The following is a 144,179-nucleotide window of genomic DNA, read 5'->3' on the forward strand; positions in this document are numbered from 1 at the left end:
CAGGGGGAGTGGCAGGCAGAGGGAGAGAGAATCAGGCTCCCCGCAGAGCAGGGGGAGCCCCATGTGGGACTTAATTCCAGGACACTGGGATCATGACCTGAGCCAAAGGCAGTTGCTTAATCAACTTAGCCGCCCAGGCACCCAAAAAGTAGACTTTTAAGAAATTCTTTTCTTAAAAAAATTAAATTAAATTAAATTAAATTCTTTTCCCGGGGGTAGGTTGGCTTAGTCAGAAGAGAATGGGACCATCGATCTCAGGGTCATGAGTTCAAGCCTCACAGTAGTTGTAGAGATTATTGGGGGGCGGGGGGGAAACTTTAAAGAAATTCTTTTCCTTTTAGAGATGGAAATTTCACAATAAACACAAATAGTAAGTAAATTCCATAAAGCATTAGGAAGTTTGTGTAATCACCAATGTGGCTAGGGTAATTTTTTTCAGTTTAATAGTTGTGACTTTGGGGGCACCTAGGTGGCTCAGTGGTAAAGCGTCTGCCTTTGGCTCAGGTCATGGTCCCAGTGGGGTCGAGCCCCGCATCGAGCTCCCTGCTCAGCGGGAAGCCTGCTTCTCCCTCTCCCACTCTCCCTGCTTGTGTTCCCTCTCTCGCTGTCTCTCTGTCAAAAGATGAACAAAATCTTAAAAAAAAAAAAAAAATAGTTGTGACTATTACAGTCCTCATTTTTACTTCTGGTCACATGGTTTTGGCTGGTGTTTATAACTACTATCAATTCCTTAGTTACTTTGCCCTCAGCGAACTCCTTATCTGGCTCCTTGCCTGGTGGGGTGACCTGACTCTGAAGGGCGTGGGCCCTTCGTCCTGTCTGGACTGGGTTGCTGTAGTTTCTCCCTAGCCTTAAAATCACAGGATGTGGGAGTGGTGAGAGCACTTTGAGAGATCTCCCACAATCCAAACATGTTCTTCCTTATCCCCGCTGTGCCGTAGTAACCCAGTTTCCCCTTGGTAGGATCAGTCACCACACCAAGAACGGAAACCACCTGCTTTGCCTGTTGATTCATCAGTGTGAGGAGCCCAGTGTGACCAGGGAACAGTCTGAACTTCCAGCTTAAAGGAACCATTATTTTGTCCTCTGGGGAAAGCATTCCTCCCTTTGGAACTGAGACCTGTATACTAACAGAACCAAAGTCACGAGGATAAGAAACAAAAAGTTGCTAGTGGATCACCAGGGATAATATTGAAAGGAGTCACTCCCATTTCCACCACCTTTAATTCCAAGACCCGCATATTCTGTCTGTAGAAGAAAGAGCACCACCTATATTATTATCTGATTTAGAGCATAATCATATCTGATTTAGAGCCTCTTGGAGGATGTTGTCCCAGCTGCACAAGGTAGGCCATATGTCATTTAGCTGGTGCCATAAATGAGTCTTCAAAAAGCCACTCTGCCTTCTATCAAGTCAATGGCTTTAGGATGAGGGGGACAAGATAAGATTTACAGGGTGATGCTATAAGAAATGACATGTGGATATAAGCCAATGACAGCCATGACAGTGGATATAAGCCAATCCATAAATCCATGGATGGTGGTTTTGGCATAAACTTTATGTACAGAGAAGGAAAATCTATATATAGCGTAAACATCTATGCCAGTGAGAACAAAGTTCTAGTCTTCCCACAATGGAAGTAATCCAGCATAGTAAACCTGCTCCCAGCTAGGTGATATATACCTCTCAGGGAATGGTTCTGTGTAAGGGGCTCAATTTTGACTTGCTCTAGCAACAAAACCACATCTGGAATAGAGCCATGATTGGAATCACTATCTAATTGATTTTACAATAATCCACTGTCATTCTCCAAGATCCATTGGTCTTCTACAGGCTCTCCCTAACCCTTATTTTAGTGGCCAAAACTCCATCTGCATTACAGATGAAATTTTTTTCTTCTTAATGTTCACATAAGCATCTTTCTAGATATGGACACTTAAAGAATTCTATTAAAACTAGAAGGAAAATTGGAGAGTTTTTCTTTATTTTTTTTTTTTTAAAGATCCATTTACTTATTTGAGATGGGCAAAGCTTGTGTGTGTGTTGTGTGGGAGGGGCAAAGGGAGGCTTCTTCAAGCAGACTCCCCACTGAGCACGTAGCCCAACACAGGGCTCATCTCACAACCCTGAGATCAAGGCAGAAACCAAGAGTCAGACGCCTAACCCACTGAGCCACCCTGGTGCCCCAAGAGAGTACTTTTCTTTAAAGCACTACTTTGGCAACCTCAGCCATAAAGGGAAAAATGAGCACTTCTATCTCATTATTTATAATAATAGTTATATTTATATGAATGTATCCTTACAACAACCAATACGTTAAATATTAATCCCATTTGTTACATTGGAAAACGGAGATGCAGTGAAATTAAGTGACATGGTCCAAGTCCCACAGCTAGTAGAGTAGAGCAGGGTCTTACCCAGATTTTCTCACTCCAAAGCTCTTTCTTGTTGTACTACAGCACATTCTAACACAAGAGATTATGTTATTCTCTTCCTAGCACATGCTCTCGTATTACATGACATAATTTTATTCTTAAAAGGGATGTAAATTGGAGGTTAATGAAAATAAAGTTATATGTTGTCAGGTACTTTTAAACTTTTTGTATTAACATGCATTCTGAATTTCATAAATACTTTTGTAGCATTTACCTCTTCCATGTTTTGTGTTCTGCAAAGTAGAGGACAAAGCTAACAATCCTTATGGAACTTAATCAGTTCTCACGAAGATTATATCTATGAAACAGGCTTCAACATCTGCAGTTCCCTATATGGATGCAATTATTATTTATTGACTCTCCAAACTTTATAATATAGAAAAGGTAAAACATATGCAGAAGTTTCAACAGCTAATAACTCATGATCAATCTTGCTTCATTTTTTACATATGTCTACTTACATATGCTTGCCTCTTCCCTCACCCACCCATTTCCAGATCATCTTAAAGCAAATTCCTAGATAATCTTATTAGTTGTAAGAGTGTATATCTTCCCCAAGTTAAAGAATCAGCAAGAAGGTCCTGATGCATATCATTGATCATCAAACAACACATTGTGTGAGGTGGGGTTCACCCAAGGTTTCATCTTCAAGATGCTTATAATCATTTTCTGAAGTGTATTTTCTCAGTCTGGAGGCTTAGCTCCTGAGGAATGTCTTTCTCAGAGCTACTAAAACCAGGTAACTGTGATCCACTCTCTTGACCATACCTATAGCGCAGAGACTGATGATGGTCCTTTCATAACAACACTGAGGTTTTTGCTAGGCCATCCAGCTGCTCTATCGCAGCTCGTTGCAACCATTTTTCTAAATCTGATAGTGGAATGTGAGAAGTGATGTCTGCCACGACCAGATCTTTTCCTCAAAGATACTGGCATGCCTTCAACCTGTTTTTTCCTCTAACCTTCTGGTCTGGGTACAAAAGTGATGGTGGAGGCAAGAACCCCCAGCTTGGACCCAGAGACAAAAGCCACATATTGAAGATGGCAAAGCCTCTTTACCAGCCCGGAACGACCTGCTTGGACTATTAGGTGAGAGAGAGAAAATGACACTTTCTTTAGACCACTGTATTTTTAGATCTCTTTGTTTTAAAAAACTTAAACTATGCCATAATTAACTAACATATCTATAAAATGTTGAAACTGAAACCAAATGATGAGATTTTTTTGTTTGCTTTTTTTTAAAACAACCTTTTGTTTATATGAGACCCATAGGGGTGCCTAACTGGCTGAATTAGTAGAGGCTGTGACTCTTGATCTCAGGCGTATGAATTCAAGCTCCAAGATGGGTGTGGAGCCTACTTTAAAAAAAAAAATATATATATATATATATATGAAGAAGACCCCTATTTCTAAGATCTTCAAGGACAGAGATTATGCTTATCATTTTTGTATCACCAGGACCCTATCATTTTTGTATCCATAGAAATATAAAGAAACAACTTAAGTATATCCCAGGATTTATAGATAATTATATTATAGATTTGTATATATTACATAGTATTATATATTACTTATGTTATATATTTATGTTTAAGTATAATAAAGATATCCTTGGATATAATATCCAAGGAGCCTTGGACCTTGCTCAAATGTCTCTTCCAACATCTCCTTAAGTTTCATAACTTGGATTAATCCTATGCTTAATATCATTTCTTTCAAAGAGAAACTATAGAAGCCACAGATGGCAGCACTGACTTCCCTAAAATCATATGGCAAAAGGAAAAGCCAATTCCAGCTCTGCTGTTATTCCTTCACTACTGTTCCATAAGCAGTCGTTGGAAATAAAAACAAAAGTCACTGTTATCTGACAAAGAAATAGAAAAGATGTAGCTCTACTTAGTTTCAATGCCTGATCTTGTTGCCTGGTCCTCTTCTGTCATCTGACTGCTATGAATTGATATTTTTAGAAATGTGAAATTTCCCGTTTGAAATGTGGTTCCATTTGCAGAGATGTTAATAAAAGGTAAAGTCTGGGTTGTAGTGATATTGATGTAATCCATCAATACAATATGTATTGTATTGTGAAAGCGGTCTTTTTTTTAAGATTTATTTATTTTTATGAGAGAGAGAGTGCATGTGCCCATGTGGGTGCAAGCGAGTCGGGAGGGGGCAGAGGGAGAAGAAGAAGAGAAGCAGACTCCCCACGGAGGGCAGAGCCTGATGTGGAGCTCCATTCCAAAACCCTGACATCATGACGTGAGCCAAAATCAAGAGCTGGACACTTAACCTACTGGGCTACCAGGCCCCCCTCGTGAAAGCAATTTTGATATTAACTAATAATAATGTTATTTCATTTAAAAAATTAAAATGGTGTTTCTTTCATGCAACTAAATAGGAAATTAAAGATAGAGATTTAACTTCTAACTTAAAGATAGATAATGAACTTTAAGATTCATATTTAACACTAGCTGTGGGCTTGATTTTTCATTGACTGACTAGGCTATTTTAAGAAATTAAAATTGAGAGGCACCTGGGTGGCTCAGTGGGTTAAAGCCTCTGCCTTCGGCTCGGGTCATGATCCCAGGGTCCTGGGATTGAGCCCCGCATCGGGCTCTCTGTTTGGCAGGGAGCCTGCTTCCTCCTCTCTCTCTCTCTGCCTGCCTCTCTGCCTACTTATGATCTCTGTCAAATAAATAAATAAAATTTTTTTAAAAAGGAAATGAAAATTGAGTCTAATTATTAGGAGGGTTCATCTTAAGTAGAACTCAGCTAATTATTATTTGACAGTCATTGGTCAGTTTTTTAAAAAGTAAAACATACTGAGTAGGTTCTATTACAAGATACACTCTTCAATAAGATAATAGAATTCGATTAATATATTGAAAAGTAATTAAGCTGCTTTTCTTCTTTCAGTGTATCATTTGATAAGAAGAGGACTACTTTTGTCAGAAAAGAGAAATAACTCCAGTTTTTGTTTTGTTTTGTTTTAAATTTTTTTAATTTTTTTAAAGATTTTATTTATTATTTTGACAGACAGAGACCAGAAGCAGGCAGAGAGGAGGAAGCAGGCTCCCTGCTGAGCAGAGAGCCTAATGTGGGGCTCGATCCCAGGACCCTGAGATCATGACCTGAGTCGAAGGCAGAGGCTTAACCCATTGAGCCCACCCAGGCGCCCCTCCAGTTTTTGTTTTGCTTATACTTTGCTATTGACATTCAAGAAAGTATATTGGGTAATTTTAAAGCTAGCAATTATAAACCATATAGTTTGTCAAAGCAACTGTAATAACTCATGGTTGCTGGCCTAAGTCATGAGAGCAAATTGCTTTCAATAGGAGTCAGTCAATTATATGAAACAATTTTTTCTAGATAATTAGGTAGTAATTATGAAGGGATCTGATATTTAGTCACTAATTTTCCTTAGTAACTAAATATTTGAAATAGGTGCCATGCCCTTGGAATGAACCCTAAAGTCTTACCTCCTATCAGGCTGGATGCATTATGAGGCACAGAGGGTGGTGTGTATGTAGAGACCTAAGGAGGGTGTAAAACCATAGCTATGGAACAGTTTACCCATTATTTCAAAATAAGCTGAGAACCCATAGCTTCCAATATGTCACCCTTAAAAATGTGTTGGTATAGCGTTTTCCAAGATTTTCAAACCTAAGTTTTTCTCTCAAATTATTCTTACACAAAACTTAATACATGCCATAAAATAGATTAAATGAGTTTCCCTTTGTGGTCGGTATGTCTGGGGACAGGGAGGGAAGCAGAGGTCTCGCGCAACGAGTTCATCCCTCAACAGCTCGTATTGTTCTGTTGACCCCTACAGTGTTTCTGAAAATCTGCCCCCCGGTTCCTATTGATCAGAATCAAACCGAGTCAGCACGACTATTTTCAATCTGGCCGAAGGCCAAGAAGATACTGTATCATATGATGGAGTACTGGGGCTAATGAACAATAAAGGTTTGCTGATGGATAAAAGTTTGTCTATTCAGAAAATTTGGTTCACTTGAAATGGCCGTGTTTAAATACTAACCAGATGCCCTTTGTTATTTGTACTTATTTTTCTATAAGTGTACAAAATAAATACTTCATAGCATAAATCTTCATAGCATCAAAAAATGAATTTAAAATGGAATGATTAGGGGCGCCTGGGTGACTCAGTGGGTTAAGCCTCTGCCTTTGACTCAGGTCATAGTCTCAGGGTCCTGGAACCAAGCCCCGCATTAGGCTCTCTGCTCAGCGGAGAGCCTGCTCCCCCACCCCCACCGCTGCCTGCCTCTCTGCCTACTTAGAGATCTCTCTCTGTCAAATAAATGAATAATTTTTTTAAAAAATGGAATGATTAGGCACAAAGCTGTAATAATCAAAACAGTGTGGTTGTGGCACCAAAACAGACACATAGGTAAATGGAACAGAATAGAGACCTCAGAAATAAACCCATGCTTACATGCTCAATTTATCTATGACAGAGGAGCCAAGAATGTACAATGGGGAAAGGACAGCCTCTTCAGTAAATACCGCTGGGAAAACTGGACAGCTACATTCAAAAGAATGGAGCTGGACTACTTTCTTACACCAAACACAAAAATAAACTCCAAATGAATTAAAGACCAGCGATGCCCGAGTGGCTCAGTCAGTAAAGTGGCTGCCTTCTGCTCAGGTCATGATCCCAGGGCTCTGGGATCGAGTACCGCGTCGGGCTCCCTGCTCAGTTGGGAGTCTGCTTGCCCCTCCCCCTGCTGTTCCTTCTGCTTGTGTTCTCTCTTTCTCTGTCAAGTACATAAATAAAATCTTTTTAGAAAATGAACTAAAGACCTAAATATGAGAACTGAAACCATAAAACTCCTAGAAGAAAACATAGGCAGTAATTTCTTTGACATTGGTCATAGAAACATTTTTCTAGATCTATCTTCTAAAGCAAGGAAAATAAAAGTAAAAATAATCTATTGGGACTACACCAAAAGTTTTGCACGGTGAAGGAAACCATCAACAAAACTAATGGGAAAAGATATTTGCAATAAATTATCAAATAAAGGGGTAGTATCCGAAATATATAAAAATTATACATGTGAACACCCCAAAACAAATAATCTAATTAAAATGGGTGGAGGACCCAAATAGACATTTTTCCAAAGAAGACATACAAATGGCAAACATACACATGAAAAGATGTTCAACACCATTCATCATTAGGGAAATGCAAATCAAAACCACAGTGAGATACCACTTTATACTTCTCAGAATGGCTAGAATAAGAAAGACAAGAAATAACAACTGTTGGCAAGGAAGTGGAGAAAAAGGAACCTTCGTGCAACTGTTGGTGAGCATTTAAATTGCTTTTGCCACTCTGAAAACAACACGAAGGTTCCTCAAAAAATTAAAAATAGAATTACTATATGATCCAATAATTCCACTAATGAGTATTTACCCCCCAAATAAATTAAAACAAAAAAAGAAAAAAAAATGAGTATTTACCCAGAGAAAACAGAAACATTAATTTGAAAAGATAGATGTTCCTCTATGTTTGTTGCTGCATTATATATAATAGCCAAGATATGGAAACAACTCCAATATCCATCAACAGATGAATGGATAAGGTAAATATGGGGTGTGTGTGTGTGTGGGGGGGTGTAATGGAATATTACTCAGCCATAAAAAGAATGAGATTTTTGCTATTTGTGATAAATGGATGGACCTGGAGGGTATTATGCTGAGTGAAATAGGTCATACAGAGATAGGCAAATACTATATGATTTCACTTATTTGTGGAATCTAAAAAACAAAACAAACAAACAAATAGAAAAAATGGTTGCCAGGGCGCCTGGGTGGCTCAGTGGGTTAAGCCTCTGCCTTCGGCTCAGGTCATGATCTCAGGGTCCTGGGATCAAGTCCCGCATCGGGGTCTCTGCTCAGCAGGGAGCCTGCTTCCCTCTCTCTCTCTCTCTCTGCCTGCCTCTCCATCTACTTGTGATTTCTCTCTGTCAAATAAATAAATAAAATCTTTAAAAAAAAAAAAAAAAGAAAAAAAAAATGGTTGCCAAAGAGGACAGGAGTGAGAGGATGGGCAAAATGGGTCAAGAAGAGTGGGAGATATGGGCTTCGAGTTATGGAATGAATAAGTCATGGGAATCAAAAAGTACAGCATAGGGAATATAGTCAACGGTATTGTGATAGTGTTCTATGATGACAGATGGTAGTTACACTTGTGATGAGCTTGGCAAATCACGATGTTGTACACCTGAGACTAATGGAATATTGTGTGTCAACGATACTTCAATTAAAATTTGTTTAATTATTTGCCCTGCTGGTATAAAGAAACAGGATAAGTCAGCAATAGAGACAACTAAATTATGCCTTGTGAATTTAAATGGGGGAATTACAAAATAGTGGTAAAGGTTATCTTATTTTAATAAAATCTATCATTACACCTTTTTATTTTTTTAAGATTTTATTTATTTGAGAGAGAGTGAGTGGAAGAGAGCATGAGCAGGGGACAGGGTCAGAGAGAGAGGGAGAAACAGACTTCCCACTGAGCAGGGAGTCCGATGCGGGGCAATCCCAGGACCCTGGGGTCATGTCCTGAGCCAAAGGCAGATGCTTAACCAAGTAAGACACCCAGGCACCCTGTTAAAGCTTCTTCTTTTTTTTTTTTTTTAAGATTTTATTTATTTATTTCACAGACAGAGATCACAAGTAGGCAGAGAGGCAGGCAAAGAGAGAAGGGGAAGCAGGCTCCCTGACAAGCAGAGAGCCCGATGCGGGGCTCGATCCCAGGACCCTGGGATCATGACCCGAGCCGAAGGCAGAGGCTTTAACCCACTGAGCCACCCAGGCGCCCCAAAGCTTCTTTTTAAATTACAAATCTGACTGGCAATCATGTGCTTACAAATCCCCCATCATTCCTGTTGCTCATCACATCAGGCTCAGATCATTACCCAGGCTACGAAATTAGACTTGGTTTGGTTCCAACCAGATATCGGAATAACCTCAATTTCTACTGGTCTGTTTGTTCCATGCACTTACACTCCAGCTGCACAGAACTTTAAACAGTTTTCTGAACAGACCTTATGAATTTCTTTTTTTTTTCCATACTATAAAAGGAAAACATTTCCATCAGAAAATGCTGAAAAGAAAAAAAACAAGTCATTTCCATAATCTCAGCACAGTTTACAAAGTGGTGCTGTACTTTGAAAATGAAGAAATGGAGACACAAGCCAAGGAATATAGGCAGCTTCTAGTTTCTCCCCAGCGCCTCCAGAAGGAACCCAGCCCTGCTGATACCTTGCTTATAGCCCTAGTGAAACCCATTCTGACCTCTAGCCTGTCATATAATAAAGCTGTGTTTTCTTAAGCCATGAAGTTTGTTACAGCAGCAATAAAAAACTAATACCATACCTTATAAAATTTAAGACAGCAGAAGAGCACAATATATGCCTATTTTAAAATGTATTTTAGCACTAAAATCCCATGATTTCATTTGGCCCTATAGTTTTTAAGAAAGTATATTTAGGAAGTTTCACATTGCTATAGAAATTTTACAGGCAATATTTTATGATAACCTTGGGTTATAAACTAAAAATAAAAGTTAATTATATAATGAAGCTGTCCAATAAGACATGTGATATCAGTGAGGGTTGGAACCATATTGATTTTGTTCACTACAGATATTTAATATCTCTAGAGGGCTAGACAATAAAAACAAAAAGCAACCTACAAAAACAATTCCGATAGTTAGCAACACCCCCAATAACCAAATTTTTTATTAAAAAATTTTTTTAAAAATGAAATGAACATGGAAGCCAATTTTAAGCTGTCAATAATAAATATGTATATTTTTAAGATTCTATTTATTTATTTATTTGAGAGATAAGGAGATAGTGCATGTGTGCTGGTGGTGGTGGTGGAGAGGAACAGAGGGGTAGGGAAAGGGACCAGCAGACTCTGCACTGAGCTCGGATCCTGACAGGAGGCTAGATCCCAGGACCCAGTGGCTACAACATGGAGACTACCACCTGGTACCATCACCACTGGAGCTGAAATCAAGAATCGGCCCATTCAACCGACTGAGCCACCCAGGCGCCCCAAATATTAAATATATTCTTAAAGGAACAAATCATCCTGTAACTTTTCATGACACTGAAGGGCTACAGTGAAATAGACCAGAAAAATGTGGTTGTAGTCATAATGACCTTGACTATCAAAAATGCATGTAGCTAATGTCATTCAGTCAACTAATATTTATTTGATTTTTTTAAAAATACTATTACCCTTTAAATTCAATTAGCCAACACATAGTACATTATTAGTTTCTGACGTAGTATTCGGTGATTCATCAGTTGCGCACGACACCCAGTGGTTAGCACATCATGTGCTCTCCTTATTGCCCGTTACCCAGTTGCCCCATCCCCCACCCAGCCTACTAATATTTATTAAGGAACCCCAAAACGTTGTGTACTGAACCCCCATGGGCGGATCTTCCCTAGGATCTCTTAGCTTGATAGAAAATGGTTCAAATACTTCAAATGTAATATGATACATATTGTAGTAGACTATAGAAGTAGGAGAAAAAGTACCGCCAAGGGACACTTCAGAGAAATTATAGCTGAATTAAGTGGGTATTAAAAGCTCAGAAAGTGGGGCACCTGGGTGGGTCAGTGGGTTAAGCATCTGTCTGCTTTTGGCTCAGGTCATGATCTCAAGGTCCGGGGATCGAGCCCTGCATCAGGCTTTGGCTCAGCAGGGAGCCTGCTTCCCCCCTCCCCTCTGCCTACTTGTGATTTCTCTCTCTGTCAAATAAATAAATAAAATCTTAAAAAAAAAAAAAGGCTCAGGAAGTACTTGCCTCTCTGGGAAAGAAAGCATTCTCAGTAGTTACAGCAGAGTGAAAAAGCATAGCATGTTTGGGAAATTATGGAAAATCCAGGTATGTCCTGGGGATGAGGTAGATAAGAGAGAAATCTGGAAAAAAAAAAAAAAGGTGGGTCTTGTATGATTTGCTAAGAGGTGTGTGTGTGTGTTTGTGGAGGTTTAACTGAAAACAGGAGTCAGAGTTTTTTGTTACAAGAAATTGGAAGAAAGAAATTATTACACAAGCTGGGGGACTCACAAAATCAGCAGGAGGCTGAAGGTAAGATCTGGGAAACAGAAGAAAACCAAGGAGCTCCCAACAGGTCAAAAACACACAGTACAATAGCTGTTTTTTAGTCAGACTGGCGGGAGCCCACCTCCGCCAGAGAGGGCGGGATGATTCTGCAGGTTCCCTGAATAGATCTGCGTGTCCCATGGTTTTAGTGTAACCACCTCCAGAATCAATGCCCTGGTTTGGAGGATGCAATTTCTTTCCCTTTCGGTTTCCATGATAAAAGATGGGGAACTGAGTCCTATCGAAACCATACCAATAGAAGATTCTCCCCAAATAAGAAAAGGGAGCTCGGTAATTGACAATAAAAACAAAAAGCAACCTACAAAAACAATTCCGATAGTTAGCAACACCCCCAATAACCAAAAAACTAATACAAGATTTTGAATAGGCAGTGACACGATCACTGATTGATTTGTTTAGCAGCAAATGGCTATAAAATAACTTAAATGATGTAAAAGCAGACACACTGAAAAATAGTTATCTTTCCTTCTTCTGATGCCCAGGTTGATATTTGCTCTCCCCAATGACATTTTACCATTTTTCTTGCATAATCAAGATCATATATATATATTTCTATGTTTTTGTCATTTTGATTGCTAGGTGGATGGGATATTGCTTTTCTTCATGATTTTATAGTCAGCTACTCTAATGAATTATTTTATTGCTCACAATAGTTTTTCAGTTGATTCTCTTTGGCTGATCAGTTTTCATGGTGTGGCAGGCAAAATAATGACTGCCCACCAACAAAGGTGTCCATATCCTAATCCCTGGAACCTAAGACTCTTTTTAAAAATTTGTTCTTTTTTATTTTAAATTCAATTAAGGGCACATGGATGGCTCAGTAGGTTAAGCCGCTGCCTTCGGTTCAGGTCGTGATCTCAGGGTCCGGGGATGGAGCCCCACATCGGGCTCTCTGCTCAGCAGGGAGCCTGCCTCCCCCTCTGTCTGCCTCTCTGTCTACTTGTGATCTCTCTCTGCAAAATAAAAAAAATAAAATAAAATATTTTTAAAAATAAATTCAATTAACTAACACGTAATATTAATTTCAGAGATACAGTCAGTGATTCATCAGTCTTCTGTAACACCCAGTGCTCATTACATCATGTACCCTCCTTAATGTTTATCACCCAGTTACCCCATCTCCCACCCCCTCCCTCCCATCAACCCTCAGTTTGTTTGCTATGATTAATAGTCTCTTTTGGTTTGCCTCCTAAGACTTTTTTTTTTAATTTTTCTTTTTTATTTTATTTATTTGACAGAGAGAAATCACAAGTAGGCAGAGAGGCAGGCAGAGAGAGAGGAGGAAGCAGGCTCCCCGCTGAGCAGAGAGCCCGACTCGGGGCTCTATCCCAGGACTCTGGGATCATGACCTGAGCCGAAGGCAGAGGCTTTAACCCACTGAGCCACCCAGGTGCCCCATTTTTTTTTTTTTTTTGAGTAAAGTGATGGAAGTTTATTAAGCAAGGATATGGAAAAAGCTCTTGAGAGTGAGAGGGGTCCCAACGGGGTTGCCACTGAGGACCTTTAGGTCTTCTATAGAAAGCTAACCATGGAACTTAAATCCTTTTAACATCTCTATCGATATCACCATTGAGCAAGGGCTAGTGATAACACCTTCAATGCCTTACTTCCTTTTTAGAATCTGATTATTTGTTGGTGACAGGTGATTATCATAAAAAGATACCCACCCCATACACCTAGGGCTGAGCGGTCAGGTTTGTTCCCTTATCTCTGATTTCCCCACACCTCCACATTTTTGTTTGTTTGTTTGTTTGTTTTTTAAGATTTTATTTATTTATCTGACAGAAATCATAAGTAGGCAGAGAGGCAGGCAGAGGTGGGGGGGAAGCAGGCTCCCGGCTGAGCAGAAAGCCCGATGCCGGCCTTGATCCCAGGATCCTGAGATCATGACTTGAGCTGAAGGCAGAGGCTTAACCCACTGAGCCACCCAGGCATCCCAAGGTATTTCTGCAAGTCTAATCACATAGCCCCCTGTCTGTCTCTTCCTACCAGTTCCCTATTCGTTCTCCCCTCCCCTATAGGAACCCTAACTGCCAATAGGGAATGGGACGGTGACTACTCTTGCTGCTTCCAGCTGAGAAGGGACGGCATGAGGGTACAGCAGTCGGAGTACACCCAGGGGTTGGCCAAGAGGTCCATGGTATGGCTCCAGAGAGATGTTGCAAGGTAAGAGGAGACACAGGCATCAACAAAGACAGAGAGAAAAACAAAGACCAATGATTATTCCCACCAGCAAAATGGCATCTCTGAAATATTGACCCAGGTCTCCGAGCTAATTGAACAATTCAAGAGATAATTCTGAAATATTGACTGAATAATTGAAATATTGACTGATAATTCTGAAATATTGACCCAGGTCTCTGAGCCAACTGAACAATCCAAGAGAGAACCTGATTTTGTCCAGTTGGGCGCGAATGTCATTTTATTAATTGTGAGACTTTACAGGAATTGCCAGTTATATTAAAACAGCACATGTGTGGAGACTCTTTACAACCTAAGTGATGCTGAAGCAGTAGTCAATGGTTGCCTGATTTTCTAGAAATCCTGCCCTAACTTTGCTTAGTTCTTCATCTAGAGCATTTAATGGTTGGGTCGTGTCATTAAGGGTTCTGCTGAGCAGGCCGACCGTTTGTTTTACCTCACAATGTAAGATTTTCCCACGTGCTGGCAGTCCCATCAGGGAGAGGGCCAAGGCTGCTGTTCCCCAACAGCCATACCAGCACAAAATAAGGTCCATCCTCTAGGTAGGCGTAAGTTACTAAGTGGGGCTGGGAGGTGTAGAGTAAAGTTGCATGAGTAGTCGGCTCACTGCTTGGCTATGCACATGCACTTGGCTTGGATTATATGCTCTAGACGAACTGGGGCCTGTCCAGCAGGGAAGGATCCTGAAACTGAATAGCAAGTCTCTGGCTGAGTTGCAAAATTTCGGCCAGAGTGGCCCCCACACATACCAGGCTGTTGAAAAGCAAGCTTTGTGGGGGAGTTACTGCTGGCAACACAAAATCGAGGTTGATTCTTGATATTTAGAGCCATATGTATCCAAAAATTGAATGTAGCCAACAGTTTCACAGGGTTTGGTTTACAGGGACCTTAGTGGGAAAGGAACTTTTATAGGCAGTATCAGGAGATCCTTTTTGCATTTTTATACAGGTGTATTTTCCTGTAACCATTAACATACTAGCGGCCAATTGTATGGTATAATTTTTATTTTGCTTGCAGGATCGATCTGTTAAATTGGTGAAACGGACATTGATGGCCGTTTTGTGCCAGTAAATAACAGTATTTTTCTTTTTCCATACTATGGGATCAATAGGCAAGGAGCAGTTAGACCAGCATTGGACATGTAAGGGTTCCCCTACAGTTACATTAATGGCCTGAGAGGTTAAAATAGAACATTCTGTCATGGCCTCTATATGTATATTTTTTCATAGTAAAAGTAACACCAAAATCATGGCTCTTGGGCTCACCTGCCTTGTTTTTTGAATGGTAAACAGAGGTCTTGTATAGGCTCACAGGAATAAGTGGGAGGCTCAGCATCAGGACTGTCGAGGACTGATACCCACTTCTTAATATGGGAATGATGAATCCAGGACTTGAGACCAGTAGGAATAGAAAGAATGACAGCATATGGTCTTTCCTATATTTCTTCCATCAAGAAGAAATTCCCTGGGGAATATATATATTCCCAGCCGATATATAAGAGTTCCTTTTTCCTGTGGCTGTTTATTTGACAGTTGTAGTTGTTGCTGAAACTGAGCTAAAGGTATCCTATGTTTAATTTGGGCATCTGTCTCTGGGTCAAATAGAAAATCACTGGTTAGGAGGGCACGTCCATATAACAGCTCATATGGAATAAGTCCTTGAATTTTTGGAGTATTTCTTATTCCAATTAACGTTACGGGGAAGGCTGAAGTCCAAGAGAGCTGGGTCTCCTGAGATAACTTCCTCAGGTGTTTCTTCGGGATATCATTTATTTTTGTCTACCTTTGTTGAGGTTAGAGGTCTCTAAGCACAATGTAAGAATTGGTCTATTCCCGGGGTCTCCGATACCCCTGCATGACAGTAGCCTTGAAGGAGGGACAGTTATCACTTTGCACACTCTTTTTTTTTTTTTAATTTTTTATTTTTTATAAACATATATTTTTATCCCCAGGGGTACAGGTCTGTGAATCACCAGGTTTACACACTTCACAGCACTCACCAAAGCACATACCCTCCCCAATGTCCATAATCCCACCCCCTTCTTCCAAACCCCCTCCCCCCAGCAACCCTCAGTTTGTTTTGTGAGATTAAGAGTCACTTATGGTTTGTCTCCCTCCCAATCCCATCTTGTTTCATTGATTCTTCTCCTACCCACTTAAGCCCCCATGTTGCATCACCACTCTTAGGCGAGCCAAATGTAAGTATTATTTCACGAGGCAAAACCCTTATTACTTTCTGTGCTTTTACAGTCCTGCATGGAAAGGCCTCTACCCGGTTGGTAAATGTATCAGCCCGTCCTAACAGACCCTGGAAACCTCTTGATTCTGGACGTGGGTAAAGTCTAACGGCCAGTCTTCTCCAGGATAGCCTCCGGTCCTTTGTCCCGAAGTGCAAGTCTTCTGCCAAGAGGATTGTTTCTGAGACAAACCTCACACGCTGAAGTTACTCGCTGAACCATTTTTGACAAATTTTTCCAGTAAGTATTTTTTGACCAATTGCTAAGTTTTGTCTCTATCCAGATGAAAAGCCTGAGGTAGTGGTTTGATGACCTTCCGACTTTGTGAGCCAGGTAATACGGGTTGCCCTGGATCAGTCTGTAACCAGCCTAGGGGCTGGAGACCTCCCAAGACTCCTGACAAAGATTTTCGCCTTGATCAAACTTTAATCAGGCTCTCCTGAGCCATCTTCTCAACCAGGTTTTGACCTTTTGGCTTCTGTGTTAGTCTTTGTATTGCCCAGTTTTAGCAAGAACACTGCTAAGTCAATTTAGTTAGGAACCCACCCTTGATATCTAATCTTTCTAGATACCTAAATTCCTTATGCTCCCCCCCCCCCACGTGATGCCCGATCGCCAGGGCTTGCCTTCAGTAATAATCCTGTCAAGTTGGCTTAGCCAGAAATTCCCTTTTACCTTTGATGTTTCCTTGCAGCGATTTTCAATTCACCGACCCCCTCCCTGCTCCCTGGTTATAAATCCCCACTCAGCCATAAACTATTCACTTCTCTACCCTATCATTTTCCTCTATTGCAATAGTCCTGAATAAAATCTGATTTTACCACTTTAATATGGTTCTGGTGCTTGACACTGTGTTGTTACCTTATAAGGCAAAAGGATATTCAGATCATACTAAATTAGGGATCTTGAGATGGGGAGATCATCCTGGATTATCTGGGTGGGTCCCATATAATCACAAAGATCCTTAAAAGATGGGGGCGCCTGGGTGGCTCAGTGGGTTAAGCCTCTGCCTTCAGCTCAGGTCATGATCTCAGGGTCCTGGGATCAAGCCCCGCATTGGGCTCTCTGCTCTCTCTCTGCCTGCCTCTCTGCCTACTTGTGATCTCTCTCTGTCAAATAAATAAATAAAATCTTAAAAAAAAAAAAAAAGGATCCTTAAAAGATGGAAGAGAGAGACAGAAGAGTCAGAGAACGAGAGGTGAGGACAGAAACAGCTACTAGAGGGATAAAGGGCCTTGAGGCAAGGATTGTGAGCACACTCTAGAAGCTGGAAAAGGCCAGGAAATGGATTCTCACCTAGATCCTCCAAAAGGAAGGTAGCCCTCGTGAAACCTTGATTTTAGCCCAGAAAAATCCCTTTTGGACTTTGGACCTCCAGAAATGTAAAATAGTAAATCTGTGTTGTCTTAGCCCACTAAATTTGTGATAATTTGTTTTAGCAACAATAAAGAAATGGATAATGTGGTCTTTTAAATACCTCCCCTCCTCTTTTTCTTAAACAAATGATAGTCTACCACATTAGTTTTCTGTACTTTGGTTTTCCCCCTTACTAATATATCTGGAAGATAATAATAATAATAATAATAATAATAATACTTATATATTACTTTTTTTTTCTTTTAAGTAATCTTTATGCCCAACATAGGGTGTGAACTCATGACCCTCAGATCAAGGATCCCCTGCTCTACTGACTAGCCACGCAGGTGCCCCTGAAACCCTGAAAGATAATTAAAATCAGATCAGATAGATCAGCCACATTTATCTAACAGTTGCAGAGTATTCTCTTTATTTTACCCTATTTTTAAAAATTGTCTTGTGATCTTGTTCTTATTAAATTTCAAGAGCCCTTTATAAAGCAAAGAAACAATACATCTGAAATATGTTGTAAATATTCACTCTGATTTGTCAATTTAAACATTTGATTATTAATATTTTTCATTATTAGAAATTTTTTCATGTATCAAATTTGTCAGTTCTGCTGTGAATGGGTGGATTTGGATTCTGGAGTTATGTCAAGCTTGGAAAGGCTTTCTCCCTGAGGATATTATTAAAAAAAAATTTTTTTTAAAGATTTTATTTATTTATTTATTTAAGAGAGAGACAGTGAGAGAGAACATGAGCAAGGAGCTGGGAGCCTGATGCGGGACTCGATCCCGGGACTCCGGAATCATGACCTGAGCCGAAGGCAGTCGTCCAACCAACTGAGCCACCCAGGTGTCCCTTATAAAAATTTTTTTTAATGTTTTTTTCTAGCATTTTTATGGATTCAATGTTAACGTTCAAATCTTTGAGCCACTTGAAATGCAATGTGGTATAAAAAATTAAGGAAGGTAGAGATCCAAGATTTTTCTGACGGCTATCCAGTTGTCCCAGTATCATTTACTGAATAATCCATTCTTCTTGCACTGACTTTATATATTTTTTGTCTATATCTTTTCTTTCTATTCTCTTCCATTGATCTAGCTTATTTTTACAGCATTATTTATTTATTTATTTATTTTTAAAGATTTTACTTATTTATTTGACAGAGAGAGAAATCACAAAGGATCTCACAAAGTAGGCAGAGAGGCAGGTAGAGAGAGGGGGGGAAGCAGGCTCCCTGCTGAGCAGAGAGCCTGATGTGGTGCTTGATTCCAGGGACCCAACCCTGGGATTATGACCTGAGCCAAAGACAGAAGCTTAACCCACTGAGCCATCCAGGCGCCCCTTTTCAAGCTTTTAAACATTTTATCTTTATAATGTTTTAACTTCTGATAATCTGCTCCCTCCACCCATTATCCTTTTTAGAATTTCCCTGGCTAAACATGCACATTTCAATTTTCCTGGAGATAACTGAATTTTATTGGTACATTTGTTGGGTAGAGAATTGCATTATATTTATAGTCTAACTAGAGCATTGATTCTTCATATAATAGTGCCTTCTTTTCATATATTTAAATCAAATTTAAATTGATTTAGATTTATTTGTGCAAGCACACATTGTGTGCTGTGAAATGACATTCATGCAGACTTTGAAAGACATTATTAATCATGGAAATCAAGAGCATTCTCCCCACAAGGTAGCCAGTGGCCTCTGATGTGGCCTTGGTAAAGGGTATAGTCCAAAAATTGATGAGTTACTGGCTAAGTCAATCATTCCCCATCCTGGCAATCTGAATTATAAATGCAGAAACAAAGAAACAAATTGTCAGTTGGTGGCAGATTGGGAAAAAGTAGAAACACGGATTGTAAACCAGTCCGTATCAATGCAGAGCATAAGGCCCACAAATTCTGCTGCTGATGACTCCGGAGCTGTTTTGAGTCTAGAATCACCCATCAGGTCTCCTTGGGACCTATTTGGCCCTATTAAGGCACCAGTTTTGAAGTTGCTTTGACATTCATTCTCCATTGTTGTTCTATGAGATTGTACAATAATTTCTATTACAAATGACCTGTTGAGTAGATTTATTATTCTTAAAAAAAAAAGGATCCAAGAGGAGATACCTTATAATTACATATCAGTTTATAAATGCTTTCTCTTATAGTATCTCATTTATTGTATCAGTAACCTAGTAAACTACTGAGCTCTGGAGATAGAAAATTTTTCGGCCACTTAATCATCAAAAGCAAATAACTTCCAAGGCTGAAAAACCTGAGGCTGACTTTCAGTAATCTGAGGCTGTCTCTGGAGAATGTCTAGAGACAATTTTTTCCCTAATGTCTTCTAAACGTAGTTGGACGTGAGCGTGAGGTCCCCAAATGTAATAATAGTCAATTTCCCACCACACTGAGGATGAAGCTGGCACAGAGAAAGGCAGACTCAAGGGAAACGTAGGAAAATGGAGCTGGATTCACTGAATTAAGGCCACCTTGAAACCTTCCCAATTTTGAAACTTCATTTCTGTTGACCAATAAATGTCCTCATTGTTTCAACCAGAAATAGCTTAGCTTAGAAAGTAGCTTAGAAAGCATACTATCTGACATGATATCAGTTACATTTTTACATGTATTCCAAAAGCTGAGAATAGGGTCTTGGGGGAAGAGAAAATCACCCCTGATTGGGGAAGGAGGGGTGTAGGAAGTCCGGACAAAGGACGCTGCCTTGTCAGTTCATGGTTATGTGTAGGGCAACAGACCAACTTGAAGAGGAGGCAAAAGAGGAAGGCGGTCAAAGAAAAATAAAGATAAATTTCATGTACTTACTAGCCCAGCTCCTTCTAAGTTGTTTGAATACTTTCAACTTTGAAAGGAAACTTAGAGCATCGTCGTCAACCTGCGGATAAAAATAGTAAGTGCTGGTTTTTATAATTAAATTTTGAATAGCACTGTAGTAAAGCAGTGTTTCTCAAACTCCAGGTTTTCTCATAACATGTTTAAATATTTGTCAAGTCTAAGTCATGTCATGTCTAAGTCCTATTTTTACCTAGTATTTTCTTTTAAATCAGTAGTAACTGAGGGTTATTTTGCCCCTGTGAGGACATGTGGCAATGTCTGGAGACATTTTTGTCATTACTGGGTGCTACCAGCACCTAGTAGATAGAGGGCAGGAAGGCTACTAAAAATCCTATAACACACAACATGGCCTCCCACACAAAGAATTGTCTGGTCCACAATGTCAGCAGTGCTAAAGGTGAGAAATCCTGACTTAAATCAGCTTATTTTCAGGGTACCTGGTGACTCAGTTGGTTAAGCATCTGCCTTTGGCTCGGGTTGTGATCCCAGGGTTCTGGGATTGAACCAGGATCCCTGTGTCTGTCAGGGCTCCCTGCTTAGCAGGGGGTCTGCTTCTCCCTCTCCCTCTGCCCCTCCCCCATGCTCAAGCTCTGTCTCTTGCTTTCTCTCTCTCTCTCTCATATAAATAAAATCCTCTTAAAAAATCAGCTCATTTTCCCCTAAACTTCATAATACTAACATTTATTGAGCAACAGTGTATTTTGAATATTTTTCCACATGCCGAATATGCAATATCTCATTGAATCCACACATTAACCTCCTAGGTAAATATGACTATTAAACCTATTTTACAAGTGAGGAGACTGAGGGTTACTTAATGTCCAAGATCTAACAGCTAATAAGTAGATGAACCTGAACAGTATGATGCTAGATTTCCTGAGCTTAATCAATGAGATCTACTTTCTATTACTACTATAAATGAAAACGACCATCACAGGCCTCATGTAGTAGAAGAAAATATAAATAAATTCAATAAAAGCACAGTGTTATTAAGCGCTAGCTGAATATTTTTGCTTACTGAAGTCTCTGGATCTAAAGCCTATGGCTCTCTCTTAAAGCCAGAGACTGAGAGTTAAATAGGTGTTAAAGACATACTTTCTCCTAGATATAATCAGAAAAAATGAAAACGAATTTAAAGGGGAATAACGTCCTAATATGTGACTCAATGTTATACAATGCTGTGTTTGTGAACCACTTAACCAACTTTTCAGTAACACAAAGCCCTGAGACATTTTGATTCTCCATGAATTCGATAGTACCTGGCTTCAAATTCTGAATCTGTTACTTACTACTGGTGTTGTATTAGAGGTAATTTAGTATCTTCATTCATAGAACTGGGACAGTAGCATCTGCCTCAGAGGGGTGTGGTGAGAATTAAATGAGATACAGAGTCTTGCAAGATTCCCCAGAGAATTACACAGCATAAAATAAATATTAGTTCCCCTCATTTCCTGAAGATTCTGTGGTCTCTTTCCAGCCCTGGCTTAGATTTTCATATGCTTCCACGATTATACAAGCTCTCTAAAAGCCATGGCAGGACAGGCAGCCACAGTTGGCTCCAGAGTGTTAAAGCAAACAAAGAGCTGCTTTCAGTTCCATCCAGAGTAGCTACTAAGGCCTCTTGGGAGGCACCGGCTCTTTGAGCCATGCTGTGTAGCCACCAACCACCCCTTCCCATCTCCCTGCCCCCCTGTGAGGGTTGTTGATGATCCAGGGAGGATTTATGGAAATTGTAAGCATGAAGGCCCGGTGACGGTGAATTCTAATAGATGTCACAAGTCCCTAGAGGTTGCTGGAGGGAGGAAGGCGGACACAGAGAAGGAGGAGCTTCTGTTCCTAGGAGCAGAGTGTGGTTGCGCAAGTGCGCGAGCGCACACCCCCGCCCCCACCAACACACACACCTGCTTCAGTTTGAGACCTGCCATTAGACCACGCAGTCGTTGAGTTATATGCTTAAAGACTATACTTTCAATATGCCCAGCACTACCTATAGAATTTAATTTGGAACTCTGTGGTATCGAGTAAAGCAGAGTTCAACAGAGCATTGGAATTCTTTTCTGCTTGGTGGTCAGAAGAACTTTTTTGTCTTTAGGCTGTGACTCTGGAAATTTCTTCACTACTTGATTCCTGATAACTTTACTCTTCTGAAATATTGCTATAATAAGGCTTGAGATTTCGTGCCATACCTAGGGATGATGAAAATACGAATACAACTAGAATTAATGCACTGACAAATTCAGAATATCTCCTCCCCACTAGAATATAAACTTCTGGGAGTCAGGGAGTTGGTCAGGGAGTACGCTACTATACCCCCCTCCAGCGCTAACATAAGTAACTAGCCTATGGTTAGTACTAATAAAAATTGTTGAATGAATAAGTGAGGGTTCATATTACAGTCGTTGGTTGTAGCAGTCAACATTTCCTTTGTTTACACGTGTATTTTTTCATGCTTCTGGGTTTTACATCTGCGGCACCACCGTCGCCTTCTCTCTGCCTCTCACTCCTCTATCAACCCTTCCTGCTTTGGAGAACGTCTACTAACTCTCTAAACCTCGCTTCCTTGGCGAGAGTCTCTATGACTCTTATCTTCCTTCTCAAATTCACTCTTTCCCCCGCTGAGCTCCTGTAGCGCTTTGCACACGATCCTGTTAGATTTTGTGCTATAATTATTTGTTTATACGTCTGTCTCTGGCAGTAGAAATGAGCTCCTTGAGGGTTGTAATGTCTTTCTTTTGTATCTTCATCCCTGGCATGGTGACTCGTTTATGGCAGATCTTTAATAAATGTTACTGACTGACAGAATGAATGAATTTTGCAAACGAGGGATCCTCTATCTTGCAGGGCTCTAGAAAGGTCTCAGATCCCTTGTAAGGAGTGCATGACAAGATCACTTTCTTTAAAATGTTTTAGTTTGGACGGGAGATCTTGTTCACTATGGTTTCATTCTATAAAGCCCTTCCCCTGTACTCAAATGGAACGATTAGAGTGGAAACACAGAGTAGAGGCTATAAACAAGGGATCTGGAAAAAGTGGGTCAGATTTCAAGGTGGGACTGATTATCCTGGGCTGCTTCTCCACAGATGCGTCCTGGTTACCCTGACGCCATTCAAACCTTAAAAGTAGTGATATTTTGGGACAGTAGAAATATTTCTCCCAAGAAAAAAAATAAATGGTTTGACTCTCTGGGCCCAGATTCCTGCTGGTGCAGTACAGGGGAATTGTGTAAAGCAGTATCTCACGTCTCTAGCTATAAGAGGATTGTGGCCTGCTCAGGTTGCTATGGTTGTGACCATGACAACTGTGAAAAACATGAGAGAATGCCAAGAAGAGGGTGCGGTAATGACCATAAGCAAGGGAGAACAAATGGCCAGGACTAGGGACAGCCTAGGGTCCCTAGAGTCCAGTGGTTGTATAGGCAGGGAGTCAAGACTGTATTGGAAGATCTGACTTCCACATTTCATTGTTCACGTTGATACAAACCCTGAATGGCTCTTAACTGATCTCTATTATTCATCCATTTTGCTTTAAGGAACTCTGAGGAGGGGAATGGAGGTGGGGGGAGCAGCCTAAGAACATTGGGCATAACCCAAAGGGCTTCAGCTCTTGAGAATAGGCACTATTTAATTAAGCCAACTGTGAATTTGTGTGGGTGAAAGTAACAGCTGCTGATTCTTAGGATATTTTTAAGTTGCAGCCAGTTGGGATACTCTCCATGCCTATATATGGTCCTTCATGCTCAAGGACCTCATGGAGATGGGTGGGCTGAAAACATAGACTCCTTGAAACTGTACCATCATCTCTGGGTCTCTGACAGCACATAAGCAGCTTGCTCTCAGGGAAATTTGAGCCAAGTTAAAAGTCAAGCTGCACATCTGACGTACTCAGTGGTGACTCTTTCATTCTCCCCCCACCCCCACGCTGTTGCTAGGCCTCTTTGAGGTTAAAAGAGACTTATTTGTTTAGTCCCCATACACTTTCAAGCTGCTTAGCTACCGTGTCTTGTGCACAACGGGCACTCCAGGCAAACAAATTTTAAGGGCACAGCACACTGAAGCGGCAAGCCAGCCTACCAGACCGAGCCCCCTGAGCCCATGTGCTGTACAAAACAAAACAAAACACAGCTGGTAGAGTTAATTTTAGACTTTCTGACCTTGGCAATGTCCTATCAATTTGGGAAAAGCAGCTTTGAATAGGTTCAGAAAGGACCCTTCCTCTTCCTTCTGCCAATGCAGCTGCCTGGAAAAGTGGCTACATGGTTTAAGTTTAATGGAAAAACAATTAATTATGACCAATAATAAATCTGACAGATCAAGAAATTCAATATTTATTGAGCAGGTGCAGAGTCCATGCAAGAAATCTTTTATGATTTTTTTCTCGCGAACTAAGATTCTAACAATTGTACTGAAAATAACACCTAAAAAGTTCTAAGACTGGCTTCTCAAAAACAAAAATCAATTTCAATGTCACCGTGCTTCAAAACACTGAAAGTGGGCTGGCGATTATAAGAGGGTTAGTAGTTTTATTAAATCATGCTGTTTATAAACATAACAGGATTTAAATGCAAGAAGTAAATATGTACTAATTGTTTCTTTTTTTCCCCCCAAGATTTTATTTATTTATTTGAACAGAGAGAGAGAGAAAGAGAAAGACCCCAAGCAAGGAGGAGGGGGTGGGCAGAGACAGAGGGAGAAGCAGTCACGCTGCTGAGCAGGGTGCTGGAGGCGGGTCTCAATCCCAGGACCCTGGGATCACAGACTGAGCAGATGCTCAGATCTAAGCAGACGCTTAACTGACTGGGCCACCCAGGTGTCCCTGTGCTATTCGTTTCTGAATTTGCAGGATCCAATTCTCTGACAACCAAAAATAGGTGTCCCCTTAATATATGCTCATATATAACATGGACTTTTCTTTCCTGAAACTTATACAATTTTTAATATTCTTTTAAAGATTTTATTTATTTATTTGACAAAGAGAGATGACAAGTAGGCAGAGAGGCAGGCAGAGAGAGAGGGTGAAGCAGGCTCCCTGCTGAGCAGAGAACCTGATGCAGGACTCAATTCTGACGCAGGGCTCCATCCCAGGACCCCGAGACCACGACCCAAGCCAAAGACAGAGGCTCAACCCACTGAGCCACCAAGGCGCCCCACAATTTTTAATTTTGCTTTTATTTATTTGATTGCCTATATTTCCCAATGACCTACAGGATTCATAATTTTTTTGCTCCCAGAGGCCGTAGTAGACAATAAATTCTTGTTCAGTGGATAAATGATTTGCAGCTCATCATTGTCTTAAATTTAGCCTTCTATTGCGCATACCTCACCTTCAAAAGAATGAACAGCTTGAAGGGAGGGTATTGGCTTAGTTTTGGAATCAATGGAAGATTTCTTCTTCCATTGTAATACATTAAATAAGCTTTGTGTTTTGATACTTTATGGCTTTTAGTGATAAATGAATGCACTGAGAGACACCAAGCTTCATGAACCAATCTTTCATATTTCTATTCTTTCCTATTATATCAGAATAATATATCCTTGAGAAGTATTTTTAACCATACACTGGATTGTGAATAATCGTACATGGTTGTTTTTAATGAAGCGAGGTATAGAATTAAAATCTAAAGAGCATTAATAAGGATTAGGTTAAATTGCTAGGTGTGTTAAGTGGGCTCGTGTAGGATGCCAAAATTCATTTAGCATAGATTCATTCTAATTTAGGTCATCCTGGGAATGGGGGGGGAGGAATGGGATTTACAGAATTCAGACTGTACTTATTAGCCAGATGACTTTGAGCAAATTATATACGTAACCTCTTAGCATTAATTTCCTTACTTATAAATGGAGGAAGTAATACCTAACACCAACCATATGGGGCCAGGTAAGGAATAAATGACATAAACCTATTTATAAACATGGGGGTAAACAGGGACAAAATATGTGAAAAACTTAGCGGAGTGACTAGACCATCAGAAATATTCAAAATATTGGGGCGCCTGGGAGGCTCAGCTGGTTGGGTGACTGCTTTCGGCTTGGGTCATGCATGATCCTGGAGTCCTGGGATCAAGTCCCGTATCAGGAATCCCTGCTCAGCAGGGAGTCTGCTTCTCCCTCTGACCCTCTCCCTTCTCATGCTCTCTCTCTCATTCTTTCTCTCTCTCAAGTAAATAAATACAATCTTAAAAAAAAAGAAATATTCAAAATATTGCAGCTATAAAAACAATCTTATGCAATACACTAATTAGATGGAATAATTACCACATCAGCCGAGATGTTATATAACCAAAATACTGCTGTACAACAGAATGCGTTTTACAAGTCACTACGGGTTTGTGGCCCAGCTGTACTTTTTCTCGTATTTGCTGTTCAGGTATCCATTCTTTCACAGTCAGATAACATTCCTGAATCAGAAGGGATCAGCTACCCAAGAAACACGGACGCCCAGATTTAGACACAGGGTTTGAATTCAGTGTTTCTTCTCTCTGACATTGATGGCATTTGCTTTTGCCTTTACATGTAAAAGAATATCTTAATATATAGGCAGAAAAAAACCTGGCTAATATGAGGGCAAGGAAAGAATGCTCCAGTCCAAAGAATCATTGTTTATATCAGCAGATTTTAAGTTCCTATCATTAATAATACTTTTCTTGGCCTCTTCAAAAGGAGACCTGCTACTTATTTTTCTTTTTTATTATGGAAAGTTTCAAAGCTAAACAAAAGTAGGCAGGAGGGTATAAGGATCCTCATGTACTTATCAACCTGACTTTGACTGCTATCAACTCACTGCCAATCTCATCTCATCAGTACTCCTAATTCTCTCTTCTGAAGCAAATTCCAGGCATATTATTTCATCTGTAACTATTTCAGCATATATTTTTAACACGTATGGACTCTTAAAAAACAAAAACAACATAACTACAACATCATCATCACAACTGGGTAAATGGTGATCAGAAACCAGAGATAGCGGGGAAGAGAAGTAAAGAAAGAAAAAACCCAGATGCTTACAGGTAACGCTTTGCTTTGTCTATCCTTATTGGGCATGTAAATTCCTTTTTGGAAGCCCATCTTATGGCTTCAAACACCTTTTGTTTTTTACTTGTAGCAAGAATTACTATCAAACTCCACTCAGTGGGCCAGAGACGCTTGTGGTATTAGCAAAAGACTTGCCCCTCGTGTAGCGCACCACCTACACTTGTGAGTTCTCTGGCCTGCCAGTCTCAACTCTGAGCTCTAAAATGCGCAGGGCTTCAAATACTGTTTACTTGCTGAGGTCTGCATTCATGTCTCTAGTTCAGATTCCTCCCGCCCCCCCTTGGCACAGTAGACAAAACTCTACTTGACTATTTTGATGTCTAATAGACATCTCGAAGCTAACATATCTAAAATGGAACTTTTAGTTTAACCCCCAAATTGTGACTCATATCTTCCCTGTTTCAATAAATGGCTGTTTCCATTAGTTACTAAAGCCAAAAATAATTGGAGTAATCTCCTTTCCCCAACCTCCACAATCTATCACCAAGTGCTGTTGGTTTTACCCTGAGATTATTAATTTCTTCTATTATTAATGACACTACGCTGAACCAAATCACAACTGAGAAACAACTGGACTATTAGAATAGTCTCCTGGTTTCCCTTGTGACTTGTTGGCTCCCCCTGGTCCATTCTCCACAAGAAGGGAGAGTGATCTTTCCAAAATGTTAATCACGGATCATGAACTGATAATTGCTGAAGCTGTACGATGGGATTCATTATATTAATTTCCTCCCCTTTGTATAGGTTTGAAATTTTCCAAATTAAAAAAAAAAATGAAATGTTATTCAGATTAGCTTACCCCAGCCTGCCCTCTGTCTCCATGTCCAGCTTTATTTGATGCCAATTTTCTTGCTCACTCTGCCCAGGCCATAACCTTTCAGCTCTAAGAACTCTTTAAGCTCTTTCTTATCTTAGAGCATTTGTGCTTATTATTTCCTCTACTAGAAAATGCTCATTCCCCTCGCTCTTTGCAAGACTGCTTCCTCCTCTTGTTTCAGGTCTTAACAAAAATGTCACCTCCGTAGAGAGGCTTTTCTTAAAAGTATTTTTTAAAAAAGATTTTATTTATGTATTTGACAGAGAGAGAGAGAGATCACAAGTAGGCAGAGAGGCAGGCAGAGAGAGGGGGGGAAGCAGGCTCCCCACTGAGCAGAGAGTTCGATGTGGGGCTCCATGCGGGGCTCGATCCCAGGACGACCCGAGCCGAAGGCAGAGGCTTTACCCACTGAGCCACCCAGGCGCCCCAAGAGTCTTTTCTTAATCACCGCATCTAAATTAGATCCTCTCCCTCCACCATTGCTATTACATTATTCTGTCTACTCCCTGTCTTCCCACAATTTATAACTATCTTGTTTGTTTACATTTACATATATAAATATACTCACTTATAAATTTGAGTGAATCTTTTTTTTTTTTTTTTAAAGATTTTATTTATCTATTTGACAGACAGAGATCACAAGTAGGCAGAGAGGCAGGCAGAGAGGAGGAAGCAGGCTTTTAAAAAAAATATTTGAAGGTATACCCACACATGTTCTATTCCATTCATGTTATAGTATCGATTCTTGGAAAAATTGGTAAATGCAGATTTTAATCATCTTCCTTCATAAATAAAGATTTACAAACAAAATAATTTTGATCAGGGGAGTAACTTCTTGAAATTTGAAGAGGACAGTGATATGAAATATGAATTGGGGAAGGTGAAATTGGAATTAGAAATGTCTATTTGAATATACCCTCTATTGATTCTAAATTCCCAAAGCTTTTGAAGCTGAGTAATTTTAAGTGACAGCCATGGTTTGATTTAAATGTTTAACCTCTGGAATTCTATTCTGTATTATTAATATGACACCTCTATCATTTCTAAAACCAATCTATTTAAGTTTTATGAGCTGTTAATTTCAGCCAGTTCTCCTTGAGATATGAAAAGAACTCAGCAGGTAATTTAGCAGATTCTCTCCTCTGGCCATCGTTATCCTGATTCAGTGTCATAGAATTCATTTAAATTGTGTTAGAACAAAAGCAAAGCTACATAAGCCAGCTACCAAATCAGGGAGCAGATGGGAACTGTCCGCTAGACATTTGAAGGATAACCCTGACACGACAGAACTTTAGAACTGGAGGATATCTTACAGATCATGTAAAAATTCAAGGCCCTCATTTTAACAGGGATGAGACTGTTGTAGCAGGTTAACTGATTTACTTCCCAAACATAATTTCCTAATCTGGTAATTCAAGTTTAACTTTCAGAAGACCCTCAGGAATTATATAGTACATTAGTAGTACCAAATCAATATCTGGGCTTCTGTCACAAATCCATTATTTTCACTATATTAAAGTAAATCCTTTCCGCCCTTCTGTCCTCCATCTTTTGAGTCTTTAAGTCTTCTCAAATTATTCCAATGACCACTTTTATTTCCGAGATAGTGTCGAGATTCCAATATTTCCTTCTGTTTTAAAGAAAATGGTTTGATTTCCTGAGGTACTGAACTAATACCGCACCAACTCAACAGACTATATTTCATATTGGTACTTCTTCCAAGTAACCCAACCCAAGGTGGGTTAACAGCTGTACATTATTTAAGTTCTGTTCCGATACTTTGAGAACTTACTTGTGGATCTGATGGGTGTTGTGAATAAAGAAGATGGACATCTCTTGTGTAAAATAAGTGGGTCCTCGAAGTGATAAGGTTGGGGTAGGCTGCTCATCAGGGACAATGCTGATTACGCATTTATGGGGCCCAAGACCATTATAAACAGTGGGCCTTCTGCTGCACAAAACACATCCAGTCTCCCTGATTTCACAGAGTCAGGGGGTTCAGGGCCCGGCTTTATAATCTATTTAAGAATGCTCCACAGACCTTGCAAAGGTCCCTACAGCAGTTTCCCCAGCTACTGACGACAGCCTAACCCGCCTGCTGAACCAAGGCTGGACCCTGACCTCTCCTCTCCTAGTTCAGGGTTTTAAGACAGAACCATAAAACCACGGGGAGCTGGACTCCTTTCTCTATTCTGGCCGAACACCACCCACACATTCCAAACACGTTAACCCGCCTCCTGCTTTTATGTACTAGCAAAGGGACTCCATAACCTTTCATCGTCCCTTGCTGCAAGCTTGGAACGGGCAGAAGCCCTCGTGGCGATGCCACCCCTCGCGGCGATGCCACCCCTCGCCGCAAACCCAGACATCGCAGAGTGGAGCCCATTCCCTTCCCGACTGCTGAAACCCAGCCGACGAGCTCGGAGCGCTCGGCCACGACCCCCAGCTGGGCGGACCGGCCTTCGCGGGCCTCGCGGCCCCAGCGCCCTGCCTGGGCGCGGTCCCGGGCTTCGAGGACGTCCGGAACTTGGCGGACCCGCAGCTCCGGCAGGACGCGGGTGGGCGCGCGCCGCTCTCGCGAGAACTCGCGCGGCGAGGGCCGCGGGGGGCTAGAGGGTTGGAGAGGGGGGAGGAGGGTGAGGAGGAGGAGGAGGAGGAGGAAGAGGGAGAGGAGGAGGAGGAGAAAGGGGGCGGCGCGGCGAGCAGCTCGGCAGCCGCGGCAGCTGCTCCCCGGCGAGCCGGCGTGCGGCCGTGTCCCCGCCTTCTCCGCCTCCCCCGCCGCCGTCGGCGATTCGGGCCGCGCGCTGCCCACTTCCGCCCCCTCCGCCTGCCCCGGGAACGAGCGAAGCCGAGCAAGTTGCGGCCGTCCGGCAGCCGGCGCGTCCCCGCTTCCTCCTCTCCTCCTCTGCTCTTCTCCCTCCCTCTTCTTCCCCGGCCGCCGCCCGAGCCGCCGCCGCCCGGAGGCCGAGACACCGCCGAGCGCCCCCAGCCCCCGCCGCCGCCGACATGAGCTTCTTGTTGTGAGTAGCCGGGCCCGGCGCGCGCGGGCTTTGTTCGGGAGACCGGGGCCCTCGCTGCCGGGGCCCTCGCTGCCGGGGCCCTCGCTGCCGGGGCCCTCGCTGCCGGGGCCTCCGCTCGCCGGGGCCCTCGCTGCCGGGGCCGGGCGTTCCCGTCCGGCAGGGCTGTGGGAGCCCGCCCGGTGCGCGGGCGCTGCCGGACGCCTGTCGCCTCCCCAGCCCGCCTGGAGCTCGCGTGGAGCCCTGCGGCCCCCGCGGAGGCTCTTGCTCGCCGGACCCCACGTCCCGGCACACCCCGGTGTGTGGATTGGTTGCCCTGCCTTTCTCCATCACCCCGATGTCTCTCTTCCCTCCTCTCTTGGGGTTGGGGGTTTAGCCGCCCAGCAGAGATGCCACCCACTCCCCCTTAGGCCCCTTACGCGTCTCCTGCCCGGCGGCTCGGTCTCCGTTTCGCTTGCCCATCGCGTTTGTCTGGGGCCGAGAACAGAAGGTCGGGCGTTGTACTTTCCCCCGTCACCCCAGCACCCTTTTAACTTCTTAGATTCTAGGAGTGCAGAGTTGGGGTGACAAGTCCCGTGGCTGTAACACCCTTAATGAGGCTGCTTTCGGGTCGGGATCCCATGATGACAGCCCAGGGTCTTGGGGTCTGGAGCAGCTCCTTGCTTCCCCGAGGCGCCCTTCTTCCCAGTGGGCTCCCCCGAAAAGTACGGGCTTTATCTTTTTAGACCACCACCAACCAGAAGTCTGAGGAGTGTGCCCTGGGGTTGATGAGATCCGCTGGGGCGTGGTTTTGCAAATCGTTTGTAAATACCAACTTAACGCCAGATTTAGGGCTGGTCATTATTTCATTTACTTCTCCTTTATTGTAGACGAATTCGGGGGGCGGGCAGAAAGCTGCGATGGCCGCTTGGGGGTATGGAGGCAGCAGACAGCCTCAGGTCGTCGGGAAACAGGCCATACACTCTTGGAATTCCTCTTTTGAGAGCTTCATTGTGATTCACCTATGTTTAATCTGTGGTTAGAAAGCTCATAAAAACTCAGATTGAAACTTGCACCATATACTCCTTTACTGCTGTGGACAGAATAGCATTTTTCTTCACAGCAATAACAGTAGCAGTTTCGTTCCGATTCTCTTCCTTCCCCACCTGTAATTTTTAGTCCCCACATTGGCACTTGGATCCCCAGAATTGAACTAACCCTAATTTCACCTGTTCAGATGTAGAACATTAATCCTTTTCTGAGCAGTCCAGCAAAACTGAGTGATCACAGACGGCTAACAGGCAGGCCAGATTGCTAATGTTTCTCATAGGCTCAGGAGGCCTGGCTTGTGTCCCCTGCCTACCACATGTGAGTGTGCGTCTGTGAAATCTCTTTCTCAGGCTCTAGAAGTTGATTCTCAGTTTGTCAGGTAGGTAGTGCTGGGTGAGAGGACCCAGTGACTTCTGCAAGACTTTGTTTCTTATTTTAGATTGAATCAAGATACCCAGGTATCGCTGCTTGAAGCTTCTCATCTTGACTATATTTTACGTTGCTGTTGTTTTATTTCTTCAAGAATTTAAAAGGTGCCTTCAAAATAGCCGTGTAGATGATGTCCGTGACTGTTGCTGATCGGCTTATGACTCTTGGAACTCGCAGCTAAATTGGTTGGAGCAGGGAAGAACCATATTTGGCTGAAACCTAGGGATGGAGAAGGTTTTGGTGGTATTTTCTGAATACAGATAGAACAGTACCCTTTTTTTACATGGCTCAGTATTTAATAGTTACAGAAATGCAGTGGTTTAGTTCATTTCTCCTGAAGCATACTAGTTATGTAAGAAAAATCTTGCAGTAACGAATGTATATATGTATAAGGACCTTTCAGGATTTGTACTATCTGGAGCACAATTTTTCAGTGAGGTCTCATGTAGCAGTTAATATAGTCCCGAAATATTTAGCCCTTGTGCTTGACAGGCCATAAAAATAAATCCAACTTGGTTTTGGTTTTTGTCCACCTGTAGTTTCAAATCTTTTTTTTTTTTTTTTTTTTAAAGATTTTATTTATTTATTTGACAGAGAGATTACAAGTAGGCAGAGAGGCAGGCAGAGAGAGAGAGAGAGAGGAGGAAGCAGGCTCCCTGCTGAGCAGAGAGCCCGACGTGGGACTCGATCCCAGGACCCTGAGATCATGACCTGAGCCGAAAGCAGCGGCTTAACCCACTGAGCCACCCAGGCGTCCCTGTAGTTTCAAATCTAAAGGGAAGACCTCATAGATAGAAATAATTACCAGACATGAAACAATAAAGTTTTGGTTATTTCCTCTATATGGTATTTGGTATAGCTTCCTGAATATTATTTCTCTACGGGAAGGTGAGCAGAGAAATTAAGAGTTGCAAGTTAGGAAATAAATATAAATATTTACCTCTAGTTCTTCGAATCCTACTTGTAAGGCTACTGTGAGTGGATGGAGCTGAGGAAATAAGAGCCTTGTGAGACAGGTTTATCAAGGTGCTGACTCAGAACTCCCGAGGGCTTTAAGACAGAAGGGAAGAACTATTGATTAAAAAAAATCATTTAGGGACGCCTGGGTTGCTTAGTGGATTAAGCAACTGCCTTCCGCTCAGATCAGGATCTCAGGGTCCTGGGATCGAGTCCTGCATCGGGCTCTCTGCTCAGCAAGGAGCCTGCTTCCTCCTCTCTCTCTGCCTGCCTCTCTGCCTACTTATGATCTCTGTCTGTCAAATAAATAAATAAATAAATCTTTAAAAAAAAAAAAAACCATCATTTAATGTACCAGGCACTGAGGTAGGCACTGGGTATCGAGCAAAACCAACAAAAATTCCTGTATTAGTTAAGCTTATGTTTTGGTAAGTGATCATAAACAGTGAATACCAGTAAATTATATTGCACGGTAGGAGGATGTAAGTGCTAGGGAACAAAGTAGAGCAGGGTAAAGAGGGTTTTTTTTTTTTTTTTTGGTTAGGGAGATGAGGTAGATTAAGTAATCTCCAGAGGCTGCCCAGATAATCAGCAGCAGTGATACCTTTTGTAGCTTTTGTCCAAACGCTCAGAATAAATTTGTACAGCATATGGAGATACGGCTGGGACGAAGCTTTGGTTGTGCTGCAGATTGGCCTTTGTGTATCTTCAAGTTAATAAGCTAAACTCCCAAATGTACACAAGGAAGTTTCACAGGAACTAATTTGATTTTGTAGACTCAAATCTTTAAACATCCTCAGCACCTGCTGTGTGCTAAGCACGGTGTAAGGCGTGGGACCCCAGCGTAGTTCAGTTCGTAAATGGTCATCTCTAATAGATTGTGATGCGGTCATAGGGGGTCTGAAGAATGTGGAGCAATTTGTTTTATTTGGGCTGGAGGAAGGCTTCGTGAAAGAAGTGATGGACAGTTAATGGAATCTGTAACAGGGGTTCTCTGAGAGGGTATGGGGAACTGGAAGATTTGTCAGAGGAAGCATCATAGAGACACAAACTTGCTTGTGAATTGTCCATTTTCAGGTTTGTCCAAGAGCCTGTGGAATTGTGGAGCTAGATGGAATCCATCCATAACCTAGCTTGCTAGCCTTTTAGTAAAATGGCAAAATCACTGACATCAGGTTACTGGTATAATTACTGGCTTGGGTTGAATCGGAACACAGCCCTCTCAGGGTTTTTCCCGTCTTGGCACTTTATGCATATAACAACATCCAGGGAAACTTGGGATCAGAGTGAGTTCTCAGCATTCACTCAAAGTGTATTGAATGTTCTCTATGTTTCTAGTATTTTGAAATTGCTAGTCTCTTCTAACCAATAGAATTTCACAGAAATATTTGACTTGGAAGAGACTGAGGTTTTATTTCCTGATGTAGGGCTTGGTTGGAACAGAGTTAAAACAAATACTTGTAGTTAACTTTAAAACGAAGTCTGGAGGAAAGATGGCTTAGGGATGTGAATGAATATAAACCAGGTCTGTTTCTGTATAGGAAGAAGCAGAGATAGTTTGGGAAAATAAGGAAATGTTTATTGAGGATTGTGCTAGGTAACTTCAATTTATCTTTTATTTTTTTTAAGATTTTATTTATTTATTTGAGAGAGAGAGGGCATATGAGGCAGAAATGAGGGGCAGAGAGGGAAGCAGAATCCTGAATTCTGGGTGAGTAGGGTGTTGGATCTGGGGCTCGATCCCACAACTCCAAGATCATGACCTGAGCCAAAGGCAGACACTTAACGGACTGAGCCACCCAGGCACCGCTAAATTCAGTTTATCTCTTCTAAAATATAGCAGTGTAGGGGACACCTGAGTGGCTCAGTCCGTTAAGTGCCTTCTGCTCAGGTCGTGGTCCCAGAGTCCTGGGATCGAGTCCTGCATCGGGCTCCTTGCTTGGTGGAGCGCCTGCTTCTCCCTCTGCCTGCCGCTCCCCCAGCTGTGCTCACTCTCTTTCTCCTTCTCCCTCTCTAAGAGATAAATAAAATCTTAAAAAAAAAAATAAATAAAAACTAGCAATGTAGGAAAGGAGATGTAGCTGTGTTTGTCTGTCTCTGTCTCCCTCTCCTACCTCTCTTTCTGCCTGCTGCACACCCACCCCCCTAAATAATCCAGCATCATGAAGGCAAGTGAGGTGACTGATTTAAGGCCTTTAGCATCTTTGCCTATAAAGTAAGTTAATAATAGTATGACTACTAATAATACATCTTGGTAAGTATTTACCATGTGCCAGGCACTGTTTCAGATGATTAACTCAATTCAGTAAGTAGCAGGAACCCTATTTTACAGATGAAGAAACTCACAAAGAGAGGTTAAGTAATTTGTTCAAAGTTATGTAGCCATTGATATAAAATGGGTCTGAATCCTAGCAGTCTAGATCCAGGGATCCTGCCTCATACTGTTGTATCTATAATTGATAAAATTATATAAAAAGATAGTATTTAAATAGGCCTTGTTTTTAAGAGAAGTGTGCTTTTTCTGGGCATTAATATTTCATACTTCTGTACTGTTTGCTACGGGTCACCAAGAATATAATGGTGGAAGAAAAAAATATAAACTTTTAAATTTAAATAATACTTTAAAATTATTTTTGACTTCCATTTTTAATGTAAAAATAATACACATGTTGGAGAAATCATAATATAGTGCTAAAAAAAGTAAGAAAATAAAAGTCACTCATAATCATTACACCTTCCAAATGACTGTTATTTGTACTTTGTGATAACAGTTTCCTAATCTTTTCTGTTTTTTACTATATATAGACCAGGTTTTTCATGTGGAGATTTTTTATGTTACTAAACATCATTTTGTAAATCATTTCGAACCGCTTTTGAGCAAGTGTTAAGAGTTTTGTTGTCTGACAACCTGATGTAATATGTTATGCTTTTTTGGAGGGGAAGAAGAAATAGAGTAAGTGTGGTCATCTTTTTGGAACTGCAGTTTGGGAATTGTAGATACAGGTCTGGCTTTAGTTTACTTTTCCTCTCTATAGGATTGCTTTTGCTTTACATTACTGAATGCAAAATAATTACTATGTGATTACTTTTACCAATATTGACTTTTTCCCTCTCTATATAGTGGAAAAGTTTTTGTACCTTTGAATTTTCTAATATAATATACGTACATGTAGTACTTCTTTTCAGCTGTATATTCGGTTAGGAGGTATTGGGGCAGAATAGCTGTGGGTTGCTTGAAAAATATGGTACCTGTTCAGAATGTTGAATTAAGTCCTAGAGAGAATTCCTTTTTTTTTTTTTAACTCTCCTTTTCTTTCCGTATTTGTTTTTAAAAATTCAGATATAATTAATGTATAACATTGTGTTAGTTTCAAGTGTACAACTTGCATTTTTGTCTTGTATCAGTTACCTAACTTAAGACCATCTTTAGTTTAGTTAAAGTATAGCTGTGAAGCCTGTTCATTTGCAGAAAGTCATTTTTAAAATTTTTTTTTGAAGATTTTATTTATTTATTTGACAGAAATCACAAGTAGGCAGAGGGGCAGGCAGAGAGAGAGAGAGAGAGAGAGAGAGGAAGAAGCAGCCTCCCTGCTGAGCAGAGAGCCCAATGCGGGGCTCCATCCCAGGTCCCCAGGATCATGACCCGAGCCAAAGGCAGAGGCTTTAACCCACTGAGCCACCCAGGCGCCCCCATTTTTAAATTTTATTTTGAAGGATTTTCAAATTTTTAGAGAAGTTGCAAAGAATGGTAAAAAGAATTCCTACATAATTTTTGTCCAGAAAGCCCATTTAGTGTCCTCTGTTGCTCCCATAATGTCACCCTCAGCAGGAGGATCCGGTCATGAATCACACCCGGTTTTGTTCTGTGTGTGGTCTTCTTCAATTGAAATGTTTCCTTAGTTTTTCCTTGTCTTTCAGGACCTTGATATTTTTGAGAATTACAGTCCCGTCATTTTGTGGACTATCCCTCAGTTTGAGTTTGTCATGTTTTCTTGTGGTTACAACTGGTTATGCATTTGGGGCAAAAATACCATAGAGGTGTCATGTGTTTATCTTAGAGCTTCTTACCAGGTGCATGTAATGTGTGTTTGTCCCTATTGGAAGTGACCCTTTGATTAAACTGTTTACAAAGATTCTCTAGTGTGAAGTTATTAGATCTTTTTTTTTTCTCCTACTAATTAATTTTTTGGGGAGGTGTTTTGAGACTGTGTGACTGTCTCATTCCTCATTTTGTTTTCACACACTAGTTGTACTGTTCATTGATGTATTTTGTCTGAATTATTATTATGATGGTTGTGTTCTAATTCTATCATTGCTTTTATCTTTATTATTTGAAATTTTTACTGAGAACTAACTCTTCCTATTTATTTATTTATCAGTGTGGACACTTAGATTCCTATTTTATTTAATGAGTTATAATTTATAACTATATTTGTTTTGGTGCTTATAATGTCTCAGTTTTGGCTAGTGAGAGTCCCATTCAAGCTGACTTCTGTGTCTCTTTGCTTGGCGCTGCCTTTTTTTTCTGAGCACTTTGTAACTTTCTGGCACAACCAGATCTTCCAGATTTATCTTACACTTTCTCTGCCCTATCCCTGGAAATGGTCATTTCTCTAAGGATTTTGGTTCTTTTTACTGAGAAATAGTATTTAGGAAACAGGTGGTAAGTATCTAGGTGATAAGTATGCGCATTACCAAGATATGTTTCTGTTCCCAGACCCTCTCAGTGGACAGTGCTAGAAAACAACATAATCCATACAGATTTACACACATAAATATATATAGATATATAGATACAGATTTCGATATCTGCATATATTGAATGAGTTCACACTAATACCTGTAGTTCTTTATTTTATTTTTATTTTTTCAGTGGTTCCAAAAATTCATTGTTTATGTACCACACCCAGTGCTCCATGCAGTACGTGCCCTCCTTAATACCCACCACCAGGATCACCCCCCCCCCAAAACCCTCAGTTTGTTTCTCAGAGTCTACAGTCTCTCATGGTTCGTCTCCCCCTCCAATTTCCCCCAACTCACTTTTGCTTTCCTTCTCCTAATGTCCTCCATGTTCTCTCTTATGCTCCATGTGAGTGAAACCATATGATAATTGACTCTCTCTGCTTGACTTCACTCAGCATGATCTCTTCCAGTCCCGTCCAGGTTGATGCAAAAGTTGGGTAGTCATCCTTTCTAAAGCCTGAGTAATATTCTATCGTATACATGGACCATATCTTCTTTATCCTTTCGTCTGTGTAGGGGCACTTTAGCTCTTTCCACAGTTCGGAGATTGTGGCCATTGCTGCTATGAACGTTCGGGTACATATGCATACCCGCAGTTCTGAGCCAAGTAGCACAGGGTTCATCCTGGCCTTCTCCCTCTACATATTTTTCACTTTGTTAGTCTACCAGGCTCCCGTAATCCTCAGCATAATGTATTTGCTCAAACCACTGTATATAGCCATTCTCCAAACCCTTCCTGGCCACCCTTCTTGTACCTTGGGCCTCCGAATGTCATCCAAGTCTCCTGAGCATGTGCTGGCCTCTGCTTTAGCTGTATTATGGTTGAAGGCAGTCTGAGACTCCACTGTGTATGGTTTAAGTGTGTCGGTAATCTGATTTTTTCCCCATGAATCCTGTGTTTTAGGATCAATACCTCAGGTATGATGGGAGGATTAGAGATACTGAATGGAAAAGGCCTGGCTCAGTAAATTCTAGTTAAGTACAGCAGCGATAACTAGTTCATTATCGATAATTCAGCAGTGTCATGATTGCTAGTAGCTGTTATTATTTTTTACTGACATATTCATCGTTTCTGATTACTTAAATCATGGCCAGTTTCTGTAGGTCTATAGTCATATGTATCAGTGCTGCTTTGATTTTCTGCAGTTAGAACTTAAAAAGCAGATGTTTGAAGGTAAGCGAATATTTGGGTGATAGTCCCCTCCTAGCCAAGTGGCCTTATTATTTATAAAGGGAAGTTTGAATTTTCTTTCATTGCTACTGTTATTTTATCTTTCAGCCTAAGTCCTTTTGTTCTCAAATTGAAATTTGATAGGAATAGTTCGGTAGTTGTAGTATTGAGTGAGTATTAGAGGAATATTTTTTCTGTTTCTTTGTAGAAGTAGTTATAATTGTATGATAAAAACGTCCTTGGGATATGCCTGGGTGGCTCAGTTGGTTAGGTATCTACCTTTCCTCAGGTCATGATCCCAGGATTCTGGGATTGAGTCCTGCGTCAGGCTCCTTGCTCAGGAGGAAGTCTCTTTCTCCCTCTGCCTGCCATTCGCCCCTGCTTGTGCTCTCTCTCTCTCTCAAATAAAATCTTAAACAAACAAAAAAACCCCAAATACATTCTTAATATTCCTTGTAAATACAGGATGATTAGGTAGAAGCAGTAGGGGTGAAAGCCTTTTATGGCAACTTTTCTGGTGTCTTGGTGTCTAGATCGTGTTCAGGCAGAGGAGCAGCAGCTGGCCTTTCTGCTCTTTCTGAAGAATCTGTTTGCTGGGTAGTGCCCTATAGCATTACATTTAACTACTGAAATAACTCTTTGTTTAAAAACTCGCCACGGTTATAGTTTTTACTCACATATGACTGGTTCCATTCTGTAGCTCTTCCCCACTTCCTGCCAGATATTTAGTGGGCCCTCTTATTTTCAGCTCTTCAGAATTTCACTTTTGAATCCATGAACAACAAACTGATTTGACAGAACCTAATTCTCTCCAGTGGAGCATAGTGTTGTTTTGAGGACCAATGCCAGTGCCGCTTGTCTCTAGTTTATTGTTAAGGACTCCCAAAGGGGTCTTATTGGTCAGCCTTGTCCGTTTTTTGTTTTGTTTTATTATTTATTTATTTATTTATTTTTAAAAGTAAATTCTGCCTTCAACATGTGGCTCCAACTCTACCGCCTGAGCCAGCCAGGTACTCTAACCTTGCAGTTTTTAATTTGGGAAATGAAAAGTTATTAAGAACCAAAATTAAATTTTTTTCCCCCAAATTATAGTTATAGCCAAACTATTCCAAAAGTGCAGTTCTAAGTTGCTAGGCATTTGGGAACCAAAATGTGCCTCAATTGAGATGTACTGGTTTTAGCTTTTTTTTTTTTTTTTTTTAATTTGACAGACAGAGATCACAAGCAGGCAGAGAGGCAGGCAGAGAGAGAGAGGAGGAAGCAGGCTCCCCGCTGAGCAGAGAGCCCCATGTGGGGCTTGAACCCAGGACCCTGGGATCATGACCTGAGCCGAAGGCAGAGGCTTTAACCCACTGAGCCACACAGGGGCCCCAGTTTAAGCTTTTGTTAAGTGGGAACGTAATTTGGGTGTTGGGACTGTATTGTCTAGTGATAACTATAGGTTCTAGTTACTTTAGGTTCTAATAACTTTATTATTATTATTATTATTATTTTAAGATTTCATTTATCAGAGAGAGTGCAAGCAGGGGGAGCGGCAGGCAGAGGCAGAGGGAGAAGCAGGCTCCCCACTAAGTAAGTAAGGAACCTGAAGTGGGACTGGATCCCAGGACCCTGGGATCATGACCTGAGCTGAAGGCAGACCCTTAACCAATTGACCCACCCAGGTGCCCATTATTACAATTTTTTAATGCCATTCAACATTTAGAAAAAAGTACCACTAACACCATTGGGAAGAAGGTCTGCTTTTGGCTCTCTGGTGACAGAGCGCTACCCCTAGGACTGAGGAGATCAGTATCTCTCCATAATTACAGCTCTTGATAAGTCTACTCTAGATCCTTAAGGGGTGGAGCTTTGGCATCACTTAGGAGTATGTTAGAAATGCAAGATTTCAGGCCCAAAACCTTGAATTAGAATGAATTTTAAGATTCCTACATGAAAAGCACATTCAAGTTTGAGAAGCTTTAGATAATAGCAAGTGGACGATGCCCGTGTATTGAGTTAGATGATTCAAAATAAGGTAAAGTAGAAAAATCCTTGAGATTCTAAATAACACTACCTCTGTTCTTGAGACATTCTGTGAGGCCCTGCCAGATTCAGTGCTTGACCAGACTTTAGTCAGGCCCTTGGAACCTGCTCCTAGGCTCACCTGCGCACTCCATGTTAAGTTTGCTTTTAGCGGGAACCCGGCTTGTTCAGTTTAACCAGAAGCTCCCTGCCGCAGTTTCAGTATCTGATTTAGCTTCGTTTTGTCCGCCGTCCCTCAGGTGATGTTCGATCACCTGGCCTGTCTTCAGCAAGAATCCTGTTAGGTCACTTAGCCAGAACCCTTCTAAGCCTGATGTTTTCTCCTGGTAGTTTTCTGTCCGCTCACCCCCGCACCCTGCTCCCACTTGCTGGAAGTCCCACTCGCACACTCTATGCTCACATTTGAACCCCGTCTCCGCCTGTGTCTTGCCCCCCAGTGTACAGTCCCGTTGCACTGGTTCCTGTATTTAGCTCATTGTTCTTGAATCAAGTCTGCCGCACCGTCTTTGACAGTTGTCGGTTTTCTTTCTCTAACTTCTCTCAAGGAGGTTAGGTCCCTTGGTTGTCTTGGTACATCTGTGATTGTTTTAATTATTATTTAAGGCTTTTCTCCCCTTCTGGACAGTAAATTTCATAGGGTTTATTGACTGTTTCACTTTCCAGGGTGTTTGGACCATTTTCTTTTTGCAGTTCACTCAGGTCTTTCAGGTGGAGACTGGAGTATGCTGGAAGTGGTTGCCAAAAGTCCCAGGGCAGCCTCTGTGATGTGGTGTTCGCTCACCATTCCCGTCTCTTCGGAGCCTGCCTTCCGTGTCCTCCCCCGCACAGAGCCCAGCTGCTTTATGGGCATTTCTTTCTTTTATTTTTTATTTTGGTGGGGGAGAGGCAGAGGGAGAGGGAGAGAGAGAATCTTAAGCAGGGTTCACGCCTTTTGTGGAGTCCAGGGCTTCACAACCCTGAGATCAGGACGCAGCCAAAATCGAGAGTCACATGCCTAATCCACTGAGCCACCCAGGTGGCCCGATTTGCATTTCTCGTAACATGGCATTTCTCCCTGCTCTGCCTGCATTTTAATGCTCTTCCTGTTCTGCTGGCTGGACTGCCCTTCTCCTTCCCACCCACACGGCTTTAGTTCAAGAGCCAACTCCTTTTCTCTGCCCTGGGCCCCCTTTCAACTTGTTGGCTACCATTTCAGATTCCTTCATGTTCCTTATTATAGCCCTCATCAACAAGATACTGTACTTGTCAGTTTTCAGGCCTTTCTTCATCAGAATGTGTGACCTTGCAATTTCAGAAACTGTGTTTAAATCTCTACCATCTAGGGCGCGTGGGTGGCTCAGTGGGTTAAAGCCTCTGCCTTCGGCTCAGGTCATGGTCCCAGGGTCCTGGGATCGAGCCCCACATTGGGCTCTCTGCTCAGCAGGGAGCCTGCTTCCCCCTCTCTCTCTGCCTACTTGTGATCTCTGTCTGTCAAATAAAGAAATAAAATGTTTTTTAAAAAAAATCTCTACCACCTAGTACAGTGCCTGGTATATGTTAGATACTCAGTAACAAAAGTTGTGTTTAAATCAGTGACATTTTCAAGAATTTTCATGGCTGTAGATGGAGGTGTGAGTGATACCTTTTATTCTGCTCTAATTTTGAATTTCAAGAGACTTCTTGGGAAATATACATAGGTGGATTCTCTGCACAGGAAGGTTTAGAACATCTGTTTATTGGATCTTTATTTCACAATTAAAAAATATTTTAAGATACTAGTCTTTATTGCCCAGCAATTACAAGTATTCAGGCATGTATTTTTCTACATAACTTATTGTGAGGTGATCAGTGTTAAATAAAATATTAATTTTCATCATCTGTTTCAATTCATGTCTTGATCAATTCTTCATTTTTCCTTCTTTTTTTTATTTTTATTTTTTTTAAAAAAGATTTTATTTATTTATTTGACAGAGAGAGAGATATCACAAGTAGGCAGAGAGGCAGTCAGAGAGAGGAAGAAGCAGGCTTCCTGCTGAGCAGAGAGCCAGATGTGGGGCTTGATCCCAGGACCCTGGGATCATGACCTGAGCCGAAGGCAGAGGCTTTAACCTACTGAGCCACCCAGGTACCCCCATTTTTCCTTCTAATTGCATGCCTTTGAGGCAATGAAAAGTTTTAACCACGGTGATGATGGACTTGAATATTCATCTGCATCTACCTCTATGCTCATTATATGCAGTTGTGCTCCTAGTGGTTTTATTACAGCCGTCCTTTGGAGGTTTCTGGAAAACATCAGGACGACCTTCAGTCATCTTCATCTCAGAGCTTTGTTGTACCTCAGAGAGCCCAGCGACCTGCAGCAGATGCAGCCACCCAGCCTGCTTGCCGATGGGGACTCGTGCACCCTCCCACTTCGGTGTCTGCTGGGAAGAGAAAACCATCTCACAGTTTTGTAGACACCTTCTTGTCTTACCCTTTTTTCAGGATCTGTATATGCCAGGCATGTTTCTTCCCTGCACTGTAAATTGCGTTCCAGGAGCAGTGAGTGAGAGTACCCATTTCCTTGAATCCCTACCACCATTTCACTTAAGAAGAATAATCAAGAAGACTTCTTGGTTTCTTGGGCTTTTCATATTAATACCAAGTAAACAAGTTTTTTTTTTTTTAAATTGAAAAAAAATTTTTTTAAAGTAGACTCAGTGCCTAGCATGGAGCTCAGCATGGGGCTTGTCTTTTTTTCAAAAATATATATCCAGGGGCTCTACCTGTTTTTTAATTTTTTTTTTGTTGTTATTGTTACTGAGTTGTATGAATTCTTTATGTATTTTGAATATTAACACCTTAATGAATGTATCACTTGCCAGTATCTCCTCCCATTCAGTAGGTTGCCTTTAAGGATTATTGATGGTTTCCTTTGTTTTATTATTGATGTTTCCTTTTTAATTTGATGTAATCCCCTTCATTTTTGCTTTTGTTTCCCTTTCTTTTGAGGTCAGATCCAAAAAAAATGTATCGCTAAGACTGATGTCAAGGACTTAAACAACTGTTTTCTTTTAGAAATTTTATGGTTTCAGGTCTTATATTCAAGTCTTTATTTTTTTATTTTTTAAAAGATTTTATTTATTTGAGAGAGAATGAGGGAGAGAGGGCACGAGAAGGGCGAGGGTCAGAGGGAGAAGCAGACTCACTGCTGAGCAGGAAGCCCTAGGTGGGAGTCAGTCCTGGGTCCAGGATCATGATCTGAGCTGAGGGCAGTCACTTTATCCAGCTGGCCCCACAGTCAAGTCTTTAATCCATGTTGAGTTAATTTTTGTGTATGATGTAAGACAGTGGTCGGTTTCATTATTTTGCATGTAGCTGTCCAGTTTTTCCAACACTGGAACCTTGGCATGCCTGTGTGGCTCAGTCAGTTAAGCATCTGATTTCTGGTTTTGGCTCAAGTCATGACCTCAGGTATGTGGAATCGAGCTCCGTGTGGGCTCTGAACTTGTTGTGGACTGATATTGGTACTCTCTCTCCTTTCCCTTCCCTGCTTGTCTGTGCATGTGTGGGTTCTCTCTCTTTCTCGCTCTCAAACAAACAAATAAATAAATAAATATTTTTCCTGTGCCTTTTTAAAAATTTTAATTCAGGGGTACCTGGGTGGCTCAGTGGGTTAAAAATTTTAATTCAGTTAATTAATGTATAATGTATTACTGGTTCCAGAGGATATGTCTGTGATTCATCAGTCGTAATACCCGATGTTCATTACATCACATGCACTCTTTAGTGTCTATCACCCAGTTACCCCTAGTGTCTATCAGCCAGTTACTCCATACCTATACCACCCCTCCCCTCCAGCAACCCTAAGTTTGTTCCCTGTGATTAAGAGTCTCTTATGATTTGTCTCCCTCTCTGGTTTTTTTTTTTTTTTTTTTCTCTCTTTTCCTATGATCCTCTGTTTTGTTTCTTAAATTCCACATATCAATAAGATCATATGATAATTGTCTTTCTCTGATTGACTTATTTTGCTTAGCATACCACCTCTAGTTCCAACCACATCGTTGCAAATAGCAAGGTTTCTTTTTTTGATGGGTATGTAATATTTCAGTGTGTGCACGTGTGTGTGTCTGTGTGTGTACCACATCTTCTTTATCCATTCATCTGTTGATGAACATCTGGGCTCTTTCCATAGTGTGACTGTTGTGGACATACTGTGATAAACATTGGGGGGGTAAGTGCCCCTTTGGATCACTACATTTGTATCTTTGGGGTAAATAACCAGTAGGCAATTGCTGGGTCATAGGGTAGCTCTATTTTCAACTTTTTGAGGAACCTCCATACTGTTTTCCCGAGTGCCTATACCAGCTTGCATTCCCACCAACAGTGTGGAGGTTTCCTCTTTCTCCACATTCTTACCAACATGTGTCATTTCCTGACTGGTTAACTTTAGCCATTCTGACTCGTGTGAGGTGGTATCTCATTGTGGTTTTGATTTGTATTTCCCTGATGCTGAGTGATGTTGAGTGCCTTTTCATGTGTTTGTTGGCTATTTGGATGTCTTCTTTGGAGAAATGTCTATTCATGTCTTCTGCCCATTTCTTGACTGGATTATTTGTTCTTTGGGTGTTGAGTTTGCTAAGTTCTTAATAGATTTTGGATACTAGCCCTTTATCTAATATGTCATTTGCAAATATCTTCTCCTATTTTGCCAGTTGTCTTTTGGTTTTGTCAACTGTTTCCATTGCTGTGCAGAAGGTTTTAATTTTGATGGAGTCCCAGTAGTTCGTTTTTGCCTTTGTTTCCCTTGCCTTTGGAGACTTGTCCAGCAAGAAGTCGCTGCAACTGAAGTCAGAGAGGTTACTGCCTGTGTTCTTCTCTAGGATTTTGATGGATTCCTGTCTCACCTTCAGATCTTTCATCCATTTTGAGTTTATTTTTGTGTATGGTGTAAGGAAATGGTCCAGTATCATTCTTCTGCATGTGGCTCTCCAAAATTCCCAATACCATTTGAAGAGGCTTTTTCTCTTGGATTTTTTTCCTTCTTTCTCAAAGATTATTTTACCATATTGCTGAGGGTCCATTTCTGGATTCTCTATTCTGTTCCACTGATCTGTGTGTCTGTTTTTGTGCCAGTACCATCTGTCTTGATGATTACAGCTTTGTAATAGAGCTTGAAGTCTGGAATTGTGATGTCACCAGTTTTGGTTTTCTCTTTCAACATTCCTTTGGCTGTTTGGGGTCTTTTTTGGTTCCATACAAATTTTAGGACTGTTTGTTCCAGTTCTGTGAAAAAAGTTGATAGTATTTTGATAGGGATTGCATTGAATGTGTAGATTGCTCTAGGTAGCCTACACATTTTAACACTATTTGTTCTTCCAATCCATGAGCACGGAACATTTTTCCATTTCCTTGTGTCTTCCTCAGTTTCTTTCATGAGTGTTCTGTAGTTTTTGGAGTAGAGATCCTTTGCCTCTTTGGTTAGGTTTATTCCTAAGTATCTTGTGGTTTTGGGTACAATTGTAAATGGAATTGACTTCTTACTTTTTCTTCTGTCTCCTTGTTTATGTATAGAAATGCAACTGGTTTCTGTTTTTAATCATTTTAATATACTGTTGGATCCTATTGGCTAGTGTTTTGCTGAGAATTTTTGCTGAGAATTACCATATTCATCAGGGATATTGGTCTGTAATCATCCTTTTTAGTGGTGTCTTTGTCTGGTTTTGGAATCAAGGTAATGCTGACCTCATAGAAAGAGTTTGGAAATTTTCCTTCTATTTCTGTTTTTTGAAATAGGTTATGAAGAATAGGTATTAATTCTTCTTTAAACATTTGTTAGAATTCCCCTGGGAAGTCATCCGGCCCTAGGCACTTGCTTCAGTTTCCTTGCAGGTTATGGGTCTGTTCTGGTTTTCTGTTTCTTCCTGTTTCACTTTTGGTAGTTATTTGACTCTAGGAATGCATCCATTTCTTTCATATTGCCTAATTTGTTGGCATATAGTTGTTTCTAATGTGTTCTTAAAATTGTATTTCTTTGGTGTTGGTTGTGATCTCTCCTCTTTCACTCATGATTTTATTTATTTGGGTCCATTCTCTTTTTGATAAGTCTGGCTAGGGGTTTATCGATCCTATTAAGCCTTTCAAAGAACCAGCTCCTAGTTTTGTTGATCTGTTCTGCTGTTCATTTGGTTTCCGCTTCATTGCTTTTTGCTCTAATCTTTATTATTTCTCTTCCCCTGCTGTGGTTGGGTGTTATTTGCTGTTCTTTCTCCAACGTCTTTAGGTGTAAGGTTAGGTTGTATATTTGAGGGCTCTCTTGTTTCTTGAGAAAGGCTTGTATTGTTATATACTTTCCTCTTAGGACCACCTTTGCTGCATCCCGAAGATTTTGAACAGTTGTGTTTCATTTTCATTTGTTTCCATGAGCTTAAAAAATTTTTTTTTTAATTTCCTGGTTGACCCATTCATTCTTTAGTAGGACTCTTTCGCCTCCATGTATTTGAGTTCTTTCCAACTTTCCTCTTGTGATTGAGTTCCAGTTTCAAAGTGTTGTGGTCCAAAAATATGCAGGGAATGATCACAATCTTTTGTTACTGGTTGAGACCTGATTTGTGACGCAGGATGTGATCTATTCTAGAGGATGTTCCATGTACACTCAAGAAGAATGTGTATTCTGTTCCTTTAGGATGGAATGTTCTGAATATATCTTTGCAGTCATCTTCCAGTGTGCCATTCAAAGCCCTTGTTTTCTTGTTGATCTTCTGCTTAGGTGATCTGTGCATTGCAGTGAGAGGGTGTTGAAGTCCCCTACTGTTACTGTATTGTTATTAATGCGTTTATTTGTTATTAATTGGTTTATAGAATTCGCTGCTCCCATGTACAGGTCATAAATATTTACAGTTGTTGGATCTTGTTGGATAGATCCTTTAATTATGATACAGTGCCCTTCCTCATCACTTATTACAGTATTTTGTTTAAAATTTAATTTGTCTGATATAAAGCTTACCACCCTAGATTTCTTTTGATGTCCCATTAGGATGATAAATGGTTTTCCATCCTCTCACTTCATTTATTATTATTTTATTATTCTTTAAAAAGATTTGGTTTGTTTATTTTATTTATTTATTTATTTATTCATCAGAGAGAGGAAGAGCGAGAGAGCACAGAGGGAGCAGCAAGCAAAGGGAGAAACAGGCTCCCTGCTGAGCAAGGAGCCCGATGTGGGACTCCAGATGATACATCTGGCTTTGTTCCTTTTTAAGGTTATTTTGGCTATTCAGGGTTGAATTCTTTTTTTTTTTTTCCTCCGAAGATTTTATTTATTTATTTGACAGATAGAGATCACAAGTGGGCAGAGAGGCAGGCAGAGAGAGAAAAGAGGAAGCAGGCTCCCTGCTGAGCAGAGAGCCCGATGTAGGGCTCCATCCCAGGACCCTGGGAACATGACCTGAGCTGAAGGCAGAGGCTTCAACCCACTGAGCCACCCACGTGCCCCTCAGGGTTGAATTCTTGTAATGCAAGAAAAAAATATCACACCCCTCTCCTGTATCACATATATACATACTTCCCATCTGCCAGTTTCTCGGTATGGTTAGTACTATATAAACACTATATTTATTTTTTTACTTTAAAGATTTTATTTATTCATTTCAGAGAGTGAGAGAGAGAGCACAAGCAAGGGTAGAGGCAGAAGGAGAGGGAGAAGCAGACTCCCCGCTGAGCTGGGAAGCCTGTGTGGGGCTTGATCCCAGGACCTGGAGATCATGACTCGAGCCAAACGCAGATGCTTAATCACCTGAGCCACCCACGCACCCTGTAATTTTTTTTTTTTAACATATTTTATTTATTTGTTTGACAGAGAGAGAATACAAGCAAGGGGAGCAGCAGAGGGAGAGGGAGAAACAGGCTCCCTGCTGAGCAAGAGCCTGATGCAGGGCTTGATCCTAGGACCCTGGGATCATGACCTGATCAAAGGCAGCTGCTTAACCAACTGAGCCACCTAGGCGCCCCATATTACAATTTTATTTTTCATTTCCTGAACAACTCTAAGCCATCTCTGGAAATGTTTTATTTTCTAGGTACTCATTGTTCTTTTGATCCCCCAGTACTCCCTCCGTTAACCTTTAAAAACATTCAGATTCTTTCCCTATTTTCTTGAGTAAATGCCTGCTGGAGTTTTTTGGCCTGCTCTAGTCTGTCTGTATTGGCTGATGTTCTCTAGTCTTGCCGGATAGCTGTTACTTTTGGAATCCTTTCACTTCATCCTGAGGATTCCCCCTTGCATGGCTTTTGAATTTCTTGTTTCTTTGATCTTACGTCCTTTTTCTTGGTTTCCTCCCTTGCTTTGGTGGAGTAGATCTCTAAAAACTCCCTAGAAATAGTAAGTGGAATGTAAACATTTTGAGACCTTTGGTGTATGGAGATATATTCTACCTTCCTACTTGATATTATTTTTATTATGTCAGAATATAGAGTTCTAGGTTGCAAATAATTTTTTCACAGAATTTCAATTTTAATTTACATGGTATCTAAGCTCTAGTTGTTTTATAAAGTCCAAATGCCTTTCTGATTCCTAACTTTTTGTATAAAACTTTTTTTTGGTCCTCTGGAGCATTCTAGGGTCTTTTCTTTGTACATACAGTTCTGGAGTTTCATAATGGCATCTATTCTTGTAGGTCTATTTTCATCCACTGAGTTGGTGGTCTCTTACTCTAAAAAGGCATTTTCAGTTCTGGAAAATTTTCTGATTTATTTCTTTGATAAAATATTTAAATGATAAAATATTTTGTTTTTCTGTTTGTTATATCTTTTTGGAATTTCTTTTACTTGGATATTGAGCTCTTAGACTGGTTCTTGATTTTTTTGCTTTCCATCTCTTTGTGTCCCAAGAGATTATTTCAGGTTTATTTTCTATTCTATTATGTTCTTCATTTCTACTACCAATTTTTTAAAAGTTTCAAGTGTCCCATTTAGTTTCTCTTTTGTCCCATTTAGTTTCTCTTTTAGTTTCCCATTTAGTTTCTCTTTCCCTTTTCTTTTTTCACAAAGCAATGTTCTTTTTTTCCTGTATTAATAGTTTTTTTTGGAATGGGTTCATTTTTATTCCTCTGCATTGTTTATTCAAGTTGCTTTTTTCTATCTTACTGTCTTCTTTCATGTTAGAGGCTTCCTGCAAGTGCCTGGTAACCCTTTTGCTTTCTTCTTTTATTTACAAGTAGGACAACTGAAAAACTACTTGGAATCCGTGTGCGTGTGTGTGAAGGGCGTTTCATCTGTGGTCTTTGCGAAGGGTGATAAGGCTAGGCTGTTTCCCTGAGGAACTCCTAGTATGAATCTTTTTAGGTCTTTGTGCATGGGTGGTCAGATTTGTCTGGAAGAGCTCTTCTGGTGTTTACTTGGAGATTATTATCCTGGCTGCACGGTTTTTGGGATCCTTTGGTTGGGGGGTGTAGGTGCAGGGATGCCAGATAGAGGCCCTGACATTGATTTTCTACACTTACCCAATCTCCCCGTGTTAGGTATGGTACATTTGCCTGCATGTGTGTGCGTGATCTCCCAAGCCAGACACCCTTTCTGTTTTGCCCTTTTCACAGAGTAACTTTAGCTCCTAGTCTTTTCTTAGGATGGGGATAGTATTGAAGCCCACTGTGCTGACTGCAGAGGGAATTTGAGTGTGTAATTTCTTAGAACGTGAAAGTCTTATTCCATGTCCATTCCCACTTCCAGAGTACGCTGCTTTATTTCTGAACCTTTTGTCGGATCTGTGGTGTAAATTAGGTTGCTTCCAAGTTTAGGATTAGGTTTCCTTAGGTATGTTAATTCAGTTATTGATTCATCTACTTTTTAATTTTCAAAATTTCAGTTTTGTCTTTTCTTTCATTCTCTTTGTCCTTATGGGATTATGATTTTTTAAAAATTCGCTTAGGGGCACCTGGGTGGCAGGCATCAGCTTTTAGCTCAGGTCATGATCTCTGGGTCTGGGCTCGAGCTTGTATTGGGTTTCCTGTCTTGCAGGGAGTTTGCTTCTCTTTCTCTCTCCCTCTGTCCCACCCTACCACTTGTACTCTCTCTCTCTCTCAAATAAATAAGTAAAATTTTGAAAAAAAAAATTCACTTTTTATCATTTTGAGGAGGGAATAGAACCTAGTAGCCTACTATCTTCAACTATCACTCTTCAGAATAGTCTTATTATAAGTTCTAATTCATTTTATTGCTATATTCTGTTAAGTATCAACAATTGTATGGTGTCTCTAAGTGAAAGGAAATTGTTTTTGTGTTAAACTATTGTTTTTTGAGTTGTTTTGGTAGTGAGTCTAAAGGTCCTTTTTCCAGCCAACAGTGTTTAATAACTTATTTTTCCAAGGAAACAGGCTAATCCAAATTTGAGCTGTAAGGAACTTTTTAAAAATTTATTATCAGTCTTCACTGATACTCTACATTATTCAGATTATTCTTATGAAGTATGTTTTAGCAAATCTCATTTAAATCTTTGTCTTTGATTTTAATTATGTATTGGTTAAAATATATCTCTAAATCAGGAATGATCTCTGTTTTATTTAAAAACAAATAAAAACCAATCAACTGCATTTGAAATTATATATATTTATGTTTTTAAGGATTTTATTATTTGTTTTATTTGAAGAGAGCACCGGGAGGGATAGAGAGAGAGGGAGACAATCTCAAGCATACTTAGAGCTGAGCACAGAACCTGATATGGGGCTTGATCCCACAGCCCTGAGGTCATGACTTGATTAGAAGCCAAGGGTTGCACGCCTAATTGGCTGAGCCACCCAGGTGCCCCAGAAATTATGTTTATAGGAGAAAGGAGTAAGTGATTTTTAACTTTTGTATTCATGTTTCTGATACCTTCCTCCATCTCCACTAAGTAAAAGAAATAAAGGCTTTTCCCATTTTCCTGGACACTTTGTCATTTTTCATAGGCAAACATGAGCTTCCTTATTTTTCTTAAGACCATTTAATGTGTTGAATTTCTTTTTTTATTTAAAGATTTTATTTGCTTATTTGACAGAGAGAGGTCACAGGTAGACAGAGAGGCAGGCAGAGAGAGGGGGAAGCAGGTTCCCTGTGGAGCAAAGAGCCCGATGCGGGGCTCAATCCCAGGACCCTGAGATCATGACCTGAGCCTAAGGCAGAGGCTTAACGACTGAGCCACCCAGGTGCCCCAAGACTGAACCCAATTTTATAAGCCCAGGAAATGAATTTAGCAAACATTGCCAAAATACTTGCTTTACCTTACCATTTTTGGCTTGGAGTCCTTTATTGGTTTAGCTCAGCAGACATTTGTCAAAGATCTCAGTTTTAGCCTATGCCTTCTGCTAGGTTCCGGAGATGCAGTATTGTCTTAGAAATAGTTCTTGCCTTTGAGAAACTCATGGTATGTTGTAAAATAGAGATGTGTGATAATGTCCTTGTGAACACAGAGGAGGCTTCCTTAACCCAGTTTATACTATCAGGGAAGCCTCCTGAGGAAAATGATACCTGAATTAATTATCTAGGGATGACTAGACGACCAATGGGAAAAAAATGTTCAGTTAACAGTACATGGGATAAGGAGAGTAGGCTCTCATTTTGACTTCATATTTTTTTATTTCCCTAGTCAGTCTGGCGTTATTATAAGAATTTAATTTCCTAGCATTTAGACCATAAATCTGCTGTATTTTGCATTGTATACCTATTGCTTTACTGCTTTGTATTTATAGGCAAATGGTAGGCTATAGGAATTTTAGGTGAATCTTTGCTCTAGTGTTTACTTGGGATCTATATCTGATACAAAAATTGTTCCAGGGGATACATGGTGGCTCAGTTGGAAGAGCATGTGACTCTTGATCTTGGGGTCGTCAGTTTGAGCCCCATGTTAGGCATGGAGCCTACCAGAAAAAAAGAGAAAAGATTGTTCCATTACTGCCAAGGCTGAAGACTTGATCCTTTATTGCACCCTTTAAGATGGGTCATAGTATTGAATTGAATACCTGAATAATTCTGCTGTTTTGCTTTGGAAAAAAAGAAAAAAGAATCCTATTATTGCAAGGAAGTGCCTGTTAGCTTTTAAAGTATGGTTAAATTACTTTAAAGTTTGGGAGAATATGGAAACCTGTTCAGTTATTAAGAAAAAAAAAATATATATATATGAATATATCACAGAGGTAAAAAGTACAGTGTGGAGAATATAGTCAAAATTATTGACTTACTTTGTTATTTTATAATAACATATGGTGACAGATGGTGACTACACTTACTGTGGTGAACATTGAGTAGCACATAGAATTGTTGAATCCATATGTTGTACACCTGAAATTAATATAACGATGTATATCAATTATATTTCAATAATTTACAAAAGTATAAAAACTACTTCCTCCTTTCCCTCTTCCTCAGTGGGAGGAGTAAGCTTGCTTAAAATTGCTGAGATGTCTTGCTTTGATTGACGAGTTTTTAAACCAAGGTTTAAAGTATGGCAGGACTACAAAGGGCCCAAGACTGAAAATGAAATTTTGGTATCAGGATTAGCAACTAACCCCAATCCATCTGCTGCTTCTTTTGTTGCAGTTAAAATCTTTTAGATTTCTTGTGCCAAATAAAGACAATGGACCAGTTTTTTTTCTTTAATATTGGGAACAACTGCTCCTTGCAATAGGAACATTTTTTTTCTCCCCTTTCAACATCATTATTTAAAGTTACGTAAACGTTTAATAGGTATCTGTTACATCCCAGGTTCTGTGTTAGGTACTTGGGATTCAAGGGTGACTAAGACATGATCTATATATATACTTGACTAACTCATATTCTTTTGTAAAATGCAAACAAATAAGCAAGAGAGGGAATGTTTTAAGTGGACCCTTTATGGATTAGTGTAAGTGTGACAGTAGAATTGCTGTGCTCTGGATGTGTACCCCCAGATTCATATGTTGAACTCCTAATGCCTACTGTAATGACATTAGGAGGTGAGGCTTTTTGGAGGTCATTAGGTCATGAGGGCTCTACCCTCATGCCTGGGGTTAGTACCCTTATTAAAAACAAACAAACAAACAAACAAACAAAACAACAACAAGCCGGAGAGCTCCCTAACTCCTTCCAGCATATGAAGAGAAATCGGCAGACAGCAAACCCAGAAGAGGACCTTCACCAGTACCTGACAGTGCTGGCACCCTGTTCTTGAACTTTCATCCCTGAAACTATGGGAACTAAACTGGTATTATTCATTAGCCACTCAGTCTGTGATATTTTGTTACAGAAGCCTGAATAGACTAAGTCAGGGATGAAGTGATTGGTGTTTATTTATACTTATGTGTATATACATGCATGTGAGTGTGAATATACAAACTCATATACATACTCATTCCCTAAGCATTTTAAAGCTGTCAGTTCCTATACTGTGCGTATGCTGTGTGACAGCTACCTTAAAACGAAGTTTCTCTTTTTAAGATTTTATTTATTTGTCAGAGAGAAGGAGAGGGAGAGAGCATACAAGCAGAGGCAAGCAAAGGCAGAGAGAGAAGCAGGCTCCCTGCCGGGCAAGGAGCCCGATGCGGGACTTGGTCCCAGGACTCAGATCATAACCTGATCCGAAGGTAGCAGCTTAACCCACTGAGCCACCCAGGCGTCCCTGTATTCACTCATGTAATTATCATAATAATCCTGCATAATTGGTGATATCATCTCCAGGATACTAACAAATGCAAAAGTACACACAAAGTATTAGAGGTGCATTAAGCTATAGTAAAGCACAAGAGAGGATGGACAGTTTTTCCTGGGAGGTTAGGAAAAATTTTGTAAAAGAAGTGTTGTTTAAGCTCCCTAGATGTTTCTTGGTTGAAACACCAGTATATTTGGAATTACTGCCAACTCAGGTGCTAGATTCATGTTTATTCTGAGCGCTGCACAAGCAAATTTCAGTTTCTTCTTTTAACAGCGCAAATTGTATAGGATTTTGAAAATGGAGTCACTGCTGCTGCATGGAAATCACCCAGATACTCGACTCTGGGTACTTATAAAATCTCCTGTGGTTTCAGTACCTGTTTACTGACTGGGATAATGAACGCAGTGCTGGGCAAAGGAAGCTGCGGTCTGTATCCTGCTCAGAAGCTAAGAGGTGATTGGAGATGAGTGATTAAAGTTTAGTGTCTTCACCTGTAATTGGGATAATGCCTCAGATTACTTCACAGGTGTGGAAACTAATTGGCCTTCGTGTGTGAAGTGCTTTATTATTTTTTAAGGGTTAGATTATAAAATGTCATGGGGCATTAAATAGTGAATTGATCAACCCTCTACCTATTCTTTACGAAGTCACTGAATTATACTTTTTAAGGTTCTAAGTGTTGTGAACCTGCTTTACACTGAGAGGCAACTCAGTTATCAGTTTAATACACTGGTGATATATTCCCTATAATAGTTAAAGAGCACGATGTTAAAATGTGGAAGAAAAGTTTCCATGACTAATGATGTTTGGGAAGCCCTGGGCTAAATCGTAAACAATTTTCTTTACTACTGTAGGACTTCTCATAGCTTATAAAATGCTCATTTAATAATACACTTGTGCATCTTTTGGCATTGTGCTAACCAGTGAAGATAACAGAATTACCTGTTACCTTTAGTTTCATCTTTCCTCTAAGCCCGAGTCTTGGAAATACAGCTGTCTACCTAACATACGAATGTCTGACAGGTGTCTCAGGTTAATATGTCCAAAACCCATCTCAATAAATGGTCTGTCTTCTACCTACTTAAGACTAAAAACATAGGAATCCTTGATTTTTCACCACTTTCCACAAATCATGAAATCAAAGAGTGAGTCTTGCTGGTTCTGCTTACAAATACTGGAATCTTTCTTCTTTTCTCCATCCCTGCCGTGACATTAGGGATCTTGTCTTTGTTGCTCAATGCCCTGTCTCAGGGCTTAGAAGAGTGCTACCTAGAACATAGATGGTGGTCAGAGGATGTTATTGGGAAGACAGAGTGTAAGAGTGGGTAAGTGGATGAAAGAAACTCACTTATTAAGGTGGTGAGGAGCATTTTTTTTTTTCCTTTCTCTTCATTTTAGGAGCATTACTTTTTAATAATAAACATTATTCTTTGAAAAATGTAAAATGTGGAACTATAATTCATACCCTAAAACTCCTTTAAAATGTATAATTTTGTGGATTTTTAACAAAGTTGCACAATCACCCTGGCTATTTAATTCCTAAACATTTTCTTTTTTAAAAGATTTTATTTATTTATTTGACAGAGATCACAGGTAGGCAGAGAGGCAGGCAGAGAGAAGCAGGCTCCCTGCTGAGCAGAGAGCTGGATGCGGGGCTCAATCCCAGGATCCTGAGATCATGGCTTGAGCTGAAGGAAGAGGCTTAACCCACTGAGCCACTGAGGCGCCCCAATTCCTGAACACTTTCATCGAACCCTGGAAGAAACCTAATATCATTAGTAGTCACTCCTCCAGTTCCTTCTCTCCAGCCCTAGTTTCTGTTGCTGTGGATTTACCTATTCTGGTCATTTCATATAAATGGAGTCATACAATATGTGATACTACATATTTTGTGTCTGGGTTCTTTGCACTAGCATAGTATTACCAAGATTCACTCATGCTATACCATGTATCACTGGGCATGTCCTAGGCTAGGTTTTTTATATATTTATTTGCCAGAGTGAGACTGAGAGAGTGTGAGAGTACAAGCAGGGGGAGCAGCAGGCAGAGGGAGAGAAGGAGAAGCGGGTTCCCCACAGAGCAAGGAGCCTGATGCGGGACTCGATCCTAGACTCTGGGATCAGACCTGAGCTGAAGGCAAACACTTAGCCCATTGAGCCACCCAGACATCCCTTTTTTTTTTTTTTTTTTTTTTTTAAATAAAGATAGACTTTCTCTGTTAGTGTATCTCATCAACATTTTTTTTTAATCTAGTTTTTTTTTTTTTTTTAAAGATTTTATTTATTTATTTATTTGACAGAGAGAAATTACAAGTAGATGGAGAGGCAGGCAGAGAGAGAGAGAGGGAAGCAGGCTCCCTGCCAAGCAGAGAGCCCGATGCGGGGCTCGATCCCAGGGCCCTGAGATCATGACCTGAGCCGAAGGCAGCGGCTTAAACCACTGAGCCACCCAGGCGCCCCTAATCTAGTTTTTTTTAATTGAAGTGTAATTGACATATATCCTCCTGGTTTCAGGTATATTCTCATCAGCTTTTTAATCTTACCAGAATTTCTCAATTGCTGGTCTGCTGATAGCCTTCTTTCAGGGTTTCTAACAATGTTAAGGACTTTTTACTTTCCTAACATTAACCATAGCTGCAGTAGTACCACTCTGTGGTAATAGTGACTTAAAAAGAATGTTAGACATGGGGTGCCTCAGTGGCTCAGTAGGTTGAATGTCCCACTTTTGGTTTTGGCTCAGGTCATGATATCAGGGGTCCTGGGATCAGCCCTTTGTTGGGCTCCATGCTCAGCAGGGAGTCTGCTTGAGATTCTCTCTCTCCCTCTGCCCCTTCCCTTATGTGTGTGTACTCTTTCTCTCTAAAATAAATCTTTTTTAAAAAGAAAAGAATGTTTAAGTTAGACAGAAATGTAGGTAGGTATGTTTGTTTAGATTGCTAACTTTCTTTAATGAAGATGGTCTCTTTGATACTCAAAGCTTTTAGCCTATAGCCTTTAGCTTTATTATTTTTAGAACATGTACTACTTGATTTTGGTAATTTCTAACACTTTTTGCTGGTACATATATGCCTTTCTGAAAGCATTAGTATGTTTGTCAACCTTTTGAGAGAAATTGCTCTCTGGTGGGATTTTATTTTTCCTTAATGGTAGTACTAAATATTCATATAAATTAGAAGAGATGAGGAGAAGAAATGGAATTAAGTAGTTGGAAGATTGTTTTCAAAATGTGTCTGATAACTCCCTCAGTATGAATTAGTCTTGTGCTTTTTTTTTTTCATTTCACTTTTAAGTATTTTTATTTTTTATTCCTTTTAAAGATTTTATTTATTTATTTGAGAGAGAGACAGTGAGAGAGAACATGAGCGAGGAGAAGGTCAGAGGGAGAAGCAGACTCCCCTTGGAGCTGGGAGCCCGATGTGGGACTCGATCCCGGGACTCCAGGATCATGACCTGAGCCGAAGGCAGTCGTCCAACCAACTGAGCCACCCAGGCGCCCCAGTCTTGTGCTTTTTCATAAGTGGCTTGATTAAAACTTTGGTGACTTAGGAAGAAAATTGTTTGAAATAATTGAATGGAAGATAAAGGTAAATAAGCATCATGTAGTCTTTGGTTATGGGTGAAAGAATGGGCTTTAAATATTTAAATCCTAGATTTAAATTCTGGCTCCTTTATCTACCACTCTTATAATCTTGAGCAAATTATGTAAGTTCTTTAAGCCTCAGTTTTGTTATCCATAAAATAAAATAATAGCCTGTACATCATAGAGTTAAAAGGATTAAATGAGATACTACATGTAAAATACTTCTGAGCACAAAGCCTGCAGTAAATGTTAGTTAATATTAATTACCATCATTACTGTCCTGATGTAGGAGTTCTTAGCCTGAATTTCATTGGAACTATCCATTAACAAGTGTTTATCAGGTACCTGATCTTTAGTATTGGACTTAGACCTATGGAAGGAGCTGCTGATGTGAGTAACAGGCTGGTACCTAGATTTGGAACAAAGAAAATGAATATTAGTGGAGGTCTTACCACATGATTCAGTAGTAAGGTAGGTATTATTATTCCCGTTTTATAGATGAGGAAGCTGAGGCTTGGTAATGTTAAGTAACTCGTTCAAGATAATTGACATGTTCTTCAGTGTCAAAATACACAGGTATCTATTCTAACTCATCTTAGTGCCCCAGTTTTAAGTTCTCTATGTATCTTCCCTTTGCCCCATTTCCTTTAGTCTTAAGATTTTCCTATCCAAATTTGAAAGTATCATAGTTGGATTGGACGATAAAGGATTAAAATTAAGGGTAATAATGTATGTGACACTGTTGAGATGGTAGGAAATGGTTTATGGGAATTAACCTAGGTATCACTGTGGGAGCTAATCAATTCTTTAGGTTCTCAAGGAGGAAATAAATAATGCTCTTGAAACTTAAAAAAGATAAATCAAATTGGATGACTAATTAATTATAAGGGAGGTGGGTTCAGGGTTTTCCCTTAGGACACAGTTATTTGTCAAGCCAACATGTCTTGCTCTAGAAAATGATTGGCCTTCTGATGTGACTAAGAGAACCGGCCAGGACAAACAACCCCGAATCCTTGTTGTTTACTTGGAAAGAAAAGACCTCAGGATAATGCCATGAATTATCAAAAAGGGAAATTCATTCCCTTATGTGTAATGTATCATTCACATAGAAAGCCCCAAATTCTCATAAAGTTATGATACTGTGTTAGGAGCTGTACGAGAATAAGTAGAATCGTTTTCCTCTAAGACTGAAAATGTGCATAGGCATTTTCATACATTGTTAATGGGACTGTGAAAGGGTACAACTTATTTGGGGAAAAATAGGTTTATATAAAATCTAAAAATGTGAATATAATTTAGCATAGCAATTTTATTTTTAGTGATTTATTCCTCATATATGCATGTGCAGGAGGATACTTACTTCAGTGTTGTAATAACAAACGACTGGAACAGCCTAAATGCTTATCATTAAGTGACTGATTAAAATGTATTCTACACTTATATAAGGAAGTACTATTGAATCTTAAAAAGAAGAAGTTAGATCTACTTCTATCTTAATATACAACCATCTCCTGGATATATTAAGTGAAAAACATTATTTAGTATGTATAGCATGCAACAATTGTGTTAAAACAAAAAACAGGCCCAAGTGTTTTTGGCCTTGTTTAGACATAGACTCTCTGGAAGGATATACAAGATACTTCCTCTGAGATTCTTCTGATACACAGGTCTCTTCTAAGGAGGGTGGGAGGCAGTGTACTTTCTGTTATTGAAGATGTTTTTTTTTTTTTTTTTTTAAAGATTTTATTTATTTATTTGACAGAGAGAGATTATAGGTAGAGAGGCAGGCAGAGAGAGAGAGAGAGGGAAGCAGGCTCCCTGCTGAGCAGAGAGCCCGATGCGGGACTCGATCCCAGGACCCTGAGATCATGACCTGAGCCGAAGGCAGAGGCTTAACCCACTGAGCCACCCAGGCGCCCCAAAGATGTTTTTGAATATTTGCATCAAATGTCTTAAAATGTCATGTGAGATATATGCATTTGGCCATACATTGTTTTTATAAGAGCTTTACTCATTGATAAGGACTTTTGCGTGTATGCTTTCATATTTGTGCTTTTGAACTTGAGGACTCTGTCATTGGTCTTTTTGACCTAGAAATGGGAAGCAGTACTGAACTTCCAGAGGTAGGGTGGATACTGGTGGAAGTTTCAGGTTGAAAAAGCTGAATGTGGGTTCTAAAAATAATATTTAAAAAATATAGAGTATGGAAATGGTTAGGTTATTCTGCCTTAATAAAGCAGAAAGGTTAGAGAGAAAGAAAACGAAAGGACTTGAGAACATTTCAGAAGTTTGAGTGTGCATGGAAAAGAGGAACAGAGAAAGGAGTCAACAGTTTTAAAAACAGTTTTAGGGGGCGCCTGGGTGGCTCAGTGGGTTAAAGCCTCTGCCTTCGGCTCAGGTTATGATTCCAGGATCCTGGGATCCAGCCCCGCAGCCTCGGGCTCTCTGCTCATCAGGGAGTCTGCTCCCCACCTACCCCCCCCCCCCACCTGCCTCTCTGCCTACTTGTGATCTCTGTCTGTCAAATAAATAAATAAAATCTTAAAAAAAAAAAAAGTTTTAGTTTTTAGAAACTAAAATCATTTTATAAACATTATCTCATCTCTTAAATTATGCCCTTTTATAAAAAGTTATTTTCCAGACTTTCGAAAGACAAAATAAAGACGTTGAAGCCCAGATGATAATTTGTGGTTTCCTAAGTAACGTGAGAAGAAAATGGCAAAATGAGGAATAGAACCTTGTTTTCTTAATTTCTAGTCTAGCCCCACAATTAGCATTAGATCACCTGAAACTTGTTATGGGAATAGCATCAAAAAACAAAACAAAAATTTTAAAACTTCTTTTGTAAACTTGATGTGTAAAAGCATTTGTTTCCAAAGTTAAGGTTATATTTGCCGCAGTGTTAGGAGAAGAGGGTGGGAATCGTGGTTGAATAAAACTTCGGGTATTGCTCTACCATTTCCTTTGTTACTCTGTCATTCTGGTTCAGCAACAGGAAGACAATAAAAAAAAACCTAACATTTTATTTGCACAGCATTTTACAGTTTTAAAAACTTTTTCACATATATTTTCTCGTTTTGCAGCAGATTTAAGATACAGATACTGCTGATGTTTCGTTATTTTTATTAGGCTTTCACTGTTTAAGAAAGAATAGACTCAAGAAAATTGGGGTATTTGCTCGAGATAACATACCTTGGCCCTCACAAAATCGAACTCAGGGTTTTTTTTCCTTTCTACTCAAGAATTAAGTTTATTTAGCTTTGTGGAAGACCAGTTCTGAAAAGCATTTGGAAGCCTAAAATTTCGTGGTAGAGTGATTCAGTACATAGGGGGCAGGTGAGGCTCTGACCCTTCTCAGAGTGCAGGCACAGCTGATGGCCCTGTAACTTTCAACAGTTTGTCGCATCCTCAGTTGCTGTATTAGTCTGAAGAGTGGCGAATTAAAGGGAGTGTACTTAACTTACACCCTGCCTGAAGACATGTACCAGATTACTCCTAGGAGTTACGTTTGTAATTAATCACACATAAATTAATGAAATTTTTATAAACAAAGGGTGAGAAGGGTGGGAAAATGAAGTAAGTCTTAAGCTTGGTGCAGCCACAATGATCCTTTCTGTGTTTTTATATTTTAGAGACGCTGGGAGAGAATTTGGTGTTTAGTGCATTACCGGATTAGACCGAAGATGAGTTTCTGCTCTCTAGTGGTGGTCTAGGGACGTACTGTGTCTGACGTTTGACATGTCTGTTTACTCTGAGAGCAATGGAAAAACCACTGAGTGGTTTTAAGCAGAGGAGTTATGTCCGGTCAGGGCTTTTAATGATACTTTGTTAGGTAGAGATACCTGGCAGAGAGAGGGGGCCAGTGTTAGAGTTGAAGACCCTCAGTTTACTCCAGTTGAACACTTGGGGAAAGACCCATGTGAAGAACGCTGTTGCCTTAGAAATGCAAAATACTACGCATTTGAATTGAATATTTGGGTTGACTGGTGGATTCTTAGTTTATCTCAGGATCCTTAGTATTTTTTGAAAGCATATCGGGTGACTGTACTATGTAACCAACATTGAGAACTACCCTTTCTCTTGGGGAAGACAGGAGACATCATGCGGTTAAGCTTGGGAGAAAGGGGGTAGTGAGTGAAAAGTTACAGAGAGCTTGGGAAGTATAATGGTGGTTGTTCTTTTTGGAATTCCCTTTTCATATTCATAAGCTCCACAAGTCTGAAGACTTTGGTGGTATGGATTTAGTAATATTAAACTTACAGGGTTCCCACTTACCCACCTTCCTCTAATTCATTCTTTCTTAACTGTTCCTTTTTATATGAAGAGAAGAAAAGGGAAGTATTAAGAAGGGATGACTGGGGTATAATACAGTTTGATAAGAATTTGATAACATTAACAGAAGAATCCATCTCTTAAAAACTCTTAAACTCTAAGACTAGTTTTACTTGACCCATTGAAAAAAAATGCATGTGTATATCCACACAAATTCAGAAATTTTAGCGAGACAACCATATTAAGGTCTAGCTACTTATCTGCATATGTGGAATTCTGCATTAAGATTGTTGCTGCTTCCTCTAATTGGGCAGAACGTAGAACATGTAGCTTCTCTTTCTCACTCTAGAATTTTTATGTTTTATTGATGTAAAACTATTATCTTTAATGAAGGAAATAAATTATTTTTACTAGAACAAGAGACATAATAGGGGTGAAAAGGAATAAAATGACTGAAAACAATCACAGAAATACTTTGTTTTTATAGACTACAACCTATAATTCTAAATCACTAATTTATGGTGAAAAGCTGGATTAATTATAGCTAAAAATTCACTTTCTCCTTGGAAGTTGTAGTAGGGAATGTAGAGAAAGTTTGTAGGAGTTTTGGGTATCACACATAGTAGCTACAACATTATTTTGCTGGGATTTAATGTTGCAGGTACAATTTAGGGCTCTTTATTTGTGGACTTTAGGATCACCTCAGTGTTAATTTATTTAGTAGTACAGCACGGTGTACTCTGTTGAAAGTCATGCCTTAAATATTGAGGTTCTTTTTTTCTCTTCTATTCATAGTGGTAGCCGCTCCTCTAAAACTTTTAAACCAAAGAAGAACATTCCGGAGGGTTCTCACCAGTATGAACTCTTAAAGCACGCAGAAGCCACGCTTGGCAGTGGCAATCTCCGGATGGCTGTCATGCTTCCTGAGGGCGAAGATCTAAATGAATGGGTTGCAGTGAACAGTAAGTAGCCTCTCTGTTTCTAGGTGGACTCTAAGTTATGTTAGTAGACTAATTGTAGGTGAGTGCTGGCATGTTGTCTGTTCAAGGATCTAGTTACCGACCTAATGCCACAGTTACAGTGATAACCTCAGGCCACTTTAGCCTTTATGTTATTTTATTGTGAGTATGGAGTTTTATGAAATTTTTGTCTCCTGTTACAATGTAATAACAGAGCATAGATTTACCATCTTCAGTAGAAAAAAAATGATAATGATGACAGCAGTTAATATTTATGGAACACTAATTCTGTGTCTCGCCCTGTGTTATCCTCTCTGCATGGATTATTTATATTTCATCTTTACAGTCTCACGATGTAGGTACTATTATTACTTCAGATAAGGTGAGACAGAAAATTAGTAATTTGCCTTGGTCATACAAATGGTAGAACCTGGGCTCAAATAAATAAGAGCTTTAGGATTTTAGAGACTGTGCTTTTTTGTTTTTTACATTTTTATTTTAATTCCAGTTAGTTAACATACAGCGTTGTATTAGTTTCAGGTGTGTGATATAGTGATTCAGTACGTCCACGCGTCACCCAGTGCTCACCAGGACAAGTGGAGACTACCCTTCAGCCGCTGTGCTAAATTGCTTCTTTCAGTAGCATTCTCAATTATTTGTCTACATTATGCCCTTTTTTTCCCCCCAAAAAGGAAACCAATAATGATCTTGTGAAGTTAGTAAAATACGTTTATGAGATACTCTTATTTTGGGGTAGACTTATAAAAAATTTTCAACTCAGTGTAGTTAATACGCAGTGTTGTATTAGTTTCAGAAGTACGATAGTGTTTCACCGATCTGTACGTTACTCGGTGCTCATCCAGATCCGGGTACTCCGAATGCCCTTTACCTTTCACCCTTCTCCTCCCCCTTCCCACTGCCTCCCCTCTGGCCACCACTCATTTGTTCTCTCTAGTTTAGAGTCTGGTTTTTGGTTTGTCTCTTTTCTTTGTTTTGTTTCTTAAATTCCATATTGGACTGAAACCTTACGGTATTTGTCTTTCTCTAGCTCCCTTATTGCACTTAGCCTTATACCCTCTAGATTCACCCACACTGTTGCAGGTAGCAACAGTGGTTGCGTAGGGCTCGATCCCAGGACCCTGAGATCATGACCGGGGCGGAAGTCAAGAGTTGGATGCTTAACTGACTGAGCCACCCAGGCGCCCCCAAATTTGTGTTGGCTATATGTGTTGCAAAGAATTTCTCCCATTCTGTGCTTGTTTTTTTACCCTCTTAAAGGAGTTGCTTAATAAACAGAAGCCCCTAATTTCAGAGTAGCCAAATATTGTGATTTCTGTGTATGCTTTTGCCTCTTCTTTTTAGAGGAAAGAATACTGATAATATGATTCTGCTTGAGTAAAATTAAAATTTAATTATTTTCTTATAACTAATGCTTGCCTTGCAGCTGTGGATTTCTTCAATCAGATTAATATGCTTTATGGAACAATCACAGATTTCTGTACAGAGGAAAGTTGTCCAGTGATGTCAGCTGGCCCAAAGTAAGACATGGTTTATGATCAATTCTCATTTTTACTTAAACGTTCTTAGATAAGAAGAAAGTTTCTGACCATATGATTTCTGTATTCAGCATCTCCTTCAGTGGTTCACTAATGGCTGATAAATATTAAGTCCAGACTTCTCAGCCCGAGCTTTACGGCCCTCCCTGTATAATCCGCGTTCCTCCTTTCCTCCCTTTGCTTATGGATCTCCTTGGTCTATCCAGACTATGTAGATCACTGGCAGTGCCTCACTATTCCCTCCATTACTTCCACTCTGAAAACTTGCTCACTCCGTTATTCTTCTCTTCCCATCCCCCTCCAGTCATTATCTGGTAATATTTCAAAAATTCTTACCCATCTGCAAGGCCTAAATCAAATGCTTCCTTATGAAATCTTTTGATTTTTTTCATACTAGACCTGATCTGTTTAACTTTTTTGTCTTTGTGATTACATTTCTTTATTTTATATTATACTTACACTATTTATACATGTCTTATTTAACCTATTAGATTCCTTCTTCATTTAAATCCCTTTTGGTGCGAAAACAGTGCCTGCCACCTAGTTAGCACTTGGTAAATGTTTGCTTGGATCAATAAATTTTTGAAACTGGATTTTATTATTACTATGGCTGATAATGACTGCTGCCTTTTATTTAGTGCTATCTAAAATGTTAGGACTTTCATACATTTCATCTTTTACTTCATAAAGCAACCCTATGACATAAGAAAAGAAATTGAATCTGAGAGAGGTTAAGTAACATGTCCAAGGTCCTATTATCTAGAAGCTGGAGAACCAGAATTGAAATCTAAATGGCTTTGATTCTAGTGCCTCTACTCTTACTTGGTACATTGTATTATTATTTTACTATTATAAGCTATATTAATTGATATTTACAAGACATTAAGAAAAGTTTTAATTTTTAGTGCTGACTTTATAAAAAGTCATATATCCTACATATACATATATAAAAAGTCATATACCCTAAACCCTTATCATATAATGGTCTAAATATCAAAATAAAGCAAAACAGGGGTGCCTGGGTAGCTCAGTGGGTTAAGCCTCTGTCTTCGGCTCGGGTCGTGATCTCGGGTCCTGGGATCGAGCCCCATGTTGGGCTCTCTGCTCTGTGGGAGATAGCTTCCCCCCATCTCTCTGCCTGCCTCTCTGCCCACTTGTGATCTCTGTCTGTCAAATAAATAAAATCTTAAAAAAAAAAAAATAAAGCAAAACAGCACTGCCCAGGCTTACGAGTGCTTGGGAGTATTATCATTTTAAGTTGTGGCCTTAGATTGCTAATCACTTATTGTAGACTGTTTTTGGTGACTTTTAAACAGTGAGATTATTGACTACCCAAGAGATTCAGTGTTACTAGTTCATAGTCATACTTTATTTTTTGAGCAGATTCACATATTGAGCAAGTATTACCTACTTGGAGTTGTTTTTCTTATCCTTCAAATTAATTCCAAATGAATTTAGGTGTTTCTTGGAATCTAGGACTTTTAAAGAGGGCTGACAGTTTGCCATCATCAGAGATGTTCAAAAGAATATGATTTGAATATTTCCTAAGGTAATTTTTTAATAAAGAACATATTTTAAGACTATTTCAAACTTTGAAACTTCCAGTAATTTTAGGTGTACAGAAAAGTTACCGGAAGAGCATGAGGAGCTCCCATATTTCTTTGGCAGCAAATTCCCCAATTATTAATGTCTTAGTGCATTTGCTTCATCACCTACTCTGTGTGTATACTCATTAATGTTAATTTTTTCTAAACCTTTTGAGCAAGTTGTAGACATTAATGCCTCTTCCCCCTCATATTCAACTGTGTATTTTCCAAAAACTAGGTTACTTTTCTACGTAATCAGCATATAGACTGTCCAGATCACTTTTTGTGATTTGGACACATACACATTAAATAATTGCTTCAGCAGTATCTCAGTTTTCCCTTTCTGGTCCAGGATTCAGTATCCTATCTAGGAATATATATTGCATTTATTTGACTTCTCTCTTTACGTACCTATAATTTAGAATAATTTTTCAGTCTTTTTCTGGTATTGCCCTTTACATGGAAAAGAGTTAACATAGCAGGCCTGTTACCTCTTGAAAGACCTGTTAAAAGTTGCTATCCTTGTGGACAGCCAGCTGGGAAGTTGGATTTCCTTTTCTTTTCTTTTTTTTTTTTTCTTTTTTAAAGATTTTATTTATTTGACAGCGAGTGAGAGAGCACAAGCAGGTGGTGGTGAGAGAGGGAGAAGCAGGCTCTTCTTTGAGCAGGGAACCTGAGGCGGGGGGGTGGGGCTCAATCCCAGGACCCTGAGATCATGACCCTAATGGAAGGCAGACACTTAACCAGGTGCCCCAGGAACTTGGATTTCAAAAGGGTTCCCACCTCCCTAACTCAAGACTGGGTCACTGTGCCTAAACTCTTTGTACAAACAGTATGGCCAGTGCTTTCCTTCTGGGAATCTAGAATTGTAATATGTGCCACCGAAAGGGTGCCTACTTGATCATGCCCCAGTAACTAAAACCTGGACACCGAGTCTCTGATGAGCTGGCCTGGTAGACAGTATTTAACGTGTGCTATCATTACTGAGTCTTGGGGCAATTTACATGTGTCCCTGTGACTCCAGTGGGAAAAGACTCTTGGTTTCCTCTGGACTTCGCCCCATTTGTTTTTTCTTTTTGCTGGTTTTGGTTTGTGTTCTTTTACGGTTGTAAACAATAGCTTTGAGTACAACTATGTGCTGAGTTCTGTAAGTTCTTTTAGCAAATCATCAAACCTGTTAGTGATCTTGGGGACCTCTTCCTTACACTGTCTGTCTGATGTTTCCTTATGACACATTCAGACTGTGCATTCTTGGCAGGACACCATAGAAATGCTCATTTTTTGGTCAGTGAATATCAGGGGCACACACTGTCAACCATCCCATCACTGGTGATGTTAACCCTGATTACTTTACCGTCTTAGTGTGTGCAAGGTTTCTTTACCTCAATTTGCCATTCCCCCCTTGAAATTGGCTAGTATTTACTGTGAGGTTTTCTGATACTATACCAATACCTGTGAATTAGGGAGAATTACTGCCACGCAGAATACTGCTGTGATCGCTTTCTCAGAGAAACCTTATCTAAATAGCTGATTAGGAAGAACGTATGTAATTCTTCAAAAGTAGCGGGCATAGGATCTCTATTAAGATATTATAAAAACAAAAAACCTTCTTCCTTTTCTTCTTCCTCCCAGTCATCTGTCCTTCCTTCTAACTACTTCCTTTCCTTCTTTCCTTCCTTTTCCTGCCTTCCCTTCCTCCTTCCCGTCTTTCTGCTTTTCCCTCCCCTTAACCTCCCGCCCTTCCTTTTTATTTTGAGAGTCTTAAGTTTTGTCTATTGTTAGTGCTGAGAAGATACAGTTGTCCTCATGCTTTGCCATCTTTAGCAGAAGATGCTTGGCATTGTACCAAGGAGAGGCATTTGTTAGTAGCTTAGTACTGGCCCCTTGCAAAGTGTGACTGAGTGATGGCTCAGGATTTTGTCAGGATTTATTATTTATTATTACCAAGAAATGAAGAATATTTTGCAATTTGCAAAATATTTTCTTTTTCTTTTTTAAAGATTGGTATGAACTTAGCATGATGACAGAAATACAGTTCAAAGAGAATGGTCTGACAAAAGTGAAATAAAAAAATCAGTGTGGGCAAAATAGAGTTATAGGATAAAGTCATCTTAAGTATAAACATGACAAAAGAAGAAGAGTGGGTCAGGAAATATAAGCAGTATATAGTTTTATTTTTTTTTTTGAATTTATTTTATTTTATTATTTCAGTGTTCCAAAATTCATTGTTTATGCACCACACCCAGGGCTTCATACAATACGTGCCCTCCATAATACCCACCACCAGGCTCACCCAACCCCTTACCCCTAGTTCTGTTTTTCTAAAAGCTTTAGGATATTGAAAGTTAGTATGCTTAAAAACTTCAGAAAATTGAAAATGATTTTTAGGTCAACTGTGTCTGCTTTTGATTTTTGCATTTAAAAGTGAATATGTAACCCCTGGTCACTAACAAAATGAAAAATGCGTTTGGGAGGAAGGGCAAAAATTTTCAGGTTTCTTAACATGTGGGAGAAAACATGGATAAGTACCTGTCTTTAAGTGAGGAGTAATTATGGCTAAAAGTTCTACCATTGATGGTCTCTGTCTCTCAAGGATCAAATAAGAACAGGCCTGAGTCCCCCTCAGAACTTTAATTTCAGTTTAGAAAGGATCTCTTGACCATGAAAGTGATGAAGCAGTGGAATAGAATGCCAAATGTTGGGGAATCTCCTCTTGGAGACCTTCAAAGTGGACTTGAGAGTCATCCCTGTTGCCCAGGGTTGGCAGTAAGGTGTGCTGTTAGAATGTTTGTTCAGGTGTATCGTGTTGAGGTTTATTGTTCAGATGTAAGTAGCTGTGATTAAATGGAAAGCTTTGTTATTTAACCTATCTCAAGATCATTTTCATCATTTCAAATACTCTATAATATTTTTCCATTGTATTTCTTTCACCTTCTTCGTTAGACACACTGACCTATCATTTTGTCAGTTCAAACTGGAACAAAAACAAATTGGCTTCAAAGAGAGAAGCTAAGTGGTAGAAGTAATCTTTTGGAAACTAAAATACAAAATGATGGTTCAATTTAGAGATTTTTATGCTTTGGAGTTTCAGCTGTGTGCTTATTCCTTGTCTTAAAAATCAGGTTGTGGTTATGTGTGGGTGTGGGCGTGTGTATAACTCTGTTATCATTCTTGCCAGACTGTTTCTACCTACTCATTTACAAGACTATCTCCTCTACTAGTCTATTTTCCTTGACAGTATGGAAAGTGTCTTTCATTTTAGTATCCCTTGGTCCAGAACAGTATTTTATATCACGTGATAGGTGCACATTCAATATTGATTATACCAAAGAATAGTTCTGTTAATACCCAGGTCCTATAGGCGTCTTTATTTGGGTTGCCATTTTTCTTTAAAGGCATATTTAGCTCCTCAACCAAATGTACTTAGATATTGACTCATTGTGTTCTTGTTGCATGTTACCCTGGTACTTCCATGTCATTCTCTATCCTTAACTCAAAATTTAAAGCCCCAAATTAAAAGAATTGTATTGCATAAGGAGAAATGTTTTTCAAAGAAGATAAAAACAACCATAAAGATTAAAGGTGTTTATCAGAGAAGTGGAAAGTTAGTTAAGTTTTCTACTATTATGATTCTAAAATATAAATGCTGTATATAAAGAAAGGTTTACAAAAAATGAGTTTGATGGGATCTGCTTAGTTTGGATCATGATAAATGTAAAATAGTTTAGTTACAGTTTAAAGGCTCTAAATTTAAATGCCAAATGCAAAATATGTTTAGAGGAGCAGATTGTTTAAAGCCTGTCCTGTGTATATACATTCATAATAAATGTACATATATAACACAAATATATACATTTTGTATAGGTATATACTAATAATCTCTGTCTGTTATTTTTCCAATACAGATATGAGTATCATTGGGCAGATGGAACAAACATAAAGAAGCCTATTAAGTGCTCTGCGCCAAAGTATATTGATTACCTGATGACTTGGGTTCAGGACCAGTTGGATGATGAGACATTATTTCCATCAAAAATTGGTATAATTGTTTTGTATAATTGGAATCCATTGTGATTTATCTAATTTCATGTGTTTTTAGAGCTTATTGGCTTTCTATTCCAGGAACCATACTAGACTACCATATCTATCAAAATATTTATAATCTTATACATTCAGAAGTATCGTTTTGGGGTGCCTTAAGTGTCTGCCTTCAGCTCAGGTCATGATCCTGGACGCCATCATCCCAGGATTCTGCTGAGCAGGGAGCCTACTTTTTCCTCTTTCTCTGTTGCTACCCCTGCTGTGCTGTCTTGCTCTCTCCGTCAGATAAGTTAAAAAATAAACAAACAAACAAACAAACAAATAAATAAATAAAAGTGTCTTATCTTTTTCACACCAGGTTTATCATGAACATTAAGTGAAAGCTCTCTGTAATATTAAACAACAAGAAGATTAGTGTATCTTGGTTAGTAACAAAATTTGCCCTGTTTACAGAGAAAAGAGACTGAATGCTAGGTAGGCAGGGAGTGTCATCTGCCACAGTCATATCCATGTCTTGTTTAGGGAAGGAGTTTATAGGACTTGCATCCAGTTTTGCAGTGTGTTTGGGGCAGAGAGGGAGTTAGAATTCATGAGTACAGTGTGAATCTTACAGACTGTGGAATCAAGCGAGCTGAGAAGGCAGCAGGATTGAGAGGGCGGCTTGTTATCTACTGAGTGACTTTGGCTTTTTTTATATTTGCTTTTAAGGAAGATATATTTTCTTTCAAGTGGAAATTGTTCACATCTAGGTAATTCATATGATTTTACCCTCTCAAACTTCTTGTTTTTCTAAAAAACGTTATGTTTTCTGGGAAAAAAAAAGAATTTGTTCTTCTATCAACAGACAACTTTTTGACTGTATTTTATGCTTTTAGAGTTTGGAAGAAGGGTGTGGTGGAGGAGACAGCAATATAAATAGTTACTGTTATGGATTGTTTTAAAACACGTTTATTGAATGTTTTAAAGGCTTTGGAGCCTGTAATAAAAGATCTGTTTTTTAGGACTGCATAACTTACATACATCATAATCATTTTGGTTAAGTGCTATCACCTTATCTTTTATCTCCCATAATATATTTTATAACTTTCTATTTTGACTGAATTTCAGGCTTTTAGAAAATTTGCAGGAATTGTGCAAAGAATCCCTGTATATCCTTCTTCCAGAATTTTTTTCTTCTTCCAGACTTTTTAGTGGCTAATGTTTTACCACACTTGTCATCTTTCTCCTCCCCAAACATCATGTTTTCTTTTTCCTGAACTGTTTGAAAGTAAGTTATATGAATGATGCCCCTTTATCAAAATGTGCTTCAATATACATTTTCTTAGAAAATCAGTGTAACTATCAAAATCAGGAATTTAACAATGATATAATACTGTTGTTTAATTTACAGATCTTCAGATTTTTCAAATGTTCTCAGTAATATCCTTTATAGTAAAACAAAATCTTTGACATTTGTTTTCATTTACTTGTCATGTTTCTGTAGCTTTCTTTAGTATGTAGTACGTGTACTTCAGTCTTTTTTGGTCCTTCGTGACATTGATCTTTTCGAAGAGTATAAGGATACTAATTTATATAGTGTTCCTTCATTTTGGTTTGTCTTCTGTTTCTTTGTGATCTACACACACACACACACACACACGAATGTATTTAAGACTTTTTTTTATAAGTCATCTCTACACCTGACAGGGGACTTTGAACTACAACCCTGACCAAGATTAGGAGTTGCATCAAGGAGCCAGGTGCCCGGTGACCTATAATATTTTTTAAATGAGTGGTAGGCAATGTGATAACACCAAATCCAGAAGTACTAGTACTTGGCTTGTGTTTTACCAATTTGAGTCATTTAGCCAGTTTAACAAAGGACATGGAATTTTTTTTTTCTAGTCTTGTATTTGTTTAGTGCTGTAAAAGTTCTCTTATTTGTAAAACAGTGAGCCTCGTTGAGAGGGACCGTAGCTAATTTCAGAATAAATGTAGAGCTGGAAGTGTAATGAAATAATTTCCATAGAGAAAATATAAAAGTATATTGCTAGCATTGTACGCAGAACTGAACAGGGTTAATCCACTGTGTTCAGCAGAGATTTGCATTGAGACTTGATGTTGAGAAATCTGAGGATGTGAGTGTGAGTTTAGATTCACCACCATCTTAGGTATAAATTTATTTCATTTCAGTAAAGTTGTAGGTGAATAAGAGGCTTAAGGGGCTTGCTTATGTCCAGGTTCTTATTCCATAGAAGTTTGAAAGTTTATTTTCATTCATGATGTGTTGAAACCTTCTGAAAAGTACAGTGGATTTTTTTTTTAAATATTTTATTTATTTATTTGACATAGAGAGGGAGATCACAAGTAGGCAGGGAGGCAGGCAGAGAGAGAGAGGAGGAAGCAGGCTCCCTGCTGAGCAGAGAGCCCGATGCAGGACTCGATCCCAGGACCCTGAGATCATAACCTGAGCCGAAGGCAGAGGCTTAACCCACTGAGCCACCCAGGTGCCCCTGCAGTGGATATTATTAGTGATTTACGAGTACTTCTTTTCAGCTTTGTCTTATTAATTTATGTTGCCATTTGTTGACAAACTCGTATTGTTTTGTTCTTGTTTCTTGTTAATAGAGGGTGTTGTTTATCTATTTATTAGGTGTCCCGTTTCCGAAGAATTTCATGTCTGTGGCAAAAACTATACTCAAACGCCTCTTTAGGGTTTATGCTCACATTTATCATCAGCATTTTGACCCTGTAATCCAGCTTCAGGAGGAAGCGCATCTCAATACATCTTTCAAGCACTTTATATTTTTTGTCCAGGTAAGTTGAATTAGGAGGTCTTTTTTCTCAGTAAAGCCAGTTATCTGCAGAGTTCCGAGGTGGATCCTGCATCCATATGGTTAGGATAAAATTTGCATTCTCTCTCTTGTCTTTTATCCATACCATGATGATAAGGCCTTTTGTTTCTGAATTCCTTTCTTCTCCAAGTTGGTGGCGTGCAAGTCTCATAAAATAGATCTGAGGGGTCTTTGCTTCATTTAACAGGCCATATGAGGATTGAGTTAGGAACCTGACTAGTTTAGAAGGTCTGTAGATGAACTTGGTACCTTTAGCATATTAGCATTCCTTCGAATCATCTGAACCCTCAATTTCTGCCTACCCTAGATTTTTTAAAAATCATATTCTATCCTGGAAGTGGACTTTGCGTATAATACTTTTTTTTCTCCTTTCTAAAAACATATTCTGAGTAGCTTTTAAGTTAGGTACTACTCATTGTATCCACAGAGTTGCTATTCCAGAGGTCCATTAGTCATTTTTTCTGGCTCTGCTTCACCTCCTCCTCCTTTTCCCTTTAGTTCTCAGAGGTGTAGACTAAGAGAAGTTGGGTGTTTGCATCCTGCTGTATAATAATTAGGAAGGAGTGAAAAAGAGGTGGGAAATGGTTAAGCTGACCAGCTCTTTTTTGGTGGAAGTTGAGAGGGTCGATGATATAGGCAGAAGTCCAAGTCTTGAATCGGTGTAATATTTTTTTTACATATCTATGGGCATATGCTTATAAATGCCCTCTCCTCACCCTCTCTCCACTAAAGAAAAATGGGTCTATTTTTCCCTGTATACTTAACCTCTTATACTGAACACACACATTTTGTATCTTTTTTTTTTTTAAAGACTTTATTTATTTATTTGACAGAGATCACAAGTAGACAGAGAGGCAGTCAGAGAGAGAGAGAGAGAGAGAGAGAGGGAAGCAGGCTCCCTGCTGAGCAGAGAGCCTGATGCGGGACTTGATCCCGGGACCCCGAGATCATGACCCGAGCCGAAGGCAGAGGCTCCAACCCACTGAGCCACCCAGGTGCCCCACACATTTTGTATCTTAATTTCACCGGTATAAACACATTTTAGGAGATCTTAACTTGCCAAAACTATTGCTCTGAGCAGTTACTTTACCATGGAATACCATCTGTAGACACCCATAGAAACAAAGAAAATGTTATCTCAGAGTTTTCTTCTGTGCTTTGGCTTAGGCAGAACATGATGGCCAGTGTTCAGGTTTTAGTGATGTAGAGGATATTCTTCCACCAGAGGGGTTAGTTTTATCTTCCTGTATGACCTGATCTTATTTTTTTAGGACTTTTATTTATTTATTTGAAAGAGGGACAGAGCATGAGTAGGGGGAGAGGGAGAGCAGAGGCAGACTCCCCACGGAGTGTAGATTCCATCACGTCACGGGGCTTGATCCCAGAACCCTGAGATCACAACCTGAGCTGAAGTCAGATGCCCACCCAACTGAGCCATCCAGGCACTCCTGTATGATCTTATCTGAAAGTACAATGTTATCTCTCAGCTCTTAGCAAATAGTAGTATTTGCTAGTATTTATTGATAAATAAAGCATTTACCACATCCGAGCCTTTTTATATCTCAAGACACTGTGACCATCTTAAAGGTAAGTCCATTAGTTACACAGTCACCCCTTGACTGAGCAAGAGGGGCCTCTGCCCTGGGCCATACTATTTAGAGAACCCTATTTTTACCCTTCTCTAGCTGTACTCCCCACAGGGCAAAGAACTTATCTGCTAGATTCCACTGGTTTGTGCTTAGGTACCTGACACTTCAGAATTTCCTTTCCACATGGTCCCATTTTTAGTTCCAGTGCCTGTATGGACCTTATCCTTGGGCCCATTCTTTCAAGAGAAGTTCATATCTCTGATATGTGTACCTCTAGATCTAGGGGGTAGTCAGATGGCAGCAGTTTATGAGGGTATGTGGTCTGTTAACTCTTTTCACTCTTCTTAAAATCCTGAAATTGCCTGAGATGCTAGATTTTTTGGTTCCCCACCAGGTTAACTATATTTGAATGATACTCAGGTTATTCCCTTTTAACAAGAAGCAACACTCACAGGGAGCCTGGGTGGCGTAGTCGTTAAGCGTAGTTGGGCGTCTGCCTTCAGCTAGGGTCCTGATCCCAGGGACCTGGGATCAAGCCCCCATATGGGGCCTCCTTCTCCTCCACCACTCCCCCTGCTTGTGTTCCCTCTCTTGCTGTGTTTCTCTCTGTCAAATGGATAAATAAATCTTAAAACAAACAAACAAAAAAAGCATTCCCACTTACTGAGTTATCACTTTATGCCAGGGATTACACGAAGTGGTTAGCACACAGGATCACATTTAGTTCCCACAGTAATTTTATGAGGTAGGGGGATTTACTCAAAGGTTATTATAGACATGTACACATAATATCCGAAGTGCTTAAGTGATTTGTCTATGGAGAACATAGCTAGGGAAGAGAAAAACTTTTTTTTTTTTTTTTTTTTTAAAGATTAGACTTTTATTGATCTTGAAAGCTAATTTCCAAAAAGTGTTAATAGAAATCTGCTTTGGAATGATATGTAAATAATATATCTTCACTATTTTTTCCTGTCTTTGACATGCGTAGGAATTCAACCTTATCGATAGAAGAGAACTTGCACCACTCCAAGAACTGATTGAAAAACTCACCTCAAAGGACAGATAAAAGGATGAAGAGCTGTGCAAGTTGTTCCTCAGATGAAGTGTGTTGAGTGTATATGGATTTTGTGGTGTTTTATTTTTATCTCAGTCATTTTTGTCCTAGGTTTGGGGGGCTTGTTTGGGTTTGATTTTCTTTATTCTGAATAAATGAAACCATACTCTGTTGCTAGAGGAAGCCAAGAACCATTCTCTATATATTTGATAGGGGTAAATTTTGTCTTAGTGGCTGGCATACGGATTTTGTTTTTTTACTTGGTTTGATTACTTGCAGACTTTTTGATAATACTGTGTGTTGAAAGAAAATGCTTACTTGATTAGATTGCTGATGGATGGGGTTCTGCGTTGTGTAAATTGTGGCCAGTTTTTGAAGTCCCCAAGAGACTTATGTTTTTAAGTGCCTTGGCAGGCTCACTTCTGAGGTGCAAAGCACAGACATAGAACTGAACAGGGCTTGAAATATTAGGAATACTACCCAGGGCACTTACTGATGCATGTTTTAAAACATCTGTGATAAAAGCCATAGTTTACCTAAATTGGTGATCTCCAGCTTTTACTACATTGAAGAAACACAATTTGTAAAGCTGTGCATGTAGAACATAAAAAAGTAGTATTATTTTTTGATATTGGTGGTAATTCTGTTCAACAAATGCTTAAAGTTCTACAAGCAGGTCTTTTTCCATCTGTTGGTATCTGTGATATTAAAACTTGAGGATGTTGAAGTGTAATACCTATTGTATTTTAGCTTCTTTCCACGTGTTAACTGCACTGTAGGTGTAAAATTTCAGGTTATTATTAGGTTTGCCATCTTCAGAGGTGATGCTGAACTGTGAGGTTTTCTTAGCAATTGCCAAATGAGCCATAAGTCTACAGAATTCCCTTCTGTTTTGAAGAGGAGGGGATGGATAGGAGTGTGTGCTTGGTTGGGAGGGTTCATTTGTATGGGGAGCTATAGATGGGGTAAGTATGCTGAGTCAAGTTCACAAGGTCTTGTCTTAAAATCCTTGAATAGAGTGGCATGAAGATTTTAATCAATTTCTTGTAAACAAAGTCTTAGAGACTTCCTTTTAAGAATCAACTTCCATGAGAAGTTAAAAATAAATTATTAATTTTAGGTGTAGACATTAATCACGAAATTTAAGGACCGTTTGGAGGAATTGATCACCCTCCAGCATTTCCATTCAGTGAATGGAGCTGGTGTTCGCCTGTCATTTTAAAATGATACAGTATCTTCTTTGCTTATGATAGGCCCAATGTGAAGCATTCTGACTTCTGATTTTTCCACTGTGAAAGGAAATCTTTTTCTTTGCAGTGATATCAAACAATGAAAGTGCTAATTTGGTAGTATTAACTTTTACATTTTATTTGTTATGACTTTCTAGTGAATTCTTCCCATGAGTAAAAAGTTCAGAAACTTAGTTTTAAAAATAATTTTAGCATTTTTTACTTCAGTTTTATTCTCAAAAAGTATCTTTTTCAGGCTTCCAGTTTTAATTTTGTAATTTCTAGTAAATTTCATTCCTTCAGTTACCTCTCTATAGTCTTCCCTCAGTTTGAAATACATACCTTTTTCCTTGTAGAATAGAAATCTTGTTCTGAAATTATATATACTAAAAATGGTCAGTAAGAAAGAATCTAAAATGAAATCACTTTGTTTTTGCCATTAACAAGGAGAGCAGTGATACAATTTAATGCCATTGCAATTATGATAATTAGGAACTGCCTTTTTCTCCATTTCATTTCTAACAATCATTCTCCAAGTACCAATAGTAGAAGTAACAGGAAATCCTGGCAGAGGCAAATATATTGGACACTTATTGGTAATGTTTCTTCACAGATTGCAGTGAGAACAAGCTGACTTCCTTAAAACAAATCTTTTATTACCCAGATAGGTAGTATCAGCCACTATGGTTGATTCAAAAATAAACTTTAATGTCAAATAATTTTGGGTCCTGTTTATTTATGAAAACGAAGCACATGATTTTTCAAGTAGTCTTCCATACTACATTTGACTTTATATCAACCCAGTAACAGAGGGGTTGCAATAGCCATGTGTAGAGAATAGTGAAAAATTGTTCTTGCTCTTTTTAAGCCTTACACACTAGTACACTGTAAAAATGGAAAAAAGTTTCTGTAAATTAATGTTTAGTAGTAGGCCCTATTTCTACTGTATGTAGATAGGAGTTGTCACTGTGTCAGAATCTCAGGTGCCTGCTTCTGAGTATTCCTTTCAACAGAGGTATTATTAGGAAGTAAGGAGATGTGTAAGTGTATATATGGTAACAAAGTAGAGAAGTTCTCCCAGGGAGAGGCCTGGAATTGTACATGGTATTACATGACTGTAGGTAAGGAACACTCACCGGAGCATGTGAGAAATAACTGATTGAAGAGAACGCTGCTTTGATTAGTTCCCATGAGCATTTAGATGCCCCTTACAGAATAAGGATTAAATCTTGGTTTTACAGCAGAGTTTGCTTATGAATGTGTCTTAGATTCTTTCCAGATCTCTTAATTTAATTTATAAATAAGCAAGATAATGGTTTTCCCCCTTGTTCTTTATACAGAGATATAAAGCAAAAGTTGGTTTTCTCAACCACTTAATAAAAGCTTCAAATATAAAATAGTAAGTTAACGGAGAATTATTGTCACAATGCTTTGGTAAATGTTGAAATGAAGCAAGTTTTAGGAATGATTTTAAATGATGGAGTGAGGTGGTGGAGAGAAATTAATAACAAAGAGTGAAAATCTTTCACTAAGCAGTAGATGGTGCTGCTGGATTTCATTTGCTGACTTGATTATTTTATTTCCCATAAAAACCATGACATTAGACTGCATTAAAACAGTAGCATGTGTTAGTTTAGCTGGTAGAGGCTTTGGTGGTCAGTTTACTTTAAATTGAAAGACTTTAGATTGCTCTTTCTACTTTTGTCATTTGCAAATTCTAAAGGGTCAGCATAAAATGTATTGGGTGGGAGAAGACAGGTTTAGTGTATAATAGATCTCAGACTGAGTTACTGCCTGGTTATCAGGAATGATAGAACACTACAATCTCTTATCTTCAGGAAATACAGATGATGTGGATACTTATATTTTACATGTAATCACCAAACTCCGTTTTATGTATTAGCATTTTCCTTGCTTACGGGAAAATAGCAAAATGACATTTGTTTTATACCTTGTGTACACCCTCTCTGAGAGAGGTTTTGATAACCACTGAAATGGTAAAATATGTGAGATACAGTTTTTAAGTTGTAGGACTTTCTTTTAAAATAAGTATGTCATACCTTAAATATCCTAATGAGAGTTGATCTTCAGAGTGGTTCCTGGGGGAGCACTATTCTTTCCAGCTATGTTTTGAAGGTTTCATGTTTTTAGAACACTTAGTGATACCTGAGAATTGGTTTATGACTATGCAAGAAAATTCATCATTTTAGTTGCACTGAAAACTTTTGGCAGCTTGATGTGACCTATCTCAGTCACCAAACCAACTTTACTTTGCTGTCTTTTTAGAACTAAACCATTAGGGAAGTTCAAAAGACTACCACAGGTTCTGAATTTGTAGAAGAAAATGTTTTGAGCATTGGTAGCATCATTTAATAAAGGAGTAGTGCCTGATGTCACTACTTTGAAGTAGACAGTATCATTTGGATGTATAGGTTTTATTTAATTTTTAAAAATTTAGTTTAATTACCTTACAGCTAAATATAATTAAAAAATCAAAGTCTATCTCTTGTTTTCTAATTTTATTTCTTTCCCTGATAGCTTTTGTATTTTATCTCAACTACTGTAGGATATTTTTGGTTGAAGGGATAGTAAGAAAAAAATGGATCCAATATTTAAGATAGAAGTAGCTTAAAGTAACAACAGCCTTTACTTTTTAAACATATTTTCACTCAAATGAACAATAAGAATTTAAAGACTGCAGATCATTGTACAAAGAAATTGGAATAAATTTTATATAATAATTATGCTGAGTTTTATGCCTGCATATCACAGATAAAATATTTAAAATTGTATAATCATTTCATATATCATTTATAACTTTAAAATTTTCAGTGTCTTTTTAAAAGATGTGGGACTTGTAATTTGTACTTTGTAATTTGAAAATGTGACTGTATACCAAGGAGAAAACTGATTTTGCAACTTAATCTGCAATACTAAAGAATAGACCCAATTTTTACAAATAGTATGCTGGGTCAGCACTTGAAGAACCACTCCTAAAATAACTTAAATATTGGAGTTTTGTCATAATATTAAGATTCACCCATAGGAATTACTGTTTTTTTTTGTATTGGTTTAATGTTGTATGAAATTAATATTTATAGGTAAAGATATGTCAAGATTTCATGGAAAAGTTTAATTTTAAGATACAACAATTCTGAAAACAATTTGAATTTTTAAGATGTTCCTAATGAGTTAGTCATAGAGAATAATTTATTTTAAAGGTATGATACTATGTTCCATGTCTTCCATTTATAGCTGGACTGGTACTTAAATTTTGACAAAAGAGAGAAAATACAGATTAAAATACTGAATAATCTCAGTTTTTCAAGTATGATGCAAATTCTTTTGGGGCATGTAATGCTGTGCAATAGAAAATTTTAGATTATAATTCTCAAAGCTACTGAAATCACTGGCCTTTTTTCACTCTGTTTGTCATCTCCTTTTCCTTAAGCTATTGACTTACCACCTCCTGACCCCCCGTCGCACTAAGAAAACAAGACAGATAGGTTTATTGTGCAGGTCCTCCTTGTTACTGATTGTGAAGTACTTTCTGTCAGTACATTGGCAGAAGTGTAGGAAGGTGCAACTTATGTAAGTATTTTTGGGTTGTTTTTGGTTGACAGCTTCATTTAAATTATGTCACTGAACCAGAGATTATTAGTGATATAAAATTTTTGTTAATATTTAATTTTTCTTCTGTGTTATTAAATTCTTATGTTGGTGTTTTGCACATGTTTTCATTTTTATTTTGTTCTGAAATACTTGTGCAAATTGTAAAATAGATTAGCACATTTTCATGTTAAGAACATGTTTCTCCTTAAATTGTTCTACAGAAATAATTATTTTTAGGGGAAATAGTTTTTTACAGCCACTAGATTGTATTTGTTATTTTTGTACATGCATAACTAAGGTGATAAGGACCCTAATCCTGTGGAGAACACTTAACGTTTGTTCTGTTTGAAATTTTCCTATACATTGTTACTGAAAATTATGAAGGAACTGTCATGAAATCTAGTTGAGAGAGAATAGAGTAAACATGACAAGACTTAAAAGTTGAGTAGAGATCATTTCTGAGGACAAAAGCTGAATATTGCCAGTACCAAAAAATGGAAACACAGTGGCAGCATTCACACTGTGTAAATATTGCAGAGAATACAAAAGACAGGCATCCTGCTCTCATGGAGATACACAGTTTTTCTCTATTTTAAGTAGCTGGATGGGGAAAAATGGTCTAAAATATGAAATGCAACATGAACACTATATTGAAAACTGTGCCAAGATTACTCAAATTCTAGTTATTAATCATCAAAGTTTAATTGCTCCATCATTTTATTTTAAAAGGGGATACTGAATGTTAGAAAATCTGTAATATGTTTGAGAGATGTAAATAACGTATATAGACTTGTATGTGATGGGATGGGAAATATTTAAATTCTAGGGTTTTTTTTTAAAGGAAGAAACTGAATGTTTATTTAAAAAATTAATAAATAGTTATGTTTGGCCATGAATCCTGACTTGGCATTACTGATTATTTACTGTAGATGTTCCCACATTACACACATTACTAGAGAAATATTGAAAGTATGGAATATGTTGGACATATGAGATTTGTTAGGCATTATTTTAAAGATTTATTTATTTTAGAGAGAGAAGAGCACACAAATATGTGCATGTGAGTTGGAAGACAGGCAGAGAGAATCTTGAAGCAGACTCCCTGCTGAACTTGGAACCTGACGTGGAGCTGCATCCCACAACCTGTGAGATCATGACTTGAGCGAAACCAAGAGCTGGTCACTTAACCGCCTGAGCCACCCAGGTGTCCCTGTTAGGCCTTATTTTTAATAAGGTTCACAACAACCCCAGAGCTTTGTATCTCATTGACTTACATACTAGAAAACTGAAACCCAGGAATTGTATAAGTCACTGATGAGGACCAAGATATAAAAACCCAAATAGGCTTGACCTTGAAGCCAGTGCTTTTGTTTGTTTTCTTTAAATATTCTGCTGCCATGAGAATGGTTAGCAACATAATTGTTGGCCTTTCTATCAAGCTTTTACCTATTATTTTATTTTCGTTATAGACCAATAAGGAATATTAATAAACAGTTTTGGAGGATCTTCATTTTGCCCTGATACCTAAATTCCAGAAGGAATTGTGTGTGTTAGAGTATTCTCAGAGTCATTATTTAGAGATATTTATGTTTAGAGGCATTTTGTGTTTGGACCATAAAGTCACCACAGTTGCCCAGTGTCACTAATTGATATTTATAGAAAAGATAGGAGTGGAAGAAATACTAGTCCAAACTGATAAGATTTGTGCCTGTAACTTTAATGAAAACACCTTGTTATTTTGCACGTATAGTATCTACAAAGCATCCATTGTGTATAAAGAAATAAACACCCATGTAAAAATTAACTATATTTTCATAATTAGGTTCACTTGCCTCTATTGTACTAAATTTAAATAGTTAATTCTTCACTATATAATACTATTTGGAATGATGCATTTTGGTATCAAGTTCTAAATATTCCTTTAAGTAACCATGTTTAATAAATGTTAAACTCCTGTGTTAAGTAGCCTATTGAGTACAGTGTCACATTTTCTTGATGACCTAGCATGCAGCATAATATATTTTCCTTTGATAAGGAGCTGTATGGGATCCATGGCTCCCTGTTCATGTCCTTCTAGCAAGTTATTATGCTGTTGCACTTCAGACTTGCTAGAAGTACCCTGACTCCCCACTCTTGCTTTTATGATGGCTTCTGCATTCGTATGTTTCTCAGCAATAATGATGGTTGCAAGGAGTAATTTATAACCAAGCTTATTAAGTCAATAAATACCATTTTACAGAAGTTGTTAGATTGCTGTATACAAATGCATGGGCTGTAATCACTACTTATCAATGTTCAGGGACTTTTTCTTCCCCCCTTTGTTCTCATTTTCTGAGTTGCTTTAGAGTTTTCTTAATAAACCTGTATGTCAAGATCCTGTCTTTTTTTTTTTTTTTTAAAGATTTTATTTATTTATTTGACAGACAGAGATCACAAACAGGCAGGGCAGGGAGGCAGGCAGAGAGGAAGGGAAGCAGGCTCCCTGCTGAGCAGAGAGCCCGATTTAGGGCTTGATCCCAGGACCCTAAGACCATGACCTGAGCCGAAGGCAGAGGCTTAAGCCACTGAGCCACACAGGTGCCCCAAGATCCTGCTTTAGTTATACCAGCATTCCCACAGAAGAAAAGGAATTCCCAAATTGAAGGAGTTGTAAAATTTCTGGCAAAGAAGGGTGAAAATGGTAGCATGGTCACAACTGACTGGGTGTTCCAACAACCTTTCTTTTATCGCAATTCAAGAATCTGAAAAGCTTGCAAGACTGCAAGTATTTTCTTGAATTTGGTGCAAACTTAACCCAATCTGGAGTAAACCTGTTTTCAATCCCACTTAATGTGAAATCTGTGTTTCACTGCAAATTATCTGTGTATTTAGTTTAACACCTCTGCAGGAGGGTGAGGGATGGTTACATACATAATGTACTACACGACTGGATGGTTCTAAAATCCCAAAATGTTTGCATTCTGAAACATCTGGCTACAAGGGTTTCAGATAAGGAGTTGTAGATAAAAATGAAGGAGTTTTTTGTTTGTTTGTTTTTTTAAGATATTATTTATTTTAGAGAAAGCCGTGTGAGTAGAGGGAGGAACAGAGGAGGAAAGAATCTCAAGCAGACTCTGACCCAAGCCCAGAGCTCAGTGCAGGGCTTGATATCACAGCTCTGAGATCAGGGCCCTGAGATCACGACCTGAGCTGAAACTATGAGTTTGGCGCTTAACTGACTGAATCACCCAGGCACCCACAAAATCAAGGATATTTTTTAAAAGTGCTTTTCTCTTACCTCTTTCTTGTATTATCCAAAGGTTATTTAGGAAAATAGTAAATTATGCTGAATCTGATGCCAAGAAAGCTAGGTTTCCCTCTTTCCCCCATCTACTTCGTGTTTTTAAGGAACACTTAAGCTTTGAAGAACTCAAGTTTTCACAGCCCAGAATCTGGCGGAGCTGGAATCTGAACCTAGTCTTTGATTTTCCACTGCTTAAACCTCTCAATCTCGGCATTATACTACTTTTCTTCTGTGGAAATCACACTTGGGTATTCCTGGTTCTCAACTCGAAACATCTTTATCAGATTCATATGGAATTTCTTTTCTTCTACTTTCCTCTTGTTTGAAGGTCTCCCTCACCCTGCCTAACTCTAAGTACAGCCAGTATCTTTACCATTTCAAGGGTTTTCTAAGCTTGGGTGTAGAATATAACACTCCATGGATTCTGGGGCTTCCTTGCCATCCCTGATGACAAGTGTTGAGGCTTTTTCATTTCAGCGGTCCTGCTGCTAATCACTAGGGGGATAAATGAATGTAATAAACATAATAACATCAAAATAATTATAGGGATGTTAACAAAGAATGATTTTTGCTGTTTTTATTCTAGAGTTCCCCATGAATTCACATTTTAATTTGTGCCTTCTATTTCTTAGAACGGATTCACTGTTTACACCCCTTCTGACTCTACCATTAAGACACATTTCATGTCTTGGTATTTGAAAGGTAAAAACAGAGTAACAGGGCATTTGGTTTCTATAGACTATTTAACCCAGGAACTTCTAGACGGGGTAGTGAGTTTAGCAGATGTTACCAAGATTAAAAATGAATTCTGGGTGTTTCTACACTGCATCTGTTCCCAGCTAGATGAGTCTTTTAGCAGAGTTCATGGCACATAGGTTTGCATTCAAAAATTAGCATTTGTTAACTGTGCCAGGTGTAGGGCATGCAAAATTAAGCTGTCTCTAGCCATGCATACAGAACCCTATCAACCAGCGTGGTAACTTCTACATAGCATTGTAGGGGCAGAAAACTTTCTTCTACCCTTCTAAGTTCTTTGCTTGGTCTAATAATCGTATTGACACAAGACAGATTCATAGGAAACCAAATTTCGTTATGTGTGTATATATATAGGAGCTACATACAAAGTAATGACCAAAGTAGGTCATTTAATCTTTTAGACAAACAGTAAATTAGTGAGAATTGACAAGACAAATGGGGTTTGGATTTGGGGTAATAAATTGGTGAAGTAGCAAGGTTTGTTAATAGGCCTTCTGGCCCTGAATTCCCCATCTGGTGATGAGGCCTTCTGCTCTCCTGGTACAGGGAGGATGCCTTTCACACAGATTCATCTCCTGCTTTCAGTGGGGACAAAGGAGGGGCAGAGTGTCCTTGTCCTTTATTTTGAAACAATGTCATAGTGCATATTTTGGGGTGGCATATTCTCTTTCAACATAAATGGGACTCGGAGAGTGGTCTGACCTCAGGAAAAGCTCGCTGTGGAGTGGCGTCGGACTGCATACATTCCTGAGTCAGATCCACTCACTGCTTTTGATATTTCCAACGAGTAGCTTCCCAGTGCCTGTTTCCTCACTGAGAAATCGGGCTAATGGTGGGATTTCCTGCACGGACACTAACTGCGAGTTAATTCAAGAACAGCTCTCGAAACCGTGCCTGGCACGCATCAACAGTGCCCTACATCTCCTTAGGGCTGGGGTGCCGGCGGCACTGCAGCACGACGCTCGTCCTCCAGCCGACGACACAGGGAAGCCGTGTGATCTCTGCACCGCACACTGCTTCCCAGCCAGCTGCGTTCCAGACGCTCTAAGTCCACAGGCCGCACTGGGAAGGCCGGTTCTTCAGAGCGGAGGCCGGCGCACTCACGGCGATGGAGGCGGTGGCACCCTGCCCTCGCTCAGCCTCTACCTTCGGCGCTCACCCCCGGGTCCCACAGGTCTCCGGAGCCTCCACCCAGACTCAGGAAAAAGGCGCGCTATTGCGCGCGCCGCCCCGCCCCGTGCCCCCGCGTGACCCGACGTGCCGGGCGCGCACGCAGGGGCCCCGCCCGCGGCGTCCGAGGCCGAGGGGCCGCGGGAGGCCCCGCCAGCTCCGGAGAGGGAGGGGGCGTGGCTTCCCGGCAGGGCGGGTGGCCGCGCCTCAGTCCCGCCCCCACCGGCAGCGGCCTCCGCGCGCCAAAATCAAACCCCGGGGCCCGCCGGCTGGAGAACCTGCGGCGGCGGGAGCTCGGCTTGCGTGTCAGGTCACGTTCGGCAGCGGCGCGAGCCCCAGCGCGCGCACCTGCGGCCTCTTCCCAGCCCTCCCTGCTAGCGCTCCGGGCCGCCGCAAGACCAGAATGGCCACCCCGCCGAAGAGGAGCTGCCCATCTCCCGCGACCGGCTCTGAGGGGACCCGCATCAAGAAAATTGCCGTCGAAGGCAACATCGGTAAGGAGCCTCGGGAAATGTTCCCGAAGCGGGGGGACGCGGCGGCGGCGGCAGCAGCCGCCCTTCCCTGCATCTGTGCAGCTCCTCAGTGAGGGCCTTCTTCCAGCCCGGCCGTGTGGATGCGGACGCGGCCTGAATTCCCTTCGCTCCGCAATCCTTTTGTCCCGCCCTGCCTAGCTTCTGCCCCGGCCCCGGGAGTTGGCGGCGGCCCCGAGGCCGCGGGCCGTGCGCGCCAGAGCGTTCGGGCCTCGCGAAGGTGCACTTTGGTCCAGTTTCCTCCCCTTGTTGGGATTGCGCAAAGGGAAGGGCTGTTCTTGGTTTTGTTTTTGTATTGGGTGTGTGTGTGTGTGTGTGTGTGTGTGTGTGTGTGTGTTCTTGAGGTGTGATTTATGTACATTCAATTATCCTTTTTTAGGTGTCCTCTTCAATGAGGTATGACAGACACATCATGCTGCTTCGCTGCCTTCATGATCAGGCTTCAGTACCTGGTTATCTCCTCAGGAAGGTCGCTGGCGCTCTTGCGCAGTCAGCAACCTCCGCACTCCTACCCCTTGGCAACCACTGACTGGGTTTCTGCCCCGCTAAGTGTTGCCTTTTTCCAGACTGTCTCATAGATGGAATCAGAGAGTTCGTAGCCTCTCGTGGTCTCGCTTCGTTTACTGAGCACGATGCTGCTTTTATTTTAGCGCGTTGTTTGTCTCTGTTCTCTTTCTTTGCCGAGTAGTATTCCAGTGCCTGGATGTACCACAGTTTCTCGCTCCCCAGCTCTGAACATTTGGATGGTTTCAGTTGTAACGGTTATGGATAAAATGGCTCTCAACATTCCAGCACAAGGGAAGAGACCAGGAAAGAGTTTTTTTTAATGATCTTAATATCATGGCGTCGCTCACTCTTGGCCCCACATCCAAGTAAACATTGGCTTCTGATTGAAAGACCCGCATGTTTCTGTTCCTAACCCAGATGAGGGCAGAATAGACCATGCATGTCCATTTGCAAGGTACATCTGAACTTACATTCTTCTGTGTTTCCTACCACAGGAAACCTATGCCTGGCACTTCCTGTTCTGATAGAATTTTTTTGGCTCCAAGTTGGGTAGTGGTCATTCATGCATACAGCAAATGTTTTTTTAATTCTTAACTGCATTCAAAACTCTTGTACTTCTTTAAAAAGCTGGGGCAAATGCTCTAGCAGCATTCCAAGGAGTAGAAAGTAGCTGAACACACTCTTAAAGAGGAGATCTTGTTGCGTTGCTCCAGTATTCAGGCACCAGTGGAAAAGAGCCTTATAATAGACTCTCATTACCTCTTAGGATAAGTTCTTTGAAGTTGAATGTTTACTAGTAGGGTTCCCCATAGCTACATATTGGATAAAGACGAACATATATAAAGGAGGAAGTGGTTGAACAAAGCCATTTCAAAAGTCAATTTAAATGATCAACCTTTAGATCAATACAATGATGAGTTAATCCCCTTCCATTTCTTAAATCCAATTAAGCAACATATCTAGAAAGTTACTACTCCCCAAGCATCTTTATAATCTTCCCAGCACCTGAAATAATTTCCTAATATGTCACCCCATCTCCAGTTTCTCTTACCAGTTCCAGAGCAGACTTTCTATATACAAATCTAATTGTGTTATCCCCTACTTAACATTCTCTAATTTCTCCATTACCTACACTGGAAGGACTTGCAAACTGGCAAACTGGTGTCTTGGATTTGCACAATAGTGGCCCACATAGATTTGGGGAAAAAAGAAATTAATGAATTGCTAGCATTTAAAAATTTCGAGATTTCTTTTGAACTTGTAGATTCTTGGCATTTCTTAAAATATCTGAAGATCTGGTAACACTGGTCCTGTGTTTCTGTTAGATAACAATTTGCTATTTAGATGGATTATGTTTCTTACCACTCACTGTTTTCCTGACACTGAGGCTTTGTCAGTTGCTGTTAATGTGCTAGCACTGCTGTTTCTGTCCCTTCCACCTTATTTGCAAGACCCAAATAAGTATAAATATACAAATTGCTAATATGTGTGTAGAAGAGTATTTTGTGATTCCTAGAATTTGAACTTCAACTGGTCATTTTAGTTTTATACTCATGTAACTTCTCACGCTCTTTGTTACTAAAATACGCACTTGTGTTAGATTTCTGGAGGCCTTACCTGTTTCTTCTCATCTTAATAGTTTGTATAGATGATTTTTGGCATCATAATACCTGCTTGGCATTAGTAATTCTGTTAGGTCCTATGGCTTTTTAAAGTTTTAACTTCAGTGTCTTTGATCCTTGTTTTCCTTTGCTTTCATCGAGTATTAGTTTATAATTGGCTTATTTTCTAGCTCCCTACTTTCTCCCCAAAGTTAAGGAACTAGATATTAATCTGATTGGAGTGACAGGTAACTATTGTTACTCTGCTTGAACTAAAGAATGATTTTAAAGAATAACTGTTTTTGCTCTTAAAATTTTAGAGTATGACCACATGAAATTTTTCTGTTTGTAGGCATGTCAGAAGAAAGCTGAATGTTCTAGCTTTGAACGCTTTCAGGCTCTGGCTGATGCATGATTTTTTAATGTGTTCCTTGGATTCTCTCTTTTTTTTTTAATTTAAAAAAAATTTTAAAAACCACTTATTTATTTATTTATTTTAAAGATTTTATTCATTTATTTGACAGAGAGATCACAAGCAGGTAGAGCAACAGGCAGAGAGAGGGGGAAGCAGGCTCCCTGCAGAGCAGAGAGCCGGACGCAGGGCTCGATCCCAGGACCCTGAGATCATGACCTGAGCCAAAGGCAGATGCTCAACCCACTCAGCCACCCCAGGCGCCCCTTCTTCTTCTTCTTTTTTTTAAGGTTTTATTTATTTATCTGTTAGAGAGAGAGAAAGGGAGAGCACAAGAAGAGAGAGCAGGAGGCAGAGGAAGGAGCAGACTTCCCACTGAGCAAGGAGCCCAATGTGCGAAGGAGCAGACTTCCCACTGAGCAAGGAGCCCAATGTGCGACTCCATCCCAGGTTCCCAGTGGGACTCAATCCCTGGATCCTGGGCTCATGACCTGAGCCAAAGGCAGATGCTTTATTGGCTGAGCCACCGAGATGTCCCGACTGGATTCTCTTTCTGAACATCATGTTTTCCTTTCCTTCCTCCTTCTAGTTCAGTGAATGTCCAGTGGTCATTTATATGCTTCTGCTTACCATACTAAATGCTCCATTCGAAATCTGTTGTCACCAATCTTTTTTCCCATGATTAAATCTAATGGTCATCTAGTTTATCCTTAAAACTTTCCTCTTTCCTGTGGTGATAATATAATATGACTTTGTGTGTTGCTTCTCAGCAGTTCTTTGTTCTATGTTACCTTCTTATTGACTCCCTTCCTTCCGTCCCTGTTTTTGCTCTATGTGTGATCTTCTTTAAAAAAAAAAAAAAGAGAGAGAATTTATTTATTTGAGAGAAAGACTGAGGGGTGGGGCAGAGGGAGAGAATCTTCAAGCAGACTCCCAGCTGAGCTTGGATCCTGAAAAGGCGCTTGATTTCATGACTCATGAGATCATGACCTGAGCCAAAACCAAGAGTCAGAAACTCAACCAACTGAGCTATCCAGGTGTCCCTCTATGTGTGGTCTTTTAAAGTTCTTCTGTTTTTTCTTCTTTTCTGTTGCTTGTGTAATGTCCTAGATTTGAATATAGTATTCAAGTCAAAAGTAAGTTCTTTTTGCCCTCTTTGGATCCGGTTTATAAGGATGTGGAACCTTTCTTTTTAAGCTTGCAGAAGCTTCTTTTTTATATTTTAATCTGTGTGTGTATTTTTATATACATATGGAGAGAAAAAGAGAGAGAGCACATTATGTTGACCAGAGATGTCTAATATAACCACGTTTGGTGACTTCAGATAGGAAGGGTGTGGTGGTCATTAGGAATGTTGCTACACCCCGTTGAATTCTAGGTCAAGACTTTTCCCTACTGTTAAATGGAATGTATTTCCAAGTAATATTAAAATAGTGAGTTAATATGTTCTGATTATATGTGAACTATTTCCCTATAGGTGTCTCAGAAGCTAGTGAATGATCAAGGAGAAGCAAAGTACATACAGCTTTTTTCTAAAGGGTTGGATAAGTGCACAGAACTGTGAAAGTGAAGCAGAGAAAACATGGCTATTCCTTATAAGGGTCTTTATAAAAATGTTTTTATAATTTCTGTTGGGTACTATGGCTTAATGTTGTGTAGTTATACAGTTAGTGTCATGTAATCATACCGATTCTCATTGTAAAACTCTGGATATTGGATACATCTTTATCTTGATTTTATAGTTCATTTGGCTGTTTCTAAGTTGGTTTTAGATGGGAAGGATTTAAGTTTGTAAACTGAGAGAATAGAGCCAGTAGACAGAAAAATTTTGAAAAGGCAAGAGCCCATAATGATTGTCACTATAGTCATAGCTTGTTTATCACAACAGTTTCCATAAAGAGGGTATTATTATTTCCATTGTATTATGAAGAAACAGGCTCAGAGAGATTCAATGACTTGCCCAAGATCACATATTTAATTAAATGGAAAAATAGCCTTAACCATTTCCCACAGTTATCTCTAATTACTTGATTAAGGAAAGTGAGGCTAGGACTAGGATTTTTTTTTTCTGCTGTAACACCTTGCCCACAATTTCACCAGGTTTTAAATTCTTCTGTTCCGTAGCCTTGATAAGCTAAAAAGAATAACAAATATGCCTAATACAAGTGGTAGGGATCCTTTTAGTTTTTATTAAAACAAATCTAAAGAGAAAGTTTAAGAAATTGAATATTTTTGTTTTTTGTATTTTGAAAAAGTTGATGACTATTTTGACTTTTTTTTCCTAAGTCTCCTTCTTCAATTTTCTTTTCTTCTCACAACAGCTTCAGGGAAGACAACATTCGTGAATATCCTTAAACAGGTCTGTGAGGATTGGGAAGTGGTTCCTGAACCTGTTGCCAGGTGGTGCAATGTTCAAAATGCTCAAGGAGACTGTGAGGTATGAAAACAAAATTAACTAAATAAAATAAATTCCTTTTGCTTTAGAGGAGCAGTGGTATTTAACCTTTTGGGTTTTTTTTCTTTTTTTCTAATAAAATTTTCAAATCTAGCTTTAAGTCTGTATTTTCATCTTCATTTATGGATGTGTGTGTGTGTGGGTGTATAAACATTCATTGAGCTTTGCACTCAAGATTTATGTACTCATTACATCTAAGTAGAATTTTAAGAGTTTTAAAAAATTAATTAAAAAGTTAAAAATATCTAATTGCAAATTAAATTCCTTGAATAGATTTAACATTTTGTTTAAAAACTAGTGAACAGGAAAACAAAGACCAAAAAACGTATCCAATAACTTAATTTTATTAGTTTACCTTTTTTTGTTTTTAAGATTTTATTTATTTATTTGAAAGAGAGAGACTGAGAGAGCAGGAGTGGGGAGGTGAGGGAGAAGCAGGCTCCCTGCTGAGCAAGACCCCCCCCCCCCCCCCCCCCCGCCCACTATGTGGGGCTGGATTCCAGGTCCTGGGATCCTGACCTGATCCGAAGGCAGACACTTCACCAACTGAACCACTCAGGCATCCCTATTAGTTTACTTTCTGAGCCTTTTGTATTAGTGAGAAGATTTATATTCTTATTTCTTTGTACTTTTCATTCTGCCAGACTTCCACCCTGGACACCCTGGACACAATGGTTAATTTCCTAGCACTTTCCATTCTACATTGCCAAAAACTTTCATTTTTTATAACAGTATTTTTTATTGTATGTATATAAAGGAAAGAGATCTGATGGCTAAGACTTTCATTTCTGGAGAAATGAGACTTGAAACTGAAAACAGCATAGCAGAAATCTTCCAAATGGAAATGTGTTCTATAAACTTACTTTGTTAGAATAGAGGAAGAGAGAGGATTGAACAAAAATGTCTGTTTTTTCAAGTTTAGCTGTTGGTATAAAGGGATCTGGGAATAATAATTGAGTATTTAAAATGTAAACCAAAAAATATTTCTCACACTGATTTGTCAAACATAGTTAACTTTAGGGGTGCAGCTTAGTACACTCTGATCCTTAGAATAACCTAGGATTAAATCTTGAAGGGATTTCTTTTCCATATGTACTCCGTTTTCTTAAGAAATTGATATTTCAGTCTGGTCTGTGGGGAAAGGCACGATTAGCCTTAAGTAGAATTTTAAAGTGGGTAAATTGATTTGCTTCTTTCTTTTCACATTTTTTTTATGACACATGATATAACTATAGAAAAGTATAGGAAACTTATGTATAGTTTGAAGAACAATTGGAAAGCTAATCATCAGCCAGGTAAAGAAATAGAATATACCTGATATTCTAGAATTCCCTGTTTGTCCTTAGGTCATAGTATCTCTTTCTTGAGTAACTCTGCTAGGAGTAATCAATCCCATAAGATAACTTTTGCAATAATACTTCTGCTTTCTAAAAATAATTTGACCATATGTGAACATATCTCTGAGAAATAGAATTTAGTTTTGTGTTTTTAAATGTTATATAAATGAAATCAACTGTTTGTAATCTATCTCCTCTTGCTTTTTTGTTTAAGTCTGTGAAATTTGTCTATATTGTTGCATACATTTGCAGTTTGTGCATTTTCATTGCCATATAATATTCACTTGTATTCATATATCACCTATCTGTTCTATACTTTTGATCAATTTTTGAGTGATTTCTAGTTTAGTTTCTATAAAAACAGCCCACTTATGAACATGAACCCTGGTGTACACATAAAAGAGTTTCTCTGGGAATAAGAAGTAAAATCCCTGGTTGGTGGGCTATTTGTATGATGCCTGTTTTCCAAAGTGGTTATTATCCAGCTTCCTAATTTTCGTCATTCTGTTGGGTGTTTAATATCTTTTATGTTTTTTAAATTTTTTTTATTGCTAATGAGATTGTGCTCCTTTATTTAATTAATTTATTTGCCATTTGGATTTCTTTTGTGGAGTCCCTATTCAGGTCCCGCTGTCATTTTCCTTTGAGTCTTCTGTCTTCCCTCCACTCTGCATTTTTATCTCCCAAAGTATGTCTTGTGGCCTTTTTCACTGAAGTGCCCTGCTCAGGTGTGCTTACCGTTAGAAATGAGAGACCTGTATTCTAAAAACACCTTTTTCCTCCTCATTTCTGGAGTAAACTATCAGTGCAGTTATTCTCAGGTGTTAGGTAGGAAGTAGAACAAATTAAACCAACGTGAGAAATACAGAAGGGATTTTTTCATTGAGAGAATGTTAAACTAAATTGGACTAGTTGACTTCTATTTAAGGCCCATTCTAGTTTTAGTGTCATACGCTTCTAACTCATATTAAATATATACAACTGGTTCTTTGGCACATCAGAGGCACATCTCTGCCTATCAGTATGCCTGTAATTAATTTGGGGTACAGAAACTGATCTATAAAAACCAAAACGCCGAAACATTTAATTTGTAGAGAGAAATGTAATTATCAGATTAACTGAATTAGGTCAACATACTCTCTGTGGAGACCCATAATTCGCAACCAGTGGAAGGAACTCATAGAATCTCAGAGTTTTAGGGTATTTTATAAAAATGACAAACAGTCCCTTGGGAATTTTAATATGTGGAATGCCTCAGGTAAAAATGACTGCCTAGTGAATCACTGTTAGTGTTGGATTTATATTGACCCCTTTAGTTATGTTGGAAAGGAGAGGTTGAAAACATTGTAATAGTATATATAAGAAGACAAATGTATAATAAGCCGATTGTCTATTAAGGTTAGAATCAGAGCTCAGGAGAATTAGTTATATTGTCTTAATGACTAATGTCATCAGACTGTGACAGATTGATGTATCTGTCTGTGTTTTAAGACTCTTGGTCTCACGGATCTGATACTCCTGTTTATGGGTAGGGGCATTTTCTTCCCACGTACTGGAGTCAAAATTACAAACTGATCTCTGTAACTACCATATGGATGAACCAATATGTTCATTATACAGTTTACTGTAATCTAGTCATGTCTCCATGGTATTAAAATTTGATAACTTGGTGCAAAACTATTCTTAGAGAATAGTTTTATTTGTGTGCCTATATTGGGGTCTGTTTATGTTGTTAGTCCTCTGCACTTCTAGGTGGAATTTCAGGCAGTGTGCATGGTATTTTGGGGAGAAGGTTGTGGAGTGTGAGGGGGGTGGTGGGTGGGTTCTGTGTATCTTTGGATATTTTCTTCTTATTCCACACCTCCACTACACGCAAGAAAAGGTATTTTCTTCCTCCATCCTTGAGCTCTCTTCCCCAGACTCATTTCTGATTGTTTCCTTGGCATTATAATGTAAATCACCCACTGTCCAAATCTCAATTTTCTTAGTAGGGTATCAGTAGTGAGAAGTAGACGGTCTTCAGACCCAACCCTGGCAAGGCCAGTCCTACTTCAGATGTTCTTCACTTAATCACACTTCTTGGCAGTTGCTGTGGAATTGGAAGAGTTGGGTTGTTGGTTTGTTGGTACCTTTGATCTCTTAACCTAGTCTGTAACTTGATTTGCACCTGCATCCTTTGTTTGCGTTTTGTTTTTTAGTCGTTTTAATTTTTTTTTTAACCTGCCACCTAGTGGCTGAAATGTTGCTCTACTATTGATCAGCAGCTCCAATTTTAGCAAAACAATGAGGCGGAGAACCTAAAAAGATTATATTGCCTTCCCTCCTTTCCCTCTCGGGCTAGATTATCTTTAAAGTTGCAGCCAATCTTTGAATTGAAGGTTTGTTTCAAATAGTCCTTTATTTGGTGGTTTATATTATTATTGAGGCCCAAAGTTTTGACTTAATTGCTTCCTTTTAGCTTATTTTTGAGATGGACAAATTCTTAGGAACATATCTCTGCTCTATCTTGTTTTTCTTATCAAGCTCTATCTTGTTTTTCTTATCAAGCTGAAGTCTAAGGGGATCTTTGTTATTAACTGTAAAGTATTTTATTTACTTGAACACTTTTTACCACTAAGGAGCTACTGGAAATTAGAAGTATGATAAAGAAGGGATAAAACATACTTGTTTTTCAAATAACAGCATTTTGATAAGTCATTCTTGAAAATCAATTAAGAATGCTTGATAAAGTACTTCTATATATACCTTCTGAAATCACTTGATAACTTTTGTTGGCTCTTTTATGATTATCTTGTTCGGTAGATTCTGATCTTTTTGATTGAACTTAATTCAACTCTTTTGCATTGTTTACAAAGATTAGATTGGAATTAAAAGATAAATGGTTTTGTATCTTTACTCAGTATTACTGATTTTCACTTATCTTGACAATAATTTGTGCTTTCTGCAAAATAATCAAGTATTCTATCATGATGTGTGTTATAGAATTACAGATATAAATGACAGAAACAGAGTAAAACTTATCTGTTATCCCACAACCTTACATGTATCTTATGTATAGATGAGATCGTAATTTACTATATCTAATATAGGCAGGGGAGGAGACATAATTTTTAAGAATATTATACGTGTTCATTGTTTGAAGTTAAGAAAATATAGATTACCAAAGGAAGAAAATAAAACTTGCCTACAATCTTATTACCTAGAGAAAACTACAGATCTTACTTGGTACGACAATATACACTTTCGTGCTTTGTTCCCCCCCCCCATAATGTTTATATCAAAGGTAATTAAAAATGTCAATCTGTAAATGATTTCTAATGGAAGCCTAACTTATTGTGTGCTTGTACCAGTACTTATATATACAAATGCCTAATAATAGTGGAACAATAGCCTATTTGCTTAGTCATGTAATAAACATCTTTGTGGTTAAATCTGTATTCTGGGTTATTTAAGACAAATTTCCGAAAGTGAGGTTAAGTGGCCCAAGAATACAGATTTTTAAAAATAAATATAGCTAAGCTGCATTCTAGAGATATTCTTTTTTTAAAAAATATTTTATTTATTTATTTGAAAGAGAGAGTGAGAGAGAGAGCATGATAAGGGAGAAGGTCAGAGGGAGAAGCTGACTCCCCGTGGGACGGGATCCCAGGACTCCAGAATCATGACCTGAGCCCAAGGCAGTTGCTCAACCAACTGAGCCACTCAGGCACCCTATTCTTTGAACTTTTGCATAATATAATTTGACCCTGAGGTATTCACATTTTTTTTTTAATCTGGGTCCTTTTCAGAGGGGAAAAAACTGATAAAATTACACTCAAGTTGATAAAGATGATACACAGTGACTTTTTGGATAAATTTTAATATGCATTTTATCCTAAACAGTCATAGTTGCATACAAAAAAACCCAGCAATTTGTAGTCTCCAGAACCTCATACATAGAATCAAAAGAAAACATTTTGTATGGGCTCTTAGATTACCCTGAAAAACTGGAAAATGATATCCTGGCTTTACTGTTAATTTTCTAATTTGGTGTAAACTCAGACAATTAACATGTTGAGAGCTGTAAAATTGTACTGCAGATTTTTGATTTAGTTTTAATTTAAGCATATTTTTAGAGCACTACCTATTATTTTTATAATTGGGTGATGAGTTAGTATTGGTTCTCTAAGTTATTTTCATGTAGTAGACTTTGGAATTACTTTGGGCAAGAGTAAGAGAGTATTGGGAAAGCCAAATAAAAAGAGATGTGTAGTCTTTTTTTTTGTGTTAATATTTTCATTGTGGTAAAAAACACATCATAAATTTTACCCTCTTAACCATTTTTAAATGTTCAATTCAGTAGTGTTAAGTATATTTCCAGTGTTGTAAAACAGATCTTTGGAATCTTTTCATCTTGTGGAACTAAAACTTTATTCATTAAACAGTTCTCCTTTGCCCCTTTCCCTTAACCCTTGGGAACTGCCATTCTTCTCTCTTTTATCTATGAATCTGACTACTTTAATTAATTAATTGACTTATTTTTAAGGTTTTATTTATTTCTTGATTTTAAAGATTTTATTTTTAAGTAATCTCTGTATCCACTGTGGGGCTTGAACCTACAACCTTGAGATCAAGAGTTGCATGCTCCATTGACTTAGGCAGCTGGGTATTCCTGAATTTGGCTACTATAGATACCCTAATATAATTGAAATCACACAGTATTTGTACTTTTGTGACTGGCTTATTTCACCTAGCATATTATCCTCTAAGTTCTTCAAAAAAAGTTTCAAACTTCTCACTATATAACAAGCGTATTTTATATGTATGTAATCTACTTTGTTATCCCTGTGCATAGCAAATTTATTCTGTGTTTTTCAGATGAACCAAGTTCAGTTCTAATAGATATTATTAAATGTATGTATCAGGTAGATTTGCTGCTGTAATGAGCTCTAGAATCTCTGTAGTTCAAAATAATAAAATTTTATTTCTCAGAGAACAGTACAACACGGTATTTGGTGGATGACATGCCATGCTGTGACTCAGGGACCCAGACGTTTTCGAAATTGTGGCTCATCCAACTTCTAGAACAGTGCTTCAAACATTAATGTTTATTAGAATGACCTGGAAGACTTGTTTAATCACATATTTGGGCCCTACCCCCAGTTTTTGATTTATTAGGTCTGGTGTAGAGTGGGTGCTAAAAATGTGCATTTCTCACAATTTCCCAAGTGATGCTGATGTTGCTGTTACGGGGACCATACTTTGTTACCCCTGCCCTGGAGCTGTAGTTGAAGAACCTCTGCGCTAGGGTCGTGGTGTCCTTTGCTTCTAGCTGATGGAGAAAGAGAGAAACATCACATTTGAGAGGTGTTTAGAGTGAAGCCTGGAAATGGTATTCATTGTTTTGCTCCACTTCCACTGACTAGAACCTGAGTCACATGGCCACACTCAACTACAAGGGAGGCTGGGAAATAAAACTTAGTTTGTGTCCAGGAAGAAAAACGATATGTCTTTAGGGAACAAATAGCAGTATCTGCCACACACGCATTTCTAAATAGGAGTACCTTACGTTTATTTTTTAATATAACTTAAACTCAAAGGTTCCAAGTTTAATTAACTTATGTGGAAGAGATCTTCAACAGATAGTCTCTATTTTCCACTTCTAAGAGATAAAAAAATAAATTATTAGAAAAACTTAAATATGCCCTTTGGCTCACAGCCCTAAGCACATTCATTTTAAAAAAGCACGCCATGAATAATGTAACCAGGAATAGAGCAGACTAATCCAAGACTTAAATTTTTTGTTTTGAATTAATATTTTCATTACAGAGAATTCTGTAGATACATGGATACCACTATGACTCTGCCCCTCTACTTTAGCATCAAAGATACATAATTCCTTTAGTGAAAGGAAAAAACTTCTTTAGATGATGTTAGGATTAAGCTTGGAGTCTACTTTGCTATCAGATAAATGCTAGCACCTATCATGAAATTAACTGTAACTCAGAAAATCAGCGGTAACTCATTAATATTCTGGTTAATTTAATGCACAAAGGGAGAAGGCCTAACGGCTCTATTTCATTTTATTATTTTTAATTTTTTTCGTTGGTTTATATCACTTTCTTTCCCCTGAAGCTGTTTTTGAATATGATTTACTTTAAAATACATGACCACAATCATTTACCACCTTTCTGAAGAACTGGGGAAGTGTGTAAAAGCTGGTGTCATTAGAAATAAATATAATGTGACCTGGGATTTCTGTTTTATTGGATTTTTTAATTTATTTTTTTTTTCACACTGTAGGTTTATACTTGTTTTTTGGTCTACTCATAGACCCTCTTTGAGGGGGAGTAGCTGACATCCAGGAAAGAAGTTTTGTTAAGAGAAAACGTTTTTTGATTGGTAAAATTTACCAAATTATTTTATGTTGCCAAACTCTGCTTGAATGACAATACATGATGGAAATATGCTTAAAAAAAAAAAAACATTTACTTACCTTTTCTTTTAAGAAGGGATGTTTGTAATAGTTAAAAAGTACTGGATTAGGCACGCACAAATAAGCTGAGAAAAAGGAAGGAAACAAATCATTTGAGCAGCCCAAATGGAGGTCACAAAAATATGCATTAAAATGAATGTGGTTTCTTCATAGGGTATCTACTTAACACTTTTGACACAATCTAATAAACTTATTTTCTATCAAGGGAGGGACTGTAAAGAGATGGCCACATCGATGACCTGACATCTAAGGAAGAAATAGAAAAACAACAATAGACAAGAACTAAAAACTAATACCAATTTGGGCTCATTTGGTATAAGATTGCATAGCAATATGAATACTTTGTGCCTGATATTTTATGTGTACATTGGAGGCTTGTGCTCTGTTCCTAATTTCTTTTATATATCCAGCACTCGGTATTTATAAATTTATAAAGTTGTCTAAGAATAAGCGTCTATTACTGAGTAGTTTCAAAATGCTATCCTTACGTGGGTAGGAAAATAAAATACATACTAGTGTCTTCTCCCTATAAAAAAATAACTACATAAAAAAAGTGGTTAAGTTGATAAACTTCATTTAGTTGAAAAGACTCACTTGTATGAAACATTTTTCTCCTGGAGGATGCTGAATAAATGGAAAGTCAGTTTATAATTAAATTAATAAAGCCTTTTTAATGAAACTTAAAAAATTCAGTCTTTAAGCAGTTTGGGAAGGCAACAAACTACACCTTTGTTTCAGTTTATCATCCGTTGAGAGTTTTTCTAAGCAGACCTATTGTTGACAGTTAGCTTCTTGCTATTTTCTGCTTTTTTTTTTTTCTTCAATTTTGGGAAGAAGATTCAGTTAATATGTGGTTTGTGGTATGTAATTTAAATTCTGCCTCAGAGTGCCATGTGTTTGTGTGGTTTTTAGTTCTTAACTGAAACTTTGAGGTCAATATTTACACATCTGGATTTTTTTTTCCCCCCAGAGGAAAACCACCTACTTTGAGCGTGAACTTCTAGGAAGTGTTGAGGAGTGTTTCTTTGGACTAGGATTTGGAATAGGAATTAAGCCATCATATTTTATTCCTTGAAAGTTACTATACGAGATTGAAGACTTTTTATGACTTTTGGGGGGAATCTTTATATGGGTTCACATTACGGAAAAGGCTGAGAAAGCTGTCTTTGCCCATCAAAGGACCTATGAAGACAGCTCCTTATTTCTTCCTTTTGTCTGGGACTATCGATAACTATTTGCCCCTATAGTGCACATGGTGGATAAAATGTCTTTCTTTTAAAAACAGTAGTATTCAAGATAATCATCTGTTAGGGCAGAGCTCATTCTTGGTTTTCTGACAGGCAGGGAAATGATCATTTCTAGTTCACAAAGGGAGGACTTCTCTCCTAGGCTGTTTTCCCTTCTGGTTGTCTGGACTATGAATAAAAATTCTTTGCTAAAGCAGTTGCAGTTGAACTAATAATAATGGGGTATGGTTCCTATAAATGGAAACATCAGGTTTATATATTTGATTTGGTATGTGTTGAAACTTTTAGGGATTACTGTTGGGTCACTGGAATTTAGAGAGAGGGAATATTAGGAAGTGAGAATGACATATCCCAAGGTATGTGAGATTGTCCTTTTCCTTATAGATAAAATTGGAATTGGTTTTATTTTTCTTCCTAAAATGGGCTTAAAAGTTTAAAAAGGGAAGCATATGCTTAATGATAAGATTATAGGTAAAATTCAGTGTCATTATATGTTGTTGTACTACAGTTTTATATATAATCTAAATACTTATAAACTCTAATTCAGCTACTATTTAGCCATGTAATCTTAGAAAGCACTTTAATTTTTCTAAACTTTTATCATTAAAATGGGAGTGATAATGGGAAAAATCAAGCTTGTGCAAGAATTAAATAAGAAAACAAAAATGAAAATCCACTGGGTTGGAAAGACAAGCTGTTGTATATTAAGTTAAAGTACATGCAATATTTGGGGAGGTTTTTTTTTTCTTTTTTAAGATTTTATTTATTTGACAGACAGAGATCACAGGTAGGCAGAGAGGCAGGCAGAGAGAGAGGGGCGGCCCCTGGAGCAGAGAGCCTGATACTGGGCTCAATCCTAGGACACTGGGATCATGACCTGAGCCCAAGGCAGAGACTTTAACCACTGAGCCACCCAGGCGCCCCATTTGGGGAGTTCTTATACTAAAAAATTTTTTGTTGTTTATCTGAAATTCAAATTTAACTTGAGGTCCTGGGTTTTGTTTTTTCTTTCTTAATCTGACAACTCTAATATTAAAGTATCTAATACATTCTATTACTATGAAAGAAAGAAAGAATATTGCCACAAAGAGGAAGAAATACTGGTGACTTCTTTCTGTTCATCCTTTTATTTTGATTTGGAAAGTGTGGAATAGTAGGATTTATTGACTATGAACTATAAGTAGTGAAGTGACAATGGACAGTCCTCAAATGCTCAAAATTATTTCCTATATATTTTACAAATTAGAGATTCATTTAGAATACCAGGTCTCTTTAAAAAGAAAGCCATGTTGTCGCAAATGGCAAGATTTTATTTCTTTTGATGACTGCATAGTATTCCATTGTGTATATATACCACATCTTCTTTACCCATTCATCTGTTGATGGACATCTAGGTTCTTTCTATAGTTTGGCTGTTGTGGACATTGCTGCTATAAACATTCGGGTGCACGTGCCCCTTTGGATCACTACATTTGTATCTTTAGGGTAAATACCCAGTAGTGCAATTGCTGCCCCATATCTTGCCATTTGCGATAACATGGATGGAACTAGAGCGTATCATGCTTAGCGAAATAAGTCAAGCAGAGAAAGACAACTATCATATGATCTCCCTGATATGAGGAAGTGGTGATGCAATATGGGGGCTTAAGTGGGTAGGAGAAGAATCAATGAAACAAGATGGGATTGGGAGGGAGACAAACCATAAGTGACTCTTAATCTCACAAAACAAACTGAGGGTTGCTGGGGGGAGGGGGGTTGGGAGAAGGGGGTGGGGTTATGGACATTGGGGAGGGTATGTGCTTTGGTGAGTGCTGTGAAGTGTGTAAACCTGGCGAATCACAGACCTGTACCCCTGGGGATAAAAATATATGTTTATAAAAAATAAAAAATTAAAAAAAAAAAGAAAAGAAAGCCACATATTAAATTAGGTATCCCCTAATGTATATTACTTTAATTGGACTATATAAAAATCTAATTACAAAACTTTGTAGGTAGAGGGTATTGTTAAGTGAAATAAGTCAGAGAAAGGCAAATAAATAAAAAACAAAAAGCAAAATCAAATCTGTAAATACTGAGAACAAGCTGATGGCTGCCAGAGGGGAGAAAGATAGGAGATGGGCAAAATGGGTGTAGGGGAGTGGGAGATACATGCTTCTGGTCCTGGAATGAGCAAGTCACAGGAACAAAGGGCACAGCATAGGGAATATAGTCAATGATAGTATAAGAGTGTTATACGGTGCCAGATGGTAGATACCCTTGTGGTGAGCACAGTGTAAGACAGAGTTGTGTTGAATCACTATGCTATACAACTGAGTTAATGTAACATTGTGTGTCAACTACACTCAAATATTTTTTTGATATGAAAACCAAGCAGTACTGTGCCTATAGTTCTTCTCAGTAAAAATTTCCTAGAACCAAGTCCCCCATGCTTCCACTAGGTGGGATATATGGTCTCCATATCTAAATATTATATAAATACATATTTTTTTTTTAAATCTAAATACATATTTTTTTGCATATCTCATTTTGCACATCTTTTAATGTTTGACTTATTCCTGAGTTCTCACATCTGTTTCTACATTCAGACTGTTGCAGTATCATGTGTTACTTAGCTTCTAGAAAATTATACATTTGGAGCATCTGGGTGGTTCAGTCGGTTAAGCATCCAGCTTCTGCTCAGGTCATGATCTCAGGGTCCTGGGGATGAGCCTAGGATCAGGCTCCCTGCTTAGCAGGGAGCCTGCTTCTCCCTCTCCTGCTGTCCCCCTGCTTCTGCTCTCTCTCTCTCTCTCTGTCAAATAAATAAACAAAATCTTCAGGAAAAAAAGATTATACATTCATGAGAGAATGAGAATGGAAAAAGGTACATTTATTATTAAAATATATATTTTTTCGGTATAAACCCCTGCAAGGATCTCAGGGACTTTTCAGGCATTCCCCGACCACACTTTGATGACCTCTGTTCTAGATAATATATTTAGCTATAGAAATTACTGTGTCATCACATCTAGTTTGTGTTCATATTTCTCTTTTTGTCTCATAATTTTCTTGTAGATTTTTGATATCAAGAGTCAAACAAGGTTCACATATTATATTTAGTTGATATACCTTTCAAATTTTAATCTATTGGTTCCTCTTCCTCTTTTCTCTTTGAAGTTTATTAGTTGAAGAAATTGGGTCATTTGTTCTTGTATAGTTTCCGTCATTCTGGTCTTGGCTGAGTGCATCTCTGTGGTATAGTTTAACATGTTTCTCAATCTCTGTATTTCCTGTAAATTTGTAGTTAGATCTCTAGGGCTTTGATTAGATTTGGCGTTCTTTTTTGGCTAGACTTCTTAAGTGCCGATGTGTACTTTCTTCCACGAAGGAGGATGTCCTTTGTGATGTTAGAATCACTCTGTTCTGACTTGCATTTCCGGGGTCTGTTTAGGTTTTGTCAGCCTAATTCATACATTATATTAGCTCTTCTCTAATGATTTTAGGATCTATAGCTAATTGTGCCCTAATCTATCAGTTGGTATTAGAAAAGGTGATAGATATTCTAATAATCAAGGCTGTTGGCTGAGATTCTTCAGTCGAAGGAGATCTTTTCCTCATCTATTCCATTAATTTGAAATACCATTTGCATACAAAGGACCAGAATAAAATTTTGGATAACTTTTTCTCTATATGTAGAAATTTCCAGAATAATTAATTGGTTACCTGGAAACCTCCAAAGATGATTCAAGAGTTTGGTTTTTTCGTTTTCTGGTTTTCTTTAGTATTATGAATTTATAATTTTTTTGCCTTCTATTCACCATTCTTTTCAGATGTTCAAAGGGTCCTATCTTTTTTTTTCTTTTTTAAGATTTTATTTATTTATTTGACAGGGAGAGATCACAAGTAGGCAGAGAGGCAGGCAGAAAGAGAGGGGGAAGCAGGCTCCCCATTGAGCAGAGAGCCCGATGCGGGACTCGATCCCAGGACCCTGAGATCATGACCTGAGCCGAATGCAGGAGCTTTAACCCACTGAGTCACCCAGGTGCCCCAGGGGCCTATCTTCTTGACAAGTGGAAGCCCTGTCATAACTGGCTCCCTTGTCTGTGGTACAGCCTCAGCAGATTTTGATAGTTTACTTGTTTCCTGGAGCAAGATGTGTTAACCTCATCTTTTACATTTCTTTCTTCAGGCATGGAATCAGGTATGTGACACTAATTTTTTTCAGTGGGAAATGGTATTTAGAGATCATAATCTGGGTGACATTTATGTTTATTCCTAAAAGGTTGTCATTGTTTATACACCTTTTGGTGGATGGAGCTGGGAAAGCTGTTTTTTGGGTTTTTTTTTTTTAACTATTTTATAGAAAGGAAAATTATTTATGAGTTCCAGATGCTACTTCAAATTCATTTATAATATTACAGAGATTGGGGCACCTGAATGGCACAGCTGGTTTGGTGTCCTACTCTTGGTGTTGGCTCAGATCATGATCTCAAAGTCATGAGTTTGGGTCCTATGTCAGACTCCGTGCTCAGCATGAAGTCTACTCGAGGATTCTTTCTTCCTCTGCCCCTTTTGCTCATGCTCTCCATCTCACGCTTGGGAAAAAAAAAAAAAAAAAAGATTACGGAGATTTTACTTTATTTTTTTATTCTCCATTTTCTTAAACTGAAAATATTGTTTCCAACAATATGATTATGAAATCACAAGATTTTAGGGAGGACTTGTTCTGTTTTATTAGAAAATTGGGGCCTAAAATGCTTAGCGGGGTCAGGTAGCTGAACAAATGAGTCAGGCCTGTTGTGAGAATCAGCAGGGAATGACAGGGGCTGATGATGAACTGGAGGGCGTATGTCCCACCTAATGGAAGCATGTGTGATTTGGTTCTGGGTAATTTTTATTGAGAGGAACTATAGGCACAGTATTGCTTGGTTCTCACATTTAAAAATTTTTTTTTTCATTTGAGTGTAGTTGACACACAATGTTACACTAATTTCAGTTGTATAGCGTAGTGATTCAACACAACTCTGTCTTACACTGTGCTCATCACAGGTGTATCTACCATCTGGCACTGTACAACACTCTTACACTATCATTGACCATATTCCCTGTGCTGTGCCCTTTGTTCCTGTGACTTACTCATTCCAGAACCAGAAGCATGTATCTCCCACTCCCCTACACCCATCTCCTATCCTTCTCCCCTCTGACAGCCATCAGCTTATTCTCTGTATTTATAGATTTGATTCTGCTTTTTGTTTACTTTTTTATTCATTTGTTTTTTTCAGATTCTACGTATGAGTGAAATCATATATTTGCTTTTTACTGACTTATTTCACTTAACATAATACCCTCTAGGTCCATTTATTGTCACAAACAGCGTAACCTCATCCTTCTTTCGGCTGTATGTAATATTCCACTATATGTATTTTTATGATTTTTAAATATTTTTATATTTTATATATTTTTTTATATATATATCACATTTTCCTTACCCACAACCATTATCCATTCCTTTATATATATCACATTTTCCTTATCCATTTCCTTATCCATGAGTGGATACGGAAAATGTTGACACTAATGTTGTTTCCATATCTTGACTCTTTGTAAATAAGGCTGCAATAAAAAAGGGTGTGTATATTTTTTTGAATTAGTGTTTTTGTTTTCTTTGGGTACATACCCAGTAGTGGAATTACTGAATCATATGGTTATTCTATTTTTAGTTTTTTGAGAGACCTCTCTACTGTTTTCTACAGTGGCTGTACCAACTTACATTCCCACCAGTAGTGCATGAGGATTCCTTTTCCTCCACATCCTTGCCAACACTTACTATCTTTTTTGATTTTAGCCATTCCGACAGGTACACAGTCATATCTCATGGTTTTGATTAGTATTTCCTGTGCCTCTTCCTGCTGTGCTCTCTCTCTGTCAAATAAATAAATAAAATCTTAAAAGAAAAAAAAGAAATAAATATTGACAACTAATTCAGAACTTTAAAAGGGCTAAACAAGTATTTTCTGCCATAGGCTTTTAGTTTGTGACTTCTTGTGGAAACGCTCTAAGGAACTGATGGTTAAGCTAGCCTTTCAGATTCTTCTAGACCTCAGGCAACCTGAGAACTGCAATGGGAAAGAGCAGGAGGAAGAAGACTTAATCATCTTGATTTTGCTAGTTGCGATGCATTTATTTATCTAACTTCTCTTTTTGAACTTTAAAAAAATTTTTAAATAGCTTTATTGAGCATTCATTCTGCTTTTTGTTTCTTTTTCAAATTCAAAATAGGAACTGACGACATCTCAGGAAAGTGGTGGAAATGTTCTTCAGATGATGTATGAGAAACCTGAACGATGGTCTTTTACTTTCCAGTCATATGCCTGCCTCAGTCGAATACGAGCCCAGCTTGCCTGCCTTGATGGCAAGCTCAAAGACGCAGAGAAACCTGTATTATTTTTTGAGCGATCTATATATAGTGACAGGTATATATAAATGTCTTGCACTTGTCATTCTGGAATCGTGGCATGGAACTGGAATTTTTTTTTCTATTTCTGGTAATCAAAGGAGTAAGAGGCTATGCTGAGGATTTGAGATGGAACATTTCCTTTAGCAGTTTGGTAATAAAGACATTAGGGAAGTTCTAGCATTCGTAATTGCTAGCTTCCATGGAGACTTTGGGGACCATGGTAGCCATATCATTCAAATTTATGGAGAAGTTTTTTTTTCTTCCAACCCTTTTAAAATTTTCATCTACCCTGGTTAAATCTGGATCTGTATTCAAGACTTGCTTCTTGAGCAAGATCAGAAATCTCTAAGGGTTACCCTGCTTATGTAAGGATTCTTTTAAGCTAGAGAGTTGGTGCAAAACAAATATTCACAAACTTTGGTCACAGGATCCCTTTCCATTCTTTGTAATTATTGAAGAGCCCAAAGAGCTTTGTGTCTTATTGATATTCATGTTAAAAATTAAGATTGAGGAATATAAAGAACATTTACTAATTTATTTAAAATTAGTAATATAAACCCATTACATATCAGCATAAATAACACACTTATAAAAATTATATTTTTCAAAACAAAGAAATTAGTGAGAAGAGGCTTGTATTGTATTTTGCAAATCTCTATAATGTCTAACTTAATGGGAGACAGCTGGATACTCATTTATGCTTCTATAGTCAATCTGTGTACCATGTTCTTTTGGTTGAAGTATTATACATACAGTAATCTGGCCTCACGGAACTCTTTGAAAGACCTTGGGGACTACCAGGGGTCCCGACCCTACCTTTTTGAGAACTGATGGCCAAGAACATATTTCTTGTAGTTGGAGATACTCTATTAATTGTTTTTCTGCTAACTCATTATCTGCCATGGATTTTTGGAGAATGTTCTATGTCCATTTAATAGATTTATTTTCTCTTTTCTATTTCTTTGTGTTTTGTGGAAAGGAATTATGTTTTGATGTAGACTCTCTTTCAGGTATGTCTTTGCATCTAATTTGTATGAATCTGACTGCATGAATGAAACAGAGTGGACAATTTATCAAGACTGGCATGACTGGATGAATCAACAGTTTGGCCAAAGCCTTGAACTAGATGGAATCATTTATCTTCGAGCCACTCCAGAGGTGAGACTCAGTAAAAATTTGCTTGCTGCGGTACCTGGGTGACTCAATCAGTTAAACGTCTGTCTTTGGCTCAGGTCATGATTCCAGAATCCCAGGATCGAGCCCCATGTCAGGCTCCCTGATGCTCAGTGAAGAGTCTGCTTCTCCCTCTCCTGCCCCTCCCCCTGCGTGTGCGCTCTTTCTCTCACTCACTCACTCTTTCTCTCAAATAAATAAAATCTTCAAAAAAAGTGTTTTAAAAAAATTTGCTTGCTCCATTGACAATTTAAAGTAATATTTAGAAGTCCTTTTAGTGGTATGCAGTGAAGGCAATTTAGTTCAACTCCACTCCCTACTTTCTATTCCCACATCCAAATTAGAAGCTGTGTAGATAGAAGGATTCTCTTTTCTCAGCAAAGCAGAAACCCACATTTAGCAAGTTGCTCTTTTAGGCCCTACTCTGTGCTTCCTCAGTTTTGTTCTTCATTATTTCTTCCTAACTTTGGGAAGTTGGTCTCTTATCTATCACAGCTAGATTTAAAAATTTGCTCAGTGGGGCACCTGGGTGGCTCAGTGGGTTAAGCCTCTGACTTTGGCTCATGTCATGATCTCAGAGTCCTGGGATCGAGCCCCACCCACGTTGGGCTCTCGCTCAGCAGGGAGCCTGCTCCCCCCGCCCACCTTCTGCTCTGCCTACTTGTGATCTCTCTCTCTCTCCCTCTGTCAAATAAATAAATAAAAATCTTAAAAAAAAAATTTGCTCAAGCAACCCTTAGAATATAGGTTTGTTTTCTTTTCTTTTCTTTTTTTTTTTTTTTAAAGATTTTATTTATTTTTTTTTGTGTGACTGAGAGAGCACAAGTAGGCAGAGTGGCAGGCAGAGGCAGAGAGAGAAGCAGGCTCCCTGCTGAGTCCCAATGTAGGACTCGATCCCAGGATCCTGGGATCATGACCCGAGCTGAAGGCAGCCACTCAACCAACTGAGCCAACTAGGTGCCCCAGAATATAGGTTTCTTGATGTGAGACCAGGTATTTTAGTTACTGAATTTGCATTGCCTAGAATAGGGCCTAGGTACATAGTAGGAGCTCAGCAAATACTTGTGAGTGAATTGCAAAGTTGATGGAAGTCCATTTCAAGAAATCTTTTATGTTTTCATGGCTTGGGCTGGATAGTGGCTTCAGTTGAGAAGAGATTTAGAGAACCCTTGCCACTTTCAGTTAAGGGAGCTTACTTGAAAATGTGACTTTCATTATAGATTATAACATCGCCCTTCTTTTTTTTTTTTTTTAAGATTATATTTATTTTGGTTTATTTGTGAATTGTGTAAGACTGATAATTCACAGACCTGTGCCCCTGAAACAAATAATACATTATATGTTTTTTAAAAAAAGATTGTGTCTGTTTTTTGTTTGTTTTTTTTTTTTTCGTTTTTTTTTGCGGGGCTTGATCCCAGGACCCTGGGATCATGACCTGAGCCGAAGGCAGAGGCTTTAACCCACTGAGCCTCCCAGGTGCCCCTATAAACAGACTTTTTTTTAAAATTATTTTTTATTTTTTTATAAATATATATTTTAATCCCCAGGGGTATTATCTGTGAATCGCCATGTGTCTGTTTTTTTATTTTATTTTTTACTTTTTAAGATTTTATTTATTTATTTGACAGAGATAGCAAGAGAGGGAACACAAGCATGGGGGAGCTGGACAGGAGAAGCAAGCTGGAGAGGGAAAAGCTGGCTGGAGAGGGTGAAGCGGGCACCCACTAAGCAGGGAGCCCTATGCTGGGCTCTGTCCCAGGACCCTGGGATCATGACCTGAGCCGAAGGCAGACATCCAATGACTGAGCCACCTAGGCATCCCGAATATTGTATTTATTTATCTGAGAGAGAGAGAGAGAGAGAGAATGAGAGACAGCACAAGCAGGGAGGAGTGGGAGAAGCAGTTGCCCTCCTGAGCAGGGAGCCCAATTCGGGGCTCGACCCCAGGACTCAAGATCATGCCCCGAGCTGAAAGCAGATGCTTAACTCAGTGAGCCATCCAGGCGCCCCCATTCTTGTTTATATATGAAATTATGTAATGAATCCAGGAGGTGGATTCCTTTCATAAAGCTAACCTAAGAGCTTACTTTATTAGCAGATTTCTGGTTTTCCTGCTTCCATTCCGGTTTTTATGTTTTTTATTCCCCTGTCTTCCCTAAACCACAGAGTAGGCTCTGATGAATATGAATGCCGTGACTACTAGCCAGAAAGAATACTGTGTTGCTACTGAAGCTGAATTTTCAGAGAAACTAGGTTTCTGATTCCAACTGATGATTTTGTTCTTCTTTTTAATATCAAGAAAGCCAGAATTTAATATAATAATTTTGAAATTCACTTCTATTTTTGAAAATAATTTTTATTTTTAATTATAAAAAATAGTAAATGCAAATGTAGAACATAAAGAATATAATAATCTAATTTTGCTAGAAAATATAGTATCTTCAAGTCTATAAACACAAAACTTTATTTCATCAATATTATTTATAATATCTTTTGATTGTAGGATATTTAAGTATTTGAAAAGAAGATTTATAATGAATTTTGAAGCACAGTTTGTGTATTGAACTTCTTACCAAACTTACTTTATACAGTATTTTTTAAATAGGGATCCCATAAGTTTATAGATTTATTCTGAAAGTACTACTTGATTTAGAACCACCAAATGGTTAGAACCACCAAATTTTTCCACAAGTAGGAAAAAAATGAACTATTTCAATTTTCTGGAAGGCATAAATGGAGATTTTTGTCTAGCATAACTAAAGAGACACTAGAGAAGAAGTATTTAATGATCGCAGACAAGAATAATTCTTCCTTGCCCCCAACCCATTTCTGTTTGCTTTTAGAAATGCTTGAATAGAATATATTTACGGGGAAGAAATGAAGAACAAGGCATTCCCCTTGAATATTTAGAGAAGCTTCACTATAAGCATGAGAGCTGGCTACTGCATAGAACACTGAAGTAAGCTATTTACTATTTATTTTAAAGACCTTTATCAAATTTTAATCTAAAACATGTACAGATTTTCATTTTCAGCCATTTTTATTTTAAACTAGTATTATAGGATCTCCCAGAATTAGGTGTGAGTTTTGGTTCTTTTTATTTTAATGAGATCCTATTTTCTTGAAATTTTTGTAGTTAATCTCTTCCAGTGGTATTGATAGCCTAATATATGGAAATTAAATGGTAAAGTTGGAAATTTATGAGTGCATTACTTAGGTACTCTTTTTCAGAGAGAATTTAAGATACTTCAAATTTAATTTTTAGATCAAGGCTTTGGAGGTAGTATCGTACAGTTGTTAACAGCACAGACTGTGTTGTCATTATTAGTCAGATCTTGGGTCAAATCCCGATTTGTTAGTGTGTAACCTTAGGCATCCTTTTTTTTTTTTTAATTTTATTTATTTATTTGACAGACAGAGATCACAGGCAGGCAGAGAGGCAGCCAGAGAGAGGAAGGGAAGCAGGTTCCCCGCTGAGCAGAGAGCCTGATGCGGGACTCGATCCCAGGACTCTGGGATCATGACCTGAGCTGAAGGCAGAGGCTCTAACCCACTAAGCCACCCAGGCGCCCCCCTTAGGCATCCTTTGAACCTCAGAGTGATTTCCTTGAGCTTTAGTTTTCTCATCTTCTCAATGCAAACATTCCTTAGTTTATGGGAGTTTTTGGTTTTTGAGAAGAATTACATGTCACAATGCCTAGCTTTATTTTTTTATACTTGAGATTTTTAGTTACTATTAGTATTATTATATACTAGTAAGTCTAGGGGAGAAAGAAGGGGTTTCCAAGTACTTGCTGGATAAATTTAAAGTAAAATGATTGACAACATTTTGAATTCCCAGAGATAATATAGGAGTGAATTTTTAGTGCTTGTCTTTTATTTATTGCTTTTTCTAATTATTTTGTTCATCTCTCTCTTGTTTTAAAACAGAACCAACTTTGATTTTCTACAAGAAATCCCTATCTTAACATTGGATATTAATGAAGACTTTAAAGACAAACATGATGGTCTGATTGAAAAGGTAGATTTATACAAAGACTATACACTAACATATGATTTGTCCTGTCTAGAAGTATTATAACTTGTGAAAAAATGATTTTCTAGGAGAAAAATATGCATAAAATTACAATAAGAGACAATTAAGAGCTTTAGAGGGATTTAGACCTCAAATTCTAATCCTAAGTTTAAATTCTAGCTTAGTGGCCTTACCTAGAATGAGGAGGTTCTTTTATCTATTCATCCCTTTATCTGTAATATAGGGATAATCACATTAACGAAAATTCTTGCTCACTCCCTTCTCTTCTGCTTTGTTCCCGCTTCTTCCCCTCTTCCCTCCATCACCAGTCTTTAGGTAGTTGAATAATAAACTAACTTGTGAAATTAAATTCATCTTTTGCAACTAAATTCAGTATGGAAGATATTTGAAGTTGTAGGATAATGATTTCATCCATTTTTATATGAGCTAAAGTCTTGAGATTAAAGGACTTTTAGTTTTGACTTTATGTGGGACCTTGTCAGTGATGAATCGGCATCGCCTGATCATCGAGTCATTGTCTTAATCAGAGTTCCGCTGTCCTCTGTGTGTTTGGGAGCTGATTACACTCTGTTAAAGAGTGACATCTGTACTGATAAAGGGGCTGGGAGAAAAATCTATTGATGTGCACTTGAGAGAGAATAGTAATGGGGATTGTATAATAAATATCCCACTATCCATATTAATTAACTTAGTGATGATCCAATTTCTAAAGACAAAGCCATATTTTTTTGGTTTGTTTAGTTTTAAGAGAAATATAATTTTTTTCTCCTTCCTAAAATGCCTGCTATTTACTGTAACAGAAACCTGACGTTCATAAAATATATATATAACAAGAATTTTGAAAATCTCAACATTTATTATTAACTACTCTGTAAGCATATGATTGTTTTTCTCATGATAGAAAAAAGTAAAGCATATCTGGAAAATTCAGATGACCTCTTTATACCATAATGATGTTAAAAATATAGGATATAGTTCATTTATAATACTATGAAAATAAATGAAATAAAATTAAATCAGCCATTGTAATTCTAACAGCCAACCAACATTTTAACTGAGTCAATCTGTAAAACCACTTTTTAATCTTATCTAACACTTCTGTGTTTTGACTAAGAATAGTCTTTAAATGTTATTGTTTACATTTACTTTCATTAATAATGCTAATAATTGGCCTTTTTTTTCTTATTGAAATACATAACTGACATACAATGTTTTATATAGTTTCAGGTGTACAACATACTGATTCAACAAGTCTATATATTACTCAGTGCTTACCACCATAAGTGTAGTCACCCTCAGTCACCATATGACATTATTACAATAGTTATTTTTTAGGTATATCTTTCTTAGGTATTTAAGTATTTTTACAAGGCAATAATCTTTGTTTCTTCAGAAGAATTACTGCATCATCTAGAATTTATGGAGAACAGAATCTTTGCATTGTGATGTCGGTCAGTTGGTTAGGTCCATTCACAACTTACATGACCTTTCCTTGCATATTAACATTACAGATTTGCATACATGATTCAGATTTGTGCTTCAGAAAAATTGCAAGTTTTAAGTGTCTGGACCTTTGAGAGTTGTTTAAACCATCACAATTACTAATATTTTTGGTGCTAAAGCTGCATGTCCCTGATCAATGTTATTATAAAGAGATTATGAAATTTGTGTTATGGTTGTTAGAGAACTGTATCAATCTTAGATGTAAATTTAATAACTCCTGTAATGATATTTTAGGTCATTTATCTTTTACTACTGAAGTATTAATGTATCTTTTGAAAATAAATGCTATGGCTTTGTGTTGGAGTTAGTTATACAGTTGGTTCTTCAGCAGTTATTACTATTAAATAGAGATGAATACAAGATATTTCAAATTAGCCAAGGAATTACATTAATATTTATTTCCTCCCCTCAGGTCAAAGAATTTTTGAGCACTTTGTGATTTTGCTGAAGACTACAGGCAGCCAAATGATTCCAGATACTTCAGCTTTGTGTATCTTCGTAGCTCAGTATTCATACAAGTCTCTAGAAAACCCAGGTTCTTTACCATTTTTGTTCCAAGAAAAAAATTGTTTTGATGAATTCTATGTAAAAGTTTATGAGCTGTTTCTTTTCTTTTTTGCCTTAAAAAAATAAGACATCTAATTATCTCTCACAGCAAAAGGTCTGGAGGTAGATGGTTCCAGAGTTAGTACTGCCTAAACTACATCACAAAGGACCCAGCCTCCTTCTGTCTTTCCCCTTGTTATTCTCAGCAGGTTGGCTTCCCCACTCCCCTCACCAGTTTCTTAACTGGGAGCTTTAATGGTATATAGTCAATGGTAATGTACCCTGTGTAAATTAATGTACCTATTGCAAGCTGGAAAGTGGAATTTAAGGAACCCCTATAAAAGGATTATGAAGTTTTAAATACTTTTGATCAAGTGTCTCCCCTACCATCTTAATTTATGTGGAAGATAAAACCATTTTAGTATTTAATCACTTCAGTGATATTTATGAATGTGTCTAAAATTCGTTCATTAAGGAGCAGGTCAGACTTTGCTCCCATTTTGTAATGGCATAAACTATCTTACAAGTATTTAATCTTTTTTTCTGCTTTTGTTTCCACATCTGTGGTATGGGTGAGACTACATCTTTTTCTATGGGATTTTAGAGGATTAAAGCAGAAATGATAACCCAAAATGTTTCTGTACTTAAAAGATAAATGAGGGGTGCCTGGCTGGCTCAGTTGCTTAAGTGTCTGCCTTTGGCTCAGGTCATGATTCCAGGGTCCTGGGATCGAACCAGGCTCCCTGCTCAGTGGGAAGCCTGCTTCTCCCTCTCTTACTGTCCCTTGCTTGTGTTCCGTTTCTTACTGTCTCTCTCTCTCTCTCTCTCTCTCTCGCTGTTAAATAGATTAATAAGATCTTAAAAAAAAAAAAAAAAAAGAAAAAAGTATAAAGATTCAATTTATATGGAGCCTGAAGTAGCTACCTACATTCTCTCAGGCCATTCTTTTAGAATGGACTATTACTCTTATAGTTAAAAGTTTGGTTTAAAATATGATTGTCTTTAACTCATTGGAGGTGAAGGTATAGTTTTCCCTAAATTTCTTCCCATTTTTATAGGTAAAAATTTAGTGGACCAGAGCAAGGGATAAGTTTTTCTATTTTATTTTTTGTTGACCCTGTGCTGGGAATGAGTAGTTTTCATTACCTTTATAGTTGGTGAGAGTCAGAAGAGAAATTGAAGACAAGACAAGATGATCTTCTTAGCAGTATAGTCTCTTTTATTCCAGCTCTTATTTCTGCCATACCCTGCTTTCCCTGCTGTCTGGATTAATTAGGCAGCCTGCTATTTTCTTCTTCTTCTTCTTTTTCGTTCTTTCTTTCTTTTTTTTTTTTTGGTAATCTCTATACCCATCGTGTGTCTCCAAGCCATGACACCAAGATCAAGAGTTGCATGCTTTTCTGACTGAGCCAGACCGGCACCCTGGTGGCCTGCTATTTTAAAGTTTAAATGAAAGTCACACATTTCTACTTTGAGAACATCATGACCACTCGTCACTTCACAGTTTGCTCTGCTTCTCTGTAGGGTTAGACCCTAGGGTTTTTTCCTTCTCCTTTAAATGACTGATAAAAATCATCTTGTTTTATATGTTCTGTATCTTGAAAACATTATCATTTTTGTTAAATATATCTTAGGAAATATATATAATAAAGAAGACAAAGAGGTAGAGTAGTTGTAACTTTTAAAAGCTGCATGGGTTCATTTTATTAGGTCTGTAGATAAAGGTTGTTTTTTTTTTCCCCTCAAGTTTGTTTAGGTAAGGTGTGTAGTGTTTTTTCTATGTATTTAATCTTTCTACTTGACATTTTGGAAAAATTCTGTGTTTGAAAGGAGGGGAAGAGTCACTTTAACTTTGAAACTTATTTTCCTTTTTAAAATGTCATTTTTTGTTTTTGTTTTTAGATAATCAAGGATGATAATTTTGTAGGTTAAACATTCCAGATGCACTGATCTTTGAAAGGGAGACTGTCTCAAGTCCTACACTCACCATGAATATTGAAACTATTTCATGATATTGTACAGGGTGTTTTTGTTGTGTGTGATACAAATGAATTTTCTTACTAAATATTAGCTTAATAAATAAGTATAAACCTCATGTACTGTGATGGAGCTATACTCACTGAAATGATTATATCTTTTTAAAATTAAAATTCTACTTTAAAAAAATTATGAATATAAAAAAAGGTGACTGGTTTAAATAACATTGATTCTGTTTTAAGTGAAGACATAGAGATAGAGACATTAGAGATTTTTAGTAACCTCTAGAAATGTTTACCTTTATGCCTTTTATAATCTGTAGAATTGAATAAAAGCTTTAAAAAATAAAAGCTTTAGAAATTTGTTATGACTCCAAATAAAAGCTGTACCATTAGGTGGGTACAAGAGTATTGAGCCTAGTGGTCTGTATTTTTTTTGGATCCTATTTCCTATGTCAGATCAACCTTATGTACTATTTTTTAGAGTTGACCCTTTTACGAAGGTAATTTTAATTGTGCAAACAGTCCCTCATCAGAATATTTTTATCATCTATGTCTGAAAGTTTGAACAGAACCCCCTAGAAATTAGGTGTGTCTTATTTTATTTTTATTCTATTTTTTAAGATTTTGTTTATTTATTTATTTCTCAGAGAGAGAGCGCGAGAACGCACAAACAGGCAGAGTGACAGGCAGAGGCAGAGAGAGAAGCAGGCTCCCCGCCCAGCAAGGAGCCCGATGTGGGACTCTATTCCAGGACCCTGGGATCATGACCAGAGTGGAAGGCAGTGGCCTAACTGACTGAGCCACCCAGGCGTCCCAGGTGTGTCTTATTTTAAAGGACAAAGTCCCAAAGTATTTTTTATAGAGCTATATAAATTTTACTACCTTCAGAAATGCTAAACCAGATTACAGAACTTACTTGGATTTTACCAGTCTCTCTCTTTTACTTTTTAAAAAATACTTTATTTTTTAGAGCAGTTTTAGGTTCACAGTAAAATTATGTAGGAAGTACAATTTCCATATACTCTTTTCTCCCATATTTGTATAGCCTTTTTCACCATCAACATCCTCCACCAGAGTGGTACACTTGTTTTAATCAAGGAACCTACATCAGCAGATCATCACTCAAAGTCCACAGTTTACATTAAGGTTTATTCGGTGTTGTGCATTTGTGGGTTTTGACAAATGAATAATGACATATATCCACCACTGTAGTATCATACAAAATAGTTTTATAGCCCCCCAAATCCACTCTGCTCTGTTCATCACCCCCACCCAACCGCTGGCTACCACTAATCTTTTAATTGTCTATATAGCTTTGCATTTTCTAGAACATCGTTTAGTTGGAAGCATTTAGTATGTAGCCTTTTCAGATTGGCTTCTACTTAGTAATTTACATTTAGTTTCCTCCATGGCTTCTTTTCATGGCTTGATAGCTTGTTCTTTTTTTTTTAAAGCACTGAATTATCCATTGTCTCCATAAACTGTAGTTATCCACTCCCCTGCTGAAGGACATCTTAGGTGCTTCCAAGTTTTGGCAGTTATGAATAAAACTGCTATAAACCTGTGTGTAGATTTTTACGTGGACAAAAGTTTTCAGGTCACTTGGGTGAATACCAAGGAGTACAATTGCTGGATTGCTTGATAAGAGGGGGGCATCTGGGTGGCTCAGTGGGTTAAACCTCTGCCTTCAGCTCGGGTCATGATCTCAGGGTCCTGGGATCGAGCCCCACATCGGGTTCGTTGCTCAGCGGGGACCCTGCTTCCCCCGCTTTCTCTCTGCCTGCCTCTCTGCCTACTTGTGGTCTCTCTTTGTGTCAAATAAATAAGTAAAATCTTAAAAAAAAAAAAAAAGTGTGTTTAGGTTTTTAAGAAATTTCATAACTGTCTCCCAAAATGGTTGTATCATTTTGCTGTCTTACTAGTAACGAATATGAGTTCCTGTTGCCTCACAACCTTGCCAGTACTTGATATTGTCAGTGGTTTGGATTTTGGCCATTCTAATAGGTATAATATACCTCATTTTAATTTGCAGTTTCCTAATGACATGATATTAACCATCTTTTTAAATGTTTATTTGCCAACTGTATATCTTTAGTGAGGTGTCTTTTTCTTTGGCCCATTTTTAATTGGGTTCATTTTCTTACTGAGTTTTAAGAGTTCTTTGTATACTTCAGATAACAGTCCTTCATATTTTAATTTTTTTATTAACATATAAGGTATTTTTTGTTCCAAGGGTATAGGTCTTACACACTTCACAGCGCTCACCACAGCACATCCCTCCCCAGTGTCCATCCCCAGCCCCCCCAGCCCTCCCAACCCCCTCCGCTCCAGCAACACAGGTTCAGACAACAGTCCTTCATCAAATGTGACATTTGGAAATATTTTCTCCCAGTCCATTGTTTATCTTACTCTCTTGACATTGTTTTTCAGAAATTTTTTTTTTTCAGAACAGAAATTTTAAATTTTAATTAAGTCTGTCTTATTATTTCTCTTGTGCATTACATCTTATGTCGTTTCTTTTTGTTGTTGTTGTTGTTTTGGGTTTTTTTTTTTTTTTGGTCCTGTATCTTGTTTCTAAAAAAGTCGTTGCCATACCCAAGGTCATCTAGGGGTTCTCCTGTGTTATCTTCTAAAAGTTTTAGAACTACATTTTACATTTAGGTCTCTGATCCATTTTGAGTTAATTTTTGTGAAGGGCATAGAGTCAACATCTAGATTCCTTTTTTTGTTTCTGGATGTCCAGTTGTTCCAGCACCATTTGTTGGAAAGATAATCTTCGCTTCACTTCACTCCTTTGTTGAAGATCAGTTGACTGTATACATTGATCTGTTTGTCTGTCCTTTTGCCATACTGTCTTGATTAGCTTTATATTAAGTCCTGAAATTGGGTAATTATGTTTCCTAGAGGCCTGAGCTACTTAGGATTAGTAATACTTTGGAGACTTTTTAAGGCTATATCCTAATAAAGTTTTTTTTATTTTAAGTATTTATTTGTACAACGAAAACTTTTCTCATCCTTAGTTAGTTGAAATAATTTTTTTCCTGATCCTGTGTAGTTCCTTACAATGTTGCCATTAATTATAAAGCGTATTAGTACTGAGATTAGTAATGCCAAATCCAGTCTTCCCCTGTAAGAACTGTTTAGTTAATAACTTTTTGCCATAATATGTCTTGGAAAGATATCACTTTACATGCAATCACCCTTTTTGCTCTCTTGGTACAAAGACTTTGTCTACACCAAAATACACTAAACAAATATGCCATACAAGTCAATACTTAAGCATTACCATCTCAGACAAAAACATTCTAATTTACTTAACACTTTCTGTACAGAGGTTGTCATTTTGAAAACGTGAATTATGCATCAGGCTATTTTGCGTTGCATAAGTTATATCAAATGAGAGGAATGAGGAGGTTGCATCTTCCAGGACTCTAGTCTGTTACGTGCAGATGACATGTCTATGTGTTCTGAAGTTCCCTAGAGGTTTTTGTTGTTGCTGTCGTGTTATAAGTTAGTTTTAAGTGCAGTTTGAATTGTTAATCCCCAAAAGGGTGAAAAATTGGTGGGGATACATGGTACAGAAAGCAGAATTTATCTCCCAAAGAATTTCTTTCTTCTCCTCTACTAACCTCCACCCACCATTTTTTAGATTATTGTGGCTGCAACTCTATAATTGTATGTTTATTGACTTATATAATTTTCTTCTTTTTTTTTTTTTTTAAGATTTTGTTTATTTATTTGGCAGAGATCACAAGTAGGCAGAGAGGCAGGCAGAGAGGCAGGCAGAGAGAGAGAGAGGAGGAAGCAGGCTCTTCTTTGAGTGGAGAGCCCGATGCGGGGCTCGATCCCAGGACACTGGGATCATGACCTGAACTGAAGGCAGAGGCTTTAACCCACTGAGCCACCCAGGCGCACCCCCCCCCCTTTTTTTTTAAGATTTTATTTATTTATTTGTCAGAGAGACAGAGCACAAGCAGGCAGAGGCCGAGAGAGAAGCAGGCTCCCTGCTGGACAAGGAGCCCGATGTGGGACTCCATCCCAGGACCCTGGGATTATGAGCTGAGCTGAAGGCAGCAGCTTAACCGACTGAGCCACCCAGGCGTCCCTTTTTTTTTTTTTTTTCTTTAAGTGGGCTCCACACCCAGTGTTGGCTATCCTTTGACTTTATTTAATATTAGTTCTATGCCTAGTATGTGAAAAATATTATACCAATCAGTATCCATTACACTAGAATAAAAGGTGACAATTAGAAGTCAAACTAGGAAATTGTACTTGGGGTTTTGGTTTAGTTTTATGAAGAGATTAAAAATTTTTATATGTGGAATAGAAATACCATAAGTAAGATAAAATTATCGTATATAATGTATTATAAAATCCTTTCATATAACCATCTTCTAGACTCACAAGTCTGTAGGAGACAGAATTTATCATCATTTCATGGATGTGAGAGGCTAAGGGATTTCTCAAGATCCCACAAAAATTAAAAAATCTGAAACAAGAACCCAAATATTTGACTCTAGCATGTAGGTTCACTTTATTTAGTCAATAGTGACAATTTTTACCTCTGCTTTTTTTTTTTTTTACCCTGTGCTCTGTATATCTAAAGTCATTTTTCTTTTCTACCTTAATTCTGGGTAGTATTTAATGCCTGTTTCTAATAGCAATTTAAAAATAAAAATTTGATAACAAAAGTAATTTAATAAAGCCCATGATTAAGTTAAACAGTAGTTATAGTCATTTACCACATGAGGTCATTATATACTTGATTCTTTCCTCTTCTCTGGCTATAATCCAAGCAAAATTATTTTGATGGTGAGTCTTTGGAAAAAGGGGTTCTTGAGAGGTCTTTTTTATTGCCAGAGCAAAAGCATAATTGATTAATAAATACTTCACTGAATGATATTTTATGTGTTCAAATGTTGGGGGGAAGAAATGTGCTTCTGGATTAAATATAAGCAATCAAAAGGCCTTTTAGAATTATTTTACCATAAAGTCCACCATACAACTCCGTACTACTTCTCTGAGTATTTGATTGAGGAATACCAGTTGTTATTTTTTGTGGAACAGTATTTGGTTAGATAATTATGCTTAAGGTTGACAAGGAATTTAATTTTCTAATGTTCACTCATTAGACTTTATATTGAGGGCTGTCTTGCCAAACTGTTTACCATTTATTTGGCAATTGTATATACAAATACTGTATATACAAATATTGTATATACAAATATATAAAAATACAAATATATTTTCACTATTCTATGGAACTACATGGAACTCAGATGTTTATTTTTCCAGGAAGAAAGATGTATTTAACAAAACTAAAACCAAGAAAGCGAATGGGTAACAGAAGTAGTCAAAACCTAATCTTTGATTGACCCTTCTGCGATGTATTACATTTTTTTTTAAGATTTTATTTATTTATTTGACAGACAAAGATCACAAGCAGGCAGAGAAGCAGGCAGAGAGAGAGAGGAGGAAGCAGGCTCCCTGCTGAGCAGAGAGCCTGATGTGGGGCTCCATCCCAGGACCCTGGGATCATGACCTGAGCCGAGGCAGAGGCTTTAACCCACTGAGCCACCCAGGCGCCCCTGTATTACATTTTTTTAAAGACTTTATTTGTTTAAGAGAGAGCGGGCACATGCAGACTTGCGTGGGGGGGGGCACGGGGGGTGCAGAGAGAGAGACCCTCTCCATCAGACTTCACACTGAGCACAGAGCCTGATGCAGGCTGGATCTCACAACCCTGGGGTCATGACCTGAGACAAAATCAGGAGTTGGTTGCTCAACTAACTGAACCACCCAGGTGCCCCAAGATGTATGACCTCTTCATGTTAATTGGCATCACTTCAAAATGTTGGTGGTGATGCTGGTGTTTGGTGATACCGAATATATCTATATGTGTATGTAGGCACTGTTTTTACAATCATTGCTTGTTTGAAACCAAAAAGGTTCATTCGAAGGTAAAGCATCTCTTAAAACTGCCATTTTGTCCTTGCTGTTAAGGTCGGCTATAGTGGAATCACTTTATGTTTAAAGAGTAAATTAGGAAATTAGCTAATGTTATAAAACAATTTTCGTTCTACTTGGCACAGAGATGCTATTTTGTTATGTTTATGGTGCTTAGAATATTAGCTATCAGATCTGGCTTGGGAACAGAATAGCCAATATGGGCATAAGTTATTATTTTGCTGATGGCTGACATGGACTGGTTGCTGGATTAGTTAATGAAATGAAACTGTTAAGTATGATAACTAACTTAACAGATTGACCTTAAACAGACAATTGAATATTGTCTTCTTCAGAATAGTTACCTTGAGAGACTATATGTTTATTTCAAAGATTCTGTTATTATTCAAAACACTCTTAGAGGGACACCCTGGGTGGCTCAGTCATTAAGTGTCTGCCTTCGGCTCAGGTCATGATCTCAGGGTCCTGGGACCAAGCCTGGCATGGGCATCAGGCTCCATTCTCAACAGGAAGCCTGCTTCTCCCTCTCCCACTCTCCCTGCTTGTGTTCCCACTCTTGCTGTCTCTCTTTCTGTCAAATAAGTAAATAAAATCTTAAAAAACAAAACAAACCATCAAAAGAAATGAAATCTTACCATTTGCGACAACATGGATGGAACTAGAGCGTATCATGCTTAGCGAAATAAGTCAAGCAGAGAAAGACAACTATCATATGATCTCCCTGATATGAGGAAGTGGTGATGCAACATGGGGGCTTAAGTGGGTAGAAGAAGAATCAATGAAACAAGATGGGATTGGGAGGGAGACAAATCATAAGTGACTCTTAATCTCACAAAACAAACTGAGGGTTGCTGGGGGGAGGGGGTTGGGAGAAGGGGGTGGGATTATGGACATTGGGGAGGGTATGTGCTTTGGTGAGTGCTGTGAAGTGTGTAAACCTGGTGATTCACAGACCTGTACCCCTGGGGATAAAAATATATGTTTATAAAAAATAAAAAATTAAAAAACAAAACAAAACAAAACAAAACAACACTCTTAGAACTGAGTTTAGAGTCTGAGTCAGGTATTTAAAAAGTATGATTCAGGTTCTTTTTTTGTGACTGGATATAATGTGTTTGTTTGTTTTATGACCGACCATAAATCATTCAGTGACAGTTAAGTGAATAAAATGGGTAGTAAAACTGGAAAAAAGCTGCTTTGGGCCATAAAAGAAGGTAATCGTAAGACACTTAGATCTCTTTTCTTGGTAAGTTTATGAAATATATGTGAACAAATTCATACTTTTTTTGCTAATGCAAGTGTTCGGACTAATCGCAGACTCTAAACAATATGTAACCTCTTGGTATGGTTTCTTTGAAGGCACTTCATAGAAGTTTCTGATATAATTGTAAAAAGCATGCACACTGAAACACTTGTTCTGTTATGTTTACATCTGGTATATGCCAACAGAATTTATCTGTAATATTTTTAACATCACAGAGTCACTGTTGGTTAAGAATATAGGCTCCAGAGTCACCTGGGTGACTAAGTCTGTTAAGTGTCTGCCTTTGGCTCAGGTCAGGATCCCGGGGTCCTGGGATCGAGCCCTGCATTGGGCTCCCTTCTCAATGGGGAGTCTGCTTCTCCCTCTGCCTCTACTGCTCCCCCTGTTTGTACTCTTTTGTTCTGTCAAATAAATAAATAAAATCTTAACTAAAAAAAAAAGAAGAAAGAATACAGGCTTCAAAGACAGAGTGGTAGCTTCAAATCCTGGCCCTGCCATTTATTGTCTAGTTTTGGGCAAGTCATTATAAACTTGAGCAAGTAACGTATTTTAATTTCCTTATCTATAAGAGGGACACAAGTAATAGTATGCACCTATAAAGTTGTGTAATTTTAATGGCTATAGTTATATAGTAGTTATTTATATATAATATAAATATAGTGTATGTATAGTAGTTATATATAAAGCATTTAGAACAGTTCTCAAAAAATGTTAGCCATTACTATTATCTCTTTTCATTTGGTGTCTTGGTGACTGAAAGCACCTGGAAAATTGAAAAGTTTGTGGAGTTGTTAAAACCGAATGACTATATCCACTGTATTTTTTTAAGTGGCATAGTTATAGTATGATCACCTTTCTCTCCCTCTCAGTAGTTGGGTGGATGGATGGGTAGTTACAGAGATAGGTCTATATCTATATGCATCTAGTATTATAGCTAGTATATACCTCTCTCTCTATATCCCTAACATATATATTCACCTAATACACATATATGTGGTATGTGTGTATGGTGTATGTTTGTGCAGAGAAAGAGTCACCAAACTGTTCATTGTAGTTGCCTCTGGTGAGTTGGATTGGAGTGCTAGTTGAAGTCCTTGAGAGAATGTCTTTGGTATGAAAATTAGAAATTAGGCAATTCATTTAATATTAAGTTACTTATTCTGCAAATAACTTATTAATCTCATACCATATACCTGGGACTGATGAAGGAACATTTAAGTGGCTAGGAATTATTTTTTCCCTTGAGGATCTTTGAAGCTACCTAAGGAAGATTAGATTGCTACCTAAATTCTTAGCATTTTCCTTTATTTTTTATTTTCTGTATTTTAATTTTTTGAGTGATGTTGAATATAAACATTTTTGGTGTCTTTATTAATGTTTCAGAAAATTATAATTTTTCATGTGTGAATATAAAAGTTCTCATTTTAAAATATGAAAGTAACTCAGCTTTATTGTATCCAGATTATAAAAATGATAAATATTTGTTATAGAAGACTCTCAGGAGAAATTGATACTAGATACTTCCCTAACACCAAGAGACCATCCTTCTCTTGGGAAGTAGATGAGATTAATAGGCTATGGCTTTATGTATTGTTTTCAAGCAAGATACATAGGATCTTTGTGTTCCTTCCTACAACATAGGTTGTAGAACAGAACTCTCAGTATCTATAAGAAAGCTTGTTTGTTTAGAAATTGCCCTTGTTCTTTCTATTTTTGTAGAAGTTAGAAGCCTATTACTCTTCTCTTATTTGAATAAGAGAATATTAATTTTTTTAAAAAAATTATTTATTTTAAAGAGAGAGAGCTTGAGGGAGGGACAGAGAGAATCCTGAAGCAGACCCCCCGCTGAGTGGGGAACTCATAGTGGGGCTCTATCCCATGACCCCCGAGATCACAACCTGAGCCAACACCAAGAGTTGGACACTCAAGCGACTGAGCCACTCAGATGCCCCTGAATAAAAGCATGTTATGATTAGTGTTATGAGTCTAATACTTCTGCCCTGGGTTAGTGGTAAAAGGGACAGAATACTCAATTCCTCATCCCACCCATTTGTTGCCAGATGCTTCTGCAAGGGTTTGGTTTTCAGCTGTTGGCAATAGTTTTGCATTGGTTTCACACCTGGTCAGGACCTCAGGACTGTTCAGACATTGAAGAATACCTTCTTTGGTAGAGAAGGACTGGTAATACCAGGATAATACTCAATATTATTTTAAAAAGAACCAAAAGGAAAGTGAATGAAACTTTTGGTCTCTATTACTGTTCTGCAGTTTCTATTTTATTGCAAACAAAGTAATCAAGGAAAAGAGAGAAAGGCATTCCTAATCTCATGGATCCTAGAGCAGTGTTGAGTATGGAAAATTAAACAATCTAGAAAATTATAAAGGAAAAAATAGAGTCTCCTAGAAATTCCTCACCCTTGTTCACAGCCACTGTGTATATATCCTCATGTGTGTGCATATATGTATATATATAGACCTAATTCGTACATTTGTGTATGTTTGTGATCTTTGGGGGGCTTTTGCTTACATTCGGGCTCCAGATCCTGAGTTCCATATTGAAAATGTAATCATTTAGGGTTTTTTTAAGCTAAGATGTGATTATCGACAAAATGCAATGACCCTCGTCTTTTCTATTTCATGAGAGAGACCTGTACCTAACTTAATGGACATAAAGCCAAAAGTTTAAATTAGAATTTGGGTATACTAATATTTTTCCATTGATTTATATAATTTGAGTTGATTTGTTTTTACTTCCACTTAATTTCCCATTGGAAGTGATAATAAACTTAAACATTTTCCTTTTCTTTATAAAAGTACAATATGCTCATTGAAATAATTTTCAGATTGCACAGTTTCAAATAAGAAGAAAACTCCTGGATCCCATCATTCAGCAGTAACACTGTCCTAGCAAACTTCCAGAATTAGATATTTGCATCTACAAAGAAATATTTTTCTTTTTTACCAAATTGAGATGGCACTATTGATTCAACTTTGTGTCCTGCCTTCTTCCCTTAAAGTATATTATAAAAAAAATTTTATGTCGAAGTTATTTTTGAAAATGCAGTTAAGACCATATCTTCTTGCTTATATGAAATTTGAAATGTACAGAAAATATGAGAAGAAAGAAAATCTGTAATCCTACCTCTGAGATATAGATCACCAATTTACACATTAGTATTTCCTTCTGCGATGTTTATTTGCTCCCACCTTCAAACAAAATGTAAATGCCCATGATAGCTACTTATTTAATTTCTTTTGTAAATGATAATTTTGTACATGTGCTGCTGAATCAAGCACAAGTGATAACTTTGAAAAATGAATTTCTTTAAAGAAATTTATAATTTATACTCAATAATTAGTAAATTTCATGTTTTCATATTTAATAGAACTTTTACATTTGTAAAAGACCTCTAATCCAAGAAAAATTGTAACATTTTCCCCATAATTGGTGTATGTATATTTGTACATGCTTACATATGTGTGTTACTTTAAAAGTTCAAACCTTAAATTCCATTATGTTGGAATCTTTAGGGAGGGGTGTGTGTGTGTGTGTGTGTGTGTGAGTGTGTGTGTGACAAAAGAAAAATGCAAAGACGGATCTGTCTGGATACCTCTGGGCAAGCTGCAACTTCTGTGAGCCTCAGTTTTCTCATTTTTTAAATTGTAATACTAGAACCTTTCCAAGGCACAAGCTTGTAAGAAGCCAATAGCAAAATCAGTGGAAAGACTTCTTAAATTACAAAACATACAAATGTTAATAGTTATTATTCAAGATGTTCCAAGAAAGGAAAGAGGCTAAGGCAATTCTTGATCCCAGAAGTTATGGTCAGATTTCCTTTCAGAACAAATGGAAATTGGATATGGAAACCTTCCTGTAAGAAATACAGAATATAGCTTTGTCCCGACTTTCACGTCTTTTTAAACAAAATGTACAAATTTTCCTAACTGACCACATGTTTAGATCTTAGGACAAGAGAGAATATAATTTTTTTTGTTATTGAATAAGCCATGTTTATGGTACCTAGCTTCTAGGGAAAAAAACAAAAAGAGCAAGAGAGAAATGGTATATCTGCCCACCACCACCTGCTATTTTTAGATTGGCTAGGAAGCCCTATTTGGCTGCCTTTGCCCATCTCATTTGGCAACTCTTGAGCCTGCATCATTCAGAGATATAAGAAGCTTAGAAGGTGGAAAACTGGATTTCTTTGATTTTCCAGACGTCATTGCTGAAAACACATATCACCACAAGCAATTTGAAGGACATTGGCTGTAAGTAAAACACTAAGTGTTTTCATTTAGTGAGATGGGCTTATGCAATACAAAAGACACGATGTATTTCCACCTTTTTGCCTTAGTGGGGGGTGAGGAAGGGATGAACCTTCTGTCCTGATTGGATTTATATTCATTATCAAAAGAAATATTAATTTAGAAAAAGATGCATATAGTGGGCATGCATGCACACCAAGTATATATTTGCTCACACATTTTTATGGCTTTTTAGAATAAAATCCTTGGAAAAGAAAGGGAAACAATATGAATGCCAAGAAAAGAAACAGAAACAATCCTGGAAATGACAGACATTAAGATTAATGTACTAAGATAATTTGAAAGCTAAATAAATAGCAGGTAAATGGAGATACCTTATTTTCCATCTTCATGGGTGAAGGGATGTAATATTATAGTCATGGATGAATTTTTAAAGAGTATACATGTCGGCATTTTATAGATAACAAAATTTAACCTATAGTTTCTATGAAGTGCTTTGTAACATTTCTGTTGTTGGGTTTAATAATTTACCAAAAGCTCTATTAAAAGTCAGGTTATGTATGTATGTAGTTTTTCTCTTGCCTATATTATTTTATAGCTTTGGCATGAACTTTCCTTCAATTGTTAAACTTTTCTTTAATTGTTAAATTATCATTTTCCTATAACTGGATAATTTTACTAAATGAGTTAATAATGGTCAAGAAAGTGCTTAGTAAATGTTTTCTATTATAGTTATATCAGCATTTTAATATCTGTACAACTTTTAATAAAACTTATAATTTAATTTAATGCTTGTCCTATTGCAAGCTATTTTAATTATTTTACAGAACTTCACATTTAAGAGGAAATTCACTTTCTCATAGCAATTTCAAAGTTGATTATTTTCCTCCATTTCCAAAAGAGTTTGAGGAAAGCTTGTATTGCAGGCTCAGTTTTACCGGTAATGTAAAATAATTTTGCCTGGTAGGAAAAGCTGTGGACATATTGTTCTGTTTAAATCTGTCATTATGAAATCAGTGGCATATAAAGAAGAATCAATTTACAATGACTTAAATTCAAAGATAAAATTTTTCTACAGCTTTAACTTATGTGTAAAGGAAGTTCAGGGAGCATTTGTAAATTGATTTATTGTTTTCCAAGGACCTTTACGTACTTTGTCATTAAATCATCACAATAACTGCGAAATAAATAGTAGTATTGCCTTTTATAGATAAGATAGAGGAACCTTTCCAGGGCTCACAGAGGTCCCAATTTGTATGCGACAAAGCCAGGATTTAAAGAGACTGGATGACTGGGAAGTGTTCTGTAGAAAGGGTGCCTACATGATGTCTTTGCACCAGAAGGGATCTTGTAAAAGATACTGGGGGTCCTTTCAAATGCACATTTCTGTGACTTTTATAGTTTTAGGGAGTTTTACTTTTATAGTTTTTATAGTTTTAGGGAGAACGCAGGATGGTGTAGAGGAAGCACACAGGAAGACCTGAATTGACTATACCCTGGCCTTCAGCAAGTAACTAGCCTCTCTGAACCTCAGTTCCTTACCTGCAAAACAGGAAATTTGTGTAATAACTTACAGTATTATTGAAAAGACGAAGTGAGATAATGTAGAAAAGGGCCAGGCACTTAATTACGTCATGGTGGAGCTATTGTTAATATGTATAAATCCAAATACAATAGTCCTTCCAATATCACAGTTGCCACCTTGCCCATTAGTGCCGTGCCTTTGAAGGGGAGTACAGTGCTACTTAGCAGCTATTTTGGGCGAATGAGGCAAATGAATGGAGAATTAGTTGTAGATGTTAAGAGCAGAGAAGAGGATTGCGTACAATGGAACCCATGGATATATTTTGATGTGGAAACCAAAACCACAAGTAAAGCAATGCAGATAGAAGAAAGAATACTGCAGGAGTAAGAAATAGTTCACAACCTAGTCTGGTGGGAAGAAAGAGTATGAGAATCGTTTGGCTAATTCCTGGGCACACCGTTTGAGGACCAGCCATGTGCCAGAGAAGCCTCCAGCAACCTTTGTGGTTCAGGGAAACGGAAAGTTCCAGCAGTGGAATGGAATGGCTCACATTGGACATGAGCTTCATAGTCTGATAGACATAGGTTAAAATTCTTGCTGTGCTACTTGCTGACAGTCTGATTTTAGACAAATTATTCGACATCCCCTGTCTCTTGTAAAAGGAGGATGATAAAACTTGTTTCATGGAGTTGTTTCAAAGACTATATAAGATATATATGTAAAGTGTTCACTTTATTTTTTGTTTTGTTTATTGCTTCCTCTGCCAACAATAATTTAAGATCTCTATGGGTAGGACCTTCGTTTTGCCTTTGTACCTGCTGTGTGCATATAATAGCAGACCCTCAGATAAAGTCTAAATAAACGAACTCATCAGTATCTGCATATAACAAGCCCATGGCCCTCACTGAATGATGTGAAGAAAGTATTCCCAAACTGCAGTGGCATTTATAAGATTTTTGACATGGTCTATCCTTGTCTAAATTTTTACGACATTTATTGCCCAACCAGAATCTATTACATTCATGGTCCAATTATGATTAATATTTAATCACATAGTATTTTGTTGCATAATCTATTGTATGTTTTATTTTTCTAATTGGATTATTGAACTCGTGGAGAGTGATATGTGTTTCTCACCATTCAATCTGATATGTTTATAGTTTCAGTAGTTTGGAATAAGGATATTAAGTTGTGAATTATTGAGCCACATAACCAGGAATTTATGCTTGATAATGTGATCGGTTATGGTAGGATTTTGGCTGAAGATGAAAACAAGTTTTCTCCGGTGGTCTGCAATGGGTGTTTATCAGATGATAGGCTGAAAGACGTGATGTCTGTGGACAGGGAAAGGACAGAAAAATTTATATAGAAGTGTTTATGTTCTAATCCCAGGACAAAGAGTACATGTTGGTAGGTATTTTGAGGTATTTTTTGACCAAAGTGATATCTCTTGCTTCTGGGTCTTTGCATGTGTCTTTGCGTAGAAAATTTCCCATACTCCCTTTTCTCCATTTGCTAATTCCTATTCGTCTTTCAGTTTTTAGCTCAATGACATTTTCTCCAAGGAGCCTCCGTAGTACAAACCTGAGTCTGGATTAAGTGTCTCTCCTCTGTGTCCTCTTAGGACCTTACACTTTCCCTATTAACAATACATAGAAAATTATATTGTAATTTTCAGTTTGTGCCCATCACTACTAGATGACAACTCCATGAAGATAGGAGTTGTATATGTCTTATTCACAATTAAACCCTAGCACAGTGTCTATTAATGACTACTTATTGACTAAATGAATGAAAAATGACTAAAGGAAATGGAGAAAACCTCAAAATAATAGCTATCATTTATTGGATACCTGTTAAGTGATCAGGCCTCTCTTGAGGTTAATGTTTAATCCTTGCAACAACCCAGATGGGGCATTTGAGTTCAGAGAACTTAGCATGGTCAAAGTGATATTGCTTAGATTTGAACCAGGATCTTTTTACGTCTGAGCCTCTGTTCTTCCCACTTGGTAACGCTGCTTCTCTCATAGCTTACATTTGTATAAATTGTTACATGCAAAGCCATGATTTTCAAATGAAATATTCTAGATCCAGGTTCAATTCCCTTTCCATAATTCAAAGGTGTAAGGTCTTTACAGAAATGGTTAGATGATGAAAATACAAAAACTGATCATGAGTTTTTGATTCATAAATAATAGAAACAACTTCAAGTTGATGTATATTTTAGCAGGGCTACACTAAATTCTGTTTTCCTTGTCATCTTTTTTTTTTTTCCTAAAAGAGAAAAATGAAGTTGGGAATAATTGTTACTAATATTACCAAGTTCTTTCTTCTCTTTGATATCTGATTATTTCCTGGCCTTCTGTTGCTATGAGCTCAGAATTCATGGGACCCTTACGAAAGGTACTATTGCTAATGGACATTATGGTGCCGTTGGGTGAATCTGATGCAGCTCCTTCTGACAGCAGCCCTCCGTCTCACAGCAGTTTGTTTTGCAGCGACTTTGCTTATCCCACACCCCTCAGATTGTGGCTTCTGGTAGGAGGGAGTTTAGTGGGTTTGCCCTGGAGGTTATTGACTTTGGCCATCCTTGGCCTATGACTTTTCTTTGCTCTTTACCCTTCCACCAAAAGTTACTTCTGTCGAGAAGTGAGGGGAATGAGAATAGGGTAGTGGGGATTATTGTATTTTTGACAGAAACAAGCAGAGACCCAGAACTAAAGCAAATCACAACACCTTCCAAAGTGGAGAGAACTTCCATATATGCAAGAGAAGAAAATTCGGTGTGAAAAAGAATTCAACTTTCTTTTCTTAGTCCTGCTCGAGTGTTTGGCAGCTGCCCCTGGGCAGCAGGGCAATTGCAAATTCAAAATCTCAGAAAGGAAATTAAAAATTTTAAACAGCGTTTTTTAAAAAAAAATCATTAAAAGATTATAGTTTTCTAAACCCACAATTAACCAAAATTTTGTCAGAATCTCTTAACAAAATATTAGATTTAAATGAAGGCTTTAAAACCAATTACAAATTTGAAAATAAATTGCCCTAAAGCAAATATAATCTTAACATATAACTTGATTATCAGCTACTTTGTTCTGCCCTGTACTGTTCTGTAAATGTTTGATGAAGCCACAGTTCACTATTTGCTTTTTTTTTGATCTCTCCGTCAGCTAAATATATTTGTGTTTCTGTTTTCCTTGTGACTTTGCATTTGTACTACCTGGCATTGGAATTTTGCTGAATGATGAGTTTTATTCTTTATGGGAGAGCGAGAGAAATGTGGAGAACCCACGTCCAAGTAGCTTGTGGTTTCATGGAAGAAGATCTCAGGCTACTTTTAAAAGGTTGGGGTATAGTTTATGTACGGTAAGCCTGTAAGTTTTTGTTTTTTAAGGATTTTTATTTTATTTATTTGACAGACGGAGATCACACGTAGACAGGGAGACAGGCAGAGAGACGAGGAAGCAGGCTCCCTGCTGAGCAGAGAGCCCGATGCGGGCTCGATCCCAGAACCCTGGGATCACGACCTGAGCCGAAGGCAGCGGCTTAACCCACTGAGCCCCCCAGGTGCCCCAAGCCTGTAAGTTTTAAACAAACATTTTAAAGTATGTACACATGCAAATAACCACCAATCATCAAAATAGAGAATATTTTCAGTACTTGGGAAGGTTCCCAGATGAGCCCTCCCTGACCTACTACTCCCTGACCTACCTACTCCTAAAGATAGCGGCTATTCTGATTTCCATCACCATAAATGAGTTTCGTCAGGACTGCTGTTTTTAACAGTGCTCTTCATGGAAGACACCATGAATGAGAATGATTGATACAAAGTTTGGGAATTGGAAGTAAGTTCAAATTCCTTGGGATGACATATATAATGGTTGTGGGGGTATCGATTACTTTTTAAAAATGGAAATTTCCAACTTTTTCCCCTCAATTCCACATTGGTCAGACAGAATTTTCCCTTAGTTATTCATCTCTATGTAGGATGTCCAAGGTCACCACATTGAGTTCCACTTCCTCTTCAAGGGACATTTTAAGACTCTCCAGGTTGGTAAGATAGTTACTATCTATAGACAAAGTGGGGGGTGCACACTAAGAATAACTTATCACTGAGTCCTTTTCTTTGTGTTCCTGGACCTAAAAAGTTCCCACTCATCCTTTGAAAGGGCCTCCAGTCCTGGACCACATCCAGGTCCGTTTTCCATCTCTACTTGCCCTCTCTTTGTATCTCTTCAGGAGCATACATCTATTGTCTCACACCTAATCCATTGGTTTTGGGGTCTCTGCTTCTGCAGAGAATGGAGATCCTTCCTTATCAGTACATATAGATTTGTCTTACTCTTCAAAGTTTGCAGAAGACTGCATTATATGGATATATCCCATTTGTTCCAATATTTTGATATTTTAAGTAATGCTGCATAAATACCTTTGGACATGTCTTTTCTCACATGTATCAAATATATGGGATAAAATCCTAGAAGGACTTCTGAGTCAAAGATACATATACACTTAAAATTTAATAGTACCAAATTGCTCTCAATAGAGCTGGTACCATTTTATACTCCCACCAGCAACACATGTTACTTTTTATCCATGTTGAAAATCTGTTGCATGTGTGTGCTTTTTAATTTTGCTTATAGCGTTTTTGTCTTGCAGAAATTTAAAACTTTTATGTATTTGAATTTATTGTTTTTTTAATGATTTCCCAGTTTTGTGTTATATGTAGTAGGACTCTACCTACTCTATTAAAAAAGTCTTTCTTGTTTCTAGAGCTTTTTTAAAGATTAAAACTTTAATGTACCAAAAGTTTATTTTCATATAAAAGATACGACATACATTTTTGAAATAGATGACTAACCTAGTTGTTCCTAAACCATTTACTTGGTAATCTTTTCTCCCAGCGATGTGCAATGTTACCTTTATACTAAATCCTCTATTATATTTATGTCTGTTTCTAGACCTTCTATTCTGTTTAATTCATTTGTCATTCAGTGGCATCATGCTATTTTAATTGAAGTTTCAAAATAAAAATGAATATAGTAGACTTGTTCCCCTTTTATTATTAATTTTATATTTTTAAACATAAAAATAGATCTAAAGCCTTGTGGCTTTTTCCTTTATCCATGTGTACTTTAAACGCACTTAGCTATTTTTCCAACAAAAATTCTGATGGTATTTTCATTGGGATTGTATTAAATCTATATATTTTTAAGTTTGGGAGAATTGCTATCTTCATGATGCTCAATCTTCCTAATCATGAGCTTACTCTTCATTTTCATGTGTTAAAGGTCGTTGTTTGTACTCCTTGGTGGTGTTTCAAAATTTCCTTCATAGTTCTCATTTTTTGTCAAATATATTCCTAAGTATTTTGCCATCTTTTGCTTTAATATAAATGGGATTTATCTTCCTTTACATTTTTAAACTGGTTGTTGTTTGTATTAATAGATAGGAAGGGATGCCTGGGTGGCTCAGTTGGTTAAGCAGCTGCCTTCGGCTCAGGTCATGATCCCAGCGTCCTGGGATCGAGTCCCACATCGGGATCCTTGCTCCGCAGGGAGCCTGCTTCTCCCTCTGACTCTGCCTGCCACTCTGTCTGCCTGTGCTCGCTCTCTCTCTCTGACAAATAAATAAATAAAATCTTAAAAAAAAATAGATAGGAAGACGACGTGGGTACATTTGTAACTGGTCACATTGCTGAATTCTTTTAGTTGTAATTGGTTCCCCAACCCCATGCCTTTATGTTGAAACAGTTGATATACTAAGTCTATGAATCTACAAATTGTGATGTTTACCTCCTCATTTGCTATTTTTAAATCGAGTTTCTATTGACGGATTTCACCGGCTACTGTCTCCTCCAAAACAATGTTAGATAATAAGGGTGAGAGTGATCATCTTTAAGCTAACATATTTGAATTTATGTAAGGTGAAATCTGCAAGGCTTTAAATATATTTCCTTAAACTCACCAAGGAGAATATGTCTTTAGAGAAGAAATGACATGAAATCAAAATGCTTCCTGAAAGGATTCTTCGCGGGTTTGAATCTTTCCGTTTGTTCAAGTGAATCTTTTCCGTGAAACCTTCCCTGACCACCTATGTAAATTGGCTCATTCCGTAACCCCCAGGCCCTCTTACTCTCCTTTCCTGGCTTCCGTTTCTCCGTAGCATTTATCACAATTTTCCAAGCTATGTATTTCACTTATTTAAATTTCATAAAGTGTGTTTTTCTCCACTGGAAGCAATCACAGGGATTTTTACCTTTTTCTGTTTACTGCTGTATGTCCAGCACCTAGAAAACGACCTGGCACACAGTATTGCTCAGCAAATACCTCATAGATGAAGCTTCCTAAGAAAATCCAGGAAAGGTGCAAGAAGAGAGATTTGCTTGCCTCGGATTAGATTTCAGTGTAGAATAGGAACTAAGTACCTGAAGAAGTGGTGGGATTTAAAAGTGCTTGGTAACACATCACATTTTAAATTTCCGTTACATTGTCTTTTTCCCTGTAGTGATGAACAGTAAATGGAGTCTTCATATCCCAGCAAGTCTGGGACGACGAGGACCGGGTGTGCTAGGCTGTGACTTGAAGCAGCAGGAGTTCCCATGTAGCTCCTTGACTGACATCCATCCGGAAGGAAAAAATATTCTTCCTCTCTTTTGCAGCAATGACCACGAAAGCATCTCACTAGAAAGACAATTCACCAGGAGGACTTGAGCTGCAATGCAATCTTAAGATTGCTCCAAACAGATGTACTTTTGCACCCAACTTGCCATTAAAATTAAACACAGTAAAAGGTCTTTCTTTCGCTAAAGTAGTGAGAGACTTCATACATAAAGGAGACCATTTAGGCCCAGGATGTAACTATGATTAATAAGAGAAATGAAGGGTTGGGGCGCCTGGGTGGCTCAGTGGGTTAAGCCGCTGCCTTCGGCTCAGGTCATGATCCCAGAGTCCTGGGATCGAGCCCCACATCGGGCTCTCTGCTCAGCAGGGAGCCTGCTTCCCCTCTGTCTCTGCCTGCCTCTCTGCCTACTTGTGATCTTTCTCTCTTTCAAATAAATAAATAAAATCTAAAAAAAAAAAAAGATTGTAAGAGACAGGGAAGTAAGAGAGGGAGGGAGGGAGGAAAGAAGGGGATAAATCTGTGAGATGTAAACAAATTAGCTGATGAAATTTTGTGCAAGTTCTGTTGGAAAATTGTTCAGTAGCTTCAGTGTGGAAAAATGAGTTTCTCAGAAGTGGCTGCTAAAAATACAGCAACTGGAAAGCTGAGGTTACTGCGAGCAACACATTTGCCTGGTCGGTGCTCGGTAGTTGTTTGTTCTAAGTTCCAGCTCTGGTGTAGTGTCTGTGCCTTCAAGTTTGCTCTCCGCAGGACGAGGATCAACCTGAACCTGAAGGGCATGTAACAAAGCTCGATTCAGAAGCAGAATTTGGGGATCTCTAGCTCGGAGATGCTCTTCACGTTTGTGCTATTATTAGCACCATGATTAGGCTGAATTTAGACTAGCATTTCTGTTTCACCTGATGGGAAAATAGGAGGTTACTGCATTTAGACTGAAGGAAATCACGAACCTCACCCTGCTATTAGCAGTGTTTTCAGATAAAAAATTGCAAGAGCCCCATGTTATGATCTTGGAGCAGACTTCCAAGCAGGCTGATGCTCATCAGGACTAGTCTCTTCCCTCCTTGGCACTGGGATTCCTGTCATGTAGTCCTTTCCTGCCTTGCACTCCATCCCAGCTAGAAGCGAAGGACTGACCTCTTCAGTGGCGTTAAGGAAGGGTAATCCGGCCTTCTGTCTCTCATTTCAGTCGGAGGCAAGAGACAAGACCTCACCACTCCATGACCTCCACCTTCCCGTCTTACGGCCTCTCTCCCTTGCTCATTCGCAGCAGACTAGCCCCGGCTATTTCTTGACCATGTCAAGCAGGTACTTGTCCCAGAGACTTGGCCCTTGCTAGTTGGCCTTGCTTGGGATGATTTCCCCTCACATCTCTCCGCGGCTCCCTCCAGCACGTCCTCGGGTCTCTGCTCAAATACCATCTCAAAACGGCGCCATCTGACTGACGCTTCTAGTAGGATTCTCTTCCCCTTGTTTGTTTCTCACTGTTCCCTTTGACTTGCTTTATGTTTGCTTCTTATCTCTAACCCAACGGCCAAATTACCTACTTATGTGTATCTCTCTCTTCCACTAGAACGTAAGCTCCACGAGAGCATGGACTTGTTTTGCTGTGTTCTCGGTGCTCACAACGGTATCTGGAAAACGAAGCAGATGCTTGATAAATATTGGCCGAATGAATAAAAGAATCAGCTTTAGTCCTTGGTCCTTCAGCGTGTAGGTTTCCCCCTGTAATATACTGAATTCTTCTGGGGCACGTGGAAGTGTATTTGTCATTCAGCATTAGTCATTTATTTTTATAGAGTATTTTATTAATTAAACTTAAACAAAGTAAAGGTAATTTGGGGTATGTGTGAAGGTTTTGTATGAAGTTGATTAATGAAATTTGGTCCTGGACTTTTCAAAGTACATACTTTTAATGTTGGTTTCTATCTTTTTCTACTCATCACACTCTTCTGTTAGGTAGACGAGGATAAGGACCAAAATAAGAAATACACTCAACTCTTCATTTTCCACCCCAATGAACACCCTACTTGCTGGGACTATTTTGCTTGTGTTCGTTTTTATACTTTCCCTGAGTTCAAGAGGATCAATGTTTTGGTTCAGAAAGTTTGGCTATAGGCCACATAGGAGGAAAATATATATAAGAAAAAAATGGGCTTTATAGCCGACAGCTTTGTTGTTATCTGCTCAGCTTAGCGATGCCTAAGAGTTTGAAAGCAAGGTTTGCCGTGGATCGTGCCCCTCTTATTCTTTCTACTACTGCACGTCCTTGGTTTCTTGCAACAAAAATAGATAATTAAGAGTTTTCTATACAATAGCAGACAAAAGAATTACTACCCTGCAAATATATCTAATGACTAAATATGCATTATTTAGAAGAATCAGTACAAATATATTTATGTTAACCAAGTATGTGTTCCAGGAAAATCCATGTTCAGATAGAATAGGTCTTCTTTTCATCCCATTATTTGGAAAATCTTGATAAGAAAAATAAGATTCTATAAGAAACTACAGGAACTTAAGGAAAAAAAGATGTATTCTTTTTTTTTTTAAGATTTAATTTATTTATTTGACAGAAATCACAAGTAGGCAGAGAGGCAGGCAGGGGTGGGTCAGGGGGAAGCAGGCTCCCCGCTGAGCAGAGAGCCTGATTCAGGGCTTGATCCCAGGACCCTGAGACCATGACCTGAGCCGAAGGCAGAGGCTCTAACCCACTGAGCCACCCTGGTGCCCCAAAAGGACATATTCTATGTAGAAAAGATAGCAGTGAGTGTGAAAGACAATATGGAGGATCCTCAGAAAGTTAAAAATAGAACTACCCTACAATACGGCAGTTGTACTACCAGGTGTTTATCCAAAGAGTACAAAAATACTAATCCAAAGAGATACATGCGCCCTGAGGTTTATAGCAGCGTTAACTACAATAGCCAAATTATGGAAAGAGCCCAAATGTCCTTGACTGATTAATGGATGAAGAAGAAATAGTGTGTGTATCCACACACACACACGCGTGCGCGCACACACACACATATATATGTATGTATGATGGAATATTACTCAGCAATAAAAAGAATGAGATCTCGCCATTTACAATGATGTGGATGGAGCTAGAGAGGATTATACTAAGTGAAATAAGTCAATCAGAGGGGCACCTGGGCGGCTCAGTCCGAAAACAGCAACCTGGCTCAGGTCATGGGTCCTGAGATTAAACCCTGTGTTGGGTCCCCTGCCCAGTGGGGAGCCTGCTTCTCCCTCTCCCTGTGCATTGCCCTAGCTTGTGCACGCTCTCTCTCTCTCAAATAAATAAATAAATAAATAAATAAATAAAATCTCTTTTAAAAAAAGAAATAAGTCAGAGAAAGACGAATACGGTATGATTTCACTTAATACGGAATTCAAGAAACAAAACAAACGATCATAGGAGAAAACAAAGATAATTTTAAAATCTCAGATAATTTGTATATAATAACATTTCTCACCTCTCTGAGCTTACTTACAGTTCAAAAGTCTTTTTATTCTATACTTTGTATTAACTATTTCCACAGAACTTGTTCTTTTCCCCCCTTTTGTATTTTTTTTTTTTTAAGATTTATTTATTTTAGGGGAAGAGAGAGAAAGCACAGGCTGGGAGGAACCAGGGGAGAGCGAGAGAGTCTCAAGCCGACTCTGCGTATCCCACAACCCTGAGATCATGACCTGAGCCAAAATCAAGAGTTGGGTTCTCAGCCGACTCTGCCACCCAGGGGCCAACCCCCCACATTTTATGTTTTGGCCTGACTTTCATAGTGGAGACGGTCCTTAAATGTTCGGTGATTCTTGGTTGTTGATGCGTATTTAGAAGAGAGTTACAGAGAACATGACGAGAAGCTCTGCAGACTTCTCACTGCTCTTACCGTACAGGGACCCAACTGTTCTGTCGGGGAGCTCAGAAATGCCAACCGCTGTCGTTTCCTCAGAGAAGAATTTCCAACCTCCCGCTGAGACAACGTGCTGTCAGCGTTCTGGAAACTGAATGGAGGAAGGAGTCCTGGCTTTCATAGTTCGGCATGTGGATTTTCATTTAATCCCGCATCCCCGTGCACAGCTGAGACACAGCAGTTGTAACATCTCAAGTTAGTAACCACGTCTTCAGTCAAGGAGGGCCCTAAAGACATGGGTTGAGGAAGGGCATCTTGGGCTCTTTCTAGTAAAGACTCAGTTAATCTTTCTGTTTCAGCCATACTGCAGGACAAATACAAGATTAGTGGGGCACACACGTGTACCAGTTAGGGTCTCTCCTTTTAGAAAAAGGATGCAAAGTTAGTTCCTGGGCTTTGGAAGAGGTGTGTGAAAGACAGAGCTTCACTGACTTCACTTTTCAGGTTTACCTTCACAGGCAGCAGGGCCTCCAGTTTTGGAATGTTCTGGGCGGTGAGCTGAACGGGTTTCCGCAGCTACTCCAATCTCTGCTCAGCCAAATCGGGTTCACTTGTGCAGGAGCTTTCTACCGCCAGTTATTTTGTTTCCCTCTGTCTTCTGTTATTTTTCCATCGTTGTCTTTTTTCTTGTGCATTTTTAGGAGGGAGTAAAGAAAAACTTGAGTGTTGAATTTGTCAGGTTTCCCCAGAGTGTCCATGAACTCACTGTGGAGTTGGAAGAAATCTCAGAAACCACCTGGCTCAGGGCTGCTTAACCTGGATTTTAAGGAGCTTCGTGAACCTTCTCTGTTCCAACTGCGCGCAACATTTCGTATGGAAGTGTTTGCGTTCATTTTTCTGGGGTGGAGAGGGCATCTGTAACGTTTGCCAGAATCTCCAAAGTGAACTTCCCTTGATAGTCACAGTTGGCGAAACTGGTTAGGAGTGGTGAATGTCAGACATCTCGTTGATTCTGTGTGTCTGACAATAAAAAAAACCTTGATTCTTGGTAGACAGGTCACCGAAGGGAAGAATGTTTCAGGCGAAGAGCTTTCTGACTCTGGTTTTCCTCAGCGCGCTCTCTGGTGTATAAATATGGACACACGTAGGATCTTCGCTCAGTCCTGATGGAACGCCTTCTCCCTCTTTAATGACAGTTTTGTCCTCCCTGGTGAGGAAGAGTCACTTTCCTTGATGGAATGATGCCCAGGGTTATGAATAAATTAGGGAGATTTCACCTTGCTCCTTAACTCTCTTTATCGTAGCTTTGGCTCATCTTAAAGGAGTAAGAGCTCCAGGTAGCCTGGAGTTGCTGGGAAGGGGTGATGTCGGGGCACATCGAGGTATTCTTCATTCAGCTCGTGCTCTGTCAGAGAGCTAGGGAGAGCCTGAAAATGAAACCTCAAAGGGGTATTTTCATGAAAACCTCTGGAACATTGGAAAAACAAAAGCATTGCTGCTTTGGGCTTGTATAACACTTTAACACTGAAATCATGAAAAGTTATTCCCTACTTTGGCAGAACTGTGACGCAATTTGTATTTTTCAACGGCTTCAGGGTATTTCTATGGCAAGGGGAGAGTCTCAGAGGGCTTGGCCGTCATCATAGGCAACCAGGAAAGCAGGAAAACAGTGTTTGTTGTTTGAAAGCTGAGAGAATCGTGATCATCATTGCTTATGAGATAGCTCCTGGGGAAGTGAACGGGCATTTGGGGTGTTAAAATGTGTAGACATTTCTATCGCAAGCCTCCTCATTGGTTGAGGCAGGGGAAACACGAGACACCTGCTACGTGTTAGGAGACCTATTAATGAAGGGAAGGGATATGTCTTTTTATGTTTTGACTTTCAGGTATGCTGTTTCATTAAAAAATCTGTAGTCAGAATGATCTCCAAGTCTCACTGAACCTTCAAGTCCTAAAACGATAGGATTAAGATTTCACCAAAAGGATTATGTGATTTGCATGTGGATCATATCCCACAGGGCTGAAGCTGCCTATAAGCCGTCACATGGCATTACGGGAGAGAGACACCTCTGTGGACACTCTCTAAGTCTTCACTGGAGTCAGTAGGAAGGTGTGGAGCGTGAGGACTGTGGGGCCGCGTCCCCCACAACATACAAACGCTGATGATCCTCTCTCCTTCCGACGTGATGCCAACACCGGCCCTCTCTGGGGGGATTAATATATTGATTGGCTCTCTGGATGGCAGTGACCTTCCCAGTGGGAGAAGTCTGGCTAATCCCTTAGTTTCTCTGACAGCAGGTCCGGAAGGATCCTGTTGCCAGGAATCGAAGGTAGTTGTTACCTTGACAGCAGGACAGCAGCATGCTTGCGTCTCTCCTGGTCCCCATGTGATCCTTTGCTGTGACGCTTGTGTGTTTATACCTGTGCAAGACTCAGGAAGGTGGAGACAGCCCACGTGTGTCCCATATGCCCTTTTCGGGAGGCTGGGCCCGCTGGGGTCAGTGCGCGCTCTCTCTTTGCTGCTCACGCAGTCATCAACAGATGGGACCGCTTAGCCAGAGGGGGATCTCTCAGGGAGGACAGCATGACTCCTGAGATGGGCAGAGGGCTGGGTAAGTAGGCGTCCTTACACTTTCAGCAAACCAGCTAGCGATCACGCTTCTCAGCATCGGGCTCATGGAAGACCATGACCATCTTCCCTTTCAGAGTGGACACATGTGTTGCTGGACAATTCTTTTTTTTTTTTTTTAAGGATTTATTTATTTATTTATTTGGCAGAGAGATCACAAGGAGGCAGAGAGGCAGGCAGAGAGAGACGGAGAAGCAGGTTCCCTGTGGAGCAGAGAGCCCGATGCGGGGCTCGATCCCAGGACCCTGAGATCATGACCTGAGCCAAAGGCAGAGGCTTTAACCCACGGAGACACCCAGGTGCCCCTGGACAATTCTTAACATCACATCAGGATTGTCTCAGGTTTTTCCACTACTCCTGTCTTATTGTATTATTTCTTCCTTTATATATTCAAATGTTTTATACACTGTGCCTGGCTCGTGCTCTGGGCTTTTAAGGGTCGGGAGGTGTTTGCAGGTGGGAGGCTGTCTCTGTGGTCACGGCTACTGCTCTGCTCCTCCTCCTCTCACCTGGGTCTAACGCCCTGGGCTCTCCCTGCTGCGGGGATGCTCACCTCTCGATTTTTACCTCAGGCTTCAGAAGAAATGCTAGCTTTTACACAAAGTTCCCTTGGAAACAGGCTCCAATGTTACCTGTTTCTCGCTGTGTGTAATTGAAAAGATGGTCCCCAGGACGTGTTCTTGAGTGGCTATCTGAGATCATTTGCAGTTTCTCCCGCCCTCCCCTCCCCCTTCCCATTCCCTTGCCTAACCGAAAAATCCTCTTAGAAGATTCCATATCCTAGAAGGATGCAAAAACCCCGGGCAGAATAATCTAATTCAAACTTGTGTTTTATTTTATTACGGGTTGGCCCCGCTCTGAAGCACGGTCTTGTATAACGCTGCGGTCTCCGACAGCCGCCAGTTACGGCGACTTGAACATCTCAGCACTTCCCACCCTGGAAGCACAAAAGCAATCACGTCTCTCTCTCTCTCTGCCCCCAGCCAACCCATTAGGGCCCTGTGGAATTCTCCTCCTCCGTGCACTTGTGCAAATTCCCCCACGAGATGCTTTTCATTCGTTCGTGCAGAGCCCAGGCTAGAGCTCACGCCCGGGGCTTCCCAGGCTGGGTTGTCAGAGCTGCCAAAACGGGAGCTCTGCCGTGGCCACTGCAGTCTGGCTGCGGATCCCAGGGAAAGGCTTGCTGCGGCCGCCTCATTGGTGCCAGCAG

The 144,179-nt window shown here is 38.7% G+C and overlaps 2 protein-coding genes and 1 non-coding gene across 4 annotated transcripts; 2 read left to right on the top strand and 1 right to left on the bottom strand.

Annotated features, from left to right (window-relative positions):
- Positions 1–27,342: 27,342 nt before the first annotated feature.
- Positions 27,343–27,492, bottom strand: LOC116585447. Its single transcript, XR_004283636.1, has one exon. It is a non-coding gene; the product is annotated as a small nucleolar RNA SNORA62/SNORA6 family (small nucleolar RNA).
- A 2,842-nt stretch (positions 27,493–30,334) lies between these two features.
- MOB1B (MOB kinase activator 1B) lies at positions 30,335–83,768 on the top strand. 2 transcript variants are annotated; one of them, XM_032334532.1, is made up of 6 exons: positions 30,335–30,655; positions 63,730–63,896; positions 65,338–65,431; positions 70,941–71,074; positions 73,709–73,872; positions 76,488–83,768. In XM_032334532.1, exons 1-6 carry the CDS (start codon positions 30,420–30,422, stop codon positions 76,563–76,565), a joined length of 873 nt encoding a protein of 290 aa, XP_032190423.1. In that variant the 5' UTR covers positions 30,335–30,419; the 3' UTR covers positions 76,566–83,768. The 2 variants fall into 2 exon arrangements, with proteins under 2 accessions (XP_032190423.1, XP_032190424.1); XM_032334533.1 differs by lacking the exon at positions 30,335–30,655 and adding an exon at positions 30,732–31,117.
- A 2,947-nt stretch (positions 83,769–86,715) lies between these two features.
- On the top strand, positions 86,716–114,899 carry DCK (deoxycytidine kinase). The gene is made up of 7 exons (XM_032334534.1): positions 86,716–87,097; positions 91,975–92,090; positions 107,426–107,619; positions 108,614–108,761; positions 111,620–111,735; positions 112,707–112,797; positions 114,728–114,899. The coding sequence occupies exons 1-7, from the start codon at positions 87,007–87,009 to the stop codon at positions 114,752–114,754; spliced, it is 783 nt and encodes a 260-aa protein (XP_032190425.1). The 5' UTR covers positions 86,716–87,006; the 3' UTR covers positions 114,755–114,899.
- Positions 114,900–144,179: the final 29,280 nt, after the last annotated feature.

This window comes from Mustela erminea, chromosome 2, assembly GCF_009829155.1.
Source record: "Mustela erminea isolate mMusErm1 chromosome 2, mMusErm1.Pri, whole genome shotgun sequence".
In the NCBI taxonomy this organism is placed as follows: Eukaryota; Metazoa; Chordata; class Mammalia; order Carnivora; family Mustelidae; genus Mustela; species Mustela erminea.

Coding starts and splice junctions, on each gene's coding strand:
- MOB1B (XM_032334532.1), top strand. CDS start 30,420: ATGCCACCCCTCGCGGCGATGCCACCCCTCGCCGCAAACCCAGACATC. Junction 30,656..63,729: donor GCAGCTCCGGCAGGACGCGG/GTGGGCGCGCGC, acceptor TTCTATTCATAG/TGGTAGCCGCTCCTCTAAAA. Junction 73,873..76,487: donor ACTTTATATTTTTTGTCCAG/GTAAGTTGAATT, acceptor TGACATGCGTAG/GAATTCAACCTTATCGATAG.
- DCK (XM_032334534.1), top strand. CDS start 87,007: ATGGCCACCCCGCCGAAGAGGAGCTGCCCATCTCCCGCGACCGGCTCT. Junction 87,098..91,974: donor TGCCGTCGAAGGCAACATCG/GTAAGGAGCCTC, acceptor TTCTCACAACAG/CTTCAGGGAAGACAACATTC. Junction 107,620..108,613: donor CGATCTATATATAGTGACAG/GTATATATAAAT, acceptor ACTCTCTTTCAG/GTATGTCTTTGCATCTAATT.